Here is a 144,179-nt window from a genome sequence, read left to right as displayed (position 1 = left end):
CCGTTGCAGTGACTTGGTTTCTGTAGCCAGTAATATATACTCCTCCTTACTATTTAGTGAAATAAGTGTAATATTTTATATGTTCCTCGAATACTTGTTTTACATTTAAAGTATAAATAACCTTTGATTTTAGATCTCTCACGCGTTTATACCCTCTCTAAGAGTGAAAATTTTCAGAGCTGGACCAAAAGCTTTAGTTTTGTTTTACCCTTTCACTGTTTAAGAGAGTGTTTGTGGCGGTCAGATTGTTCTCGCTTGCCTTATTGTCGCCAGGTGTTGGGGCCAGTGGTCTATGCCTGGCACCTGTTGCGCTGCCAACGGGTTTGTGCCCCAATCCTACGTCGGACTGGCCACTCGTAATTCATTACTACTTAATGTGATTGTTAGTGTTTTGTAACACTTTTGAAATTGTGAAGAATGTGTAGATTATTTAACATCTGGTACTTGGAGTTCAGTAATTTTTCTTAAAGTTGATCTTTAATATTTATCTCTTCTTCGAATGGAAACGAAAACGTCAATGTTTTCTGTTATACCTTATTACTATTTTTAAAAATAATTTCTTGTTGATTATTAAATTTTTAGAGGAAATACTTAGTAACAAATGATGTTCACTGTTTCTCCGCAATCCTTTTTCTAGGAGCTAACTGTTTGCGTTCTCTAACTAGGTACACGCCCTCGGTGGCTGTTCCCAGTTTTTAAAAGTTATAACCTGTAACGAAAATAGAAACATAGCTTGATTTAACACTTGTATTATTCTAAGTAAAACTTGTGAAAATCGATTACCTCTCTCTTATAGATAGATTTTAAATACAGATGGCGAGATTGGAATCGATAATATTTACTCTAACTTTTTATCATAGGTAAGTGTCTACAAGGCATCAATATATTTAATTCGCTATTTTTATGGGTACGATAGTTTTTTTTTAAATTTCCTACCGATGAGTAAAATATTGGCTCTTTTCAGTTAATACAGTGTCTACATCTACCTTAGCGGAAGTGTCATCGGGATTGCCCCAAAGAACCGTTACAGGACCTCTAATATTCTTAGTGTACTCGTATGCAGTATAACTTATTTTCCAGATAGGTTAAGCAGTACCCACCAAACTGTTCGCTGACAATGCCCATGCTTACAAGAAAGTATGCTAATGAGCAAAAGTATCGAAAGTAAATACTGATAGACCTGGTTGTCAGTGGAAATATTACGAAAAGAAATCGTCTCACTCCTCTGCAGTTCCAAAACTGATGGAATGATGTCACCGTGACTTACTGTGTCATACAACGTGTCTATTTGACTGTGTTTGCTATTCCGTAGCAATTATTTTCGCTGGTACTATCGGAGGGATAATGCAATTATCCTTTGTAATGCATATTACTAAATCTCTGAGCGGGAAACTGAATAAAATCTTGCCAGACCATAAGTCTGCGCCGACCATAAACAGAAACGTTAACAGGATATTTGCCCATCTCCACTGTCAGACGTTCTTCCGTTAAGTCTTTAACAACTCATTTTTTGCCCCATAAAGAAAGTAAAGCTGCGCAGTAAAAGAGAATTATTTGAGCTATGTCGTCGTACACAGCGTATTATTCAGTTTAGCTCGGCCGGCTCTTGGCGCTGTAATAAGTGAGAAATGAGCAGTACTTAACTTCCCAAGATAACGTCATTCCCGTAAATTTTCTCACGTAAAGTGCTATGTAACTCTGAGAAAGCCTTTAGATGCTAGGTCTTCCGGGGCCCATTCTGAATAGCTGAGATTTGTTCGCGGGTAATTATTGTTGTCTGTTGCGAGAACATTAGCAAGTGGGACACAGCGCCTCTTACTGAATAAATAGGTTCTCATACCTTTACCATGGTATTCTCACAGGATCAAAGCGTTACGAGTAGTGTGTGACCAAGGGAGGAGCACTTTTCACTCTTTGGGGCTGATCTACAGATAACGAGCATTTGGAAATTGTTTCGGTTTTAGTTGCTCTAAAACCATTCCAATCTTTCTCTCTTACCAGGCCTTTTGGGAGGTTTCCCTCGGTCATCAGACGAATGACCGAACTGGACATCCCAAATATTCCTAATTGGCACTTTCTCTGGCCCAATCCCAGTCTGCTGGGATATTTGGCTCAATAGAGCCAAGTTCCAAAAGAACCCGCCCTGTTCTCTCGAGCTGGTTAGTTAGTTACATCTTCCATAGACCATATGAACTGTTCTTTCATCGAAATGCCGTGGAAAGAATCATTTCACGGGATGTGTACACATGATTAGAGTTAATATTAATGAACCCGTTATACAGGATGATTCAAAAAGAATACCACAACTTTAAAAATGTGTATTTAATGAAAGAAACATAATATAACCTTCTGTTATACAGCATTACAAAGAGTATTTAAAAAGGTTTTTTTTCACTCAAAAACAAGTTCAGAGATGTTCAATATGGCCCCCTCCAGACACTCGAGCAATATCAACTCGATACTCCAACTCGTTCCACACTCTCTGTAGCATATCAGGCGTAACAGTTTGGATAGCTGCTGTTATTTCTCGTTTCAAATCATCAATGGTGGCTGGGAGAGGTGGCCGAAACACCATATCCTTAACATACCCCCATAATAAAATATCACAGGGGAAAAGATCAGGGCTTCTTGGAGGCCAGTGATGAAGTGCTCTGTCACGGGCTGCCTGGCGGCCGATCCATCGCCTCGGGTAGTTGACGTGCAGGTAGTTACGGACAGATAAGTGCCATCCTGCTGAAATATGAATTGTTGTGCTTCTTGGTCGAGCTGAGGGAACAGCCAACAAATGCTTGCTGGATGCATGCTACATTTTCATCACTCGTTCTCGGCCGTCCAGAACTTTTCCCTTTGCACAAACACCCATCCTCTGTAAACTGTTTATACCAACGTTTAATACACCACCTATCAGGAGGTTTAACACCATACTTTGTTCGAAATGCACGCTGAACAACTGTCGTCGATTCACTTCTGCCGTACTCAATAACACAAAAAGCTTTCTGTTGAGCGGTCGCCATCTTAGCATCAACTGACGCTGACGCCTAATCAACAGCGCCTCAAGCGAACAAATGTACAACTAAATGAAACTTTATAGCTCCCTTAATTCGCCGACAGATAGTGCTTAGCTCTGCCTTTTGTCGTTGCAGAGTTTTAAATTCCTAAAGTTGTGGTATTCTTTTTGAATCACCCTGTATTTTTAGTCGCACTCACGCAACTACACGTAAAAGAGCTAAGTGTTACTTTTTATTCAGACTACCAGTACTTAAATAGAAATTCGTCCATGGAAAAGGAGTGGTCTGGGAGAAAACATTTTAGATTAGATTTAAAACTTGCTTTGATACCTGTCAGTCATTTTATGGAATATGTTCAAAAGAACGAGTTATTGTAAGTTAAGTCTAAGTTCATATTAGTTCATATTACTCCAGTTATGAGTAGTTTCGAAATGACACCACTTGAATGTTATGTACTTTTGATATACATTTATTAAGTTTAGTCCAGTTTTTGTTATTTAGAAATATAATTTACTTGAGGCATTATGAGTTCATATAAATTTCGAAATGAGGGATTGTATCTAGGAAAAATTAGAAACTGCTTTCAAGTACATCTCACCAAATGACAGGTGGTTGAAAACTAAGTTCCGGTGGTTCCAAAGCGAAATCACGTTTGAAACAATTGATTCTTAGTTGTTTGTGAGTTTCTTCTAATATTCGTTGCTTACTATGATAAAAGTAATTTTGTGAAAAATTTGATATTAATCTTTTGTGTTGTTGGGACTGAATGGGTTAAGGAAATGCTGGGGTGTTTCATTTAAAAGGGCAGGGCAGATTTCCTTCTCTGTCCTTCCACAGGTTGTTCCGTCGCTGATGATCATGTCGTCTACGAGACGTTAAACTTTAATCTTCTTTCTTCAAAGCAGAATCCCTCGTGAAACTCGTAACGCAGTTTAATAAGAAATTTCGTCGTATGAAACACAGAATAGGACAAATACGTACGTGCTAAGAGCCGACATCACATAAAAAATGATTCGCTCTTTACGAAGAAATAAAATTACTTGTACTTTTTCCAGGTGTCTACCTTTGGAACGGGTTTTACACCACCCTACACCTCTTTCTACATTGTACTGATCGTTTCAACTCAGGACATGCGCTATACATAAAATGAAAACCAGATGTCGACACACAATGTTGTTTTATCGCTATCGTATCGTTGTCGTGACAGCTATTCCTCGATGTACTAAAGCAGATCTCGCAGTGAATTGTGTAAGTACCTTCTTCTGGTAGCGAAATGCAAAGTTTGTTTCTTCGTCTGTTTGTTTTTTCTGCTACCTTGTGTCGTACTTTATCGTACTATCTAACTTTTAACACAATTCTGCAACATCACATTTCAAAAGGCATCCAGTGTATTCTTCTTTGGATATCCCAAAGTCGTTTATTTCACTTCCATTCAATGTGTTCAGGATTATCACTTTAAGAGAAAACTCATTTTCTTGGAAATATACACACATCAAAAAAGTTTTGCATCACCTTGGTTCCGAGAGTTCCGGAACCTGTACAGAAAATTGGAATAGAGATCAACATAAACATCATTTCCGCCCTTTTTATGGATCATGAAAATCACACGTTGCATGTTGTACCACCATACACAGAGACCTTCAGAAGTGGTGGTCCAGATTGCTGCACACTAAGACCTCTAATACCCAGTAGCACGTCCTCTTGCATTGATGCCTGCCTGTATTCGTCGTGGCATACTATCCACAAGTTTATCCAGCCCTTTTCAGTCAATCCGAGGCTTAGGGTTCATGTCTGGAGAACATGATGGCCGCTCTAGCCGAGCGATGTCGTTATCCTAAAGGAAGTCATTCACCAGATCTGCATGATAGATGCGCGAATTGTCACCAAGGGGACGAATGCCTCGCTGACATGCTGCCGATATGGTTGCGCTATTGGTCGGAGGAGGGCATTCATGTATCGTACAACGGTTACAGGGCCTTCCATGACCACCAGCGGCGTACGCCGGCGCCACATAATTCCAACTCAAAACAGAACAGCAGGGAACCTCCAACTTGTTGCACTGGCTGGACAGTGTGGCTAAGGCGTTCAGCCTGACCCGGTTGCCTCCAGTCATGTCTCCAACGATTGTCTGGTTGAAGGCATATGCGACACTCCTCAGTCAAGAGAACGTGATGCCAACCCTGAGCGGTCCATGCAGCATGTTGTTGTACCCATCTGTAACGCTCTGCATGGTGTGGTTGCAAAGAAGCACCTCGCCATGGACGTCGGGAGTGAGGGTGTGCATCATGCAGCCTATTGCGCACAGTTTGAGTCTTAACACGACGTCCTGTGTCTGCTCGAAAAGCATTATTCAACATGGTGGCATTGCTATCAGGGTTCCTGCGAGCCATAATCCGTAGGTAGCGGTCATCCACTGCTGCAGTAGCCCTTGGGCAGCACTGCGTTCTAGCACTGTACTTCATGGCAGCCAGATATGGCGTCACAGCGCAGCTTGTCTTCAATTGAAGATTATGGTGAGCATACCTAAAACCCCTGGCAGGTTAAGGCAATTGCAGGTCTGTAGTTCGGTTTCATAATAGGAATTACTGCCCCACATTTGCCAATGCATCAACAATTACATGGGCTTCTTCACTGTTTTATTTAGTCACACAGTCACTCTAATGTGTAGGGAGGTTGAGATAAATTTCACAATGTCAGATGCGTTCTTATAAGGAATTTCGAACCGTTTGAGTAACTTTGCCAACCGATAGTCCCATATTTCTAAATCTCATGGTTTGTTTTATGTTTGTAACTTTGGTGGATTCAGCACTAATAGAGATGCGTCTTCATTGTAATTTCTTCACTTGTAATAATCTAAACACGTCAGTGATATATTGTTTCTATTATCAGATTTAACTCTTTTTACTAATAACATGGAAATTCCTCACATTAAGAATCAGTGCTAGAGCCACAATATTTCATAATGGTAATCAATCCGTTTATGAGCATTAATTCAGCATTGGGTCGATGTCATGATTAAATCCGAGCCAGTGAAATTCACTTACACAGCAGCAGGGTTTTGCAAACTAGTTATTGTCCTGGCGACCAATCTTCATTTAGGTGATTGCTTTGTCTATTTTTAATCTTAATCCAGTTCTACATACGCTTTACAATAAATCCAACAGTTCATCCAAATATCTTCTACATACAGCCACGATATTATGTTACTCAGAAGCGTTTTACTGGTTCTGCATGTCTTTGTAGCCATCTTACTAATACTTCTTAGTGTTCTTTAACTTTCTTATGTATTTATGTACACGTCAACTTCTGTAGGACTAAATTAAGGAGTAAATCTCCAAGGTCATGGAACGTATCAGTACATGAAATTACAACATAAAAGTAATAACAGATAAAAATAAAATGTATATGAACCCAAAAGAAAGTCAAGCCATAAGTTTAAGCAAACGCAGTCAACAATATAACATAAGCAGCAGCTTAATTTTTCAACGAACTTCTCAACAGAACAGGAGTGACCCACCTTTCTGCCGAATAATCAAGGAAGTGCGATCTAAATGCATATTGGATTTCTGCCTAGTATTAACTGACTGAAAGCTGCTAATTCTTGGGACTAAGCCTATTGTTAACAAGAAACGACAGTAAAGAATATATATATTGAGAGGCCAATGTCAGAATACGGAGACTAATGAACAGGAATAAACAAGAGGTTCGCAAACGTAACCACCTATTGCCCGAAATGCCCGTTTCTGAGCCAAAAATATACTTTGAGAATAGTAAAAATGGCAGCATTAAATCTTGGAATGTATCCTGAATGTGGGCTTTCCGTAATAGTTTATTATCCATCTGAACACCTAGAAATTTCAATTGTTCCGTTTCACTAATCATATGCCCATTCTGTGAAATTAAAACGTCGGGTTTTGTTGACTTGCGAGTTAGAAACTGTAAAAACTGAGTCATGAACTGAACTATATGAAGTTACCCGTAATACAAGAGGGCCTCAACATTGATACCTGGGGCACCCCCCCCCCCCTATTTGATTTGACTGTACCCCACTCAGACCCCACATCACAGCCATTTTCAACACTGAATAATGACCTTTTGCTCTCTTCTTAAAGTAAGAGGTGAACCAATTGTCAACTATTCCCTGTATTCTGTAATGGTCCAACTTCTGGAGCAATATCTTGTGATAAACACAAATGCCTTAGTCAAATCAAAAAATATGTCTAGCCCGGAACTTTTGTTTAACCCATGCAGTACCTCACAGAAAAGAGAATACAGCATTTTCAGTTGTTAGACGACTTTTAAAGACAAACTGTACATTTCCTAGCAAATTATGTAATCTAAAATGATAAATTATCCTTACATGCACAGCCTTTTTAATACCTTTAGCAAACACTGATGGCATAGAAATACGTCTAAAATTGTTTAGATTATTCCTTTCTCCCTTTTTATAAAGTGGCTTTACTACTGAGTACTTTAATCGTTGAGGAAACTGACAATTACTAAAAGATAAATTGCAAACATGGATAATTACAGGGCTAACATGTGCAGCACGGTACTTTAATATTCTGCTAGACACTCCATATCCATGAGAGTCCTTAGTCTTCAATAATTTGATCATTCCCTCAATCTCCCCCTTGTCTGTATCACAGAGGAGTATTTCACCATCACTCTCGAAAGGCATTTTGCCAAGAGAGGTATGATTCCCTGTAGAAACTAAATTTTTATTTAATTCACCAGCTATGTTCAGAAAATGATTGTTAAATACTATACGTATACCTGATTTATGAGTAATAAATAATTGTGCTACGAACTGACTTCATATCGTCGACCTTGTGCTACTGACCAGACACTTCCTTCAAAACTGACCATGTAGTTTTAATTTTATCCTGTGAATTAGCTACTCTATTTGTGTACCACGTACTCCTTGCCTTCTTAATAAAATTTTTAAGTACCTTACAGTACTGCTTGTAATGGGCTACTGTAGCTTGATTGTGACTACTTCTAACATTTTTATGTAAGTCCCACTTTATTCTACATGATATTCTTATCCTATTAGTCAGCCACACAGGCTGCCTTTTACTGCTAGTACCCCGTTTAGAAAGTTCGAATGGAAAGCAACTCTCAAAGAGCATGAGAAATGTGTTAAGGGAAGCATTATATTTGTGATCATGTTATCGGCACTATAAACACCCTGCCACTCTTGTTCCTTGACGAGGTTTAAAAAACTATTGCCGTTGCATTAGCTTTCCTATATACACGTAGTTTGTAATTATATGTGACATTTGTTTGAGTACAAAAGCTTTTTAGTGTTGAAATTTATGCGTCATGGTCTGAAGGCCATTCACCGTTTTAGAAACAGAATGCCCAAAATGTCTATGGCTGTGCCACTGTTCCCCTGCACCATGCCTGGAAAAAACAGTCTGCATCAGATCATATGAATTTAGGATATCTACCAACACCCTTTCTCTTGCACAGTCATATACAAAATTAATATTGAAGTCATCACATATAACTAATTTCTGGTACGTCCTATGAAGTAAATCAAGAACCCTCTCTAGCTTGACCAGAAATGCTCTGAAGTCAAAGTTAGGGGACCTATAAATATCACAAATTAGACGTTTAGTTTCACTAAGTTCAACTGACCGTGCAAAACAATCAAATATCTGTTTAGTTCAATGTCGTGATACGTCTATGGACCCGAACGGAATATTGTTTTTTACATACATGGCCATTCCCCCACTCCGCATCGAACTCCTTGAAAAACAGGTAGCTAATCTGTATCCTGGTATAGGAAACCTCTCAACTGTCAAATTATTTAAGTGATGTTCCTATATACCAATAATTCCAGTGTCAACATCTATAAGCAGTTAACTAACTATAATAACTCTTATATTGTGATCAAATATGCAAATTCCTTCTCTACTTGGAATCGTGACGTCCTCTGAATGTAATTCCTTAGTTAGAGGGACTTCCTTTAAGCGGGTATACCTATCAGCTGACTTCAGTCTAAAAAAGGTGCAGCCCTAGCACCAACTACTACAGGAATTTTTCCATGTGTGACCCCACAACCACCCAGGTCGTGCCTAGTGAAACCTGGTCTACTGATAGACTTCGTTTATCAGTTCTTCAACATACAAGACAACACGTCGACAGGCAGTAAAATTGCGCAAGACTCTCCGTAACAAGAACTTGAGTTTTCACCTTCATTAATCCCATTTGATTTCTATGTCCGCCTCCACAGCTGAGTAATCAGCACGGCAGAGAGCCGTGCGAGGGTGGCAGATTCGATTCCCGGCTGCGTCTGAGATTTTCTCCGTTCTGTGACTGGGTGTTACGTTTGTCTTCATTATCGTTTTATCCCCATTGACACGCAAGTCGCCGAAGTTGTGTCAACTAAAAACACTTGCATCAGGCGGCCGGGATCCGCGCAGCTTGGGCTCCGAGCTTAAGTACGCTCATTATTACCATTTTTATGAATATTTATAATCATATTCAGAAGTTATGGGATGATCGGGAACTGTGAAAAATGAAACGTTTGCTGTAGCGACACTACTCATTAAGGTGTGAAGGGATAACATGGAACCATAAATCATACGTGGCACACCAGCATAAATTCACTTAGTTTGCTTTCAACTATTTCTCTGCGTGATTATCTTGCTTATAGTGGTCAGTAGGATGCTTTATGTTCTGTAGTGAAATACAGACGCAGAAAACTGCTTAAAAATGACAAAATGTCTTAGAGAAGCTTTTGGAAAGAACTTCCATTGTTACCAACATTATCAGACTGAAAAATAACAGGTCTGCAGAAAGCGAAATTGAACGTGAGTAAGCTGATCACTCCTGGCAAATCAATAACACGGCACTCATGTGTGGGAAAATGTGACGAAGCTGTGGGAAGCGCTTTACACTGTAACTTTTCTTCAGAAATAAAGCACTTACAATGAATAAGGTACTACGTAACGCAGATGACGATAATGACTTGCGTACTTTTAACATATTTGGTTTACAGAAGTTATTGGAAGATATTGATTTCAGTATAAAAATACGAAAAGAAATTGTATCATAACAAATGGATACCACGTTAGTGTGTGAAGGAGGCGTTATCAACGTCAAATTCAAGACCCCAGAAACGCAAAAATTGTTTCTTTGATGAGATTTGAATTATTACAGGACATGTACTCAGGTTGTGTGACTGATGAGACACTTCTTGTGGGGATGTCACATTTTATACAAAATCGGACGGTAGAAGGTAATTTACTGCACTTATAGCAGGTGTGGTTTTTTGGAGGATGCGTATTTGATGGTCTGCTGACATTGGTGCCCCACCACCCCAATAATTATGAACAATGTGTAGTTTCATGCCTACGAGAATGAATACAGGCCATAAAGAGCAAGACTTAAAAGATGTGATAAAAAACAAAGTTACTTACCGCAAATACGCTCAAAATACTTAGCTTCAAGTTAGCGGTGTGCGCTGTTAATTTATAGCTGAAGCAGGAAAGGCTGTGAGTCACGCTGTCATTATATTACCACCGTACCATTTCAACATGAACGCTACAGAGACACTTCCAAGTCAAATAGAATAAGGCATTCGAGCTATTTGACACTCCTACTTTGGAAGCAAGAGCGACCTCTGAGTGTCAGGGGAGACAAAATATAGTAAATAAATTCCGGCTCCAGACTAAATTATTGTATTGTTTGTTGTTCCAACGATAGTTTCTCGGAAATATGTAATAAAACTATCTGCTTAATTTCTTATTGGAAATTATCTAAAACAGTGAGGGTTAGGCCGGCAGGGGTGGCCGAGCGGTTCTAGGCGCTACAGTCTGGAACCGCGCGACCGCTACGGTCGCAGGTTCGAATCCTGCCTCGGACATGGAGGTGTGTGATGTCCTTAGGTTAGTTAGGTTTAAGTAGTTCTAAGTCCTAGGGGACTGATGACCTCAGAAGTTAAGTTCCATAGTGCTCAGAGCCATTTGAACCCATTTGAACTAAGGGTTGGAACGAAACTAAAAGGTAAGACAATGAATGAAAACAAGCACGACACTGATGTAATTGGTACGTGGGTTCCCTACTCGTACCACACTTGCCCACCATATCTTAGATACCATAAAAGGGGGAGCAGGATGGAATCATGGTTGGTAGTCACAATTTATAATTAAGACAGTTTATTGTGAATCCACCTGTTAAGGAATTTGACAATTACAAATTGTGGACGAGCCACTAAATAACGCTTTGCAAATACAGATAGAAACCCAACGTACCCAGTACTCAAATAAACAGTACTTTAAGAGAAAGCTATAAAAAACTCAATGTGCCAGGCATTTATAGAAACCTTAAGCATAGCAATTATCAATACTTCACATAGCAACTTCATCTAACTTGTTAAAACCAGTTATGACATTAAGATGGCCACACTTGAAACACCCTTCACTAAAATAGCCTTATAAACTTATTGTTTCAATCCGTTAACTTAACGTTGCCGGGCACTAATACCCCTCGCTTTATTTTCCTGTATTAAGGAAACAGAATTACTGACAAACTTCAGAAATTCAAACTCCCATATAGGACTTCCCTCAAAATACGTATAATGAAAACAGTTACCAATAAAAGATGACGTAATGACACTTCAACACTACTGACAAGCTAAGATCCAGTTACATAACATGAAAGAACCATTTACATAAACTACAGCAGAAACACTGATCTTTAAAAATGTATGTTCACGTCCTCAGACATGTTAATAAAAGACTTCTAAAAAGAGCTGCACAAGGAACTCAGCAAATGCTATGCAATTTAAAGTTTAGACAGTTGGCAGTCCCTAATATTTAAGGAAACATGCTACAGATAATATTTATGTATATGTCTACCAGTTTAATCCGCTATGAAGGAAGCAAGATAAATTCTAAACTCTGGAAGGCAGTACTTGAACAACTCCCGGTAATGGCCAGGTTCTTAAACACTGCTGGGCACTGTCAAGCGTTTTTGCCCGAATTACAAAGACATTCCAATAACTCTGTAACATAGAAACACTCGGCAGAACCTTTGACTCGATATATGGGTAAGCGTGTAAAGGAACACGTTACACTACTGATAAATTCCCAACTTTGACCTTAAGCACTTTACACATGGACAACTGTATTAATAGAGTGCAGGCTTTGTAAACGCTAACAAAAAATCACTTGATTACAAGAAACACAGAGCACTAGTAAAACATCTGAAAAACTTTAATTAACGGCCCCAATTTAACTAGGCCAACTGAACTCTTCCACACCATCTTAAAGTTCGACTATGAAAGTCTCACCATAATAATAAAATTTAAATTCCTCTGGGTGTGCCGGTCAACAAAACAATTACCATCACTTATTTCATATCATGTAGACAATACGAAGGAGCGGGTTCCACAGCTTCACCGCTTCACGACCAAATTTTGTGCCCAGCGAAGTCACAGAACTTTTATCTCCAAGTTGAAAATGTCGCCAAAACGCCAGATCAATTTCACCCCAGAACATATAACGGTCATCACGCTCGTTCGGCAGCCGTTGAGCCTCGTGTCCCAGCGAATGTCAAGATATCTCGACGGCTACCCGTCGAAGGCTAACAACCAAATCGCTCCACCCTCCAACCCGGAAGATAAGACATGCGGAATGCTAAGATAGCTTAACTCAACCACAGTCGATCTCAACGATACATGAACAAAAAAACAATGGCGCCAGCTCGCCAAGGCTCAACCTCGCCCTCCTAATCGAAAGGACAGGGGTGGTACAGACCCTCTGTACTCATCGCAGCTTAACCTGGCTAAGATGTACCCTAAACAGCTTGCCCGACACGATCTCCCTTACCTGCAAGCTAACCAGATTCAAGGTTTTGCAGATACGATAAGGGCCCCTGTATCTTGGTTTTAATTTTCCCCTGGTATGTTGGCTAGACAGAGCCGCCAAGTTACCAATAAAAACCAGGTCCCCAATCTTTCCCGAAAATGGTACGACCCTTGTTATATCAAAGCTGCTGTCGCCGGCCGGCTGCACGGATATTCTGTTTGGCCCTTTGCCAATTCTCACAGAGGCTCTGAGGGGTAATGGACGTTGGTAAGAGGTCGTTTATACTCTACATGTTTGATAACAGAGAATTAATGGTATAGGCAAACATTAACGCAGCGGGTGTCATGTCGGTTGCCTCATGTTTGGCCGTATGAAATGCCTGATTGAGCCAGGGAAGGTGATATCCCATCTACCAGGTGACCGGGCATGGTAGATGGTTAGGGCTGTTTTCAAATTCCGATTAACTCTTTCGGCAAATGACTCCTTAAGATAATAAGACGTGGTGGTAGTATGTCTAATACCCTGACTGAAATGGAAGGCCTTAAACACACGAGACAGAAAGGCGCGTGTGCATTGTCGCTTACCAATGATTTCGGTGGTCCGAATCAGGATATCACCTTCGACAATTGCTGGGTAGTGATTTCCGCAGAGACTCCGAGAGTAGGAAGCAGCCATGTAAACTGGGAGAAAGCATCCACGACAACCAAGATGTAATGGTTGCCTTTCTTTGTACGGGGCAACGGTCCAATATAGTTGATAAAAACTTTATCGAGGGATACTGCTCCATCTGCAAGTATAGAATCCCACGACAGACCCCAAAATCAGGCTTCGCCCATTTGCAGAAATCACACTGCCCAACCAGTCGTCTAATGTCTTCACGGACCCTGACCAAGGTCTTGTACAGGCCCAAATGGCTGCCAAGAACAGAATAGTGATAATACCGGAAGACCATCGTTACTAACTCAATTGGCAAACACCCTCCACTGTTGATCACCACTACCCTCCTTACACAGTACCCCTTGTTGGAGTAAATAACCCAGCACCGAAATCCCAGTCATGACCCTTTCTCGAATCGGACCACAACACGGGTCCTGCGCCTGCTTCTCCTTAAGTCCACCAAAGTATAGTGACTTTTTTGGAGACTAGAAATCTACTCTGTAGGAATCAGCATGGGTTTCGAAAAAGACGGTCGTGTGAAACCCAGCTCGTGCTATTCGTCCACAAGACTCAGAGGGCCACAGACACGGATTCAAAGGTAGATGCCGTGTTTCTTGACTTCCGCAAGGCGTTCGATACAGTTCCACACAGTCGTTTAATGAAAAAAGTAAGAGAATATGGACTATCAGACCAATTGTGTGATTGGATTGAAGAGTTCCTAGATAACAGAACGCAGCATGTCATTCTCAATGGAGAGAAGTCTTCCGAAGTAAGAGTGATTTCAGGTGTGCCGCAGGGGAGTGTCATAGGACCGTTGCTATTCACAATATACATAAATGACCTTGCGGACGACATCGGAACTTCACTGAGGCTTTTTGCAGATGATGCTGTGGTGTATCGAGAGGTTGTAACAACGGAAAATTGCACTGAAATGCAGGAGGATCTGCAGCGAATTGACGCATGGTGCAGGGAATGGCAATTGAATCTCAATGTAGACAAGTGTAATGTGCTGCGAATACATAGAAAGATAGATCCCTTATCATTTAGCTACAAAATAGCAGGTCAGCAACTGGAAGCAGTTAATTCCATAAATTATCTGGGAGTATGCATTAGGAGTGATTTAAAATGGAATGATCATATAAAGTTGATCGTCGGTAAAGCAGATGCCAGACTGAGATTCATTGGAAGAATCCTAAGGAAATGCAATCCGAAAACAAAGGAAGTAGGGTACAGTACGCTTGTTCGCCCACTGCTTGAATACTGCTCAGCAGTGTGGGATCCGTACCAGATAGGGTTGATAGAAGAGATAGAGAAGATCCAACGGAGAGCAGCGCGCTTCGTTACTGGATCATTTAGTAATCGCGAAAGCGTTACGGAGATGATAGATAAACTCCAGTGGAAGACTCTGCAGGAGAGACGCTCAGTAGCTCGGTACGGGCTTTTGTTAAAGTTTCGAGAACATACCTTCGCCGAAGAGTCAAGCGGTATATTGCTCCCTCCTACGTATATCTCGCGAAGAGACCATGAGGATAAAATCAGAGAGATTAGAGCCCACACAGAAGCATATCGACAATCCTTCTTTACACGAACAATACGAGACTGGAATAGAAGGGAGAACCGATAGAGGTACTCAGGGTACCCTCCGCCACACACCGTCAGGTGGCTTGCGGAGTATGGATGTAGATGTAGATGTGGAAAAAGGTTAGGAAGGTCGGACAAAATCGCCCCAACACTAATTTCCTGTTCGCCTTGCTCCCGACCTTCCTGGGAGTCGGGTGTAAACATACGACTCAGAGCATCGGCAATTGCATTATCTCAGCCTTTAATATATCTTTAAGGCAGATGTACGGACTGCCCAACGAGCAGTTCGGCCAGGCTTCCTCAGCCTAGCCAATACCCAACTTAATGCTTGGTTGTCCATCTCTAATACAAATTCTTTATGCTTCAAATAGAAACAAACTTTGACAAGGCAAAAATAACGGCCAAAGCCTCTAATTCATATACAGAATAGTTGGATTCAGGATCAGTCGTCGCTGTGAGGCTTAAGCTAGAGGTCGCATCTCCCCTTCATGTCCTTGAAGAAAAACTGCCATTATCCCAGTATGACAGTCGTCGGTACTGGCGAGGAGAAAATCCTGTAAGGCCTTAGTTCTATCCTGGTTGATGCTTACGCCTTTTGCAGATACCAAATGGCCTAAGAGAGAAATTTTGTTTACACAAGGTGATTTTAGATGGTTTGATGGTGAGGCCAGCCAAACGCAACCTTAGGGAAACCTGCTCCAGGTGAAGAAGGTGTTCCTCTAAGGTGCGACTGTAGATAACTACGTCATCTAAATAGGTGTATACACAGACGAACTTCAAGCCCCCTAAGACAACATCCAACAAATGGGACAACACAGCCACACCAGTGCCCAACCCAAAAGATACCCGGTTGAACTCAAATAAATTCCAGTCTTTCCAAAACGCTCTCATAGGCTTGGATGACTCGGCAAGGGGGATATGATAATATGCCTGATTGAGATTTAAGATGGTGAACACATTAGCACCTGCAAACCATGTAAAGCAATTGTGCAAATCGGGCAACGGGACCGACTCCAACACCACTTTTTTGTTACGCCTCCGGTAATCAACTGCCAGACGAAAATCGCTACCCTGGTCTTTGGGTACTAGAAATGTAGGGCGAAGCTTAGGGCGAAGTTGGTGGTCTAATCACCCCCTTTTGTAGCGTCTTATCGATTTTCGCTCTCAAAATCTTCATCTTCGATGGATAGCCTATAAGGGGCCTGATGGATAGGCACACTATCAGTCAAATAGATGTCATACTTAAGAATTTCTGTCTCGCCCCACTTATCCAATAAGACCTCAGGATAGCGCTCCAAGACCTGGTTGAGAGCCTGCACTTGATGAGCCGTAAGACAACCCGTGTCAGACTGCACATTGTACACATAGCTCACATTCCCTGCACAAGACTGCTCGCACAAACACAAAGAGAGACAGTGGTGAGGCGCAATCTTAAAAAACACTCCCGCATAATGGAATACCAGACCGACATGCTGGATGAAATCACACCTGAGCAACAAAGGGAACCTCAAATTCTTAGCTATGAAAAATCTATCATGCCATTAAAATTTATCGATGTGCAACCACCCCCACACCTCCCCCACTAGAGGTAAATCTCTGCCATCGGTGATCCGACATCTCTGAACTGGAGACTGCGGAGACGAAAACCTGCGCAAATGTCTATATTCTATGTACCAGTCACAATTAACTAAGGATACGGAACTACCCGACTCCAGCACTGCACACACTGGCCCTGTCCTACCCTAGCAGAGACAAAAGGAAGTGCCAGAACATGTGTCGCCTGAATGGATTTACAATTCACTGGCGAGCTAGTAATCTTACCCTCTTTTCGCATCCTCTGGTGTCAGCTATTTGAACGATGGCTCCTAAGTACCGGACAATCCTGTACTAAATGACCAACCGCATAGCAACAGTAGCAATGCTGAAATACTGAATTAGAACTGGTATTAATAGAGTCACTATACGTTGGTGCCTCAGATATTACTTTCCCATGTGCAGCGGAACACTGTTCATCCACCCAAGAAATAGTATGAATTTTTTTTGATCATCAGTCTACTGACTGGTTTGATGCGGCCCGCCACGAATTCCTTTCCTGTGCTAACCTCTTCATCTCAGAGTAGCACTTGCAACCTACGTCCTCAATTATTTGCTTGACGTATTCCAATCTCTGTCTTCCTCTACAGTTTTTGCCCTCTACAGCTCCCTCTAGTACCATGGAAGTCATTCCCTCATGTCTTAGCAGATGTCCTATCATCTTGTCCCTTCTCCTTATCAGTGTTTTCCACATATTCCTTTCCTCTCCGATACTGTGTAGAACCTCCGCATTCCTTACTTTATCAGTCCACCTAATTTTCAACATTCGTCTATAGCACCACATCTCAAATGCTTCGATTCTATTCTCTTCCGGTTTTCCCACAGTCCATGTTTCACTATCATACAATGCTGTGCTCCAGACGTACATCATCAGAAATTTCTTCCTCAAATTAAGGCCGGTATTTGATATTAGTAGACTTCTCTTGGCCAGAAATGCCCTTTTTGCCATAGCGAGTCTGCTTTTGATGTCCTCCTTGCTCCGTCCGTCATTGGTTATTTTACTGCCTAGGTAGCAGAATTCCTTAACTTCATTGACTTCGTGACCATCAATCCTGATGTTAAGTTTCTCGCTGTTCTCATTTCTACTACTTCTCATTACCTTCATCTTTCTCAGATTTACTCTCAAACCGTACTGTGTACTCATTAGACAGTTCATTCCGTTCAGCAGATCATTTAATTCTTCTTCACTTTTACTCAGGATAGCAATGTCATCAGCGAATCGTATCATTGATATCCTTTCACCTTATATTTTAATTCCACTCCTGGACCTTTCTTTTATTTCCATCATTGCTTCCTCGATGTACAGATTGAAGAGTAGGGGCGAAAGGCTACAGCCTTGTCTTACACCCTTCTTAATACGAGCACTTCGTTCTTGATCGTCCACTCTTATTATTCCCTCTTGGTTGTTGTACATATTGTATATGACCCGTCTCTCCCTATAGCTTACCATTACTTTTTTCAGAATCTCGAACAGCTTGCACCATTTTATATTGTCGAACGCTTTTTCCAGGTCGACAAATCCTATGAAAGTGTCTTGATTTTTCTTTAGCCTTGCTTCCATTATTAGCCGTAACGTCAGAATTGCCTCTCTCGTCCCTTTACTTTTCCTAAAGCCAAACTGATCGTCACCTAGCGCATTCTCAATTGTCTTTTCCATTCTTCTGTATATTATTCTTGTAAGCAGCTTCGATGCATGAGCTGTTAAGCTGATTGTGCGATAATTCTCGCACTTGTCAGCTCTTGCGTCTTCGGAATTGTGTGGATGATGCTTTTCCGAAAGTCAGATGGTACGTCGCCAGACTCATATATTCTACACACCAACGTGAATAGTCGTTTTGTACCCATTTCCCCCAATGATTTTAGAAATTCTGATGGAATGTTATCTATCCCTTCTGCCTTATTTGACCGTAAGTCCTCCAAAGCTCTTTTAAATTCCGATTCTAATACTGGGTCCCCTATCTCTTCTAAATCGACTCCTGTTTCTTCTTCTATCACATCAGACAAATCTTCACCCTCATAGAGGCTTTCAATGTATTCTTTTCCCCTATCTGCTCTCTCCTCTGCATTTAACAGTGGAATTCCCGTTGCACACTTAATGTTACCACTGTTGCTTTTAATGTCACCAAAGGTTGTTTTGACTTTCCTGTATGCTGAGTCTGTCCTTCCGACAATCATATCTTTTTCGATGTCTTCACATTTTTCCTGCAGCCATTTCGTCTTAGCTTCCCTGCACTTCCAATTTATTTCATTCTTCAGCGACTTGTACTTCTGTATTCCTGATTTTCCCGGAACATGTTTGTACTTGTAGTATGAATAGAATCAACCAAATGTTGAAACTGTTCCATAGAGCAAGGGCGCTGTAGAAGGTTCAACCTGGCGCGATCCTGTACCCGCATGCCTTCCAACATATGTTCGATACATTGAAGGTCGGACACACGCATATCCAACGAAACTACGGCAGTGCCAACCCTCTCAAAATACGGCACTAAGGTTTCATTACACGCTTGGACCTTTCAATAACATTTCCGCTGTAATGCGACACGTATGCGCGCCGAGAGCCTTCCATTAATAATACGCTGACGGAGCTGAACTAAGGTACCCTGTTGTTCCAATTCCTCAGCTATCATACTACTAACAAGGGAACCTCCCCATCGCACCCCCCTCAGATTTAGTTATAAGTTGGCACAGTTGATAGGCCTTGAAAAACTGAACACAGATCACTCGATAAAAGAGGAAGAAGTTATGTGGAACTGTGAAAAAAAGAGCAAAATATACAAACTGAGTAGTCCATGTGCAGGATAGGCAACATTAAGAATATTGTGATCACAGGAGCGCCGTGGTCCCGTGGTTAGCGTGAGCAGTGGCGGAACGAGAGGTCCCTGGTTCAAGACATCCCTCAAGCGAAAATTTTAATTTTTTTTATTTTCAGACAATTATTTTGCGAAGCTGCACAGGTACACAGAGCAGTACTGTTTACGTGATCGTGTGACAATTATCGAAGTTCAGGCACTCACACATAATCAACTTAGCTCTCCAAAATTCCAGGACATGTTCAGATTTGCTTGGACATATGCAGGATTTGGCGGTCTACACACGGAAAAATTTGAAAACGTTAAAAACATATGTTTTGACAGAGCACAGGGAAAACCGTGCGACTGTGAAACTGTTGCATTCATTTGTTGCAGTTTATGTGACAAACTCTTATGTTTTCATCACTTTTTTGGTAGTGATTATCACATCCACAAGAAAACCTAAATCGGGCAAGGTAGAAGAATCTTTTTACCCATTCGCCAAGTGTACAAGTTAGGTGGGTCGACAACATATTCCTATCATGTGACGCACATGCCGTCACCAGTGTCGTATAGAATATATCAGACGTGTTTTCCTGTAGAGGAATCGGTTGACCTATGACCTTGCTATCAAATGTTTTCGGTTCCCATTGGAGATGCACGTCCTTTCGTCTACTTATGGCACGGTTTTGCGGTGCGGTCGCAAAATACAGACACTAAACTTATTACAGTGAACAGAGACGTCAATAAACGAACGGACAGATCCTAACTTTGCGAAAATAAAGAAATTAACCTTTTCACTCAAGGGAAGATTTGAACCAAGGACCTCTAGGTCCGCAGCTGCTCACGCTAACCACAGGACCTCGGCGCTCCTGAGTTCACACTATCCTTGATGTTGCGTATCTTTCTCATGGACTACTCAGTTTGTATATTTTGCTTATTTTTTTCACAGTTCCACACACCTTCTTTCTGTTTTCTCGATTGATCTGTGTCCAGTTTTTCAAGGCCTATCCACTGTGGCAACTTATAACTAAATCTGAGGGGGGTGCGATGGGGAGGTTCCCTTGTAAGCACATCCTTAGCCATCGGATATAATAATGCTAATACGACGCACTGTGGAACATGCAGCGCATCAGCGTGAATCTGGAGACGGACTAACAACCACAGGAAGGATGGAATCTGGCTTAAATTTTCGATATACAAGACATATATATCTTTCAAGACATTCATAATTGGATTGGGTAACTTGGAAAATAAACTTAAATATTCTTCGTTACACTTAACGCGTGTGGCCTCACTCGTTTTCAGGCTAAGAATTAGTAATTAAACCACTCCCATTTAAAGCAAGGGCTAGGGCGCGTGACTGCAGACATCCGGCAACACAAGCAACTGATGATGGAGAGCACCCATTGCATCATTGAGATCAATTGAAGCGATATCCGATAAACAATTACAGTAATGGGATAAATGCGCCTGCACGTGACAAATTTGTTTATGCGTCGGCTGAGTAGACGCCAGAAATTCAATTATCCGACCTACATCACTAACAGCTGTTTCGATATTCGACAACAAGTCACCTACTTCACTAACGATGTCTGTCAGTAGGGCAATAGGAGTGTCGACCGCTGCACGAAGCCTGGCCACTAAATCAGGCACAATTCCGTCTACCGGCAGCCCGAACACACTGAGTTCACACATCAACTGCTCTTTCAGTAAATGAGTTATGCTGGGGCAATCTCGGAGACCCATGTTACGTAACTTCCTGAAACGGGTAGACAAGTCTCAAAACACAACGACAATTTTAGAATTTACTAAGCAAGGACTACCAACCATAGGAGAGGATAGGAAAAACAAACCCCCCCTCCCTTCTGTCTCTTCTACCAAACAGTACGTGGGTTCCCTAATAGTACCACACATACCTACCATAAAAGAGAAAGCAGGATGGAATCATGGTTGATACTCACAATTTATAATTAAGACAGTTTATTGACAATTACATCTTTTAAGGAATTTGACAATTACAAATTGTGGACGAGCAACTACATAAAGCTTTGCAAACACAGATAGAAACCAAACGTACTCAGTACTCAAATAAACAGTACTTTAAGAGAAAGTTATAAAAAAACTCAATGTGCCAGGCGTTTTTGCAAACCTTAAGCATAGCAATTATCAATTACTTCACATAGCCACTTCACCAAACTCCTTAAAACCAGTTATGACATTAAGATGGCCACACTTGAAACATTCTTCACTAAAATAGCCTTATAAACTTACTATTTCAATCCGTTAAAAACGCACTTGTTAAAAGGTAAATTACAAACTTAACGTTGCCGAGTACTAACACCCCTCGCTTTATTTTCCCTTATTAAGAAAACAGAATTACTGACAAACTTCAGAAATTCAAACTCCCATATAGGATTTCCCTCAAAATACGTATAATGAAAACATTTACCAATAAAAGGTGACTTAATGACACTTCAACACCAGTGGCAAGCTAAGATCCAGTTACATAACATGATAGAACCACATACATCAAAAAACTACAGCAGAATCAGTGATCTTTAAAAATGAATGTTCACGTGCTCACACGTGTTAATAAAAGACTACTAGAAGGAGCTGCACAGGGAACTAAGCAGATGCTATGCAATTTAAGGTGTAGCTAGTTGGCAGTCACTAATATTTAAGGAAACAGGTTACATACAACATATATTTATATATCTACCAGCTTAACCCCCCTTGGCGGAAGGAAGATAAATACTGAACTTTGGAAGGCAGTATGTGAACAACTCCCGGTAGTGGCCAGGTTCTTAAACACTGACAGGCCTAGACCTCGGATGACAATTCACTCCCCGCCAAGGCGCTGGCAGAATCAGAGGTTTTTGCCCGAATCACAAAGATATTCCAATAACTCTGAAACATAGAAACACTCGGCAGAACCTTTGACTCGACATATGGGTAAGCGCGTGAAGGAACACGTTACACTTCAGTCTAAAATCTTTCATCCTAAGAAATTGCACACTCACGCATATTTATCTTTGTACATTGCGATGGCGTAACAACGGAAACGAAGTTTGTAAAAATAATGAATATTGTAGATTATTACATCGGTGTCGCGAGTGTTTTAACTAACGATGTACAAAATATTCTACCAAGAACCGACGGAACAGTCAGTCAGTGCCAAAGGCAAGAGAATTAATGAGACAAATATGCTTAAATGGTCACGGAACGTATAATGTCAACTAGCTACAAACTGTGAAGAACTTCCGCCTCTCCAGTCCACACTACTTTCGTCTTAGTAGAAAACTGTAATCTGACCTTTTATGGTTAAGTTTTCTCCTTTATTTTTAGTTTTAAAATATGTTAAGAGATAAGTTGCTTGTCCGAATGGCTCTTTGAGTAATTCATTTTTGTACGTGTATAGCTTCCACAAAATCTCTTTGAATCTAAGTCTGTGTCGTCGTTTTAATCCAGGAAGACTGTAATTTTTTATCTCTAGAGAATGGAAAACTTGGCTTCTGGAATAAAACATAAGTTTAAAACGCATGGCAGGCTTGTCACTGTGTCGAATACACGTAGATGTTTGCTTGTGCTGCGCTCAGCTGTGACCTGCCATACTAGCCTCTCTGGCTGAGTACTAAATTATGCGGCGTATGGCTTCCAGCATGTTGAAAACTTTGTAGAATTTGGTCAGTTAAAAAAAAGACACAGTGACAAAATTACGTCGCTGCTTCTATTATTGACATGCCCTGTTGGACTGACCGCAGCTACATTGATAATGATAGTAAATATTCTCGCCACATACTCGCAACACATAACCACCGTTCGTATTTTTTATACCTGCGCACGTGAGCTGGGTCGATTTTAAGCGCAATTCTCCGGAAAGTAATATTTGTCTTTAGCTTGTTACGCTTTGTTTCCACAATCAGAGCAGCTCCTGCCGCAGATAAAACATTTCTATTTTTCTTCTTACATTTAGATTTGTTTTCAGTGTCAATAATGGTTTTGTTAATGGACAAACTGATTGCGAATTGGAAGTACACGGCGATCGTACATGGCTAACTATACTGCCTCAATTCTTTTACAGGTGAAAATGAAATTACTTTCTCCCCGACCTCCCCGACCTCCCCCTTACCCCCCCCCCCCCCCCAAAAAAAAATAGAAATGTATGTGACCTTAAGGGATCGTTCCTGTTTCATCGAAATGCTTCACATTTATGGCATTACGTTCAGGGATGGTGTAATATTTCTGGCTTATTCAGCCATCATACACTCCTGGAAATGGAAAAAAGAACACATTGACACCGGTGTGTCAGATCCACCATACTTGCTCCGGACACTGCGAGAGGGCTGTACAAGCAATGATCACACGCACGGCACAGCGGACACACCAGGAACCGCGTTGTTGGCCGTCGAATGGCGCTAGCTGCGCAGCATTTGTGCGCCGCCGCCGTCAGTGTCAGCCAGTTTGCCGTGGCATACGGAGCTCCATCGCAGTCTTTAACACTGGTAGCATGCCGCGACAGCGTCGACGTGAACCGTATGTGCAGTTGACGGACTTTGAGCGAGGGTGTATAGTGGGCATGCGGGAGGCCGGGTGGACGTACCGCCGAATTGCTCAACACGTGGGGCGTGAGGTCTCCACAGTACATCGATGTTGTCGCCAGTGGTCGGCGGAAGGTGCACGTGCCCGTCGACCTGGGACCGGACCGCAGCGACGCACGGATGCACGCCAAGACCGTAGGATCCTACGCAGTGCCGTAGGGGACCGCACCGCCACTTCCCAGCAAATTAGGGACACTGTTGCTCCTGGGGTATCGGCGAGGACCATTCGCAACCGTCTCCATGAAGCTGGGCTACGGTCCCGCACACCGTTAAGCCGTCTTCCGCTCACGCCCCAACATCGTGCAGCCCGCCTCCAGTGGTGTCGCGACAGGCGTGAATGGAGGGCCGAATGGAGACGTGTCGTCTTCAGCGATGAGAGTCGCTTCTGCCTTGGTGCCAATGATGGTCGTATGCGTGTTTGGCGCCGTGCAGGTGAGCGCCACAATCAGGACTGCATACGACCGAGGCACACAGGGCCAACACCCGGCATCATGGTGTTGGGAGCGATCTCCTACACTGGCCGTACACCACTGGTGATCGTCGAGGGGACACTGAATAGTGCACGGTACATCTAAACCGTCATCGAACCCATCGTTCTACCATTCCTAGACCGGCAAGGGAACTTGCTGTTCCAACAGGACAATGCACGTCCGCATGTATCCCGTGCCACCCAACGTGCTCTAGAAGGTGTAAGTCAACTACCCTGGCCAGCAAGATCTCCGGATCTGTCCCCCATTGAGCATGTTTGGGACTGGATGAAGCGTCGTCTCACGCGGTCTGCACGCCCAGCACGAACGCTGGTCCAACTGAGGCGCCGGGTGGAAATGGCATGGCAAGCCGTTCCACAGGACTACATCCAGCATCTCTACGATCGTCTCCATGGGAGAATAGCAGCCTGCATTGCTTCGAAAGGTGGATATACACTGTACTAGTGCCGACATTGTGCATGCTCTGTTGCCTGTGTCTATGTGCCTGTGGTTTTGTCAGTGTGATCATGTGATGTATCTGACCCCAGGAATGTGTCAATAAAGTTTCCCCTTCCTGGGACAATGAATTCACGGTGTTCTTATTTCAATTTCCAGGAGTGTATTAGGCTCCAGGAAGCTATTCCCTGGGCAGTGGAGATGCAAGAAGCATAGAGATGACGCAATGTGGGATGAGGTACCGGTGACAGATGTTAGATTAGGTACCAGTCCCATGAGAAAGACCGACTGCATGATGCTGCTGCTCTGTCATTGGCTGCTGTGTTCGGCGGTAGGGTGCCAATACGTTAAACTTTAGTTGGTATTATTAATTAAACCTGTCATCCAAATTACTTAATTTTTTTAAATGAACATCTCTCAACAACCAGCTATCCATCAGTCATTTCAAAATTATTAAAATCAAAGTATTACTAGAACAAAAGACTGACGATATTACTGCCGATGCACTTCGGTGGCGTTCGGGTCACGCCTGGCTGGCTTGGTGCGCGAAGTGTCTCGGCAGTCCTGCTCTCCAGTTCTGACCGTTCCAGTAGACAGACATGTTGTCTGTTATAGCAGTAGTTGTTTCATGCAATTTTATTTACTACAGTTCTGCCCGTTGCTAGGTACAGACATGTTGTCTGTAGTAGTAGTATTTGATTCATGTACTTTTATTCTCCAGTTTTGACGTTCCAGTAGACAGACATGGCAGGATGTATTTCATGTTATTTTAACCAGATATAATGACTGTGGCAAGATATGTTCAATACGTTGTGATCAAGAATAGTTTCTCGTGTCTATACCAATAAAAACGTGAGTGGCATCCCAAATGAGTTGTAGCTTATTCGTAGCAGCAGTTCCTTGCGAAGTTAATTTCAGCCTCAAGAAAAAAAATCCACGACCTGCGTGCTGTTTTCTGCTCTGGGGATATTATCATCATGAAGACAGCATGTTAGTGAAGTGTACAAGAACTTATGTATTCCACACAGGGCAGTGGAAACAACTAGGCACCTCACGTGCATTGCATGCACAGTACAAATGTGCTCAGTGACACGTCATCTGCAGTAATGCAGAGGAGGTAAAGAAGGATGAAAGCATTAACACTATCTCACTTTTATTCCTTTTTTCTTGCCGTAATGGACAAAAATATGGAACACCAAAAACACAACACATCAGCTTGTCTAATACGGTGTAGGAAAACCACTGGCACTCAGAACAGCTTCCAGTCGCCTGGGAATGGACAAATAGAGGTCCTGTATGGATCTAAAGGGAATCTTATACTATTCTTCCTGCAAAATAGTGGCATGCTCAGTTAACGTTGATGGAGGTGGACAGCGATCACGCACGTTTTGATTCCAAAGTAGTTCACAAAGTCTCAGTAACATTGAGATCTGGTGACAGGCGGCAAGGGCAAAAGCAACAAGCTATCCTCGTGCGCACAAAAGCAGTCCCAGACAACGTAGCTAATGTGGATAGGGGCCCTGCCGTTCTGGAATACACCATCACCGTTAGGAAACGAACATTGTACCATGGAATGGACCTGATCAGTGAAAATGATCCCGTAGACTTTGGCAGTAATGCCGTCTCGCAGAGTAACCACGGGGCCAATGGAATACCGCGATATGGCTGCTCAGATAATCACCAAACCCCTACTTGTTACGTAATCTCGACCAGCAGCTAGAAACAGGTTGAACCAAGAGTCATCCGACCAAATGACATTCCTCCATTTATCGATAATCCAGATTGCATGACCTCGGCGCCACATGTTCCTCTTATGGGCATTTGCATCACAGATGTGCGGTTTTGAAATTCCAGCTTGCTTTGCGATTCCCGTATTATGGAGCTTCCTTCGTGTTGTAGTAATAACAAGGTTCGCAAGTGCGACGTTCAGTTCTGTAGTGACTTTTGCAGCTTCCGCCCTCTTATTTTCAGTCCTCTCCAATGACCATCTGTCTTTATCGCTCAACTCACTTCGCGTTATGACTTCGTGGATGATGCTTTCCTTTTTCTTGTATGCTGTACAAGGTGAAAACTATTGAAACCGACAAACTCTGGGAGGTTGTAGGGGACATCAAAACAAATATTTTTCCCTAATGTCATTTTTTCCTATGAGGAGTATTTAAACCAGTAGAGGAAGATTTCTCTGGCGGCAAATTAATTAAACTAACAAACACTTTTCCATTTATTATGACCAAGAGACAACACATTAACACAACCCAATTTCAATTACAGCAGATTTTCAAAAATGCCTCCATTGACACGTAAACAAAGGTTACACCGTCGGATCATGTTCTGTCTGACACGAGCAAAAACCCCAGGAGTGTCCTGTATTGTTCCTGCTACTGCTACTATCCGGGCAACCAGATCCTCTTCTGATGCAACAGGAGTTGCGTAAACAAGGTTGCGCATCTCTCCCCACACAAAAAAGTCCTGAGGGGACATACCTGGGGATCGAGCAGGACCACCTCTGCCAATCCAGGTTTCTGGTACCGTCGGTCCAGGAATCGACGCACGCGACGACTGAAATGTGCCGGCGCCCCGTCGTGTTGGAAGCACATGCGTTGTCTTGTATGAAGCGGCACGTCTTCCCGCAATTCTGGCAATGCTCTGGCGAGAAAATTGTAATAGTGCCTGTCATTTAATGGCCTAGGTAGCAGATACGGCCTAATTAAACAGTCCCCAACAACACCGACCCACACATTAACGAAGAACCGCACTTGATGTGAGCTAGTAACTGCGGCATATGGGTTATCCTCACTCGACACATGCAAATTGTGCATGTTGAAGACTCCAACACGCCCGAACAGTGCTTCATCGACAAAAAATGCAGAGGATGGAAATGTAGGATGCATTTCACACTGTTGCAGGTACCACTGCGAAAACTGTGCTCTGGGTGGATAATCAACTGGCTCCAGGTTGTGGACACGCTGTTAGTGAAATGGACGTAACAGTTGCTCTCGAAGGGCTGTTCTTACATTCGTCTGATTCGTCCCCATGTTACGTGCAATTGCACGAGTGCTGTGAAGGATCCAGCTCCACATGCTGCAAGACAGCTTCCTCAAATTGCAGTGTTCTTACCGTGCGACGGCGACCCTGTCCAGGTAATCTGCTAAATGACCCGGTTCAAATGCCTCTGAGCACTATGGGACTTGACATCTGTGGTCATCAGTCCCCTAGAACTTAGAACTACTTAAACCTAACTAACCTAAGGACATCACACACATCCATGCCCGAGGCAGGATTCGAACCTGCAACCATAGCGGTCACGCGGTTCCAGACTGAAGCGCCTAGAACCACACGGCCACACCGTCCGGCAAATGACCCGGTCTCACGCAGATGTTGGTACGCAGCAGCAAAGGTCGTATGGTGCGGGATACGGCCATTAGGATATTTTTGTTGATAAACCAGTTGTGCAGCTCGTCTGTTGTGGTGCGCTGCTTAGTAAGCACTAACCGTATCAGTGTACTCACTCCAGGTGTATCGCTCCATTAGTAAACAGAGACAATGCACTACTACACCGGTGGACGACAGCTGCCTACAACTGAAGAGCGTAATACGGGCTCCAACAACTGAAGAGCGTAATATGGTCTCCATCGGTTTAAATAATCCTCATAGGAATAATGACACTAGGGAAAAATATTTGTTTTTATGTCCCCTACAACCTCCCAGAGTTTGTCGGTTTAAATACTTTTCACCCTGTATAAATATTTGATATGGTGCCTTTTAAAACACAAAACACTTCGGGTAACTTTGAAGCACCAACTATGCGAGCACCAACAATTTTCCCATGTTCGAAGTGTCTTAGCTCCAATATAATGCATTCACAAGTACACAGAACTCTGTTATGACCACGAATGACACTTTCAACGTATGGAGGGCATTTACAGTTACCGCTCGTTGTCAAACACATCTGCACAACCTGCAGGCTTGGCTAGCAACCGCATTTATGGTCAGGCTTTAATATCTCGTGGTGTTCCCATATTTTCTCCAACCCCTGTTTTCAACAGTTTGAAATGTACAGAGTAAAATAAACGAGTGATATTTTGCATAGGTGTCAGACCACTGTTAGCTAACAAAGAGGGCAGATCCTCACAAAGCTACGGCTGTCTTCCTGTTTACAGACGAAATACACTGCTCATATTGAAAGCAGTGTGTCACAAACATCGCGCACAGGTGGGTCTTCCAGCAGGCGCAGGAAGCCTTGCATAAACGGAGAGCGTACCCCGTGTCCTGACGTATACGAAGCGCAGCAGGGTGTATACCAGTTTCGCGACTCAAGGCAGGCAGCGCGTGGTATTCTGGGCTTCTCAACGAGCAGAACATCGTTTCGCACACATCTACCCATGTTTCATCTCTCTCTCGCGCTTATGTGGGTTCTGCTAGGTCGCCGTGGTGTCGAGAGGCGAGGAGGTCCAAACTTTTTTTACACTTCTACTTGCCACAGCCATCTCGAAAATTGAGAGTCACTATATCGTGGCTGCCTGCAGTGGCAAATAATTACTTAGTGAGACTTATACAGAACCAGCCACTAAGACTCGTTTCTGCAGTTGTATGCGTCTGAGCTTAATTTGTTGTACAGTAACTTATGAAATGGCAATGAAATATTTATTTGTTATTTTTGTGAGCTTCAGTCTGAAGACTGGTTTGAAGCAGAACTCCACTAGTCCGTCCATTTCCAGCCACCAAATCTCTGCATTACTACTGCAACCTCCATTTCCTAGAACCGCCTCACTGTAATCAAGTCTTGGTCTCTCTCTCTCTACAATCTCCACCCCTTTCCCCCTTCCCACCATTCTCCTCCACCACACATCCCCTCAGTACTAAATGGGCTATTGCATGATGACCAAAGATACATCGTGTAGCCGATGCCTTTTAGTCCACAATGCAATGGCTCGTCGATCCATCGTACTGTGCTTCAAGTATATAAGTGCACTCCTGGTGTCCCGGAGCAAGTTCACAAAGTTGGTACTTCCCCCACCAACATGCGAACTCCCACTTCACCCCAGTCCCCCCTGCCTCTTCCCACACACGCACACACACACGCACAATTTCCACGCCCGCCTCCTCCCACTTTAGTCAAAAAATAAATATACAGCCAACTTTATTTTAAATACTTTGGTGAAGTGAAATATGATTTCAACCATTTATCCGCCTGTTTATTTTTCGCTGAAGCAGCTATTTGTTGGTGCAATCGTGCACATAACAAACGTAGCGTGCTATCTAAATCTGGATTTAATATAAAACCATTTTTTTTTCTTTTTTTTACGGTATCGTTGCCGGCCGGTTTGGTCGAGTGGTTCTAAGCTCTTCAGTCTGGAACCGCGCGACCGCTACGGTCGCAGGTTCAAATCCTGCCTCGGGCATGGATGTGTGTGATGTCCTTAGGCTAGTTTTTAAGTGGTTCTAAGTTCTAGGGCGGTCGAAGACTTCCGGCATAAGAAGTCAGCCTCATTCTGCCAACGGCCTTGTCAAAGAGGGCGGAGGAGCGGATAGAGGTTCAGGGCACTCTCTTGTCCTAGGGGTGAGAAATTGCCCCTAAAGGCGGAAGAATCAGCAATGATCAACGACATAAGGATGCAGAAGGCAATGGAAACCAGTGCATGAAAGACACGTAACGTGTATCAACAGGATATGTGGCCTGTAATTGAAGAAGTATCATGATGATCTCTCCATTGGCAAAAGATTCCGGAGTAGTCCCCCATTCGGATCTCCGGGAGGGGACTGCCGATGGGGAGGTTACCATGAGAAAAAGATTGAATAATCAACGAAAGGATAACGTTCTACGAGTCGGGGCGTGGAATGTCAGAAGCTTGAACGTGGTAGGGAAACTAGAAAATCTGAAAAGGGAAATGCAAAGGCTCAATCTAGATATAGTAGGGGTCAGTGAAGTGAAGTGGAAATAAGACAAGGATTTCTGGTCAGATGAGTATCGGGTAATATCAACAGCAGCAGAAAATCGTTTAACAGGTGTAGGATTCGTTATGAATGGGAAGGTAGGGCAGAGGATGTGTTACTGTGAACAGTTCAGTGACCGGGATGTTCTAATCAGAATCGACAACAGACCAACACCGACAACGATAGTTCAGGTATACATGCCGACGTCGCAAGCTGAAGATGAACAGATAGAGAACGTGTATGAGGATATTGAAAGGGTAATGCAGTATGTAAAGGGGGACGAAAATCTAATAGTCATGGGCGACTGGAATGCAGTTGTAGGAGAAGGAGTAGAAGTAAAGGTTACAGGAGAATATGTGCTTGGGACAAGGAATGAAAGAGGAGAAAGACTAATTGAGTTCTGTAACAAGTTTCAGCTAGTAATAGCGAATACCCTGTTCAAGAATCACAAGAGGAGGAGGTATACTTGGAATAGGCCGGGAGATACGGAAAGATTTCAATTAGATTACATCATGGTCAGACAGAGATTCCGAAATCAGATACTGGATTGTAAGGCGTACCCAGGAGCAGATATAGACTCAGATCACAATACAGTAGTGACGAAGAGTAGGCTGAAGTTCAAGACATTAGTCAGGAAGAATCAATGCGCAAAGAAGTGGGATACGGAAGTACTATGGAATGACGAGATACGTTTGAAGTTCTCTAACGCTATAGATACAGCGATAAGGAATCGCGCAGTAGGCAGTACAGTTGAAGAGGAATGGACATCTCTAAAAAGGGCCATCACAGAAGTTGGGAAGGAAAACATAGGTACAAAGAAGGTAGCTGCGAAGAAACTATGGGTAACCGAAGAAATACTTCAGTTGATTGATGAAAGGTGGAAGTACAAACAGGTTCCGGGAAAATCAGGAATACAGAAATACAAGTCGCTGAGGAATGAAATAAATAGGAAGTGCAGGGAAGCTAAGACGAAATGGCTGCAGGAAAAATGTGAAGACATCGAAAAAGACATGATTGTCGGAAGGACAGACTCAGCATACAGGAAAGTCAAAACAACCTTTGGTGACATTAAAAGCAACAGTGGTAACATTAAGAGTGCAACGGGAATTCCGCTGTTAAATGCAGAGGACAAAGCAGATTGGTGGAAAGAATACATTGAAAGCCTCTATGAGGGTGAAGATTTGTCTGATGTGATAGAAGAAGGAACAGGAGTCGATTTAGAAGAGATAGGGGATCCAGTATTAGAATCGGAATTTAAAAGAGCTTTGGAGGACTTACGGTCAAATAAGGCAGAAGGGATAGATAACATTCCATCAGAATTTCTAAAATCATTGGGGGAAGTGGGTACAAAACGACTATTCACGTTGGTGTGTAGAATATATGAGTCTGGCGACGTACCATCTGACTTTCGGAAAAGCATCATCCACACAATTCCGAAGACGCAAGAGCTGACAAGTGCGAGAATTATCGCACAATCAGCTTAACAGCTCATGCATCGAAGCTGCTTACAAGAATAATATACAGAAGAATGGAAAAGACAATTGAGAATGCGCTATGTGAAGATCAGTTTGGCTTTAGGAAAAGTAAAGGGACGAGAGAGGCAATTCTGACGTTACGGCTAATAATGGAAGCAAGGCTAAAGAAAAATCAAGACACTTTCATAGGATTTGTCGATCTGGAAAAAGCGTTCGACAATATAAAATGGTGCAAGCTGTTCGAGATTCTGAAAAAAGTAATGGTAAGCTATAGGGAGAGACGGGTCATATACAATATGTACAACAACCAAGAGGGAATAATAAGAGTGGACGATCAAGAACGAAGTGGTCGTATTAAGATGGGTGTAAGACAAGGCTGTAGCTTTTCGCCCCTACTCTTCAATCTGTACATCGAGGAAGCAATGATGGAAATAAAAGAAAGGTTCAGGAGTGGAATTAAAATACAAGGTGAAAGGGTATCAATGATACGATTCGCTGATGACATTGCTACTGTAACCTCCCCACACAAAATCGTTAAATGAAAAACATTAAAATGTTGCCAAATATAACCTCCCAACAAAAATAATGTCTAATAAGAATGCAAATTGGATCCATATATCGTTAAATTGAAATGAAGCCAAGCGTAAACTTCCCACAAAATTAAAGAATAATAATTGATCATAAACCCACAATAATATTAATTAACTAATGAACCGTGAACTGAATATAACATCTCAACACAAATAATTAAACCTGATAAATTTTGACCTCAGTAATACTGCATCTATATCTGCTCTTATTTTTCGGCACAGCTCCGTTCAATGCTGGCCCATATTTAATTCTGTTTCTTGGAGGAAATGCATAAAAAAATATTCTTTAAATTGAAATAAATGCTTTTTCTTCAAAAGAGTGGAAAAATTCTTTAAATTGAAATGATTACTTTTCTTTAAAAGATCAACTTTGTAAAAGGTTATTATTGGGGCATCATTTTTGAACAAATTAATTACAATTAACATACGTTATTAGCTGAGCGCAATGCTGCTTCATTACCTTCTACAATATTACACATCGTCCACCACAATCCTGACCAGATTCGGATGAAGAGCACGCCGCGGACGCATGCCGACTCGCTACACACAACTGCCGACTGACTACTACTGCACATAGAGTGCAACTCGCAACTGTTCCTGCCGACTCGGTACACGCAACTGCCGACTGACTACTACAAACAGAGTACAACTCGCAACTGAACACTCGCGCGATCAAGCGCAGACTAGCAACGATAAATAACTCTCTGGTCAGAGATTCTGTCATGCCTCGCCATCGCTGGTGATGAATACATACGTGTTTCATAACCCTCCACTGGGTGGGGGGGGGGGGGGGTGGGCAAAAATTTGGCAGCGATGGTGAGTCATTTGGACTTGCCATGAGCAACAAATTTTTTCTTAACTAACTAACTTTACAATCACAGAATATACAGATACATAGGTGTAGAACATGAAGTAAATATAGTGTACATGCACTGAGTACAGAACATATCAGGTAATGACAAAATATATATACAAAGAGTACAGAACATATCAGCAAAAAAATGTATATGCACTGAGTAAAAATCATGTTAACAAAATGACAAAAATGCACATGCACTGTAGTTCAGAACATATTTGCAAATCACAAAAATGTATAGGCCATAAATACAAATCATGATAACAAAAATCAGGTAATGACAAAATATATATACATTGAGTACAAAACATATTCACAATTTGCAAAAATGCATATGCACTGTAGTTGAGAGCAAATCACAAAAATGTATATGCAATGAGTACAAATCATGTTTACAAATGACAAAAATGCACATGCACTGTAGTTCAGAACATATCAGCAAATCACAAAATGTATAGGCCATGAATACAAATCATGATAATAAAATGTTTTTTTTTTTTTTTTTTTTTTTACTATGTCACAAGAATTAGGATAGGAAAGGGAAGGATTGCGTCATGGTTTTAGCACTGTAGGTTGCTCGCAGCTGCACTGAAAGTCCATATCTTTCTACAGAAGCAAAACACCAAGTGAGGCAATCTAAAGTTCTTTTCCCAGAAGTATTAATCAGCGTAGCCAAGACACTGAAATGCCGTAGTAATATTCCATGTTATCCTTTTGGTAATACATTAGGTACACCAAACAGTGGGACCATAATAGCATCTCATCGCTCATTGTGGTGGACAGCATGTCGTGTCAACACCACGTTCTTGTCTGTTACAGCAACGTAGAATTAGTACAAAAGCCAAATATAGTGCTCCATGATCATGAGGATATACAGGACAAACGGATATTGCAGTAATTCCAGGTAATTAGGTTAGAAGGTGAAGGACATTCTAGTCTTCATTGAGAATTACACTAGTAATGGGTGGCACTCATTGCCCAGTCATTGAACATTTCTGTACCATGTACGTAGTATAACAGAATAATGTTCATGAGTAACTTTACAGAGAACATTGGCACTCATTGACTAATTACAAACCATCAGAAATCATTTACAGAGAACATTGGCACTCATTGCCTAATTACAAACCATCAGAAATCATTTATAGAGAACATTGGCACTCATTGACTAATTACCATCAGAAATCATTTACAGAGAACATTGGCATTCGTTGCCTAATTACAAATCATCAGAAGTCATTTACAGAGAACATTGGCATTCATTGCCTAATTACAAACCATCAGAAGTCATTTACAGAGAACATTGGCACTCATTGCCTAATTACAAACCATCAGAAGTCATTTACAGAGAACACTGGCATTCATTCCCTAATTACAAACCATCAGAAGTCATTTACAGAGAACATTGGCATTCATTGCCTAATTACAAACCATCAGAAGTCATTTACAGAGAACATTGGCACTCATTGCCTAATTGCAAACCATCAGAAGTCATTTACAGAGAACATTGGCACTCATTGTCTAATTACAAACTATCAGAAGTCATTTACAGAGAACATTGGCACTCATTGCCTAATTACAAATCATCAGAAGTCATTTACAGAGAACATTGGCACTCATTGCCTAATTGCAAACCATCAGAAGTCATTTACAGAGAACATTGGCACTCATTGCCTAAGTACAAATCATCAGAAGTCATCACTGAAAATGAGTTAATAAATGGCATAATTAATCTAATTATAGTTAACATAGTCCTCATAGTTTATCTTATTACATTAATCAGTGGCATTCATTTACCAATTACAAAGCATTTTTTTGTGCTAGCAATGCATTGCGTTGGGTTCGATAATTAATAACAATAGTTGCTTTTGAGTTATTACTGCAAATGAAGATGTGTAACGTCATTCGTCATGAGTCAGCTGTATCAAGATTATGAAACAAGTAGAGTATATGTAATCACATTCATAAATGACTTGGGTTTAATGAACAACTGCTTATAGTACATTAAGTTCATGAATAATTTCTCCTGCAAAATATACAAAAATGGATTATTAGACTGAAAGAAGAAACGCATTTTATGCTGAAAAGTAGTGAACTTCGAATTAACGGGTAGTGAAATGTGTATAAAATGTGTTCCCTAGCTGTCCTTTCCAAAACCTTCAGTCATCATACTATGCAATACAACACATACTGTCAAAACGAACTGCAACAAATACTTAAATAACTACATAGCATAAATACATAAACTTCAACATCATCCTCATCTGTAAAGAAAAAACTTCATTATCCATCACTTCATTATCCATATTATCATAACTCCATTATTATCATCACCTGAAAGAAAAACTTCATTATTCATAGCTGCATGTTCTTCATCATTATTCATCACCATTCATTATCATCTGCAAAAAAATCACTCCATTATTCATTACACAACTATTCCTTATTTCTAGCATATTTACTCACTAAAACTAAGATGTGAAGTTCTGTCTGACAGCCTGCATCAATCGCTTCGTATTCTGAAAGAAAAAATTAGTTAAGACTGCTATTCTACGATGTGTATAGTATATTCTTGTTAATGGTTGTTAATTCTGATCCATTTACTCTTCCTCATAAGGTTTTTGCATCTTCTTTCGTTTATTCCGAAGGTGAAATTCCCATTTCTGTTTAATTTATTTCCTTTACACGTTATTTCTTTCTGAAAATGATGAACAAACATTAATGTCTTGCATTTAAATCATATACTCATTAAATAAAAACTGGTTTATAGTGATATAATTAAGCATACAGCATACCATGACAGAAAACGTAATATGTCAAAAACATCGACAGTGTTCAGAAGCAAAAATGTACACAGTGTATCACAACGTAGCAGCAAAAAAAAAAAAAAAAAAAAAATGTAAAATAGTCACGATGTTGAGATATCATAAGGCAAAAGGTCAACTGGTGTTTGTTATATCGTAAATATTTCATAGTGCATACAAACAAAACAGGAAAAACAATCATACATACATGAAAAATGGAAAACGTGCACGGTCTGATGTGTAACGACAAGAAGAGCGACCTGCTAACCTTACCTTGCCGGGCACTTGCCAAGAAAAAAATACAATAATCATCAGTAAGTGTTCATGTGAATATAATTGCATAAGTGGTCATAAAAAAATTAGGAAATGGCATTAAGCATGTTAAATCATAAAGTATCTTCATTCAATAAAAGGTTTAATATTTGATATGTGGTGGTTCCCTTTCGATTTTCTGGTTCTCAAAGTTTCGACGTGTACAACATTGGGGTGAGGAATGCTGCGAATCCGATATGGACCTGCGTATAGAAGTTCAAATTTACTGCACCTACCTTTTATTTTGTTGGATAAATAGTGTGTACGTACTAATATCTTCTGTCCAACGTGAAAGTCACGGCGTATACAAACCTGTTTTTGTTGTCTTCTCCGGCGCTCTGCGGCGCGTTTGATGTTGTTCAGCGCAATGTCAATTATTTCATGGTGTCTTAGTCGACGAGATGTAGGAAATGTTACTAATTCTTTAATTTTGTTAGGTGGTTCAATATTTTTCAGTATAACAGACGGAGATAGCATAGTAGATTCATTCGGTATGGAATTAATTACATCTTGGAATGAGAGTATGTGTGTGTCCCAATCAATATGTCTTTTATGGCAGTAAATTCTACACAGTTTACCAATTTCTTTCATTATTCGTTCACAAGGGTTCGAAGAAGCATGGTACCTGGATATATATATCGGAGAAATGTTTCTAGCTCGTAACATACGTGTCCATATAACAGATCGAAACTGTGATCCATTGTCGGAAATTACTTTCAACACATGCCCTACATGAAATAGAAAATGTTTTACAAATGCCTTCGAAACAGTTTTAGCAGTAGCTTTGCGTAACGGAGTGAAGGTGACAAATTTTGAACTGAGTTCAACAGCGACAAAGATGTAGCAAAAACCTCTATTAGTTCTGGGGATCGGACCAAAAATGTCTACAGCGGCCATATGTCTCAATTTTACAGGTACAATGGGATATAATGGAGGAATATGAGAAGTCGTATCTGATTTAGCTTTCTGGCAGATTTTACATGACGCTAAAACTCGTCGTATACGTTTCTCCATGTTGGCAAAATAACAGTTCTGTCTCAGTATAAGAAAACATTTTCTGGCTCCGTAATGTGCATAACTTAAATGAGTATACCAGATTAATTTGTTAACAAGCTCGTCAGGAATGCATAATAACCAATCGTTGCTGTCAGGATGAGAGCGGCGAAACAGAATATTATTGCGTACAGTGTAATGGTTTCTAATCGTAACATTATTCCTATCTTGCCAAAGGTGTTTAATCTCTTTCCATACGTTGTCTCTGTTCTGCTCTTGTGCTATGTCTTGTAACGATGACGAAATAAAATTTTCAAATGCAACTTGTTGAATGTACATGACGCTGAAATTTGCTTTGCAGAAGTTGGTTGCGATGTCTTGCTGATTGTTGCTAAGAGAACGAGATAGTGCGTCTGCTACAACATTTTGTGTGCCGGGAATGTGAACAATTGAAAAATTAAATTCCTGTAAATAAAGTTTCCATCTGCTTAACCTGTCGTGTGTAAATTTAGCGGAAAGTAAAAGCTGTATAGCTCTGTGGTCTGTGTAAACTGTAGTGTGTCTTCCATAAAGAAAATGCCTAAATCTGGTAAAAGCCCATACAACACATAATGTTTCAAGTTCTGTAACAGAATAATTTCGCTCAGCAGGTGATAGAATGCGACTTGCAAATGCTATGTTTTTAATTACAGTACAGCCATCTTCTTCAATTTCCTGAAAAATATGTACGCCTAAAGCGGTGTTAGAACTGTCGGTGGCAATGGAAAAATTTCTAGTAAGATCTGGGTGCGATAAAAGTGGTGCATTCAACAAAGCGTGTTTCAGGTTCATAAATTCAGAATGTGCTTGCTTATCCCAGGACCAAATAGTGTTTTTACCTGTCAACTGACATAATCTAGGGGTGTCTAAAGCAGAGTAATGAATAAATTTACGAAAAAAGTTAATTAAACCCAAAAAGCTGCGTAGTTGTTTCTTCGTCGTAGGAACAGTAATGTCACGTAAAGCTTGAAGTTTTTCCGGATCAGGCGCAATGGCTTCTGCTGAAATTTCATGTCCAAGAAATTTTATAGAAGTTTTGCCAAAGTGCGATTTACTGAGATTAACTGTGAGTCCTTGTGCACGAAAAGTTTGCAACAGTTGTTCAAGAATCAGATTGTGTTCAGTCCAGTTAGCTTCTGCAATAAGAATGTCGTCTAAGTACGTCGTGATTCTGTCTTTAAGTTCTGTCGGAAGTGTTGTGTTCAAACCGCGAATAAAAGCTGCAGAAGAAATAGTTAAACCGAATGGTAATTTACAAAATTGATAACAGTCACCAAAACAGAGAAATGCTGTGTACTTTCTGCAGTTCGGATGGAGCTGAATTTGCCAAAATCCCGATTTCAGATCTAATGTAGAATAAATAGCAGTACCGTGAAATTTCTGTAGTAGTTCCACTAGTGTCTGTGGTCGATCTGTTTCATTAATAATAATGTCACTGATGTGACGCGAATCAAGTACGAGGCGAAGTAAACCGTCTTTTTTCTTAACAATATGGAGCGGGTTTATGTACGGACTAACTGCCGGTTCAATAATTCCTTGCTCGAGCATATCTTGCAATTCTTTCTTAACTTGCTCTCTATGAATATACGGAATAGGATAATGTTTGGCTTTAAATGTGTCATGCTGTTTGACTTGAAATTCATACATAAAACCGGACATTGTACCAGGAACGTTGTCAAAAACTGGAGCTTGCTGTAAAAGAATTTTGTGTAGTTGCGTGCGTTCGTCGTCTGTATTTGCACTGCTTTGTTTAACTTTATCAGAAATCATCTGCATAACGTCATAGTCAGCTTCGTCCGGAGTATTATAGTTATGTACGTACGTATCTGTGAACAATGTGGAATTACGGTCTATGCTACGTGATACGGAAATGACCTCAGTACAATTAATTGTTTGTTCTTCCGCAGATAAAGAGTGCTGAAATTCTAAAGCCAATTGTACATTTTCATCCTTCAACATTAAATAGAAATTTTGAAAATCAATAACTGCGTCGTGTTGTACCAGAAAATTAGTACCTAAAATAACGTCTGTTGTCAATAAAGGAACAATCCAAAAATTTGAGTGAAATGTGTGACCTACAATACAAAATGATTAATGTGTCTGTAATTTAACGTCTACTCCTTTACTCGATACTGCTCCTTTCACTTTCCTTTTGCCTAATGGTAATGTAGGATAGGTATTCTCTTTGTTACACTCGTTGAAAGTTTCTTCATTTATTACTGACATAGGTGATCCGGAATCGATTACTGCTGAATATTTCGGTGAACCAATTTTAATTTCGATGACAGGATGTGAAATGGTTTTCTGAACAATTGGTCTTTCCTGCAAAAGAGTGTCTCGGATGTCGTCAAAAGTAATAACATTTTCATGAACAACAGTCTGCGTGTCAAAAGTAGTGTTTGTGTTGCTGGAAGATGCGACCTGTACAGTATCTAGTCAAATTCTATCCGACGTGTTACTATTTTCGGGAGGATGCTGTGGCATTTCGACTATTTGAACTGTTCTGTTATTTCTTCCAGACGTATTACATTCTGGATGATACCTACTGTCTGGTTCATTCATGAGAATATGTTGTTGCTGATCATTTTGTTGCTCGTAAGACCGACTGTTATTAAACGTACGCTGAAAATTGTGCTCATTATTTTTACGTCTGTCGTGATAGTCATTCCTATACGGTGCATTGCGATAGGAATTGAAATATTGTTTTTTCTGTACGTAGTTATTTCCTTGCTGGCGTGCGTTACTATTTGTTGTAGCTGGGACTATACGTGCACGCGGCGAAACATTAAAGTTTGGTTGACCTTGTAGACTGCATTGTTGGTTAGGTATGCTAACCGGTTGGTTTTGTTGCTGTTGTTGGGAAAAACGTCTATTGTTACCGAAATGTGGTTCCTGTTGCTGATAATTTTGACGATATTGATAATTAAAATTGTGTCTGTTATTAAAGTTCTGGTAGTTGTCGTTCCTAAACCGTCTATTAGGTTTACTATTGAAATTGCGTGCCTGATCATAATTGCTGTATGTTTGTTGATCTTGGTTATTATATGAAAAATTTTTGTTTATAAAGGAATAATCCGATTGCTGCACTTCCAAAAGCTGTAGCAGATCCCTGAATGCCGAGATATTTTCTTTTTGCTGACCCGTTAAAAGTGACACTCTTAATGACCGTGGTAATTTAGAAATGCATAATTGTATAAGTGCAGATTCACTGTAAGGTTCACTTAGGTATTGATTTTGTTGGACCATGTGCTCAAAAAATTGCGTGACAGTGGAAAAATGTGAGTTCTCATAATTTGGTAAACTAATTAGTTGATCCTTAATTCCGCGCTGTGTCGTCTTCGACCAATACGCTGACAGAAAAGCATTCTGAAATTCTTCTATCGAGTAACATTGTCTCGCGATCGGTCTCATACGAGTTGCCGATTCGCCTTCCAAAAAACTACAAATAAATTCAAGTTTATGTGTTACAGGCCAAGTCGGTGGAAAAGCAAAGCTAAATTGTTGTATCCAGTCCAGGGGGAGAATCTGTGCTCTGTCATTTTTAAATACTTCAAATTTTCTTACTGATAGGAAATGTTTGTAATCAAAATTATCGTCTCTGTATGACGGAACAGGTTCAGGATTGTATGGGAATCTATTTGACTGTGACTGTTCGGAATCTAACTCACGTACTCTCTGTAGAGTACCTAAATTATACTGGCTGTATGAGTGTGAGAAATGTTCGGAATTCGCCGTATGCTGTGACGTGTTATTAACTGAAATATTTTTTATCTCTGTAACCTCTTGCCGTAAACTTGACAATTTTCTACATAATGTGTTATTAGACGAATCTATCTCATTGATTGTCTGCTGTAAATTTTGGAATTCAGGTGTTTGGTTAAACAAAATCGGTGTAGTATCGTCTGATTTGCTGTCATTATTACTTTCGATAACATCAACACGACTGGCCAAATCATCATATTTTTCAGTCAGTATTTTTACCTGATCATCGTTTTTTTAGTATCAGAAGCATTAATCTATTTTTGTAATTTACGTGTGGTTTCGTTCAATTTTTTAATGTCAGCTTTGACGACATCGGAATCCTGTGTTAAATCTAATTGTTCGAGTCTGTCTGTCACTGTCTGAAAGTCTGCTGTGTGTGTGTCTGTTTTCTATTTAAGATCGCAGATTTCATCACGTAATTCTGTGTTCAACTGTTTTATGGTATTAATTTCATCTGACACTGTTGCAATATTGTTGTCTAAGTATGTTTTTGCTTTCGCGAACAATTTACGTTTGTCTTCTTGTCTCTGTGCTGTGATTGTTTCCATGACTTGTCGTTTTACTTTATTCTGTTCCTGTATAAATTTACGGAAACGCGTATCACTGTTTTGTGGGTGGTGATTAAAACGTTCGTCAATTTGAGTGTTCTGTTGTTCAAATTTTGCGTCTATCTTTGCATCCATTGTGCTCGAAATTTCTGTTGTCATTATTTTAAACTCGTCGTGTAATTGTGTTGCCTTTTCAGAGCATTGTTTAGCGACTGCATTAATTTCGTCTTTAAGTGTTTCTGTTGCAGCTGTTTGCATATCCCTTAATTCTTGAGCAACAGATCTAATTCCTTCACTACTTTTCCTAGAACAAGCCTCAATTTCCTCACGTAATTGTTCTTTAGTATCATGACACTGCGCGGCAACGGCTCTAATCTGTTCACTAAGCTGTCTCGAACTGTTGTCTAATTTTTCATTTAACTGTCTGGAATTGTCTAATTTTTCATTAAGTTGTTTGTGATTGTCATCTTGTCTTTCATTCTGTTGTTTGGAATTTTCATTAAGTTGTTGTTTAAAATCTTCTTTAAGGTCGTCTTGTTTTTCATTAATTTGTCGTAAAAATGCCATAATTTGATCCCAGCCAAAATTATCGGCTCTATTCTCCGTATTGTGTGATGACGTACCTGCAATTGTCACGTTTTGTGTGACCATTTGGTCATTCTGTGATTCTTGAAGATGTTTGCTAATCGAATGTACACTGTTGGTCACTAAATCGGAATTAAATAAATCCGACGCATTCTGATTACACTGTTCGTTATCATTAGACAAATTTGTCTGTTCGTCACATAAATCCTGCAAACCGGGTGTGTTAAGCTGGGCAGCGCTCATTGCAACAGAACGCCCCGCGTCATTAATTGTCGTCAAATTAACAGAGGACACAATTGAATTCGTCTGTTCATCACTAGGATCAAAATCATTATTAGTGGTTGGAACGCACTGATTGTCAGTAAACGGAGGATTGTCATCATTACACTGTGTATCACTAGTACTATCGTTCAAGTTGTCTAAGTCGACTATTTCACTCATTATACTTCGCGATGTACTGTTAATAGTCTTTCGCGGCATTTTTACACAAATCACAATTATTCACAAATAGAACAAAGACAATGCAAAATCCAACAAACACTATTACAACAAAGAGCAACAAATTGCCGATGATCTGTGGAAGAAAGTGACAATGTTAGTAAAAGCGTTGCGCCAAATGCTAAATATATTTAAGTAAATAAGAGCAGATCTCTGACTACTTATCAGAAGATTCTCAAAGAAATACGATCCTGGTCCGGATGTCGCCAAGTGTAACCTCCACACACTAAATCGTTAAATGAGAAACATGAAAATGTTGCCAAATATAACCTCCCAACAAAAATAATGTCTAATAAGAATGCAAATTGGAGCCATATATCGTTAAATTGAAATGAAGCCAAGCGCAAACTTCCCACAAAATTAAAGAATAGTAATTGATCATAAACCCACAATAATATTAATTAACTAATGAACCGTGAACTGAATATAACATCTCAACACAAATAATTAAACCTGATAAATTTTATAAGGGGAGCTGCGCTGACCTTCGGCCCTGTGAAATAATTAAACCTGATAAATTGTTACCTCAGTAATACTGCATCTATATCTGCTCTTATTTTTCGGCACAGCTCCGTGCAATGCTGGCCCATATTTAATTCTGTTTCTTGGAGGAAATGCATAAAAAATATTCTTTAAATTGAAATAAATGCTTTTTCTTCAAATGAGTGGAAAAATTCTTTAAATTGAAATGATTACTTTTCTTTAAAAGATTTACTTTATAAAAGGTTATTATTGGGGCATCATTTTTGAACAAATTAATTACAATTAACATACGTTATTAGCTGAGCGCAATGCTGCTTCATTACCTTCTACAATATTACACATCGTCCACCACAATCCTGACCAGATTCGGATGAACAGCACGCCGCGGACGCATGCCGACTCGCTACACGCAACTGCCGACTGACTACTACTGCACACAGAGTGCAACTCGCAACTGTTCCTGCCGACTCGGTACACGCAACTGCCGACTGACTACTACAAACAGAGTACAACTCGCAACTGAACACTCGCGCGATCAAGCGCAGACTAGCAACGATAAATAACTCTCTGGTCAGAGATTCTGTCATGCCTCGCCATCGCTGGTGATGAATACATACGTGTTTCACTACCCTGAGTGAAAGTGAAGAAGAATTAAATGATCTGCTGAACGGAATGAACAGTGTAATGAGTACAGAGTATGGTTTGAGAGTAAATCTGAGACACTTTCATAGGATTTGTCGACCTGCAAAAAGCGTTCGACAATATAAAATGGTGCAAGCTGTTCGAGATTCTGAAAAAAGTAGGGGTAAGCTATAGGGAGAGACAGGTCATATACAATATGTACAACAACCAAGAGGGAATAATAAGAGTGGACGATCAAGAACGAAGTGCTCGTATTAAGAAGGGTGTAAGACAAGGCTGTAGCCTTTCGCCCCTACTCTTCAATCTGTACATCGAGGAAGCAATGATGGAAATAAAAGAAAGGTTCAGGAGTGGAACTAAAATATAAGGTGAAAGGATATCAATGATACGATTCGCTGATGACATTGCTATCCTGAGTAAAAGTGAAGAAGAATTAAATTATCTGCTGAACGGAATGAACTGTCCAATGAGTACACAGTACGGTTTGAGAGTAAATCTGAGAAAGACGAAGGTAATGAGAAGTAGTAGAAATGAGAACAGCGAGAAACTTAACATCAGGATTGACGGTCACGAAGTCAATGAAGTTAAGGAATTCTGCTACCTAGGCACTAAAATAACCAATGACGGACGGAGCAAGGACATCAAAAGCAGACTCGCTATGGCAAAAAGGGCATTTCTGGCCGAGAGAATTCTACTAATATCAAATACCGGCCTTAATTTGAGGAAGAAATTTCTGAGGATGTACGTCTGGAGTACAGCATTGTATGGTATTGAAACATGGACTGTGGGAAAGCCGGAACAGAAGAGAATCGAAGCATTTGAGATGTGGTGCTATAGACGAATGTTGAAAATTAGGTGGACTGATAAGGTAAGGAATAAGGAGGTTCTGCGCAGAATCGGAGAGGAAAGGAATCTGTCGAAAACACTGATAACGAGAAGGGACAGGATGATAGGACATCTGCAAAGACATGAGGGAATGACTTCCATGGTACTAGAGGGAGCTGTAGAGGGCAAAAACTGTAGAGGAAGACAGAGATTGGAATACGTCAAGCATATAATTGAGGACGTAGGTTGCAAGTGCTACTCTGAGATGAAGAGGTTAGCACAGGAAAGGAATTCGTGGCGGGCCGCATCAAACCAGTCAGTAGACTGATGACAAAAAAAAAAAAAAAAAAGCTCTAGGGGACAGATGACCTCAGATGTTAAGTCCCGTAGTGCTCAGAGCCACTTACGATAATCGTTATTTAACGAGAGTCTTCTTACGTACAAAATAAAAACATAAAAAACTAATTAAATGAGAAACTCAACAACGACACAAAAAGTGGAATAATATCTGATACTACACTGCAAGACAAAACAAGAATAATAGTATCTTATACTCCATTTGCCATCGTGTTTTTTTTCTCTCTTTTTTTTAGGTGGCCTTGTAACAAAACTGACGATCGGTTGCAGAATAAATATTTGGATATCTGCATACAGTGCTAATAGTGGCCACTATTAATCACTAATATGCTAATATTTTTAGTGGTTTTTACTGCTTATTTCATTAAAAACATTTTTATGTAGTGATGATAAATATGGTGGCTGTAAATATGGAATAACTCATACAAGTGTTATAACACTGTATGTTATGCCATTGGTAACATCATAAGACCTGTGTTAACACTTGGAGACGTTTATGTATTTTATCATTTCTTAATATTTATTTTTATTGTATGTTTGAAATATATCACCCGTAACTGCTTTGAACTCCAACCTGGATGTGTACTTTGAAAAACGCCGCGTGTGGCATTCTTATTTAACACAGTTTGTTATTCTGTAATGTTCATTTATTATATTACACATTTTGTAACCCGAGTATGTACTTGCAAATCGCACCGCATGTGGCACAATATCTTATTGCAGTCTTAATTTTGGTAAACATTTTTGGAATACAGTGATCAATAGATTATTATATTTTGACTAAAGTTGAGTCTTGATCACACCATTTATGTTTCAATGATATAGGTAACCGGTTTCGGTTATTTTTACATAACTATCATCAGACCCACAGCTCCCTTAGGATGGTAGGCGGAGCTCTCCTCAGCTGCTACAGTTAACTTCGTAGCAGCTGAGGAGAGCTCCGCCTACCATCCTAAGGGAGCCATGGGTCGGATGATGGTTATGTAAAAATAACCGAAACCAGTTACCTATATCATTGAAACATAAATGGTATGATCAAGACTGAACTTTAGTCAAAATATTATTGCAGTCTGTTCTTTTAGTAGAACTTTGGTTGGTTACCAGCAATAGGTGATTTCAATGTGTTTCAGTTACTGTTACATGATTTGTAATGATAACATTAAAGTGTTAGGACAGTTTACTAGATATTAAACATTTTTTCTGTGGTGTCACCGCCAGACACCACACTTGCTAGGTGGTAGCCTTTAAATTGGCCGCAGTCCGTTAGCATACATCGGACCTGCGTGTCGCCACTATCAGTGATTGCAGACCGAGCGCCACCACACGGCAGGTCTAGAGAGACTTCCTAGCGCTCGCCCCAGTTGTACAACCGACTTTGCTAGCGATGGTTCACTGACAAAATACGCTCTCATTTGCCGAGACGATAGTTTAGCATTGCCTTCAGCTACGTCATTTGGTACGACCTAGCAAGGCGCCATTATCAGTTACTATTGATATTATGAATAATGTACCGTCAAGACCGACGTTCTTCATTAACGGATTAAAGTTAAGTATTCCACCAGCTACGTCCGTTTTTCTAAATTCTAATTTCCTTGTCCTGTTCCAGACCTCACGCCAGGTTGCGTGAGCTAAAACGCATGCCTTTCAGCCTCCTCTAGTAACACGGTGTTGGCTCTCCTGCCAACCAAAACATTGGCGACGAGGCACAACCGCGTTCTTATCGATATTGCCCTGATTTACTTGTGTAATGGCTTCACCACTATCTCCAGATATACTGTCCGAATTTTATCGCTTACAGAATCAACAGACGCAGGCCTTACTGGATGCCCTTGGACAGCTCGTCCAGGGTCAACGGGCATTGCAAAACGATGCGGCAGCCGCCGCTCCACCGCTAACGCCCCCACAACACGCTGTTGCACCAACTTTTCGTCCTTTTGATGCTGCACTGGAAAGCTGGACGGATTGGTCACGCCAATTTGGATTTCATCTCGCCGCCTACAGAATTCAAGGTAACGAGCGGCAGCGTTTTTTGTTATCTTCTGTCGGCGTACAAACGTACCGTGTGATAGTCAAATTATTTCCCCAACGCGACGTAGCAGATCTGTCCTACGACGAAATTTTGTCTGCGTTAGATGCATATTTCAAAGAATCAGTCAATGTAGTTGCGAAAAGGTATACCTTCTTTCGTACAAAACGTGCGGCAGGTCAGACTAATCGGGAGTGGGTTGCAACCTTGCAAGCCCTTACTAGGGATTGTGTTTTTGAGTGTCAATGTTGACTCCCTTAGTCAGATACTATGGTACGTGATGCAATTGCACAGAAAGTTTCTGATGTTCGTATAAGGGAACAGATTTTGAAACTAGTCAATCCCTCCCTTCAACAAGTGATGGACATATTGGATCGGCAGGACACACTTGACTTTGCTCAGGAATCATTTGAAACTTCACCAGCCGTGTGTCAGGTTAACCGGCCCGCCGGGCGAGCTGCATGGAGCAGTAAACAGCCCTCGCGCCCGGCCGCGCCGCTGCTGCCAGGCTCTCAGCCACGTGTGCTGCGCAGGCAAGCAAATGCAGTGCTAAAATCATGCCCGCGGTATGCTACTAGACATTCGCGTGAGAATTGCCTGTCACGCCAAGCTATTTGCTTTTTCTGTAATAAAAAAAGACATGTTCAGAGTATTTGCCAGAAAAAGCTCGGATTGGAAACTCACAACCATTCCAGGCCCTTTGTTTCGCGCTGGATTCGAACCAAGGACACTCAGGCTCGTGAAACTTCGGCCATGGAAATTCATGTAGTTCATTCCACTCCGCCCAGTGCCACTCTCTCTAACAGTGACTGTGTTCGTCCCACAAATAGTGTGCGTCGACATCGCCGGAAATCCCGTGAAGTCGCAAGTGATTTTGTACCAGTGTCAGTTCACGTTGCACGAGACAGTCGCTCTTGTTGTCAGCAGGACAATAACCTTTTTGTAGACTTGGACATTAACGGCAAAGTGATACCATTCCAGCTCGATACCGGAGCTGCAGTGTCACTGATCAATCAAGACACTTACAAACTGCTGGGCACACCTCCGTTGCATGCCGCACATGTTAAGTTAACTAGTTATTCAGGTCAAGAGATCCCTGTGTTAGGACAGTGCAGCCTTCTTGCAACATACAAAGGACAAACAAAACTTGTGTCATTTTACGTCCTTCGTTCTTCTTCTGCAGTGAACTTGTTTGGTTTCGATTTATTTCAGTTGTTTAACTTGTCTATAGTAAATCAAGTCCTATCAGTGAACCAGACTGTGCCTTCAGACAGTGTTTCTCGTCTATGTGAAGAATTTGCAGACATTTTTGCACCGGACCTTGGTTGCGCTAAGAACTATAAAGCACATTTTGAAACGAAAGTAAACGCGCAACCGAAATTTTTCAGAGCGCGCAATGTTCCCCACGCATTGCGTGATGAGGTCGCGAAAACATTACACGATTTGGAATCACAAGGTGTAATTGAACGTGTGCAGGCTTCTCTCTGGGCATCACCCTTAGTAATTTTCCCAAAACCTTTGGGAAAATTGAGACTTTGTGTGGACTTCAAGGCAACAGTGAATCCACAACTAGGGATTGCAACTTTTCCTTTACCCCGCCCAGAAGATCTTTTCGACAAACTGTGCCCGGGTAAATATTTTTCGAAGTTGGACCTAGCAGATGCGTATTTGCAAATACCGGTGGACGAAGAATCCCAGCGCGTTTTGGTGGATAACATGCATCTTGGTTTGTATCGATTCAACCGACTGCCATTCGGGTGTGCATCTGCCCCTGCATTGTTTCAGCAATATCTACAAACTGTTTGTGCGTCGATCCCTACTGCACCAAATTATCTGGACGATATTGTGATCTCCGGAAAGATGGAAGAAGAACATTTAGCCAATCTCAGAACATTATTTCAGGTCTTGCGACAAAATGGTCTTCGCTTGCGGAAGGACAAATGTGTGTTTTTTGCTCGTGACTTGCCCTACCTGGGACATGTACTCAATGACCAAGGCATACATCCCAGTCCCGAGCACCTCCGTGCCATACAAGACTTGCCTTCGCCGCAGAATTTGAAGCAGCTACAGAGTGTGCTGGGAAAAATTACTTATTATCACCGTTATATCCCACACGCCTCTTCCATTTCAGCTCCGCTTCATCGCTTACGCCGTAAAGGCCTTCCGTTCGTCTGGACGACGGAATGCGAACGCGCCTTTCGCCAGGTCAAATCGGCGTTGCTTTCCAATACTTGCCTTACGCCATTCGATCTCCAGAAGCCCCTTTTGGTGATGGTGGATGCATCGGATTTCGGGATCGGTGCTGTGCTTGCGCACAAAGATGGATCGCACGATCGCCCTATTGCCTTTGCGTCCAAATTGCTCTCGTCTGCGCAAAGAAATTATTCACAGATCGAGAAAGAAGTATTGGCTCTCGTATTTGGTGTTACAAAGTTTCATGATTTCTTATATGGTCGTCACTTTACCATCATCACAGACCACAAACATTTGACATCGCTTTTTCATCCGAACAAGCCTGTACCTCCACGTACAGCGCAGAAATTCATTCGCTGGTCTATTTTCCTCTCGCAGTACCACTACGATATCTTGCATCTGTCCACTGCTAAGCACGGAAACGCCGATGCGTTGTCCCGTTTGCCTGTTGCTGAGGATAGAGCATTCGATTCCTCCGAACTTGCTTGCATGTTCATTGATGCGGAAACCGATGACGTGTTCGAATCGTTTCCGATTGATTTTCGTCGTGTAGCTACTGCCACAGCTGCCGACCCTGTCCTTGCTACCGTTCTGCGTTTTGTTGCTACGCAATGGCCCTTGTCAAAGTCACGGATCGGGGATCCGTGGATTCGCCGATTTTTTGCTCACAAGGAGAGACTTTTTGTTCGACGTGGTGTTTTGCTGTTGCGTTCTGATAATGATCAGTCCAGGGTCGTGGTTCCACGTTCGTTACAGTCCTCTGTCTTACAGCTTCTCCACTAAGGACATTGGGGTATAGTGACAACGAAACAACTTGCTCCTCAGCACTGTACTTGGTTCGGAATCGATGCCGCGATTACGAATATGTGCTCTTCTTGCATGGTGTGTGCCGAACAACAATCAGCCCCACCGCGGAAATTCTTTGCATGGCCAAAAGCCACTTCCCCTTAGCAACGCTTACACATCGATTTTGCTGGTCCATTCTGGAATGCTCGATGGTTGGTTGTGGTAGATTCATTCAGTAATTTTTCTTTTGTTGTCAGGATGTCTTCCACGACGTCATCTGCCACCGTCCAAGCGTTATCTGCTATCTTTTGCATTGAAAGTCTTCCACAGACTGTTGTTTCCGACAATGGCCCACAATTCATGTCTGCAGAATTTCAGTCATTCTGCAAGGCCAATGGTATTCAACATCTGACGTCCGCGCCGTTTTCGCCACAGTCAAACGGTGCCGCTGAACGATTGGTCAGGACTTTCAAGTCACAGATGTTGAAGTTGAAAGAGTCGCATTCTCGGGAAGACGCGTTATTGCTCCTTTTGTCCTCGTATCCCTCTCAGCCCCGAGTTGGTCGCTCGCCGGCTGAGTTGCTCCACGGTCGTCATCATAGAACCTTGAGGTATTTGCTACATCCGCCGCATCAGGTTCCTGTGCAGCGGCAGACACCTGCTTTTGCTTCAGGCGACGTTGTCTACTATCGTCACTACCGAGGTTCACGACGTTGGCTCGAAGGGCGCATTCTTCGCTGCCTCGGACGCGCTATGTATCTGGTTTTGGGGGCCTCTGGTGATGTGCGTCGGCATCTCAACCAGCTGCGCCTCTGTCGTCGCATGGGATCTGCCGCTCGCCGTCTGCCTTCAGCGACGGTGCCGTCCGGTCAGCGCCCTGGGGACCCATCTACTGGCTCGTCTCAGCCCCAGGTGTTACCGACGCTGCCTTCCATTTTGCCCCATGGCGACGCGCCGCCGTCGCCGCCGCCTGTTCTCCCGCCGCCGACGCCCGCAGTGTACGCTTCGCTGCTGCCGCCGGGCGCCTCCCTGGGTCACGCGCCGCCGATCGCTTCCCGGGACCAGTTGTCCTCCGACATGGAACTCTTGTCCGCTCCGGAGCATATGTCGTCTTCGCCCGTCGGGTGCCCCGGTCCGATGGAGGTCGACCCTTCGGCCCCTCCTGTCTCTTTGCGGGCGCATACACCGCATGTTGGCGTGCACCCTGGAGCAGGTTTTCAGGCGTTTCAGGCATTTCCCCGCGGTCCGAATGGCAGGGTGCGGTTGGCACAGCCTCGCCTGTTGTTAGGCTCCCCACCTCGTCGCATACGTCAACATGGGGTCCTCCTCATGGCGGGCGAAAGCCTTATGCCACAACCGTACTCCGATTTGCGGGGGAGGAATGTGGTGTCACCGCAAGACACCACACTTGCTAGGTGGTAGCCTTTAGATCGGAGGCGGTCCGTTAGTATACGTCGGACCCGCGTGTCACCACTATCAGTGATTGCAGACCGAGCGCCGCCACAGGGCAGGTCTAGAGAGACTTCCTAACACTCGCCCCAGTTGTACAACCGACTTTGCTAGCGATGGTTCACTGACAAAATACGTTCTCATTTGCCGAGACGATAGTTTAGCATTGCCTTCAGCTACGTCATTTGCTACGACCTAGCAAGGCGCCATTATCAGTTACTATTGATATTACGAATAATGTACCGTCAAGACCGACGTCCTTCATTAACGGATTAAAGTTAAGTATTCCACCAGCTACTTCCGTTTTTCTAAATTCCAATTTCCTTGTCCTGCTCCAGACCTCACGCCAGCCTGCGTGAGCTAAAACGCGTGCCTTTCAGCCTCCTCTAGTAACACGGTGTTGGCTCTGCTGCCAACCAAAACATTTTCTCATGAGCTCAACAGCACCAGCAGCCTTAGGCGCTACCACTTGGTAGCTGCTGGTGACCTCCAGCACTAGTTCTCTTCGCACTGTTTGTCTACAGTATGCTTAAGTATTGTATTATCATTTGGTTTATTTTTATTGTTCCATGCATCCATACATAACTTCATTCAGTCACTTATGAAGGCTGTATGTAACCCTGTTTGTATTATGTTGAAATATGAACTATTTCCCAGTCATCGGCAATTCGCTTTTTTACACGAATCCTTGGGTGACGGAAGAGATACTGAATTTAACTGATGAAAGGAGAAAATACAAAAATACAGTAAGTGAAGCTGGCCAAAAGGAATACAAACGTCTCAAAAATGAGATCGACAGGAAGTGCTAAATGGCTAAGCAGGGATGGCTAGAGGACAAATTTAAGGATGTAGAGGCTTATCTCACGAGGGGTAAGATAGATACTGCCTACAGGAAAATTAGAGACCTTTGGAGGAAAGAGAATCACTTGCATGAATATCAAGGACTCAGATGGAAACCTAGCTCTAAGCAAAGAAGGGAAAGCAGAAAGATGTAAGGAGTATATAGATGTTCTATATAGGTGCGGTGTTATTGAGGACAATATTATGGAAATGAAAGAGGAGGTAGATGAAGGTGAAATGGGAGAGACGATACTGCGTGAAGAGTTTGACAGAGCACTGAAAGTCCTAAGTCGAAACAAGGCCCGGGAGTAGACAACATTCCATTAGAACTACTGACAGCCTTGGGAGAGCCAGTCCTGACAAAACTCTACCATCTCGAGAGCAAGATGTATGAGACAGGCGAAATTCCCTCAGACTTCAAGAAGAATATAATAATTCCAATCCCAAAGAAAGCAGGTGTTGACAGATGTGAAAATTACCGAGCCATCAGTTTAATAAGTCACAGTTGCAAAATACTAACGCGAATTCTTTACAGACGAATGGAAAAAACTGGTAGAAGCCGATCTCGGGGAAGATAAGTTTGGATTCCGTAGAAATGTAGGAACACGTGAGGTAATACTGACCCTACGACTTACCTTAGAAGAAAGATTAAGGAAAGACAAACCTACGTTTCTAGCATTTGTAGACTTAGAGAAAGCTTTTGACAATGTTGACTGGAATACTTTGTTTCAAATTCTGAAGGTGGCAGGGGTAAAATACAGGGAGCGAAATGCTATTTACAATTTGTACAGAAACCAGATGGCAGTTATTAGAGTCGAGGGACGTGAAAGGGAGGCAATGGTTGGGAAGGGAGTGAGACAGTGTTGTAGCCTCTCCCCGATGTTATTCAATCTGTATATTGAGCAAGCAGTAAAGGAAACAAAGGAAAAGTTCGGAGTAGGTATTAAAATCCATGGAGAAGAAATAAAAACTTTGAGGTTCGCCGATGACATTGTAAGTCAGGGACAGCAAAGGACTTGGAAGAGCAGTTGAACGGAATGGACAGTGTCTTGAAAGGAGGGTATAAGATGAACATCAACAAAAGCAAAACGAGGATAATGGAATGTAGTCGAATTAAGTCTGGTGATGCTGAGGGAATTAGATTATGAAATGAGACACTTAAAGTAGTAAAGGAGTTTTGCTATTTGGGGAGCAAAATAACTGACGATGGTCGAAGTAGAGATGATATAAAATGTAGACTGGCAATGGCAAGGAAAATGTTTCTGAAGAAGAGAAATTTGTTAACATCGAGTATTAATTTAAGTGTCAGGAAGTCGTTTCTGAAAGTGTAACCATGCATGGAAGTGAAACATGGACGATAAATAGTTTAGACAAGAAGAGAATGGAAGCTTTCGAAATGTGGTGCTACAGAAGAATGGTGGAGATTAGATGGGTAAATCACATAACTAATGAGGAGGTACTGAATAGAATTGGGGAGAAGAGGAGTTTGTGGTACAACTTGACTAGAAGAAGGGATCGGTTGGTAGGACATGTTCTGAGGCATCAAGGGATCACCAATTTAGTACTGGAGGGCAGCGTGGAGGGTAAAAATCATAGAGGGAGACCAAGAGATGAATACACTAAGCAGATTCAGAAGGATGTAGGCTGCAGTAGGTACTGGGAGATCAAGAAGCTTGCACAGGATTGAGTAGCATGGAGAGCTGCATCAAACCAGTCTCAGGACTGAAGACCACAACAACAACAACAACAACACGAATGTTCAGATTTATGAACTACTTTCAAATTATTTAGTCATTATTATTTTTAAACATTTCCAGCATCCCGGAAGTGAAGCTGAGCCGCAACTTTACCTGTAATGAAATAAATGGCTGGAACATTTGCTGTAATTATGTTCCCATAGTATGGTTTAGGAATGGACATAAGTCAGAAACTAGTCACCATGAAAAAATAAAAGAACTTCCTAACGCAACCAACCATTTATTTCATTACGGGTAAAGGTGCAGCGCTGATTCACTTTCGGAATGCTGGAGATGTGTAAAAACAATAATGACTAAATCATTTGAAAGTAGTACGTAAGTTTTAATATTCATGTAAGAAAGTAAACTGCAAATGTACTTTGTATGCTTAATGATCTAAATTCTTGTCTCGTATAAAAGAGCTTTTCTGCGTTCCTATATGTGCAAAATGGTCCGTTGTTTTGGAAAAATCAATATTTCGGCCTCTTCCATTTTATACATAATTCATACAGCTACAGCTTCATCTAAAATCCGCAGATCACAGAAAACTGCTTGGCGGAGTATAATTTTTACAGAAACATACATTAAAGACCCGTCCATGAACCATGGACCTTGCCGTTGGTGGAGTGGCTTGCGTGCCTCAGCAACAGAATCTGTTGAGAGGCCTGACAAACTAGTGGCTCCTGAAGAGGGGCAGCAGCCTTTTTAATAGTTGCAGGGGAACAGTTTAGATGACTGACAGATCTGGCCTTGTAACACTAACCGAAACGGCCTTGCTGTGCTGGTACTGCGAACGGCCGAAAGCAAGGGGAATTTTTCCAGAGGGTATACTGCTCAGCTGTGTGGGAAAATGATAATGGCATCATGTTGGGTAAAATATTCCTGAGGTAAAATAGTCCTCCATTCAAATCTCCGGCCGGGGTCTTCTATGGAGGGTGCCATCATGAAGAAAAACAAAACTGGTGTCCACGGATTAGAGCCTATCGTACAGATAGGCTGGAAAACCTAAACAGAGAAATGTATAGATCGAAGTTAGTTATGGTGAACATTAGTGAAGTTAGATAGTAGGAGAATCAGAGCAACTGGTCAGGGTTATAAATACAAAATCAAGTAGGGGTAATGCGGGAGTAGGTTTAATAATGATTGCAAAAATAGGAATGGGGTAATCATCGTGAACGCATTATTGTAGTCAAAATAGAAACAAAGCCAATACCTACCACAGCAGTACAAGTTTATATGCCAACTAGTTCCGTTGATGATGAAGATGTATGATGAGATTATGAAAAAATGGTAGGTTAATATGGACGGGGGGGCAGGAGGGGGGAGGGGGAAGGAATGAAAGAGGAAGCCGCCTGGTAGAGTTTCGCACAGGGTATTATTTAATCATAGCTAACACTTGTTTTAAGACTGTTGTGTAACGGCAGGAAAAAGATTTTTGATCTAGATTTTAAACTGTAAGACCTTTTCATGGGCAGATGTGGACTCGGTCCATAATTTGTTGGTTATGAAGTGTAGAGTAAAACTAAATGAATTCCAAAAATGTAAGAAATTAAGAAGATGGGCCCTGGATAGAATGAAAGAACAACAGGTTGTTGAGAGTTTCAGGGGAAGCATTAGGCAACTATTGACTTGGACAGGGGGAAAGGAATACAGCAGACGACAAGTGGGTAGCTTTGAGAGATGATAGTGAGGGCAGCAGAGCAGGAAATAGGTGAAAATACAAGGCCTAGTAAAAAACGTTCGATAACCCAGAGATATTGAATTTAATTGATGAAAGGAGAAAATATAAAAGTGCACTAAATGAAACAGGCGAAAGGGAGACTGACATGAAGTGCAAAATGGCTGAACAGGAATGGCTAAGAGGACAAATGTGAGTATTTAGAAGCTTATTTCACTAGGGGAAAGAGAGACACCGCTTACAGGTAAGTGAAAGACGCATTTAGGAAAAAGAGAAGCAGATGTGTGAATATCAAGAGATCAGACGGAAAACCAGTATTAAGCAAAGAGCGGAAAGCTGAAACGTAGAAGGAGTGCATACAGAGTCTGTACAAGGGATATGAACTTGAAGGCAGTATTATAGAAATGTAAGAGGTTGTAGATGAAGATGAGATGGGAGACAGGGCACTGAAAGGCGTTAGTCAAAATAGGTCTCCGGTAGTAGACGACATTCCGTCAGGAGTACTGACAGCCTTGGAAGAAAACTCTTCCATCTGGTGTGCAAGAAGTATGAGGCAGGCAAAATACACTCAGAACTTCAAAAGATTGTAATAATTTCAATTCCAAAGAAAGTAGATGGCGACAGCTGTGAATATTGCCGAATTATCAGTTAAATATGTCATGGTTGCAAAATACTGACACGAATTATTTACAAAAGAATGGAAATACCGGTGGAAGGCGTCCTCTGAGAAGATCGGTTTGGATACCGGAGAAATGCAGGAACGCGCGAGGCAATGCTGACCCTACGACTTGCCTCAGAAAATAGGTTAAGGAAAGGCAAACCTACGTTTATAGCATTTCTAGACTTAGAGAATACTTTTGGCGCTGTTGAATGGAATACTCTGAAGCTAGCAGAGGTAAAATACAGGAGGCGAAAAGCTATTTACAGTTTATACAATAAACAGACGGCAGCTACTAGTCGAAGGGCATGAAAGGGAAAGGGAAGCAGTGGTTGAGACGAGAGTGAGACAGGGTTGTAGCCTATCGCGAATGTTATTATATCTGTACACTGAGAAAGCGGGAAAGGAAAGAAAAGAAAAATCTGGGGTAGGAATTAGAGTTCAGGCAGAAGAAACACGCAGCAAAGGACTTTGAACAGCACTTGAACGAAAAGGACAGTGTTTTGAACGGGTGATATAAGATGAACATCAACAAAAGCAAAACAGTGGTACTGGAATGTCGTCGAATTTAAACAGGTGGTGCTGAGGGAATAAGACTGGGAAACGAGACAATGTAGTGGATGAGTTTTGTTGTTTGGGGAGCAGAATAACTTATGGTGGTCGAGTTAGAGAGGATATAAAATGTAGACTGACTATGGCAAGAAAAGCGTTTTATTCAGAAAAGAACTTTGTTAGCATCGAATAAATAGTGTTAAGAAGTCTATTCTGAAAGTTATAGTATGGAGTGTAGCCATCAATGGAGGTGAAACATGGATTACAGACGGTCTGAACATGAAGAAAATAGAAGCTTTTGAAATGTGGTGCTACAGTAGAAGATATCGGTTGATAGGATACGTTCTGAAACATCAAGGAATTTTCAGTTTAGTTTTGGAGGAAAGTATGGAGGACAAAAATTAACGAGGGAGACCAAGAGATGAATACAGTAAGCAAGTTCAGAAGGATGTAAATTGCAGTAGTTATTCGGAGGTGAAGAGGCTTGCACAGGATAGAGTAGAATGCTGCATCGTATCAGTCTTCTGACTGAAGACCACAATCACAACATTAAAGTCTGCTCCTTTTCCATTCGCGAGTGGAGTGTGGGGAGACTGAATGCTTCTGCGTCTCTGTGAGAGCTGTTCTTTCCATAAGTTTACCTGCAGTCTCTAGTGGGTAGGCGGCTGAAGAAAAGTCGCATTTGCTACGCTGAAAGATGAGGCCTGCAATTTTTCAAGCACAGTCTTTAGAGAAGTCCGGCTTATTGCTTCCAGTTCTGCCACTTAATGTTTTTCAGTATTGCTGTTACAGTTTTTTGCCAGTTAAATACATCTGTGGCCAGTCGTGCCACCTTCCTCCTATTGACATTATTTGCAAACCATTCCTGTCTCACAAAATGTATCTTTTTGTAAATAGAAGGCGATTCAAAATGAATGGGACAAAAAGGAAGTATTCCTGTGACTACATAAACGATTTTATTTTAGAAATCTTCATGTAGACTGAAACGTTAACTCTCACAGTTTCTACGTACATTCAGAGATGTTTGATATGGGATCTATTTGTGACACGACAGCTGTCTATCCTATACTACTATATCTGCTGCCAGGCCTGTTCCAACGCAGCCCGATCAATCGAGCTACCACGCCGACTCACCCACGCCTTAATTGCGTTAAGTCCTGCGGAAGTGGGAGTATTTTACCAATGTCCTTCACACAATCCCAAACGAAAAAATGCCATTGGAGTAAGGTCATGCGAACTGGGTAGCCACAGCGTGAAAGGTACATCATTCGACCGAGCACGACCAGTACAGCTCTATGGAAGGTGTTCGTTGAGGTGACTACGCACGATGTTACGCCAATGCGGTGGGTCCCCTTCCTGTTGTAAAACGAAGACGGGTACCTCTTCTGTCAGCTGAGTCGACAACCAGAGAGAAAGAGTATTGCGATAGTTTAAGTCTGTAATGATAGATTCTGCGAAGGAAGAAGAATCAAAGACTCTGCGGTTGGTTAAGGCGCAGGAAATATTAAGTTTCTGAGAACCAAGCAGATTTTGTGTACCTCATATTTTCAATTTATTCTTGTTTTCTCTCACACTTAAAAATCAGTGCATAACTATGTTTTGGTTTATTGACTGGTTTTAGCGCCTGGAACATTTGAATTCTATAAGTCTTTAATTACAGTGGCTTCTGCGACATTCTGTTGTCAGCGACACATTCACTTCTCTGCTGGCACGGAGTGTGGATGTCCGGGGGCTTTGTATGAATCTTTTCCACCACTTCAATCTTGACGGATAGCCTCCCTGTGGTTTTCTCCTTCTATATGCATTCTATCTCCTTGAATTGCTTTGTCCATCTAGCCATGTTGTGACGAAGCGGTACTACAGTACCAACTTGGTCCGAAAATCAGTAACATTCGTATTTCCTTTAAATATTTAATTGTGAATGACGATTGTCAATCGCTGGATGAAAAGGTGTCACTCGAAGCTCAGTTGCGAGTTCCGTCAGTCTCTCGTCATCACAGATCCCGCTGAAGTGTGTTTTAATTCCTTTGTTAGGAAATTTACGCTCAGTGGCCTTCATTTCACGTACGTTGAAAGTTTCCTCATGTAGTTTGTGGCATGACTCCTTGGCGCCAGTTACGAGGGCAGTTCAATAAGTAATGCAACACATTTTTTTTCTGAAACAGGGGTTGTTTTATTCAGCATTGAAATACACCAGGTTATTCCCCAATATTTTAGCTACACAACACTATTTTTCAACGTAATCTCCATTCAATGCTACGGCCTTACGCCACCTTGAAATGAGGGCCTGTATGCCTGCACGGTACCATTCCACTGGTCGATGTCGGAGCCAACGTCGTACTGCATCAATAACTTCTTCATCATCCGCGTAGTGCGTCCCACGGATTGCGTCCTTCATTGGGCCAAACATATGGAAATCCGACGGTGCGAGATCGGGGCTGTAGGGTGCATGAGGAAGAACAGTCCACTGAAGGTTTTTGAGCTCCTCTCGGGTGCGAAGACTTGTGTGAGGTCTTGCGTTGTCATGAAGAAGGAGAAGTTCGTTCAGATTTTTGTGCCTACGAACACGCTGAAGTCGTTTCTTCAATTTCTGAAGAGTAGCACAATACACTTCAGAGTTGATCGTTTGACCATGGGGAAGGACATCGAACAGAATTACCCCTTCAGCGTCCCAGAAGACTGTAACCATGACTTTACCGGCTGAGGGTATGGCTTTAAACTTTTTCTTGGTAGGGGAGTGGGTGTGGCGCCACTCCATTGATTGCCGTTTTGTTTCAGGTTCGAAGTGATGAACCCATGTTTCATCGCCTGTAACAATCTTTGACAAGAAATTGTCACCCTCAGCCACATGACGAGCAAGCAATTCCGCACAGATGGTTCTCCTTTGCTCTTTATTGTGTTCGGTTAGACAACGAGGGACTCAGCAGGAACAAACCTTTGAATATCCCAACTGGTGAACAATTGTGACAGCACTACCAACAGAGATGTCAAGTTGAGCACTGAGTTGTTGGATGGTGATCCGTCGATCATCTCGAACAAGTGTGTTCGCACGCTCCGCCATTGCAGGGGTCACAGCTGTGCACGGCCGGCCCACACGCGGGAGATCAGACAGTCTTGCTTGACCTTGCGGCGATGATGACACACGCTTTGCCCAACGACTCACCGTGCTTTTGTCCACTGCCAGATCACCGTAGACATTCTGCAAGCGCCTATGAATATCTGAGATGCCCTGGTTTTCCGCCAAAAGAAACTCGATCACTGCCCGTTGTTTGCAACGCACATCCGTTACAGACGCCATTTTAACAGCTCCGTACAGCGCTGCCACCAGTCGGAAGTCAATGAAACTATACGAGACGAAGCGGGAATGTTTGAAAATATTCCACAAGAAATTTCCGGTTTTATCAACCAAAATTGGCCGAGAAAAAAAATGTGTTGCATTACTTATTGAACTGCCCTCGTATTTCTGAGAACAACAGAGTGATAGTCTATGTCGCAGTGGTAAAACAGTGGAGTCGTAATCTTGAGGACACCAATTAAATATAAGCAGCAGTCAAATGAAAACGAGACAGATGGAAAAAAAACGTAAGTAAATTGTTTGTTATTTTAAAAGTAATCGCCATAACTGTTAATACCTTTATGACAGTGTGAGACAAGACGGCCAGTGTGTTCATAGAAAAATGTTTGCAGTTACCTATGGAAACATCAGTACTCAGGCGTGCAGCTCTTCGTCCGAAGCAAATCGATGGGTTCGATTTCGTTCTCCAGACATTATATTATATTGTAATCGCACGGGGAGAGATCGGGACAGTATGGAGGATGTGTACGGGATTCCCAGCGAAACTTCAGCAGGGTAGTCGAAACAACCTCGTCTTATTGCAGCCCCAGTGTTGCGAAGGTTGCTTCGACTTCTCGCTAGGAATCCCGTACACGTCGTCAATACTGTCCCGATCTCTCCCCACGTGATTCCAATATTTTTGGATCCCTGAAGAAAGACAGTGGTCGCTGATTTGCTTCAGACGAAGAGTTACACGCCTCAGTACAATGATATTTTCATAGACAACAGCAAACGTTTTTCTATGAAGGCATTGACTATCTGGTCTCACACTGGGGTAAATATGTTGACAATTCTGACGATTACTTTTCAGATAATAAGCAGAGCACTTACTTTTTTCACATGAGTTTCTTTCCCATATGACTGCCCCTTATACATGTTCCGCCCCAACCAGATTAAAGTTTTCCTATGGCCCCCCTCCTCTCAAGAAAAAAACAACTTGAGACAAATGCCAGAATGGTTCCATTGGAAATGATACCACCGATTGCCTTACCCAATTTTCTTATAACGGAGCTCGTACTCCGTCTCAGACGATCCTGCCGCCTGCTGGAAGTTAAACCCTAATATCTCACATTTGCTTCTACCAGTGCCGTTCCTAAGAAGTCTTATGACGCATTATCGTCCATACCCTCAGATTGTTGTTGTTGTGGTCTTCAGTCCTGAGACTGGTTTGATGCAGCTCTCCATGCTACTCTATCCTGTGCAAGCTTCTTCATCTCCCAGTACCTACTGCAACCTACATCCTTCTGAATCTGCTTAGTGTATTCATCTCTTGGTCTCCCTCTACGATTTTTACCCTCCACGCTGCCCTCCAATACTAAATTGGTGATCCCTTCATGCCTCAGAACATGTCCTACCAACCGATCCCGTCTTCTGGTCAAGTTGTGCCACAAACTTCTCTTCTCCCCAATCCTATTCAGTACTTCCTCATTAGTTATGTGATCTACCCATCTAATCTTCAGCATTCTTCTGTAGCACCACATTTCAAAAGCTTCTATTCTCTTCTTGTCCAATCTATTTATCGCCCATGTTTCACTTCCATACATGGCTACACTCCATACAAATACTTTCAGAAATGACTTCCCGACACTTAAATCTATACTCGATGTTAACAAATTTCTCTTCTTCAGAAACGCTTTCCTTGCCATTGCCAGTCTACATTTTATATCCTCTCTACTTCGACCATCATCAGTTATTTTGCTCCCCAAATAGCAAAACTCCTTTACCACTTTAAGTGTCTCATTTCCTAATCTAATTCCCTCAGCATCACCCGACTTAATTCGATTACATTCCATTATCCTCGTTTTGCTTTTGTTGATGTTCATCTTATATCCTCCTTTAAAGACACTGTCCATTCCATTCAACTGCTCTTCCAAGTCCTTTGCTGTCTCTGACAGAATTACAATGTCATCGGCGAACCTCAAACTTTTTATTTCTTCTCCATGGATTTTAATACCTACTCCGAATTTTTCTTTTGTTTCCTTTACTGCTTGCTTGAATAACATCGGGGAGAGGCTACAACCCTGTCTTACTCCCTTCCAAACCACTGCTTCCCTTTCATGTCCCTCGACTCTTATAACTGCCATCTGCTTTCTGTACAAATTGTAAATAGCCTTTCGCTCCCTGTATTTTACCCCTACCACCTTCAGAATTTGAAAGAGAGTATTCCAGTTAACGTTGTCAAAAGCTTTCTCTAAGTCTACAAATGCTAGAAACGTAGGTTTGTCTTTCCTTAATCCTTCTTGTAAGATAAATCGTAAGGTCAGTATTGCCTCACGTGTTCCAGTGTTTCTACGGAATCCAAACTGATCTTCCCCGAGGTTGGCTTCTATTAGTTTTTCCATTCGTCTGTAAAGAATTCGTGTTAGTATTTTGCAGCTGTGATTTATTGAACTGATGGTTCGGTAATTTTAACATCTGTCAACATCTGCTTTCTTTGGGATTGGAATTATTATATTCTTCTTGAAGTCTGAGGGTATTTCGCCTGTTTCATACATCTTGCTCACCAGATGGTAGAGTTTTGTCAGGACTGGCTCTCCCAAGGCCGTCAGTAGTTCCAATGGAATGTTGTCTACTCCGGGGGCCTTGTTTCGACTCAGGTCTTTCTGTGCTCTGTCAAACTCTTCACGCAGTATCGTATCTCCCATTTCATCTTCATCTACATCCTCTTCCATTTCCATAATATTGTCCTCAAGTACATCGCCCTTGTATAGACCCTCTATATACTCCTTCCACCTTTCTGCTTTTCCTTCCTTGCTTAGAACTGGGTTTCCATCTGAGCTCTTGATATTCATACAAGTGGTTCTCTTCTCTCCAAAGGTCTCTTTAATTTTCCTGTATGCAGTATCTATCTTACCCCTAGTGAGATAAGCCTCTACATCCTTACATTTGTCCTCTAGCATCCCTGCTTAGCCATTTTGCACTTCCTGTCGATATCATTTTTGAGACGTTTGTATTCCTTTTTGCCTGCTTCATTTACTGCATTTTTATATTTTCCCCTTTCATCAATTAATTTCAATATTTCTTCTGTTACCCAAGGATTTCTACTAGCCCACGTCTTTTTACCTACTTGATCCTCTGCTGCCTTCACTACTTCATCCCTCAAAGCTACCCATTCTTCTTCTACTGTATTTCTTTCCCCCATTCCTGTCAATTGTTCCCTTAAGCTCTACCTGAAACTCTGTACAACCTCTGGTTCTTTCAGTTTATCCAGGTCCCATCTCATTAAATTCCCACCTTTTTGCAGTTTCTTCAGATTTAATCTACAGGTCATAACCAATAGATTGTGGTCAGAGTCCACATCTGCCCCTGGAAATGTCTTACAATTTAAAACCTGGTTCCAAAATCTCTGTCTTACCATTATATAATCTATCTGATACCTTTTAGTATCTCCAGGGTTCTTCCATGTATACAACCTTCTTTCATGATTCTTAAACCAAGTGTTAGCTACGATTAAGTTATGCTCTGTGCAAAATTCTACCAGGCGGCTTCCTCTTTCATTTCTTAGCCCCAATCCATATTCACCTACTATGTTTCCTTCTCTCCCTTTTCCTACTGACGAATTCCAGTCACCCATGACTATTAAATTTTCGTCTCCCTTCACTATCTGAATAATTTCTTTTATTTCATCATACATTTCTTCAATTTCTTCGTCATCTGCAGAGCTAGTTGGTATATAAATTTGTACTACTGTAGTAGGTGTGGGCTTCGTATCTATCTTGGCCACAATAATGCGTTCACTATGGTGTTTGTAGTAGCTTACCCGCATTCCTATTTTCCTATTCATTATTAAACCTACTCCTGCATTACCCCTATTTGATTTTGTGTTTACAACCCTGTAGTCACCTGACCAGAAGTCTTGTTCCTCCTGCCACCGAACTTCACTAATTCCCACTATATCTAACTTTAACCTATCCATTTCCCTTTTTAAATTTTCTAACCTGCCTGTCCGATTAAGGGATCTGACATTCCACGCTCCGACCCGTAGAACGCCAGTTTTCATTCTCCTGATAACGACATCCTCTTGAGTACTCCCCGCCCGGAGATCCGAATGGGGGACTATCTTACCTCCGGAATATTTTACCCAAGAGGACGCCATCATCATTTAATCATACAGTAAAGCTGCATGTCCTCGGGAAAAATTACAGCTGTAGTTTCCCCTTGCTTTCAGCCGTCGCAGTACCAGCACAGCAAGGCCGTTTTGGTTATTGTTACAAGGCCAGATCAGTCAATCATCCAGACTGTTGCGCTTGCAACTACTGAAAAGGCTGCTGCCCCTCTTCAGGAACCACACGTTTGTCTGGCCTCTCAACACCTACGGTACGGCTATCTGTATCGCTAAGGCACGCAAGCCTTCCCACCAACAGCAAGGTCCATGGTTCATGGGGGGGAGGACCCTCAGATTATAAGGCCATAATTCTTCGCAGTTCTTCATATTGAAGTTGAAAAGACCTTTTGATACACATTGTTCGTTATATTTCTTATCCTTACAAATTATATTTGGCGGAGCCTTAAGAACGTCAATAAATCTCTGTGTTTACAGTTTCTTGTCTGCTAACCCAGTGTATCAAAGTTGCTGTCTTTAATGTTTACTTGGCAATATTCAGGGGACTAGATTTTAAATCCCTTATACACGTCTGAAGTTCCCCTGGGGGGTGGGATCCAGCAGAATCATGAACACAAAACAATGTGGGATCGATAGAAACCGCATCCCTGTAGACTGGAATGCGGTGTCTGCTTACGTGACTGATCATTGGAGGCACCATTTGAAACTCTGATTATGTCCTCTCAGAAACAGTTCCTATATACTGAGTGACCTGAAGAGACCCCTTTCTAGGCATGGGGCAGTCTCCTCTCGGCTATTTTGGGCACAGCATTTGTCCAACTAAGGTGTGGGGCAATACGATCGATATTCAGTGTTATCCATCTACACCTATATGACTACTCCACGGTTCACCCTGAAATGCCTGTTAGAGGGTTCATCGAACCACCTTCATACTATTTCTCTATCGTTTTACCCCAGAAGAGCGCACGGGAAAAACGAACACTTAAATCTTTAAGTGCGTCTTCTGATTTTTCTTATTTTCTTAGTATTATTTCTCCCAGTGTAGATGGGTTTTCGGAGGAGAGAGTTTCTGATTAAAATTTCGTGTAAAGGTGTAGCCGCAACGAAAAGCGCCTTTATTTTAGCGATTACCATCCCAACTCGCTTATTATATGCGTTACGCGCTTTGTAACACAAAAAGAGTTGCCCGTGTTTTGAACTTTCTCAATGTCCTCCGACAGCCCTATCTGGTAACGATCATATAGCGCGCAGCAATACTCCAGAAGAGGACGGACAATCGTAGTGGAGGCAGTCTCTGTTGCATGTTCTGAAAGTTCTGCGAAGAAAGTGCAGTCTTTGGTTCACCTTGTAACAACATTTTCTAAGTGATCGTTCCAATTTAAGTTGTTCATAATTGTATGAATTAGTTGAACTGACATATAGGCTGCGGCGCTTAAATCTGGGCAAATGAAACTTAAGTTTTACTAACAGTTATATCTTGGATGGGATATCTGAATATATTCGCAGCACACGCACGGGCCGGACGATCCATTTGTTGTGGGCACCTTCCCACTCTGGTATCCTCTATAATGATGAAGTTGATGCATTAGCCAAACAAGCGGCAACCTTAGGCACCGTCCGGGATCTGCACCTTCCTTATACAGACTACTTACGTGAAGTCAAGGATCACGCAAGACACCAATGGCAGGAAATGTGGAACGTTTCTCAACAGACAAAAGGCGTTATTACGCAGTGCTACAACCTCGGATTCCGTCACAGCCGTGGTTCATGAGGACACATCTGGACCGATCCACGATTTCTACCAACATAAGACTCCGCTTCAATCATGCCTCTTTCCCACAACACCTACATCGGATCAACGTTTACAGTTCACCAGCATGTGAGTGTGATCCTGAGTCGGAAGCCGATGTCAACCACATTTTATTTATGTGCCCCAAATTTGACCGTGAACGGTTGGTCTTTCTGAAGACATTGCTGAGTATGGGCTACCATCTTCCTCAATCAGCTTCTTCTCTTTTGTGTACTAACGACGTTCGTCTATGTAAAGTGATAGTTAACTTCATCAAGAGTACTGGTTACAATCTGTAGGTTTTAATGGTGTACGTAAATTATAAATATGTCTTGCTGATGAAGATATTTCATAATTGGTGTGAATTGTAAGCCAAGACACTTTTAATTATTTTCCAATTCAATTCAATTTTTAAGATATTATGTACAAAACTGTAACAGTTAAGCTTTTTATTCTTGTAAATATGCATTTCTGTATTTGTTTATTCAATTATGTGTACATTGTCACTATGTGTTGCCGATGGCTAAATTGAGTACACATTCAAGGGGAAAAAAAAGAAAAAACTTAGTTTTAAAAGCAAATTTATCAAAACAAAATACAAATGAAAATCCTTTTACATATAAGTAGTGATATCTTTCAGGAATAACATTTCTCGCTGTAACCACCTTCAGCCTCAATGACGGCCTCCAATCATGTCCTGAAGCGACCGCACTCACTTTTTAAAACAGCACTGTCCGTATTCGTGAATGCTGCTTGATAGCTGTGCGTTGAGATGCGGCATTAAGTCGCCTCGTCTTATTGGTAACACTTTCGACTACGCTCCAAACATAGTAGTCGAAGGGGTTCAAATCCAGAATATTCGGTGGCCAGAACTCCGTTCACTAGAACATGTCAACGTTATCCGAGAGCGAGTCTTGGACTAAATGGCTCGTATCAGGTCCTCCTCTGCTATGCGACGCCTTGTTCGCTCGTTGGCGTTCAATACTGGCGCCAATTTCCTCAGGTATTGTCCAGAGACCTCCAAAATCAACGCCTGAATCTTTCTGATGACTGCCGCAGTCCGTGACACGCGTTTCCTCGAATGAGATTTCATCACTGGATTAGCGCAACCTTCCCTAGACTTTCCGAAGCATTATACTTGGCCTCAAAATCGTAATCAGTTGAACTCGGGTACCATTTCAATGGGCGAACGCCAAGCGCGAAGACTTTCGATAGTCGCGGCTCTTCGCTTGTACTTCGCAGCTGTCCGTTAACATCTCGACCGTTTTGAGGTTCTGACTGTAAACTAGATGCCTATGGCTTTCTAGAAATCCAATCGCGACCTCTGGCGGAATTACTATACGGCGGGAAATTAAAACAGAAATTTGTACAGATTTAAGCGCCGCATCCTGTACTTTAGATTCGTCCGATTTATATTGTACGTGCCCGCCTCTCGTGGTCGTGCGGTAGCGTTCTCGCTTCCCACGCCCGGGTTCGCGGGTTCGATTCCCGGCGGTGTCAGGGATTTTCTCTGCCTCGTGATGGCTGGGTGTTGTGTGTGATGTCCTTAGGTTAGTTAGGTTTAAGTAGTTCTAAGTTCTAGGGGACTGATGACCATAGATGTTAAGTCCCATAGTGCTCAGAGCCATTGGAACCATTTTTTTTATAATGTATGCGAAATTTAACGGGTTCCTTTTAGTACCAATGTCGATAACCTCACACTTTTCGTTGTTTAGAGTCAATTTCCATTTTATGCACTATACGGATATCTCGTCTAAATTGTTTTACAATTGATTTACATCTTCAGATGACCTTACTAGACGGCAAAAGGCAGCTCCATTTGCCAGCAATGTAAGAGTGCTGCTTAGACCGTCATCCAAATCATTTATGTAGATTAGGAACAGCTTGAGGCCTATACCAATACCTTGGTGAACTACATGTATCACTTAGGTTATATTCGATGACTTTCCATCACTTACCACGAACTGTGACCTTTCTGACAGGAGATCAAGAAGACAGTCGCGTAACTGATGCGATGCTCCATAGGCACGGAGTTTGATTGAAGCCGCTTGTGAAGAACAGTGTCAAAAGTCATCTGGAAATCTAGAAACATGGAATCAATTTGAGATGCCCTGTCCATAGTACCCACTATTTAGTGCGAATAAAGAGCCAGTAGTGTTTCACAAGAACGATATTTTCTGAACCTGTGCTGACAGTGTCAATAGACATTTTCTTCGAGTTGAATGATAAATAAATTCTTCATTTGTGTGGCCATAGTGTCCGTAGTTGCTTTACAATTATTGAGGATATTTTTGTTATGTCGTTGCAACTACAAAAATGTGTGATTTTTCCCCAGACGCGTTTCGCTTTATTGAGGTAAAGCATCATCAGTGGTCAGTAATTAACTTAATTACATTTTGATTTGCCTTTAAATCGAAAAAAAGGAGTCGAAAGGTTATGTTGGCAACATTAGAAAACACAAACCACAACACATACTTAGAAGAGCAAAAACAAACAGAATACAGTGGTGTGTAAAAAAGTGTTTTGTGAAAAACGTAAGACATGCATAGTGCTGAAGAACAACTAAAAATTACACAAAAATTATCAGTGTCTAACGCAGAAAAACAATGACGTGCAAGCAGACGCCATTTCCCGATCCAAGCGAGAAATGAAGCGAAAATCACCATAAGTACAAATCAACATATTCTTAACGAACTGGTTTTCGATCTAAAACGTAATGATTATATGATAGCGGAACAAACACTGGTAGCAGTTACTTCTGTAAAATATCTGGGAGTGTGCGTGCGGAACGATTTGAAGTGGAATGATCATATAAAATTAGTTGTAGGTAAGGCGGGTACCAGGTTGAGATTCATTGGGAGAGTCCTTAGAAAATGTAGTCCATCAACAAAGGAGGTGGCTTACAAAACACTCGTTCGACCTATACTTGAGTATTGCTCATCAGTGTGGGATCTGTACCAGATCGGGTTGACGGAGGAGATAGAGAAGATCCAAAGAAGAGCGGCGCGTTTCGTCACAGGGTTGTTTGGTAACCGTGATAGCGTTACGGAGATGTTTAATAAACTCAAGTGGCAGACTCTGCAAGAGAGGCGCTCTGCATCGCGGTGTAGCTTGCTGTCCAGGTTTCGAGAGGGTGCGTTTCTGGATGAGGTATCGAATATATTGCTTCCCCCTACTTATACCTCCCGGGGAGATCATGCATGTAAAATTAGAGAGATTAGAGCGCGCACGGAGGCTTTCAGGCAGTCGTTCTTCCCGCGAACCATACGCGACTGGAACAGGAAAGGGAGGTAATGACAGTGGCACGTAAAGTGCCCTCCGCCACACACCGTTGGGTGGCTTGCGGAGTATAAATGTAGATGTAGATGTAGAAAATATAAATAACTTAGTTGCAGACCACTGATGATGCCTTACCTCAATAAAGCGAAATCTGTCTGGTGAAAAACATCACGCAGTTTTTTAGTTGAATGATAATGTTAGAACACAGTATATATTCCAAAATCATCATGGAAATCGACTTCAGTGAGATAGATCTCTAATTCAGCGGGTTACTCCAATTTCCTTTCTTGATTATTGGTGCGACCTGTGCAGATTTCCTGTCTAAGATACTGTCAAAGGAACAATTGGTATTGAATATGGACTGAAATACTTGCCTTCATTAAATCATTTACGCTGCTTTGCTACATCGGGTTTCTCATGTTTACAACCTTTCTTGGTTCGAGTTTTATAACACCTACTTCGTCTTCTTTGCTGAAGGGATCTCGGAAAACCGTCTTTAGTAACTCCGCTTTAGAAGTGCTGCCATCGGTAACATTGCTATTGCTGTCGCACAGTGAAAGTAGTGATTTTGTCTTGCTGCTGATGTACTTTACACACGACCATAATCTCGTCGTAATTTCTGCCAGATTATGAGACAGAGTTCCTTTGTGAAAACCATTAAAAGCATCTCACATTGAGGCGAGCACTAAATTTCGAGTTTCAGTAAATCTTCACCATCTTGTAGATTCTGTGTTCTTTTAAATTTGGTGTGCTTTTTACGTTGCCTCCGAGTCAGCGTTATGACCTGTTTTATATACCACGGAGGATCAGTACCATATCTTAATAACTTATTTGGTATATATCTCTCAATTGCCGTTGATACTGTTTCTTCCATTCCAAGTCACATCTGGTCTACGCATAGTCAGTTTGGAAGAAACTGAGATTGTCTTCTAGGAAGGCGTCAGGAGAATTTTTATCTGCTTTTTTAAACAGACCTACTTTCGAATTATGTTCATGGCTATAGATGTTACGGTATTCAGTATGAGTACAACAATATCGTGACAACTAATCCCTGTATCCGTAATGATGCTCCCTATTTGGTCCACCAGTTTTTAATTTATTCCGGTTATCAAGTATAACCACTAACCACACTAAATGACAGAATCTCCTTCAACCGCCGGCCGCGGTGGTCTAGCGGTTCTAGGCGCGCAGTCCGGAACCGTGCGACTGCTACGGTCGCAGGTTCGAATCCTGCCTCGGGCATGGATGTGTGTGATGTCCTCAGGTTAGTTAGGTTTAAGTAGTTCTAAGTTCTAGGGGACTGATGACCACGGTAGTTAAGTCCCATAGTGCTCAGAGCCATTTGAACCAATCTCCTTCAACCAGATAAACTATTTCTAACAAAAGAGACACGCCATCACCAGCTGAAATTTCATCTACTTTTCCTAAACACCTCTGGTCGAAAAAACTGACTACGACAATGAGAGTGATGTGCTGATCACATGCTCCTCCTTATTCCCATCCAATGACACCTATGGACTGCGAATGACGCGGCGGTCGGTCGGTACGTTGTGCCTTCAAGATCTGTTCGGACTGAGATTTATTTCTAAAAGCCATAAATTCCTTGGTAAGAACTGCTGCTGAACGAATGTCCAGCTTTAGTGCCTTCAACGATTTATGCTTCAATGCTTTCTATGAGAGCTTGGATATGCAGTTCTTTGCCAATACAGATACTACAATTTATAACTGTTAACAAAGGTTTCCTACTTCTACCCTCGTCCTGTGTATGATCTGCACTCTTTGAGACTGAACCCTGTTTATACACTTCCGCAGCCCTGTCTGTAACCTAAAAAAACTAACCCGTTGACTCTACACAGCACACACTACCCGTTAAGCTACGTCCTGTGTGTAACAGCACTAGCTTCCACCGGTACAACTGCGGTGGCCACATTTAACATTAATGTTTTTGGAACAGTAAGGGATAGGAAATTACTTAAAGCTGGTTGAAAGAATCTTTTCAATTGTTATTATTTCAATGAGAAACAGATACATCAGAACAAAGGCAGCAATCGCAATGGTAATCATAAAGACAGACATAGCAGAGTGGAACACCATCGACTGGGACGATCACTGTCGTCAATAGCTGTATACATTTAAACATGAAACAAACTAAGAGCCCTGGCTCCTTACTGTATTCCTTACTCTTAGACAAACATGACACTTCACATAAATCATAACACTGTACAATACAATTCCTTCCATTACATACTGAATTAGTTTGAAAAAGGTAGTTCCTTCTGAAATTACTAAGCGGTTCATAAAGAGGTGCCACAGTTCATCTTTCTAGTGACGCTGTTACATGAAACAGATAAACTTTTACTTCTAGTGGAGATAAAAGCCTGGCTTTTTCATCATCTTGCAGCATTAAAAATTCTCTTCTAAAAGAATTTCAGTGATTTTTTGATTGTCCATCTTGTTTCGGAAAGTATATTTCCTATTTACATTGTCTGTACGTTTGCATCCTACACTTTGATTTTTTTGAAGAACTAATACTGTTTTTGTTATTAGAGCAGATCGTGGTAATTATTTACAGGATACAGTTCAGTATGCAAGTTTTTTGTCTGTAGTACAACGATATTATACCATTTGTTTTCTTCAATGAGAACACGTACATATTTGTAGTTCACCATGTGTGGAATATTTCGGTCAGATACTTTTGTCTTGGCCCAGTACTCTGCGAACTCGAATTATTTTTATAGGAAAGGTTAGGACATCAGGTTCTGTAGGTCCACCAATAGCATCATATAAGGCTCCTAACAGAATGAAATGCAGAAATCTATGTAACAAAACGTCAGCAAAACCGAATGACACTAATGGGCACGAACAGGAATATCGTAATCTGCCATTTCCTTAATCGCCTCGAGTGTATTGTCGCCATCGACTGGAAATTGCTTTTGTGTGTCGGGATCCATCTATATTTTCTCTCGACTTTGACATACCATTAAAATGAGTCATTGAATTTCAATATTATTTGCAAAATGAAAGAAAGGCTAATGACTGAATCCACGGTACACTTAAAAGCATGTGCACCGCAACAATATTACTTAATCTAACACGACAAGATGTTCGCTCATTTAAAATACAGAAGAATAACTAGAACTCCATCTAGTCGATGCGTTGCTTTATAGCGACCATGTTGGACAACTTCAGTTTTATCAATGCTTTGTATAATTTACAGTTTAAAGGCAATAAATAGATATTTATAAACTTTAAAATATGAGCCATACATTATTAATTGCTCGAATCTTTGAGTTGTCGAAGATCCTATGACAGGCTAGATGTGCTGGCACCTCTCACCTTTCCACTACAGCTAATTTGTCGTGTCGACAGTAAATTTTCATTTTTGATACGTATTCATCTAACATCAATGGACAACCATATCTTCACATCAGATTGGTCTTCCCGCATGTTGGATACATGAAAAGGAAAATAGAACATACATTAGACATGCAAAAAATTTGTATCTGACCTTCCACATGGGGAGCAAGAATGATGCGTTGTTGTCCGATATTTGAAACAAAATGACAGAATTTGTGAAAATCAAATTGTGAAATGCGTATAGTTTCTTTCTCATTGAACACTATAGCAACAATCATTACTGATGGTAGCGCGCATTCTCAGTATTGCCTCTGATACGCGTCGAAGAAAAATGGATTGATTTCAAAATAAAATTGGCTCCGGAACTATTTACCATTTACGAGCCTTAGTAATTAAACTCCACTATCAGTCCTGCGGAGACTGCATCTGATAGAAACGAGAACAGCAGATTTGCAGTTCGGAGACAATGCCCACATCATATGCAATCTTAAAACAATGCTTCACCTGGTTACGTTGAAGTCAAATGTTAAGAATATTTAGTTTCTCGCAGCTGTCAGTGAGATAAGCCATTTTCAGCAGAAAATCTCCGTTGCTGATACAGTCTGCCAGAACGCGACGTTTCTCTTTTTTGAAACATAATACGTCTTCCCCAGTTCAAACATTCTTTTTAGTGCTTCACTCCTTGGAAGCAATCGAGCATTACTAAAACAGAGGAAATGAGTGCGTTCAGAACTTACCTCCACGCATAGCGCTTTAAAATGCCCCGAATTTATAGATTTTACGTTAATAATATTAACTGTTTCTATAACCGTTTGCATCATTTCATGAAGGTTGGGGCTAAGTTGTTAAACGATCAGAGCCTCCCGATTGTTTATGCAGTGAGTCCATAATGCATCAGGAACCGCAGCTTTAACATTCGCTTGCAATCCACCACGAATTCCAGACTGAGCGAGCCCCATCTGTGCATACTCCAATCCACCTATTCCATGATAACCGTTCTCGTTGAAAAAAGTATTTATTATATCAAAGAGGCTTTGAGATATAGCTGCTTTCAGTACTGGCTCGCAAAAAACAGTTTCTCTAGAATGTTAAACTTGTCAACGAAATGAACATAAGCAATCAATTGAGCCATTTTTATGATTACCAGTCCCTTCGTCCACTTGAAGTGCAAAATATTTGTTACACATTATATCGATTAACTGCTCGAGTAAATCGTCAAAAAGTGTTAAAGTACTTTTAGCACTTTGTCATTAGAAATCAGCAAACACTGTTGATACTATTCAGACTCTGGTGATAACACCAGAGAGAACCTACAACAGTATGCGTTTTCTTTTATTTATCAATCCCCTGCGAAATATCTCAAGAGCGTAAAAGGATCTTAGCAGCCATACTCCTCAATTTACAACCTTAGCAGTCACTTTCGTCAATTTGACAAATTGGTTCTTGGTAGACAATAAAACATTTAGTTTCCTGACGACATGTTCTTTTGGTTTTCCCGTTAATTCAAGATCTTTCTTTAACTCAGGCTTCCTGCTATCGGCAGCCGAAATGGTTCAACAGCTTACCCATTGCGGACGCTCTTAACGATTGATTATAGTTTTCGTGAAACCTAACAATAAGTAGTTCTCATCATACCTTCCCGTTTTCGCCTTTGGAGTTTCCCCCTTCCCTCCGTCAGTTGGTGGACCCCTGGTGTCTTCATGTGTGCCACTAAACAGGAACCGCTTCACAATGCAGTCAAGTCTTGCTCGGGAAATCTGAAAGATCGTAAGAAGGCGTCGAGATACACGTGTCAAAGCCTGCATTGTGCGCAGTAGTTACGGATGCAGAGTGTCCCAATGAAGCCGACAACCGGTGATCCGGCCGACGGCCGACGTCGCCCAGCTTGCGACATCATTTCAAACAACGCTAAAAGTGTGACCGCGGTTTCACTGTCGTCGATCGTGACTGGCGTTTAACAACGACATCGGGCGAAATCCAATTCGTATCAACGGTGTCTTCTTTATTCGAAGAAAAATATATTGCTATTGTTGTGGTCTTCAGTCCAGAGACTGGTTTGATGCAGCTCTCCATGCAACCCTATCCTGTGCAAGCCTCTTCATCTCCGAGTACCTACTGCAGCCTACATCCCTCTGAATCTGCTTACTGAATTCATCTCTTGGTCTCCCTTTACGATTTTTATTCCCCACGCTTCCCTCCAGTACCAAGTTGCTGATCCCTCGATGCCTCAGAATGTGTCCTACCAACGGACCCCTTCTTTTAGTCGGGTTGTACCACAATTTTTTCTTATCCCCAATTCTATTAAGCACCTCCTCATTAGTTACGTGATCTACCCATCTAATCATCAGCATTCTTCTGTAGCACCACATTGAAAAAGCTTCTGTTTTATTCTTGTCTGAACTGTTTGTCATCCATGTTTCACTTCTATCCATGGCTAAATCCCAGACGAATACTTTCAAAAATTGCTTCCAGACACTTAAATCTATACTCGATGTTAACAAATTTCTCTTCTTCAAAAACGCTTTTGTTGCCATTGCCAGTCTACATTTAATATCCTCCTTATTTCGACCATCATCAGTTTTTGTGCTTCCCAAATAGCAAAACTCATTTACCACTTGAAGTGTCTCATTTTCTAATCTAATTCCCACGGCATCACCTGATTTCATTCTACTACATTCCATTGTCCTCGATTTGCTTTTGTTGATCTTCATCTTATATCCTCCTTTCAAGATAATGTCCATTCCGTTCAACTGCTCTTCCAAGTCCTTTGCTGTCTCTGACAGAATTACAATGTCATCGGCAAACCTCAAAGTTTTATTTCTTCTCCCTGTAATTTAATTCCTGCTACAAATTTTTCTTTTGTTCCATTTACTGCTTGCTCAATATACAGATTGAATAACATCGGGGATAGGCTACTGCCCTGTCTCACTCCCTTCTCAATCACTGCTTTCCTTTCGTGCCCCTCAACTCTTATAAATGCCGTCTGGTTTCTGTACAAATTGTAAATAGCCTTTTCCCCCCTGTGTTTTAGCCCTCCACCTTTACAATTTGAAAGAGAGTATTCCAGTCAACATTGTCAAAAGCTTCCTCTAAGTCTACAAATGCTACGAATGTAGGTTTGCCTTCCCTTAACCTATCTTCTATGAGAAGTCGTAGGGTCAGTATTGCCTTGCGTGTTCCTACATCTCTCCGGAATCCAAACTGGTCTTCCCCGAGGTCAGCTTCTACCAGTTTTTCCATTCTTCTGTAAAGAATTCGTTTTAGTATTTTGCACCCGTGACTTATCAAACTGATAGTTCGGTAATTTTCACACCCGGCAGCACTTGCTTTCTTTCGAACTGGGACTATATGTCCTTCAAGAAAGTCTGAGTGTATTTCACCTGACTCATACATCTTGCTCACCAGATGGAAGAGTTTTGTCATGTTTGACTCTCCTACGGCTATCAGTAGCTCTAACGGAATGTTATCTACGCCCTGGTCGTTCTTTCGATTTAAGTCTTTCAGTGCTTTGTCTAATTCTTCAAAAGGAAAAGATAAACGTAATTCTTTATTACTAAGAACTTTATACACTGCTGGCCACCGTAAATGCAACACCCTGAAGGAAGCATCCGAATCAAGTGAAATTTACACCATGGGTTTGCAGCGATGATATATGCAACTGTTAGAATTTCAGCGCAGACGCACATCACGCGCGCCTGTGGCGCCACCTCATAGCGCCATTTAAGGCTTGGCGATTTAGACGAGTGTACGTTCGGCACGTGTGTTTACCTTGTGGTTGTTTCACAAGACCATCAGTTATGCCTCGTAGACAACAGCGAACATCTTTTAATCAAGTATCCGAGTTCGACAGAGGAAGGATAGTGGCTTACCGAGATTGTGGATTATCATACAGAGAAATCGCTAGTCGTGTTGGACGAAACCAAACAACTGTAATGCGGATATGTGACCGTTGGATGCAGAAGGGTACGACGGACCGACGTGGTCGATCGCATTCACCTCGGTGCACCACTGCACGTGCTGATAGGCAAATTGTGCGCATGGCAGTGACGGATCGCTCAGTGACATCCCGAACCATAGCACAGCACATTGCGTCTGTAACGCATCATCCAGTGTCTGCGCGTACCATTCGACGCCGTTTACAGCAGAGTGGTCAGTCCGCAAGACGTCCATTGCTTCGTCTACCATTGACGCAGAACCACAGACGTCTCCGTCGCCAATCGTGTGATGACAGACGGATGTGGACGGCAGAATGGAATGACGTTGTCTTTACTGACGAGGCACGCTTCTGTCTGCAGCACCACGATGGTCGGATTCGAGTGTGGAGACACCGTGGAGAGAGGATGCTGGACAGCTGCATTATGCACCGCCACACTGGTCTTGCACCGGGTATTATGGTATGGGGCGGTATTGGATATTACTCTCGCACGCCTCTAGTACGCATTGCCGGTACTTTAAATAGCCGGCGCTACATATCCGAGGTGCTGGAGCCAGTTGTCCTTCCTTACCTTCAGGGCTCGGCCACAGCCATATTTCAACAGGATAATGCGCGACCACACGTGGCACGCATTGTCCAAAGGTTCTTCGTCAATAACCAGATTGAATTGCTTCCCTGGCCGGCTCGCTCTCCGGATCTTTCGCCGATAGAAAACATGTGGTCCATGGTTGCTCAACGAGTGACCCAGATTACATCCCCAGTTGCCACACCAGATGATCTTTGGCAACGTGTGGAAGCTGCTTGGGCTGCTGTACCCCAGGAACACATCCAACGTCTCTTTGACTCAATGCCGAGACGTGTGGCAGCGGTGATCTCCAACAATGGCGGCTACTCTGGCTACTGATTCTGGCAGGAACCACATGTCACAGACGTCTGTAAACGTAATCATTTGATACTTGGTCAACATGTTATCTACAAAATAAATCTTGTTGTGCTACCTCTTGTCTATCTTGGTGTTGCATTTACGGTGGCCAGCAGTGTATTTCTTTTTTAGTATGCTGCCCCTCCTTGAACTTTTCGTCCTGCCCCCCAACTTTCCTGACCTTCATGGTGGTCGCGCCCTGCAGTTTGAGAACCACTAGACTAGTATTTTGATAGTTACTAGTTCACGTTACAATACTGAAGATTGTTCTTGAAAGATACGGAACGTTTGCTAAAAATAGTAACACATTAAATGATAGTGTTAAATGAGAGTGCCTACAAGATTTATTCAAGACATTTTTAAAACTTTTTCGCAATCGTGTCGGTGTCACGCTACGAAATAATTTTTTATTTAATTTTTTTCCTACTGTTGTATTCTTCCAAAAGTATTAAAACTGTTAGCTGTTCGGCGCGCACGCATTGTTCCTACCATCATAGATATATACATTATCTGTCGCATTTACATCATGTGAAGCTCGCGTGAACTTGTTTAACAGAGCATGTTGCTTACACAGCCGGAAGCGTCCGGACGATGTGATGGCGCAACGAACAAACAAACGACGGTGCTCGCAGAACGCGTCGTTATCGCGCCGTGCAAGCTTCTGGGGGCGCGGAGGCGCGAATTTTCACGCTGCTCCTCTGATCCGATTATGCGTTCGTGCGAGAGAGCGGCCGCCGTCGATCGCTCGTCGGTAGGGCGGCCATTAACTGGGATGAAGATTGGAAGCAAACTTACGGCTGTTGCCATCGTTTCGTAATGCTTCTCCAGATACTCACTTTGGTGCGCAGGTCTCTCATGCCAGCGAATGCCGTAGGACCCAGCGGAACATTCCGGTAAGAAGAAATGTTGGTGAACGAAAGGCGTTATCGGCACAGCATTGTCGACATATAAAGACGTGCAGCAATGCGTTGTAAGTGATGAATAAATTCATGTGGTGCAACACTTCAGTTCTTTACACTGCAAATTATGCGAATCAGTATTTTGGGTAAGTGATTCTTGTGTTTGCGACCCGTTTACATCACACACAGAACACGGGGTAAGGTGAGAATATGAACAAAAATAAACACATCAATTTTCGTACAAAAATGGTTCAAATGGCTCTGAGCACTGTGGGCTTAACTTCAGAGGTCACCAGTCCCCTAGAACTCAGAACTACTTAAACCTAACTAACTTAAGGACATCACACACATCCATGCCCGAGGCAGGATTCGAACCTGCGACTGTAGCGGTCGCGCGGCTCCTGACTGTAGCGCCTAGAATCACTCGGCCACCCCGGCCTGCAATTTTCATACATTATAAGTCGTTCTGAGTGAAGCTTAAACTGAGTAGACAGCTATTAGTCATGATGTTAACTGGAACTGTGGAATTCTCTCTTTTACAATGTAGCACACTTTGAAATAAAATGTATGAGGAAAATTACGGTTTAACGAGATCATTAGAGACGGAGCAGGAACTCGATTTGGGCAAGAAAAAGGGGTTAAAGAAAGAAACCATGCCAGTCACTGTCTTAAGCGGTTTACGGAAGTCACGGAAAACCTAAATCTGGATGGCTGGCAGGGAGCTGGCCGCTATGGCCGAGCGGTTCTAGGCGTTTCAGTCCGGAACCGTACTGCTGCTACGGTCGCAGGTTCGAATCCTGCCTCGGATATGCAAATGTGTGGTGTCCTTAGGTTAGATAGGTTTAAGTAGTTCTAAGCTAGGGGACTGATGACCTCAGCTGTTAAGTTTCATAGTGCTTAGCGCCATTTGAACCGTTTTGAGATGGCAGGGAATTTGAACTATCATCCTCATGAATGTTACTTCAGTCTCTCAACAACGCGTCAGTGCGTCGCCTCGATATTTACTCTGAGTACCTAAATCAGGATGGCCGGACGTGGGTTTGAACCGCCGTCCTCCGGATTGCGAGTGCAATGTGCTAACCAATGCGCCACCTCGCTCGGCCTCGATGAGGTTCGGTTTGGCTTACAGCTTTAATCTATCCATGGTGTTAAACTCATTCAGAAATCAAAATGTTGACTGGAACCAACGTCTAAAACACATTCGCCCAACAACTTTTGTACGAATACGGTAGTTCCAGTCAAAACCCGCATAAAATATTTTTGCGGCTGTATCGGTTTTAACAGGACTGCCGTTTACAACATCGCATGGAATGATGACTGTGGTAAGTCTGCTTCACAATATGTCCAACTTCGTCACTTATGGGTGCTTCCTAATTATCTAATGGGCTGTTGTGAGTAACTGACACGTGGAAACCGATGGCGCCACAGAAATATATTACGTGGGCTTTAACTGTAATAAACTTTACTGTTCTTGCACTGTAACCAAGCACTCAGACCTAAAGATGGGTATGTTCACCTTCGTCAACCTATAACTGTAACTGTAATAAATAATCGCTTTTAAAAAGTAATATCTATTAATTTACTCTCATCACCAACATTTCAAACCTTATTAGTTTCGAATAGGAGGCTTTGAAAATTACCTTGAGAAGATCATACACTAATATTTTCTCTTTGGAATGGTACTGTCATCTCTTAGCGTACGTGCGGTTTCTCCTGAAACGCTCCTTATATTGAACATTTACACTAGGTCTGAACTACCAATAACACTCCCAGTCCAATGATATTACATTGTTTGCGAGATAAGAGCGAGAGGAAGTAATTGATCGAGTAGGTAGTAAGGTTATTTTTCTTCTGTTTTAAGTTTAAATGCAGACTTTCCCGGTGATGAACTGTGCTTGACAACGTCGAGACCTAAGAGCCGTTTAAAGTGCAAGTAATTTTCTATACAGTTTTCTTTTTAGGACAACGTACTGTGGCAAATATTTGTAGCAAGCGGATTCCAACCCTCAAGTGTTACTATAGAAGGTCTTCAGAGTGACCTTCTAGAGTTGCCATGACCTCTTTATTGGACACAAAAAAAACTTCCAACCACAGTTTTGTTTTAGGCATGGAACAGATGAAAGACGATTCTGATATACCATGCGACTTCTTCCACACATCACATGGTCACTTGCATATTGCACTTGAGAAGTTATCTAACCTACTTCCTGAACACAGTTGTTAACATGGTACAACTGATTTACGGGATTATTGTGCGGTATCAACATACAATGTTTTCGAAAATAAGGCTGTTAGGTTATAGAGTGAAATACACACCGCTGAATAAAACAACCGCATCGTAAATTTAGCCTAACCAGCTTCGTGTAATGTTATCGTCAGGCAGGGTTGTTTCACAGTGCAGCACATTTTCAGGTCGTTGAGAGCGGATGCCGCTACAGGGTATTAGCGCTAATCCGGGGAGCCCGATTTGTAACGTGGTGCTAACTAGAGGCAGGGGAGGTTGTGTACCTCACCGCTGATAAACAGCTCCTCGTTCAAAGCCCCAAAAGCACGAACGCTAACGAGATCTTTTCTTGGAAATGTTCCACAGCCAAGCAGACACGAGTCTATTAGGGCTACAACTTTGCTTCCGCCCTTTTTTTCCTTTTTTATTTTGAAAAACATACAAAAATTTACGATTCGAAGTATTGGACCATCGCTGGCCACTACTTTCTTCCACCTTTCAGGCAGCATGCAGATCAGACGACGGAAGAACTGGGTGTCTTTTGATATGAATCGATCCGATTCTGCACGTATTCGTATGATCGGAAGTGCTACTCAGCCAGGCATTGTGCCATTGATCGAAATAGGCGGTTGGCGGAGGGAGCAATGGGGAATACGGCTTCCCATTTCAACGTTTCCAAATATGTTTTGACGGGTTTTCCGACATGAGGTCGTGCATTGTCGTGCTGGAAAATCACCTTTTCGTGTCTACCGCTGTCTTGTGGCCATTTGGCTTACAGTGCTCGGCCCAAACGGTTCAGTTTCTTTCGATAACGGTCTCCGGTAATTGTTTCCAACGATTTCAGTAGCTTCGAAAACCATTCCTCTTCCATCATCATACTGGTCTTTGGTGTCAAAATCACCGAATTTGAAGTGTTGAAACTATTACCTGCACGTTCTTTCACAAATATGTGCACCTCCATAGGTGTTATCCAGCATTTTGTGAGCCTCAGCCGCATATTTCATCGTGTTAAATCGGGAAATTCAAACTTCCTGCAAATGACGAGAACTGGCCTCATAAGTTAAGATGCAATCACAAATCGACTAATATTTCAATGGCGTTGTGTTTACAAATGCCTTAGCTTGTTGTATGACACTTACGACCTACGGCCTGCATCACCACTTGTCGCTACTGCCATCTATTGCAAAATAGCGGAAGCAAAGTTGTAGACGTAATAGAAAAATGGTACATTTTGTAACAATTGGTAATAACATAACAGGTGCCTCTGTTAGGTCTAATAGAGTTCAACTTCAGAGCTTCCGAGTTCGATACCAAGTTAGGCTTGGAATTCATTGTCTGTATCGTGTACTGCTACCGTTGTACTAGCCTCTAGTAATCAGTTCCATGTTTGAAAAATATCGATGAGCATAAGTTGGTTTCCTCATTCTTCGCTGCGATCGGAGCAAGGCAAGACCATCCTCCATCGAAAATGCTATGTTTACCTGCGACACAAATTTCAGAAGACGAAAATCGAATGTCAGAAACAGATTTTATCTGATAAGTGTCCGTGTTAAAATTTGAATAGTTTTTGCTAGCCGATCAAATATTGGTTTTACGATCGTCATCTATATTCCGTAAATGGCACCTGAAAATCTACAATTTCAGTCCCTGGCATAGTCAGCGTAAAGACAGCATAAATTAAATAAAATACAGGAAGTGGACAGCTTCTTCGGCACAATAATTCTGTTTCTTCATTGCTACACAAAAATCTCCCTTCAGATAAGCAGAAGTTTTTAAAAGTAAAAACGAACTTGATAATGCCATTCGTTTCAAATACTGTAGACCGTCTATAATGGAGAGAATATCGGCTGTAGTAGAGGAAATTTGGCAGTTAGAATCACATTTTCTGAGTCGACATTGCAGTGTTTGCATCACCAACCAAAAGCGGCACTGGGTCATCGGTATACAGTACCTAAACTTGAAAGCCCCATGCAGATTTAATGAATGACACATACTGTTTTGAGAACACTAATTTGTTCAATGAAGCATCCTTTATTAATCTGGCGAGACTATACACTGTAAATATTAAAGCCTCAAGTTTATTAGGACCTACCTGGCACAGATGGAGTGTTGACAACTACGATATCTGTGTTTGTCTTGCTGGTGCTTGTTGCCATTAGCATACGTCAAACATCAGCCTGACATGCCCTACTAATTTTGCTACATCTCTGAGAGCAACACAGAGGCCGACCAGATGGAATCCGGGGTTGCAAGTGGCACTGCTGCGCTACCGTGTAAGCATCAAATGGGGCTATCCGATGTGAGCGTCATGGGCCACGACCCTCGTGAATTCCTTCGCCCCTCCCTGCCAGACGCGATGTGAGCTACACGGGCCATGCCCCTCGTGAATTCCCCCCCCCCCCCCTCCAGACGGTTCACAGCTCTATTGTGAGTGAGTACATTGAGCACGGGGCCGCAATATGTTGATCCTGCCCGGGCATGGATGTGTGTGATGTCCTTAGGTTAGTTAGGTTTAAGTAGTTCTAAGTTCTAGGGGACTTATGACCACAGCAGTTGAGTCCCATAGTGCTGAGAGCCATTTGAACCATTTGAACCGCAATATGTTGCAGCACTTCATCATTTCATTGCTGCATGTTATGGTTTGTATGTTTTGACAGACTTCATCTCCAGGGCAGATTCCCTGTTAAAATATAGCTTGCCTGTAGGACATCGATTATGCTTTTCCATATTTTTCTTATTTAAACCATGTATTTCATCTTTCTCTGTCTCCTCACCTTCTCTCTCTCTCTCTCTCCCTCCCTTTCTTTTTGTTTTAAAGAAAACAATAGTGTGGACCACGCGGAGGAGGTCGCCCAGTGGTAGCCAGTATATGTTGGTGTCATCAGATACCTGTACTGTGGTAGAAGCGTGACTATGTAGGGAACAATATATTTATTGGGCAAGCCGTTAGCTCCCCCACACATGCTGAGGAGTAAGTTCCTTTCCATTTGGGAAGGCACTGAGCTTCGGGGCCATGGACCTCAAGCTAAGGGTCCATTTCCCTAGCACAGTGGTGCCTGTGGGAGTGCCCTCATCCAGAGTAGGCGGTATCATGGCAGATATAAAACATCCAGCTCTGAGTGTTTTCTGTTTCAACAAATTGGTATGAACTTGTCACCATGACACTCTGTCAGAGCTTTAACAGGGTACAGGGTTTAATTTATAGCTCGGACTTAGCTTATCAGGTGTGTAGAGTTACCAAAATATTTACCAGTATTTAAAAGGCCATCTCATTAGTATGGGGAAGACTGAGTTTAGCACTTGGTGAAACTTTCTACTTCTGACACCTGTGTAAACCTACCATATTAACAGCCAGAGGGCTCCACTGCCTGTAGCCGGATTCGAACGTGGGTATTCTTCTGGGAGTGAGGAACAAGAAGGTGAGGGGGTGTCCACTGATGGCTCCAGATGACAGAATAACAACATTTATTGACGAACTACAATACACTGGTTGTGGGCCCTCTGGGCCAGGTTTGCTCCCACTCGTAATATTCTCGGCGACGACGCTGACACAGGCTCTGCTACACATCAACGCCTCATGACGGACGATGATGACAAGCTCGTTTCTGGTCCTTAAATATGGATTTCCGCTGCTGATGTCTGCGGTTCTTCTTCACCAGTAGGTCGGTGGGACACACTGGTGTTGCTCGGCTGGCGTAACTGACCCAATTACAACACGCGGTGTTGATACCCCAGCGTGCAGCGAGTTGTTTCTCGTCACGTCCTCCGCTGGCCGGTGATACAACATTCTCCTTTGTGTTGATTAACTCGGCACTCCGCCGATCCACTTGAGTCACGGTACCTTAACACTGTAACACATAGACGACTTCTGGCTCCCAAGGTTCCTTCGCATTCTAACTAACTTCTTTCCTGTAAAACTCCAACATGTAACTAACTTAATCGCTGTATTCATTCGACACTATACAAAACGTTAGACAGCATTATTTACAAGACAAACTTCACAAACATATCTTTAACAAATTAAAAAACCAAACAATTTGCAAATGACTTCACAAAAAATAATAAATCAAAACTGAATATGAATGAAGCTTGGAATACATGGACCTCTATAATGTCTGCCAAATATTAAGATAACCAACACCTGGTGTGGTGATAAAATTAACTAGCACCAGAAAGGATCGGGAGGGAACACCACGAGAAAGATACAGCGTAGTTAAAAATCTGTCAAAAATTGCACTATGTGAATGAAGGGTAGCATCAGTCATGCTATACAACCATCATAGCAATTTTCAAGTAATGAGCCAAATACATTGTTTAGGCTAGAAACCTGTCCACATGCAGACGCACAGAAAACACTAGTCGACCACTCTGCTATTGCTGATTACTCGAGAAAGGCCAACGAAGCTGTCAGTAGTGGGACAAAGCCGATTGTGGTGCATTTTATTTGTGACGACTGCATACGTTCAGGTGCAAGCACACGATCTGGGAAAATTATACCCCTTCTACCATCCCTTAACCTGTTGATATGCTGATTTATGAGCCTCTAGGGTTGATTTATGACTCCCTGGGGATAGTCTGTCTTTATGAGAAATCCCCCAACCCTCCTGCTCTTCCTCCTCTTCCCCCAGCTCTCTGGGAAAAGGTATGCCGATCCTTGGACACTTTTTCTTGCACCCTCTCTACAGTTCAATTCTGAGCCATTTTTCCCCCTCCTGGGAAATTTCCCCAGCCCTCCCCACTCGTCCCCACTTCCCTTTCCCCACTTCCCCTCTCCTCCCCCACTTGTGAATTGGCAGGAAAAACGCTGGAGAGGAAGGTTCTGTCTTTATTTTTGGTGGGAAATGTTTTCAGTTGATGAGATGTTGGTGTTGAACAGAGAGACGTTTAATATGTGTATTACCTGCAAGCATACAGATGATGACTGCGTCCATAGCCTCTTACATGAGGAAGGGAAGGAGGTGGTAATGGACAAGAGTACGGGGAATACCTTTCAACAAATAATGGTTTTCGGTGGGATGGACTGAGGGTGAACTGTGCCAATTGTGAGATTGCAAAGAATCCACTGTCAGAGATTGCACTGTCAACTTCGTGGTGAGTGTGAGATCACACTACACACAGAGAAACTACTGTCAGGGGCCACACAGTCCGATGGTCTCTCTCTCTCTCTCTCTCTCTCTCTCTCTCCCTCTCTCCCTCTCTCTCACTCACTCACTCACTCTTTCTCTCTCTCTCTCTCTGTCAGGTGGTTACTTCTTTTAGTTTTTCAACAATTTTGCAAGACACATGGTAGAAAAATAGAAGCTCTGGAATATGTACATCAAGTAGATAGCTAGAACACTCACCACCAGCTTACAATGAGTCTTCTTTATTATAAAACGTATATTCAACGTTTGAGAATCACAGTCATACAGTCTGCCAATTGACTTATAAAATTTCCACCACAAATAGATCATAGTGGTAAATAGTGCATATCCACCCTCCTCCATGACCTGCCCTACTCATCACAACCAAAATGTTTGCATCTTACACTGAACATATCTAGCCAAAAAACATTCTGATCGCACATACTCATGATTGCAAAGCACACTGCCTACTGACTGCAGTAGTTCTGGGAGCTGTGGCCACACCAGCCAGTGGAGGACTTGAGGCCTGAACCCGCATCAACCTCACTGGCAGATGGGTGCCCATCTCCTGGTATCAACACACTGGCTGTACTTGATGCTCAGAGACCAGAGAGACTGTCACCACGACCGCCCAGCCATCAACTGATCATTTTACGTAGGGAGAATAATCGTCCAGCGCAAATACTGACCATCTAGAATCTTCTCAAATTCCCATGTAAAAACCCAACACATATGTTTGCTCTTGTTGCTGCTCAACCAGCATACTGTTTAGAACAAACGCTTCAGTACCACTTCTCCAACTCACGAATTATATCTGTGGTACTCCCGCCCATGCTTTCATCCACCCAATGGCCCATCATTGATATGAAGTTGATTGACTAATTATTTAAACTGATCATGAGAGTCCATTTGTATGGTGACTAATTGTTTTCTCCAGTCGGATCACACTCGCCAGGTAGCCATTACAAATGCTTCTGTGATATCTCTGTGAGCTTCCCACAGGCTAGGTAGTCACTTCCTCTGATAACAAATTAGGTGATATCCATCATCAGATAGCTGAAGACATCCAACGCTAATTACATTCTGCCTGTTGGTTGTCTTGTCATGGTGGTTGAAGTAAGTCGTATAGAATTTCAGTTTACTGCTCCCTGACCAATACTGCTGAGATCTGTCGGTCTTTGGGGACACAAGGACTTTTCACTCTCTTCTCCATCCCTGCAACACCTCCACCCCCATCGTGGCCTCTGCCACCAGACTGCAAGTGAACAGCTGCCACCACTGTCACTGGTCGCGAACCTCTACCTGCATGTCGGGGCTGTACCACTCCCAGCCAACAAGCCACTGCTTGCTGTGCCAGAGAAATGTCAATGATTCCACACTCGCAAAAGTTGTCCTATCCTTCTGAGAAGGATTAGGAGCCTAAATGTCGCTGGGCTAAGTACCAAGATGTTGAACAACGTGCTTCCTCTCATCTCATCTGCAAATCGAAACATTCTGAGATGTGTTTTCGAAATATGCCGTAAAGGCTGACCCAGTGAACAATAACAAAATATTTGTCTATAGTCCACACCATCCCAAGTATGTATGATCCTACAGACCTGAGTTTCCCTCAGAATACAGCCCTTTAGAAGCGTTTCTATTGGCTCCTGACAAAGTAGCTGGTTATGTTGTCTAGAACTCAAATGGGAGTCCCTGGAGGGAAGGCGATGTTCTTTTTGAGAAAAACTATTAAGAAAATTTAGAGAACCGATGTCTGAAGCTGACTTCAGAAGGATTCCACTGCCGACAAAATACATTTCACTCAAGAATCGTGAAGATACCAGAAATTAGCTCTCATATGGATGCATACAGAGAGTCGTTGCCCTCGCTCTATTTGTGAGTGGAATAGGGAAGCAAATGACTAGTACAGGCTGCCCTTTGCCACGCACTGTATGATGACTTGCGAAGTACGGAAGTAGATTCAAATTCAATCTACATAGCCGGCCGAAGTGGCCGTGCGGTTAAAGGCGCTGCAGCCTGGAACCGCGAGACCGCTACGGTCGCAGGTTCGAATCCTGCCTCGGGCATGGATGTTTGTGATGTCATTAGGTTAGTTAGGTTTAACTAGTTCTAAGTTCTAGGGGACTAATGACCTCAGCAGTTGAGTCCCATAGTGCTCAGAACCATTTGAATCAATCTACATATTAAGATGTCAGTCCATTCATTTATAGACACACAAAAATCCTGAAAGAATATTGTCTCTTACTTATCGAGAAAACGAAAGACATGACTTCTGCTGCTGATTGTCTTTCGGTAAAAATCTTCGTTTTAACACTTCATTTTCTTATTGCAGCCACTTCATGAGACGTATGTGAGAGGTTGTAATATGTTTGCCCACGACACAAATGGTATCGTCTGCAAGTTACAACGATCTAGGGTTGATGCACTGCAAGGAGGGTTTAAAAATGGCTCTGAGCATTATGGGACTTAACATCTGAGATCATCAGCCCCCTAGAACTTAGAACTACTTAAAACTAACTAACCTAAGGACATCACACACATCCATGAACGAGACAGCATTCGAACCTGCGACCGTAGCAGTCGCGCGGTTCCAGACTGAAGCGCCTAGAACCGCTCGGCCACCGCGGCCGGCCTGCAAGGAGGGGCAAGAAGCGGCGGTATGTGCCAGAGACCACTGTATAAAGCCACCTGACACAGTGTACTAATGTGCTCTCTGTGACGCTATTCGTTATAAGTCGTATCAGATCTGTTACAACGATTCAGCTATACTGTTTGTATTTCTCGTTGGGAACTCTGCGACTGGCGTACGGCGACTTTTGCATCTCTTTCTGGTTTTCCGTATGACGCTTTCGTCGTTTTCTGAAACAGTTCGCCTGCGAAGCCGGCTTTAACGACCACGGTGTTCGCAGTGTTACAGCTCAAGCTCTCAAATCCAAATGTTTTATTATATGTTCCTGTGCATCAGAAAAAAACTCCACATTAGTTATTACCAAGATTACAAGATCTATTTCAAGGACCTGAAGTATCAAGTGCCCCCTTGAAATTTACGCGCCTGTTCCTCTCAGTTCTTCAGAAATATCGAAGTCCTACCCTCATTTGCAACAACAGTTCTAAAACATGAACAGGACAGGATATAATTTCATGTCTACCGCTGTCCAGAAACAACGTATATTACTGCTGAGTTGATAGCCACTAACGGTTCTAGGCGCTCAGCCCGGAACCGCGCGACTGCTACGGTCGCAGGTTCGAATACTGCCTCGGGCATGGATGTGTGTGATGTCCTTAGGTTAGTTAGGTTTAAGTAGTTCTAAGTTCTAGGAGACTGATGACCACAGATGTTAAGTCCCATAGTGCTCAGAGCCATTTGATAGCCACTAACAGAGACCTGTGTTTGGTAAACAGAACTCCCTTGACGGCGTTTTACTCGGTATGCAAGCGGCAGTGTTACATACCTACTACGTTCCAAACCTCAGGATTTTCCGGTCTCATACCTCGGATTCTATTGGTGATAAAAAGATAGGGTCAAGTATTTTGGATAGCCCTTGGGCTGGGGACCATTGTTATCCTCAACAGAAGGATACTCTCGGTGCCGCTGTACTAAAGCACAGGAGCCTCCTGCTTAGGAAAATGGAGCAAACTTTTTATTTTTATTTTTTAATTTTTTTTTAATTCGATATGGTCTACCGTTGGATTGACGGGACTTATGGAGGCGCCATTCAGTGGCAGTTCCTCGGAAAACGATAAGGAAAGGGTTTTTTACTATATTTTCACCGTCACCCAGCCGAGGGTTGCAAGAAGGCTACGAACAGCAAATTGCTGAAATTCTTACGATTTATTTCGAACATATAGAGATTCAAAGTAACCCCACTTCCACACGTGACATCCGGTACTAGGCGAAATCTAAATAATAAATAACCGCAATAGTTTGCTCAAATTTTAACAGTATATTCTCAAGCCATATATGTAGAAGAGACATCTCCCCGATTTCAAAATTCTTATCCGTTATCGAGAAACACCCCAAAAAATTATTTTTTGAGTACCAACACACAGTCGCAGATTCCGAGACGGCTATGCGAAGCAAATGGCTGTAATTTTTACTATGTATTCCGGAGATTCTTCATATCTGTATCCATTTTCAAGATACAGAATTTCAAAGTTCCACTACTTGTACAAGTAAAATACGCACATAAAATCCGGTGTGAGGTCAAACCGTAATTTATAAAATGGCAGCACGGAGAAATATGCTGTGAAGTAATTCAGTTATCATCTAGGAACCCCACGTTGTAATACTGAAGCGCATGCAAATCCTTTTTTTTTACGTAAAGCCTGGTCTGAGGTGTGAAATTATTTTTGCGTTATTTCAATTTCACATCTGAACTATCTAAATTTTAGTGACCGATAAATTTCTTTACACATGTGTTACAGGGAATCAGCGGAAAAATTTGTCTATCGGAATACAGATATGATCCCGGTTACTTTAAAAGTCTGTGAGTGAAAACTATGGTACCAGCTGCTACAGTCTACCTTCCTCCGCACCTCTAAAATTTTCCGAAAAATTTTGGTTCAAATGGCTCTGAGCAGTATGGGACTTAACTTCTGAGGTCATCAGTCCCCTAGAACTTAGAACTACTTAAACCTAACTAACCTAAGGACATCACATACATCCATGCCCGTGGCAGGATTCGAACCTGCGACCGTAGCGGTCGCGCGGTTCCAGACTGTAACGCCTAGAACCGCTCGGCCACCCCGGCTGGCCCAAAAATTTTGGTATGCGAACACATTCGCGCTTTCTCATTGTTAGATAGAAGAAGACAGTGGCAGTGGCAAAGAGACGTAAAAGTAATAACTACTGGAAGACAGTAGACGGTGGTTGTGTTATCCAAGGAGAGAAAGAGACAATGACAGCGAGAGAGAGCGAGAGGAACACAGTTGCAGTGGAACATACACTAAGGAGCTAAAGAAACTGGTTCACCTGCTTCATATGGTGTAAGAACCCCGCGAGCTCGCAGAAGTGCCGCAACACAACGTGACATGGACTCGACTATTGTCTGAAGAAGTGAAGAGGGAATTGATACCATGAATCCTGCAGGGCTGCCCATAAATCCGTAAGAATACGACGGGGTGGACACCTCTTCTGAAGAGCACGTTGCAAGGCATCCCATATATTCTAAATAATGCTCTTGTCTGGGCAGTTTGGTGGCCAGCGAAAATGTTTAAACTCAGGACAGTGCTCCTAGAGCCACTCTGTAGCAATTCTGGACGTGTGGAGTGTCGCACTGTCCTGCTGGAATTGCCCAACTCCGTCGGAATGCACAATGGACATGAATGGATGCAGGTGATTAGATAGGTTGTTTACGTGCGTGTCATCTGTTAAAGTCGTTTCTAGACGTGTTAGGAGTCCCATATCACTCCAGCTGCACACGCCCCACACCATTACAGAGCCTCCACTAGCCTGAACAATCCCCTGCTGACATGTAGGGTCCATGGATTCATTAGGCTGCCTTTATACACGTACACGTCCATCCGCTGGATACAATTTGAAACGTGACTCGTCTCACCATGCAACATGTTTCTAGTTATCAACAGTCCAATGTCGGTGTGGACGGGCCCAGGCGAGGCGTAAAGTCGTGCAGTCATGAAAGGTACACGAGTGGGCCTTCGGCTCCGAAAGCCTATATCGATAATGTTCGGTTGAATGGTTCGCACGCTGACACTCGTTGATGGCCCAACATTGAAACCTGCAGCAATTTGCGGAGGGGTTTCACTTCTGTGACGTTGAACGATTATCTTCAGTCGTCGTAGGTCCTCTTCTTGCAGGATCTTTTTCCGGCTGCATCGATGTGTGAGATCTGATGTTTTGTCGGGTTCCTGACATTCACGTTACATTTCTGAAACGGTCGTATGGGAGAATCCCTACTTCATCGTTACTTCAGAGATGCTGTGTCTGATCGCTCGTGCGCCTACTGCAACACCACGTTCAAACTCACTTAAATCTTGACAGCGTGCCATTGTAGCAGGAGTAACCGCGCAAGACACTTGTTGTCTCATATAGGTGTTGACAACCGCAACGCCCTGTTCTACCTGTTTCCGTACCTCTGCAGTTGAATACACATGCCTATGCTAGTTTCTTTGGTGCTTCAGTGTAGTTGACGGTGAAAGAACGGTGCTATAAAAAGAGTGAAGGAGATAGTGGCAGGGGAGAGGAATGAAATAAAGAGAAAGAGAAAGTGGAAATCGATCGGAGAGAGGCAGTGATAATGTGAGGGGACAATGATGATGATGTTTGGCTTGTGGGGCGCTCACCTGAGTTGTCATCAGCGCCCATACCAAGTCCCAATTTTTTCACAGTCCAATTTTTTATACTGTCCACTCTAGGCACTGTCACGATTGATGAGGATGATGATGAAATGATGAGGACAACACGAACATGGGCCGAGAAAATTCCCAACTCAGATGGGGATCGAACCCAGGACCCCGTGATCCAAAAGTAGCGACGCTAGTCGCTAGACTACGAGCTGCGGACAGAGGGGACAATGTATATGACAATAACAATGAGGAAGAGAGACGTAGTAACAGTGAGAACTGACAACAGCATTAGGAAGGAAGGAATGAGATATTAAAAACCCGCCAGGATAGCCGAGAGCGCTAACGCGCTGCTTCCTGGACTCGGGTAGGCGCGCCGGCCCCGAATCGAATCCACCCGGCGGATTAACGGCGACGACCTGTGTGTCGACCAGCCTGGATGTGGTTTTTAGGCGGTTTTCCACATCCTACTAGGTCAATACCGGGCTGGTCCTCACGTCCCGCCTCAGTTACATGTCTCGCAGACATTTGACACACATTCACACTATTTCACGATTTACACTAGACGCAGGCAGCTGGGGTACACTAATTCCGTCCTGTGGGGTATGGGGTGGCGGCAGGGAGGCATCCGGCCACCCTTACCATTAACCATGCTACATCCGTCCTTAACCCTGCCAACCCTGCGTGCGATGCGGGATAAAGGCAGTACCGAAAGAAAGAATGAGATATTAAGAGTAAGACAGAGCAAGAGGGTGAGAGTGACAGCTAGAGTACACTTTAGTAGTGAGCCAGAACGAAGGGGGCTATGGCTGTGACGCAGAAGACAACAGAGACACACAAAGATAAAATGATTATGACTTGGGCTGAATGTATGAGTGAGAAAGGCGACTGGGAGTGGATTGGTATGAGAGCATTACAGTGATGGTCTAGTGAGTATGAAAATTTTTAAAGGTGCTGATAAAGTAGAAAGAGGCCTCTGGCACCCCACTTTTCAATCTGAGTCGGTTAAAGTAAAAATGAACGTATTCTCATTTTTTGTGCTCCCTTAGAGGCATTTTTCCGTTGGTTTGTATTATTCTTCAGGCTATTGATTATGTTGTTATCACGCTGTGATATCTTCCATAGCTACCTTTAGTTGGAAAGTGTTAATGATCTCTCCATTGACTAAAGATTCCGAATTAGTCCCACATTCGGATCTCTAGTAGATGTCTATCAAGGTGCAGGTGGTAAAAAGAAAAAGATGGAATAACCAATGGAGAGGTAATAGTCTACGACTCGGAGCACGAAATGTATAATTTTGAACGTAAAAGGAAAGCTAAAAAATCTGAAGAAATGTAAAGGCTCAATCTAGATACGGTGGTGGACATTGAAGTGAAATGGAAAGACATAAATTATTTCCTGTGAGATGAATACAGGGTAATATCAACAGCAGTACAAAACGGCGTAATAGAAGTAGAATTCGTTACGAATAGAAAAAGAAAAGTAGGGCGGAGAGTGAACTACAGTTAACAGTTCAGTGGTAGGTTTGTCCTCATTAGATTCGACAGGACACCAACGCCGACAACTATAGTTGCGATATTCGTCCTGACTTCGCAAGCAGAAGACGAGGTGTATGAGGATATTAAACAGGTAATGCAATGTGTAAAGGGAGACGAAAATCTAATAATTTTGTGGTTTGGAACGTGGTTGTAGCGTAAGGAATAGAAGAGAGGATTCTGGGGGAGTATGGTCTTGGCAGTGGGAATGGGAAACGAGAATAATTAAATTCTGCAATAAATTTCAGATGTTAACAGCGCAATCTCTATTCAGGAATCACAGGAGGAGGAGGTATAGTTGGAAAGAGGCGGGGATATGGAAAGACTCCAGCTGGATTACATCGTAATTGGAGAAAGATTCCGAAATCAGACACTGGATTGTCAAGCGAACTCAGAAGCAGATATAGATTCAAATCACAATTTAATAATGATAAGAGTAGACTAAAGGCTAAGGGAATCGACCGGAAGAATCAATGTGGGTAGAAGTGAATAATGAAGTACAGAGGAATGATGAGACGTGTTTGAAATTCAGTGAAGATGTGGATACTGTGAAAAGAGGTCCCACAGAAGGCGGCATGGTTGAAGTGAATCGAACATCTCTAAAAAAAAGGACAATTACAGACGTTGGACAGGTATAAGGATGGTAAGTGCGAAGAATCCTTGGGTAGAAGATAACTCCATCGATGGACGAAGGAAGAAAGTACGAAAATGTTCATGGAAAGACAGGAATCCAGCAACAAAATGCAATACATATTAATGCTGGGCAGCCAAGGCGAAACAGCTGTAGGAAAAATTTGAAGTAATCGAAAAGAAATTATCGTTGAAAGCACTTACATCATAGAAAAGTAGGAACAATCTTCGGTAAAATTAAAACTATACGTGATAATATTAAGGGTGCAATGAGAATTCAACTGTTAAACGCACAAGAAAACGCGAATAAGTGGAAATAGTACATTGAAATCTTGTATGAGGGGAAGAACTTGTCTGGCGACTTGATACAAGAAGAAATTCACATCGAAAAGGAAAACTTCGGAGATACAGGACTGGAGTTACTACTAAAAATAGCTACGGAAGATTTGAGATCAAATACGGCTGAACAGAAGGATAACAATACACCGCAATGTCTAAAATCACTAAATCACTAGGGGAAATAGCAACCAAGCAACTATTTAAGTTTCGACCATACCATGCGGTTTGAAGCATTGTCTACTTGCGGTCGTTGTCTTTAAACCTGTCGGTCATCAGAGGACTTCCATCTCATGTGTGATGAAACTTGACACAGTCCTGTAAACGAACTTTGATTTATGCGATCCCCCCTGTCGCATGTTGGGCGTAAAATCGAGACTACAGCGTCATAACTAAGTTAGCGATAAGAGCTTGTGAGGCGCTGCAATCCACCTGTACGCAATTGCCCGACAGATGTGGTGCTCACAGAGCTAGTGACGGAATGATTTGTAATTTTCACATGTAAGACGCTGCTGTTATGACTTTATCTGTTTCCATATGGGATGTATCCCGCGCTGCTAACGATTTTATATAGACCTTATGGAGAGAACGTATAATTTCTGAACTGTGATCGGATGTGAACAGTGGACGCTATATGTCTCCATGAAGCTATATTGAGCTCGTATCACGCAGAGCGAGCGTTTTAAGGAAGTACCTTGTTTTTCGTTTTACGGTTCGATAAGACAGTTCATCGTAGAGAAACCGCGAAGAAGAATGTATGTCATACGCTTGACATATATTTTTCACAATCTAACATTAACAACGCTACATTCCATACGACTGATAGGTCGGAAACGTAGGCGATCTAACATTATAGACCCGTTTTAAGTGCATAACGTTGTAGCCTTAGGAGTGTGTATGTTTATATTCTCTCTCTTACAAATACCTTCCAGGTACCGAAACTAGACTCTAGAACAATACTTAGAGTTGATAGATTGGATTATTTACGTAAAAATGTGTCGAACTCCATCCGTCTGGAACTACATCGCGTATAAAAATGAATACTTTCTTGTTCTTCTTAACTGTCTGCTATTAGATTACGGCACTTTGAACTCTGTTACTATACATCAATAAGGAGTGCTAAGCTCGTCGATATGGTCCCATCTCGAGAAAACTGGTGTACTTTGACGGGTTAGGACTCGGAAAGCTCGATTCATTCACGAGACGTGGAATGTGGCGGTATTCTTCTTCTGATCGGTTCACAATTCACAGTTCACAGGCGAAGTAATGGTGCTAAACTGTTCGCTTTGACCCTGTGCCCATAGTCATGTTGTACTAATGGAGAAGATGTCTCAATTATTGACGACGCCTTTGGCACAATTGTTTTATTAATCTCCATTACATGATGTAATTTCAGTTTTTTCTTCTGATGAAGGTATATTTATATGTACCGAAACCTTGGTCAAGAAATTTTAATAAATTTTTATCCTGCAACTGTTTTTGGCTGTCATCCTTTATCGTGAAAAATTGTTCGCGCTATCAACTGGTTGTTTAATATTACAGTACATGGGTGGTGTCTTTTCCATCCCATCCGTGCATTGGTACTCTGTTGGTTACCACACAATGATTGACTGACAAGTCTTGTTTCAGCTGGGGAATGAGTTTTGTGGATGGGTGACAGCTTCTGGGGGTTGCTAGCAGTGAAACAGTGATGGCGTACATGAGTGCAAAATGAGGAATCACTCGAAATGGAATGCAGAGACATCTTATATTCCGTCATTGTGACATATAAGTTTAAATTTAGAGGTCGTCAAAAGCTTTCGGACATCAGTTTGGAAATTCCCCACAACACAGCCAAAGTCTTCTAGTTTCCTTATGTTGTAAGTGTCTTTTATTTAAAACATCCACTGTGTGTCGCGTGTTATCGTAGTTACAGTAAGAAAATGATTTACACAGTGCAGTGTCTAGTTTTCTGTGAGAGACCGTCGATCAAAGCGTCTTAATGTCAGTTTAGAGCCTGACACAGGCATCGAAGTCGTTGCAGAAAAAATGAAATGTTTGGTGTTGTACAAAAGCTTGTTAGGAAACAGTGTTTGAAACAACTAACAGGACCAGAGGGAGCGTCTCATACGGTCTTTGGTCTATAGGTGAACAAACTTTAAAGTAGTCTCTGCGGTGTCTGTATATTTAATAGAATTGTGTCATAGAGACAACAGCAGTAGCAGTAGCATTTTAATGCGAGGGTCTGGGTACACCGTTAGGAATGTCTGGATGACTGCATGCTACGCTATTCTGGAGAAGTATTGTGAAATGTCTTTCTCCGCACTGGAGGACCACCGCAGCTATACATCATTGCACGCTCATCGCTGCCTAGGTGACTTGCAAATAGGATGAGCTTTTATCGTTCATAATTTTTCTATGTTGGGGGATAGAGAATAATGAGTATATGATGTCTGGCTGATTGATTTGAATGGACGCGGATCTGTAGTACTTGTATCTAGTTTGGGGACGTAGGACATAGCGCGCATTTCCGTCGAATGGTGAAAACACGGTCCTGTTGCAGTAAATGTGGTCGTTCTATTTCTATATGGAGTGCTAATGTGTTGTATATGTCCTTCTCCGACTTCTGCTCAGTTCTGGAGCGACCACATGCACGAAACAGTAGAAATGGGTGCGGCTGCAAGATGTGTAGGGTGTGACTAAAAGCATGTTGTAATTTTACTGTAGCAGACAGGTTCGAGGAAGGTGATTCGTTTAAAGATATGAGAATGCCTGAAATATGATTCACTTGTTGCTGTGAGCATATGCAGGTATGTGCTTGAATAGAAAGACCAGTTTGCAAATGATGGACATGATTTCTAGCGGATTGTGTAACACTAGAGATCTGTGAAGCTAGGGTACATTTTCTTACGACCTCGATCCGCACATCATCTACTACTGCTGGTTGTGCTCCTCCTCAATCAGTCATCGCCTGTAACTCAGTGGATCTATCAAGGAACGTGTTATATTGTATCGAGAGCGAAGGCGCTGGAAATAGTATAGTATTATCCGTTTCAGGGAGTTAAATACCGCTTAAATACTACGTTCCTTAGCCGAATAACTTTCAAAATGTGCTAATTTTATCCCGAGGGTGCATCGTGGGCTTACAGACTCATACGGTCGCTGTCACGATAATTCTCTGGAAAAAACTACCTCATTCAGAAGTAATGTCGTACCACCATTTGCAAAGCGGGTAAAGCTTTTAACCCGGATACTTGTGTGCATCTGTCGAACTAAGATCGCTTGTGACAGTAACGTAAGGTAGTTGCTGCGATCGAGCTTTTTCTTTAACATCTGGCCAATTACGTCTCTCTTTCTAAAACACGGTGGTAGCACTCGCAGGAAGAAATCTAAGAGACAAGCACACAAATCATTGGTTTTGGGTCAGCATTATTTCCTATAGTACGCAATCATCCATTAACGAAGCATTATAGTTAGTGGTGGTTTGCATTTGAGCATAAGGTTTATAAGGTTTGTTCAAAATGGTTCAAATGGCTCTGAGCACTATGGGACTCAACTGCTGAGGTCATTAGTCCCCTAGAACTTAGAACTAGTTAAACCTAACTAACCTAAGGACATCACAAACATCCATGCCCGAGGCAGGATTCGAACCTGCGACCGTAGCGGTCTTGCGGTTCCAGACTGCAGCGTCTTTAACCGCACGGCCACTTCGGCCGGCTTATAAGGTTTGTGTTTGTGTAAAGGAAATGACTATGTCCGGTCGTAAGGAGGATATGGATTTGGAGTACTGCGATAGCAAAGGGAAGAGTATATCGAGTCATAAGAAAGGTATTGATGTTTATATTTCGAGAGCGACTGCTGACAGCATGGTGTATTTCCGATACTTGCCTCATTGTCGAATGACGTTCAATTGAGACCGCGATCGTAAGATGGGTGGCTTTCGTGATCAAGTGGAAATTTGAGAAGATTGTGTATGGAGATGCTTTTGCGCTCGACCATTATTCGCCCCCATGTAAATTGTTCCGTTCACTCCTTCTGCACATATCGCGCCTTTATTTAGTTGAGACAAGACCGATTCTGGTGTGTGCATCTGGCATAGGGAAGACATGGTTGCCTGTTCTCTAGACATGGAATAGACCTTAGTTCGCTTGTTAATTATAGGGATGATTTGGAATCTGTTACATCATCGAAATTGGTATTCGAGAGTGGATATATCAGTTTCCTCTATATGTTTCTAGTTACTCAGTGATTTACAGCGCGCTGCATCTCGCTAATGTTTGGTGCTCGTAGAGAAACAATTTCCAGTCTTTATCTTCGGAATGATGTTGCGCAAGTTATCTGTAGGCTATTGCTGTGTGCTTGATATCGAGAAGTACAGCGAAAATGATACAATATTATAGCGAAAATAGGCGTGTTCCTGTAATCCCAGAGTCTGGGAATGTCTGTAGAAACGCAAGCAAACAGGCAGATCCGGACCAGAAACAGTAGAGCGTTTGTACCGAGGGGGAAACGACTCTGTCTTTGTACATCAGTTCTGAGAGTGACTTCGATTCACTGACGACCTTCTGATTTTCTGATGTAAAATGGGTGATTTTGTATGGTATAAAATATGAATTGCATGTTTACTACATCGATATGGCATGTGTTGATATGTTGCTGAGTTGGAGATCGGTCTCACACACTAATATTCAAGCTCCTGGCCCCAGTGGGAGGAGAGTGTAAATGAGTAGGTGTGTCTGCGTATTTGACGCTATGTACGGCACTTTGCGAAATTTAGTTGTGGGTGCAGAGTGGTGATCAGGGTAAAGTAGTTCACTAAGGCTGAATGTCACATCTGTAGAAAGAAAGAAAAGGCTGATGGCGCTTCCCTAGTACTGGGGAGCATGGTAACATACAGCCGGTGTGAGTGTAGGCATACGATAATGCTTAGTTAGTGTGGCTTACATTGTGTAAAACGTGTATATATTGCATTGTAAAGTTAGTATGGTTTACATTATGGCATGACTAGAGAGGATGACTGTGTGTCCTATCGTGAGGGACATATAGATTGAGCAGATTGATAATTCACACTACACACTCATACATAAGTTTGGCTACATGATAACCATTCACATGTTTTTCTTTAAGAAAAGATGCACATGTGATGCACACGTGATTTAGTAGTCACCTCTTACATATTACAAAAAACAGAATTTCTTCTGCGGAATGGGAGGAGCTGTGAATGAGAAACTTTTTCAGTTTGTTTCCAAATTGAATTCTGCTATCCGTCAAGAATTTTATCTCACTGGGTACGTGATCAAAATTTGTTTTTTGGCAGCTTTTCCACTCTTTTTGTGTGAATGACAACCCTAAATATGGAGTAATGAATGTCATTGTTTCTTCTGGTTTGTAATTTCGGGCATGTTTGTTCCTCCTGAACCGCAGTGAGTTATTTACGAGAAACTTCATGATGGAATAAACTGTGAAGCATCAGTAAAAATATTCAAATCTTAAAAAATATTTACTAGTTAGCATAGCTGCAAAACAGATATTAAATGTACAAATGTGTGTGAAATATTATGGGACTTAACTGCAAAGGTCATCAGTCCCTAAAAACAGATATTACTCTTACAGCACGTTAATGTGCAATGAAGACTTTTTTTCTTTTCTTAAAGACTAGTTACCCCTCGAAGTTAGTCTGTAAGATATTAAATCTACTCTTTGTTTGTGTGTGCAGAGTGTGCTTCCGCTGCTACTACGATCTCTCCCTATTCCTGTTCCCTTAGCCAATTGTGCGTAGCCAACTTGTGCGAAGTATGCTGCTTGACACTCTTTGGAGCGCACTTTCTCGAAATTTCAATAAAAGCAGCCTCTATATTCCACGACGCCTCCCTTGAGGCGTCTACCACTGGAGATGGATCACCTCCGACTCACTTTCGAGGTCGCTGAACGATCCCATGACGAAACGTTCCCCACTATATTGGACCATCTTCTTTTCTCTCTCTGTCTTCTTTTTGTTTTTTAATCATTGGTCTTCTAACTGGTTTGATACGGCCCGCCACAAATTCCTCTTCTGTGCCAATCTTTTCATCTCGGAGTAGCACTTGCAACCTACGCCCTCAATTATTTGCTGGATGTATGTTAATGTCTGTCTACAGCTCCCTCTAGTACGATGGAACTTATTCCCTGACGTATTAACAGATGTCCTATCATCCTGTTCCTCCTTCTTGTCAGTGTTTTCCTCTGCAGTTCTGTGCAGAGCCTCCGCATTATTATCTTATCAGTCCAACTAATTTTTAACATTCGTCTGTAGGACCACGTCTCAAATGCTTCGATTCTCTCCTGTTCCGGGTTTTCCCACAGTCAATATTTAAAAAAAATGGCTCTGAGCACTATAGGACTTAACTTCTGAGGTCATCAGTCCCCCAGAACTTAAAACTACTTAAACCTAACTAACCTAAGGACATCACACACATCCATGCCCGAGGCAGGATTCGAACCTGCGACCGTAGCGGTCGCTTAGCTCCAGACTGTAGCGCCTAGAACCGTTCGGCCACTTCAGCCGGCCAATATTTCACTACAATCAATTATGTGCTCCGCACGTACACTCTCAGAAAGTTCTTCCTAAAATTAAGACCTATTTTCATACTAATAGAATCATCTTGGCCAGAAATGCCATTTTTGCCTAGTCTGCTTGTGACGTTCTCCTCGCTCCGTCTGTCATAGATTATTTTGCTGCCTAGGTAGCAGAATTCCTTAACTCCCATCTACTTCTTGACCATCAATCGTAATGTTAAGTTTCTCGCTGTCCTCATTTCTGCTACATCTCACAAATTTCGTCTTTCTTCGACTTATTGTCAGACCATATCCTGTACTTATTAGACTGACATCCCATTACGCAGACTTTCTAATACTTCTTCACTTTCACTCACGAAGCAATGACATCAGCGAATCACATCATTGATATCCTTTCACCTTGAATTTTAATTCCACTCTTGACTCTCTCTTTTATCGCAGTCATTGCTTCTTAGATCTATAGATTGAACAGTAGAGATGAAAACCGACATTCTTGTCTTACACACTTTTTAAACCGAGCATTTCGTTCTTGGTCTTGCAGTCTTATTCCGTCTCTCCATTTAGCTTACTCCTGTTTTCCCCAGAACTACAAACATCTTGCACCATGTTATACTGCAGAACGCTTTTTCAAGGTCGACAGATCCTATGAATGTGTCTTGATTTTTCTTTAGTCGTGTTTCCACTTCCAACCGCAATGTCAGAGTTGCCACCCTGGTTTCTTTCCCTGTCCCAAAGCCAAATTAATCGTCATCTAACACATTCTGAGTTTTCTTTCCCATTCTTCTGTCAGCAACTTGGATGCATGACGTATTAAGCTGATTTGGCGATAATTCTTGCACATGTCAGCTCATGCAATCTCATACATTCTATACACCAACGTGACTAGTCGTTTTGTTGACACTTCTCCCAATGATTTTAGAAACTCTGATGAAATGTTAACCATCGTTTCTGACTTATTGAAATTAAATCTTCCAAAGCTCTTTTAAAATCTGATTTTAGTACTGGATCCTGTCTCTGCTCTGTATTGACTACTGCTCTTTCTTCTTCTTTCTCGATTGAATCGAGAATGTTGGCATTACCAGAGACAATCTCATAGCCGACGCCACGTGATCGACAGTGGCGCCCTCTGTACTGCCTATATAATCAGCGCTTCCTCGAGTTCTCTTCGCAGTTCGCCGCTTTACCTCCGAGGATGTCTCCCGCAGTCGGAGACGAAACGTCAGGAGACAGTTTTATACTTCGACCACGGCCTATTAGCCCGGAAGTTTTAAGTGAAGAAGACACTTATGAGTTATTACTCCGATTACCTTCAGTTACTTCGTGAACCTTCGTGTATTATTCTTTCTTCTTGTTTAATTGCTGTGGCGTGAATGAAACCTAACCCAGATATGTCAATCATTCCGTCAGTACTCGTCTCATTTGATTATATTAATTGTTCACATATATATTTTAGTTTTTAATTTTTCATTGTAACAGAGGAATCTGATGATATTTCATTCTTGTTGGTAACAGAGACATTCTTGACATGAGGCGGACTGCTTAAACTATGACCATCAGAAGGTTATTAATAACTTAGATCACCTCTTATAAAAAGAGTATATACATCTTATTCACCTTATTGCAGAATAAGCACATCAAAGACATTGATCACAATTATAAAGAAGTGAGTAATTGCATTTTGTTATATATCGCTTAGAAATATACGAAAGAGCAAAAACTGCAAGTTCTCGAGTTTGTCCAATGTCCTGCACATTTCAATTTATTTGCCACAAGAAATCAGATGGGTGAACTGAAATACGACAAGGGTTTCTGACTGAGGAGGCAGCACTTCTTTACTTGAAAACTCGGAGAGATGGTATTAGGTCTTCTGTGTCTCGTTGCACTCTAGTTGGACATAAATAATTAATACTCTTTCATTTCATTTGGGAGTTAATAAACATTTACACAAAGGGTTGCTGACGAGAGCCGAAAGCCAACAACCAGTAGGTGCGACAGCGGCATGAGGCCGTTAGATGGAAAATCCATTTGTCTCCCCACTCACTAAGTCTATTTACCACGTCCGTTCTCATTTTCGTTCTATAAGCAATCGTTTTCGAATCAAAGTTTCGTTTAATATTAATTTTAACTCTCCGAAAGTGAAGAAGAATTTCCTCCTTGCTAGCATCTCAGTATCCGTAGTCCATACTGTCACTGTTAACAGCCTGTATGAAGAGACCTCACCTTGAAGGAGGTGTTAGAGGGAATTTGAGAATGAGATACTATAACTGTCTTTCATGTGTGGAATCAGGTATCGAGCGTTTGTTTCGGGGCTGTACTCTATCAATGAAGCAATGCACATGAGGCTGGAACTTCCATTCCAGGCTTCAAACGGCCACAATATGAGTGTTTCATTATCCGTAGCCCCTGAAGTCATCGTCGTCAGAATGCCAAATGTAGAGACTTCATTCGGAAGAAAGTGTTAGAGTGAATTTGAAAATTGCCGATTATAAGTGTGTTTCTGGTTTCGAATCACATATCGAGCGTTTTCTAACACTTCGATTTCACAGCGTGATTTCTGGCGTTTGTTCGCGATACGACGGTGGCCCTTTCGGCTATTAATATTCCCTGTCTCGGAACAGATTATTCTAAGGCTTCGCCGAATGAGCTGGTTTAGTGGTTAAGAAGCTGGACCTCATTCCGTAGGAGATGGACCACTTTCCGTAAGACTGGAATTTATCTTCCCGTCCGGTCTTCTAGCTGAGGGTTTATGTGCTCTCCGTAAATCGATAAACGAAAATATTGGATTAGTTACGTAGGATTGGCTGAGTTGTTTAACTCTCATTCCTCAGTCTGAGCTTGTGCTTTCTAATGGCGTCATCGACGGGTCGTTGAATCCTTCACGTCCTTCCACTTCCATATGGCATAGAAATAACTACATGTAAATTATTCAGTAAGTCAACAGTCACTAAAGACTCTGCGATAGGAGGCGCTAATACGTCATTGTGATACTCATTACAGTCGTAATTATTGTAGATTGTAATGCACTGTAAATGCCTCGTAGTGGCAAAGGCAACCAAACAAAGAGATGAGGAATTTATTCATGGATATCAGAAAATACACATGAAGAGGAATATAGTAAGGCAACATAAAAGCATTAAAATGAAAATTAATGAATCATTCTATCAGCTGTCTTTGTGTGAACCAAAATAGCCATTTCGGACTTATACATATCTCGTTCCTACCAGTACAAAATTAAAAAGCTTTATTAGTTTTCCAAATAATAAATAAAAGATGATGATGTTTGGTTTGTGGGGCGCTCAACTGCGCGGTTACCAGCGCCCGTACAAATTCCCAACCTATGCTCAGTCCAATCTCGCCACTTCCATGAATGATGATGAAATGATGAGGACAACACAAACACCCAGCCGTCTCGAGATAGATGAAAATCCCTGACCCCGCCGGGAATCGAACCCGGGACTCCGTGCTCGGGAAGCGAGAACGCGACCTCGAGACCACGAGCCGCGCACAATAAATAAAAATAAAAGTGAAACTGGCAATGAAATGTTGGTTATAATTTGTGAGGAAACAGTAATCATATTACTATAATAAATAATTAGCTTACAGTTTTAATAAGTCTGTATGATGACTCTCATGCACACATTTGCATACCAGAAACCCTTTAATCACTAGTATTCGATCTCGGCCGGATGAGCACGTTTTGATAAGTACTGAGCAGGTTTCCTCTTTTTCCAGCAGTTCGCTGTAACCTGCTGGAAGCTAAAGGTTGTCTTGAAACTTTAATTTAAATATTCAGCTAAATTCTGAAACATCTGTTTAACCGATGACACCCATCTAATAGAGTCCTTGTTTAAAGACTTTCGGCTTATAGACGAATGCTTGTGCAATGCCTCCATTCCATTTGTTAGATATGAACTAGTACCTTCAAAAATATTAACCGCCGAGTTCCAGTGATTTTCCGAAATAACTTATTAAGACAGCTGATCTGAAACGGAGTTGCTGGTAGAACGGCATTCATCAGCGAACTGCAACAAAAATAACAACCAGAAAACTAGAATATTACGTAAAATTGGTGGTTGGAAATGAGTTGTTTTCCTGTTTAAGCGAAGCCGTTAAATACGGCAAGATTCAGGTATGACCAGTTTTGATCGTGAACTTGAAAGACCTGGCAGTTCCAATGACGAACAAAGGACGCTTTAACAAAGCAGACGTATGCGGAAATTCCTGAAAATTCAGTATAATGTTAGTTATTTGAGATACGTAACAAGGAGTTTTAGAAAGTGGACTACGACTAATGTTCGACATTAAACAAAGCAATATAGTATACCAAGTTTTCGAAATCTTCGCAAAAGTACTTTTATTACAGCAGTTTGCTCATATATAATTGAAACGGGGAGGGGCTGGATGCTACATATACTGAGAAATGAATACAGTACGACTGTATATCGCTATTCATGTGGACACATGATTGTGAACTGATGAAAAAGGAAGGCTAAGTTTCATTTCAGCTGAACCCGCACGATAATTTGCTGTGGTTAACCATGACTCAAAAAACAAATGGACCAAAATGAGTGCACTTGGATACACGTGAAACTGTTGTTTAATTTGAGAGCAATTTACAATCTCACCCAAGTATGATGCGGCATGAGAAAACAGCAGCCAGTGTCCAACACCTCACAGTACACAAATCGGTTCCAGTTCGGTCAGAACTAAACAAATACAGCACCAGAGTGGAACTTCCGGCTGACCATGCTTCCTCGCAACTGAAAATCCGTGACGACTCGCCAGGTTGGCTCACGCTAGCCAAAGTGCCTGAGCTGCACAAGGAGGTCTGTCACGTGCCCCTCACACAGAACTTCAACAAGCGTCCAGCGCATGGTAAGTAGTGCGCTTGGAAGTGTTCAAATGGTTCAAATGGCTCTGAGCACTATGGGACAGCGTTGGGATACCAACCTGACTGTCGTCCGCCATACGGCCCAACAACACACGAGTGATGATTGTCTGGGGGTGACTGTCTGGGGTGCAGTTCCTTCTCATAGCAGCAAGCCTTTGGTTGTCATCCACGGCACCCAGACAGCACAGCGGTACGTCAACGATATTTTACGCTCCCTTTTGTTGCCCTTCATGGCAATCCGTCCTGGGCATCTATTTCAGAAAGGGAATGCCCGCCCGCACACGGCTAGACTTTTTACTGCTTGTCTTCATGCTTACCGAACCCTACCCTGGCCAGCAAGATGGCCAGATCCCTCCCACATTGAAATCGTTTGGAGCATTGTGGGTAGGCCCCTCTAACCAGTTCGGGATTTTGACGATCAGACGCGCCAATTGGACAGAATTTGGCGTGATATACCTTATGAGGTCACCCAACAACTCTATTATTCAATGCCATGCCGAATAATTACTTGCTGTAATATTACTGCTGCTCAGAAGAAGAAATTAGTGTTTTAAGCTGGTAATATTAAATTCGTTGTATTGAACTAGTGAGTTTAGCCTCTTTGTTTGTATGTCGGTGAAGGACAATATCCCGAGCGGCGTCGACTACTCCCACAGTATAAATAATTTTTACCCGTAGACAAGCTACTCTCGTAGTGTAGAAGCAGCTGCGTCTAAAATTCTTGAAATGTAAGAGAAATAAAACTTCTGTATGATCTCCTCGAATTGGAACGCTGCCATTCACATTTGGTCATTCGATGATTGTGTGGGTGTTGGAGAAAACAATTCCTTTATTCCCACATATATTTAGCAATAACTGAACACTGCACACATGAATGAAATGCGTAGACATGAACAGCACGGAATAACTAACAAAAGCTAAGTCAAAGAATAACTATATCACTGCACGTAAATTAACACTTCACGGAATGTTTATGAAGCACTGTAGGGATCGATTGTCAGAAATATGTCACAACATGACTCCCCCCTTTAATGCTAACGATACCGCAGATTAAATTTCACACGCCGTCCAGCTCTTGTAACTACTTCTTTCTTGAAACCGTGCGGTGCGTCACGTGTGTCAGTGGTTGTGTCAGGGAGTGGTGTAGTAGTCCTCGACGTCGGTCTTGGTGTTGCAGTGACCGGTGTTCGCTGAGCGTTGTGGTGTTCATGTGGTACAGGAACACATCTTGTAGCTTCTCCTGCCTTCTCTGGGTTGTGTTCAGTGGTAGCTGTGGTGTCTGTTGCGTCCAGAAATGCAGGCTTGATACGACCCACTGCAACTGTGGTGGGTGTACCGTTAATCATTATGCGGAAAGAATTGGTATCCCTACTGACTACCAGATATGGTCCGTCATATGATGGCTGCAGTGGTTTACGCACAGTATCATTGCGTGCACTTGTCTAGCTCCGCAAAAACGAACGAGTGCCTTCCAAGCTGGTTTCTAGGCGTTGTTGGTCTCAATTGGCGTATATGCTCTCTTAATCTTGTGGCGAATTTTGAGGCTGTGATTGTATCATCTGCCATGCTGTGCATAAATTCTCCAGATAGGCGTAACGTTTGTCCATACACCAGTTCTGCTACTGTTGCTTTCAGATCACTTTTGAATCACGTTCGTAGACCCAAAAGTACGATAGGTAGTGTCTCTGTCCAATTCGGTGTTGCGTGACATCTCAGTGCTGCCTTTAACTGTCCATGAAGACGCTCAACCATGCCATTTGATGCGGCGTGGTATGCCGTGGTGCGTATGCGTTTCGTACCTAATAACGTAGCCAATCCTTTGAAAACGTAGCCTTCAAATTGTCGTCCTTGAACAGTTGCAATTCTCAGTGGAACTCCAAACCGGGCAATCCAACCACGAAAAAATGTTTGAGCTATAGTTTCTGCAGTGATGTCCTTCATTGGAAATGCCTCAGGCCACCTAGTAAATCTGTCAATCACCGTGAGGCAATAACTGTAGCCTTCCGATGTCGAGAGAGGGCCGATGATGCCAACATGCACATGGTCAAAACGCTGATTTGGTGGAAGAAATGTGCCTAATGGTGCCCTGAGGTGCTGTGTGATTTTATTCCTCTGGCACGCCAAGCATTGCTTCACAAATGTTTTACAGTCTGTGTGTATACATGGCCATACAAATTTTTGTTTGACCAATCTGTGTGTGGCTCTTACTCCTGGGTGTGACAGATTGTGCGTTGATGCAATTGCCTGTGTTCTGAATTGCTGTGGCACAAATGGACGTATCTTTCCTGTTGCTAGGTCACAGTACAACTCAATGCTTGCTTCAGGAAATGTCACGAGCTGTAGCTTCAATCCTTTCTCTTGTTGCAATAGATCACGCAACTCACTATCACATAGTCGCACATGCGCGAGGGCGTCGTAATCAATGGCCTTTGTCTTTGCTTCCACCTGTGCGATATCATCTGCTACTGTGGACACTGCTTCTATGCGAGAAAGTGCATCAGCTGGAACATTTAGCTTCCCTTCCACATACACAATGCTGGTCGTGAACTGGCTGATATAATCTAAGTGTCGCAGTTGCCTGGGCGATGCTTTCTCTGGCTTTACCTTAAAGGCATAGGTAAGCGGTTTATGATCTGTGTAAATCGTGAACTGTCACCCTTCTAATGCGTGTCTGAACTTTTTTACTGCCGCATAAGCGGCGTACAGCTCACGGTCATATGTTGCCCAATGTTGCTGAGATGGTGACAACTTATGACTATAGAATGCAATGGGCTGCCATAACTGATCAATTTGTTGCTGAAGTACGGCACCAATGGCAGTGGACGAAGCATCAACCATGAGAGCGAGTGGAGCATGCGCGACCGGGAGTGCTAATTGTGCGGCCTCTGCTATATTGTGTGAAACGCGGTGTCCGCCTCGATAGTCCAATGCACACTGTGATTAGGTTTAGGTGCGCCTTTAAGTAGTTCATTCAATGGTGCATGATTGCGAATGAAGTGTTGGTAGAAATTCACTACTCCAATGAATCGTCGTAATTCTCTGACTGTGACAGGGCGGGGGTATTTGTTTATAGCCTCTACTTTACTGTGTGGCTGTCGAATACCCTCTGCATTCAACAAATATCTTTGAAAGTGGACATCTTTCTCACCAAAAACACTTGGCAGAATTAATTACTAGTCCATGTGTGCGTAGGCGATCAAACATTTGTGCCAAATGCTGTAAGTGCTCCTCTTCTGATGCAGACATCACCAATAAATCATCTATGTACACATAGCAAAAATCTAAATCTCTTGTAACCTCGTCCATAAAACGTTGGAAGGTCTGGGCGGCATTACATAGTCCGAATGGCATTCGGGTGAATTCAAATAGACCGCATGGTGTTGTCACCGCTGTTTTAGGAATGTCTTCTGCAGCTATAGGGATCTGATAGTAAGCTCGAACTAGATCAATGGAAGAAAATATAGTCTTACCGTGGACATTTGCAGAAAAGTCTTCTATATGTGGAACTGGGTACCGGTCTGGAATGGTTCTTGTATTGAGTTGGCGATAGTCACCGCAGGGGCGCCATTCATTCTTCTTTTTAGGCACGGTGTGAATTGGGGATGCCCAACTGCTACTAGAAACTCTGCAGATACCTTGTGACAGCATGCTGCGAAATTCCTGCTTTACCACTTTTAGCTTTTCGGCCGTTAAACGTCCAGGCCGAGCGTGAGTTGGCGGCCCTGGCGTGGTCAAAATGTGGTGGACGGTTGTATGCTTGACTGGAGGGAGAGTAGGCGATTTCTGTGTAATCTCGGGGTATCCTTTCAGTAATCGTATACATGATGCGTCGCCTGTGACTGTGCGTACCTCTAGTGGTGTGATACAATGAACTTTTCCTGTTGTATGCAGACTAGTAGTCAAATCCATTAGTCGCTGACGTCGCAGATCTGGCAGTAAGTCGTAGAAGGACAAAACATCTGCACCGATAATAGGCTGTGATATATCTGCCACTGTAAATTGCCATTCAAACACACGGCGTAGCCCCAAGTTAAGGAATAATGTTACTCGACCGTATGTTCTAATTTTGGAGTCATTGGCGGTGAATAGATAACAGTCGTCGCAGCTCCGGCGTGATAGGCAGTTTGCTGGATATACGGCGCCTGTATCGACGAGAAACTGTAGTTTTGTTTCGCCGTCTGTCACAAAAAGTCGGCGAGTGTTTGCACTGGAAGTTATCGCTGCTACGGTGTCTGCCTCATGTTTCCACTTGCAAGGTGGCGTACACTTTCGTGCATCATTACCAAATGTCTTGTGGTACCAGCATAAGTTCTGAAAGTGATGGTGATCGATTGCGACTTCGTGACCGTCGGTGCGTGGCCGATGGCGGTTGTGCGTTGTTTGTAATGCAGCTACCTGTGCGGTCAACTCTCTCAGTTGTGATTGTAGGGAGACTAGCGTCACTGTGGGCGAATGTTCTTGTTCTGGCGTTAATGTCGAGACACTTGATGTGGGATACATTTCAATTAACCTGTCGGCCGTTTGTGACAGTGAGTTTAAATCGCCTGCACATACCGTAAGAATTTTTTGAGTATCTGACGGCAACCGAGACAACCATATATTTCGTAGCACATCATCAGTTACAGTGTTACTTGCCAGTGTGCTCAAGCGTCGTAAGAGCTGTGACGGAGTGCGATCTCCGAGTTGTTCAGTGCGCAGTAGCTTCTCAAGCCGTTTTGTCTCTGATTGTGACAAACGCGTTATTAATGCGTTTTTAATGGATGCATAACGATCGGTATCCGGTGGTGCGGCTAGGATATCTTGTACTTCTGCTGCTAGATCTTCTGTAAGTGCTGCAACCACATAGCTGTACTTAGTTTCGTCCGCCGATATTTGTGCGAGGACGAACTCGCTTTCTAACTGGGCAAACCACAGTAGAGGATTATGTAACCAGAATGGTGGAGGTTTTATCGTCACCCTGTTAATTGCACTGCTGGCTTCAGGTTGAATTGAGACTGGCGAATCGGTCATTATCGTGCTAAAGGAGCGCGACGCGGCTGGCGCGGAAGTTACAAACGTGAACGTCGCGGAACTTCGTTAAACGCTGAAGCCGACGCGGATGTTAACGTAGTTCGTCGGGGTCACCAAATGTGGGTGTTGGAGAAAACAATTCCTTTATTCCCACATATATTTAGCAATAACATAACACTGCACACATGAATGAATTGTGTAGACATGAACAGCACGGAATAACTAACAAAAGCTAAGTCAGAGAATAACTATATCACTGCACGTAAATTAACACTTCACGGAATGTTTATGAAGCACTGTACACTTGTAGGGATCGCTTGTCAGAAATAGGTCATTACAATTGTCTGAGAGTGATATGAGTTCGTTTCAGCAGAGAAAACTTTCTCTACGATTTTGACAGTGTTGTTGAAGCAGGTTCTGCAGCAAACATCGACCACCAAATGTTAGAAGTCCTATACAAGCTTGTAGTACATAACAGTTTATCACAGAATCCTCTGATCAACATTAAATAAGCGCAGCTACTTTTGAAATGCAACACACTGTAGAATGGCCGTTACAAAACTCCACATTAACGTTACACATCGCTTGCGAATCTCAAAAAACACAAATTACACAATATGGTGGCTAACAATGACTGTTTCATTGCACACACTTCATACACGTGATCTTGTCATCCTGTCTCGTAACCAAGTCTTTTCGCATCCCGATTTACTTCCTTTTCATCACTCGCCACAGAGCAACGCTAAGTCAAGGAATAAATATTTCGCTCGTGCAGGCGAAATGCGTCACCTCGCGAACTTAACAAAAGCAGGGTCGTGAAACTGGCCAGTTGATTGATATACGATTCTCACGCGCTGCCATCCAGTCCCTTCCTCCTCCTCCTCATGGAACGCCTGCACAAGTTGCATGCATCTACCCATACCGCAGGCTGGTCCACGATCAACAAACACCGATGACAATTATGCGATTGGTAGGCCGGGCTTCCCATCTGTGCACAGGGTCGTTGGGAAACCATGGAAAACCGGGAGTGAGGTCAGTCGATCTGGTTTCCAAATCCCACTTCCCATTTTGGTATCTTTGACTGAAATTTCTAAATTTAAATTACAATCTTCTTGTTCATCTTTCTCACAATTAGTTACTCCATTAAAGCTGGATGACGCTGGTCGATCTCGCAGTGAAGCTGGGCGTTGCAGGACGGGCTGGTCTCGAATGATGACTCTCTACGCCACAACTGCTACCGGGTTGGGTAGTAGATGGATCGGGATCGGGTTGCCTCTCGTGGTGGACCAGGTGGTTACGGGCTGGCATCGGGATCAGGAATGGGATGTGGTGGACATGAAAGAGAATGACAACTCTGAGCCTTCTGACCCCTTACTCTGATATTTTCCTTGGGCCTGAAATTCTTAGTAGATTTTCATGCTAGCATGCTTCTGCAATGGCGCGATAGATTCAGATAGAGTTTTTCTTTGTTCACTTTTCACAATTCTTTCACGTTTCTAACACCTATGTTAAATGTCACTTGTTTTATACCCTGTTTTCATCGAATTTCACCGTGGATCAGTCTCAACACGATGTGAATTTACATAATGTTCCTAATTATGGTGCATTGGTTGTACCCTATCAACAGTCACCGTTTTCCCGTGCCCCCGCAAAATTACACAGCACTTACATTTCGATAACTTCATATGTAATTTGGTCAGTCATATATTGCGTTATTTAAAATGTCATATTACTTTTCTTCACTGGAAGTCCAATTTGCTCAAGTAATATAAACATTTAACCACTAATACATAGTAATTTCTCACTGGCATCCGAATCTAACATAGCTCAGACACCGTTAGTTTACCTTTTACATGATACTGAAAATTGGCTTAAATTGCATAGGTCCACCTACTTGTAGTAAAGCCAACCACAAGATGACATGCACTCCCCTGCTCTTTGTTGCCTAGTATCCCCAGAAAATTATTCTGCCTTTGCATACTTGTGAGACTAGTGCGTGAAGTTCAATGTCCAGATCTACCTGGACTCATTTCCCGTCAAAATATTTGCTTCCGGTAAGTACTGACACTATCATTCATGAACTAAATTACTCTTTATACTTAACTGAAAACACGAACACATACAAAATTAAAATTCATTCTGGTAATAAACACAAAAGTTATTCATATACCCATAAAAGTATACAATCAGCATTAGCTCTCCTGCTGTGGTTCTGTTGAAAACAAACATCAATATATTTACTTATCTAACTAAATCTACCTATACGTAAAAATTCAATGAAACAAAATATCCATAACATATACAACCTTTATTAGAGACTGGACTAATTCTAATTTTCACTTCACATAGTACTTTTTAATATCATGGTGAGGATAGAGTCCCTTCACCTTTCCTGTCACTAGGCAGGCCAATAGATATGCCCCAGGATATGAAATTCTTATTATTTCAAACGGTTCAACAAATAACACCTGCCATTTCTTCTTCCTCTTCTTCAATAAAGATGCCTGTGGATGTGTGCGCAATAACGCTCTAACCTCTACAGCACTACAGCAAAAGTTTGTAATTTCTTTAGTTTATTGTCAGATTTAACCTTTCTCTTTCTGGCCCTTTGACCTTTTTCACTAAAGCCAACTTAGTGTTTTATTCCCAAGTGAGCTTATCACGTGGCACCTTTGCTAGACTGTTCACCCTCTCATTCCTTTCTTCCTTTTAAACATCAATTCCTCTGGTGTGAAACCCGTTGAAGTATGAGGTAAATTATTTATAATGTCTTCGAAATCTTGCACATATTCTATCCACCGTGTTTGACTATTTGAACAATATGTCCTCATAATCGATTTAGCTGGCTCGCTTTGTACTGACGACTGTTGCATCCAACACCAATCTTCCTTTTCCCCTGACCGATGGTTCTATCATGTCCCAGTTTATCACCCTGTTTATTTCTTCACTTACTGATTTCTTCAATCTCCACGGAATTGGATATGATTTATTACAATACGTCTCATGAGGTAACACCTCCAAGTGGCACGTTAACCCTTAGTAATTTCCGGCCTTTCTTCAAAAACCTGGATTTATTTCTCCAAAGGATCTACCAACTGATCATTTTGTTCGTTTTCCAGTCCATCAGCTTCCTTTGCCTTTTCTTCCACTTGTTCTGCTATCCCAAGTGTCTTGCTTTTCTTTACCTCTTCTGTAAGTTTACATCTCCTTTCTTTTCTAATGTGTTTAATACCGTGCCCAGGACAGTAATTTCCAATGCCCCTTTCTTTCCTGATCAGATCAGCGTGAGACATTTTCCTAATTTCACAAAAACTGACTTTGCCGGACGAGAAGTGTATTTTTAAGTCTTTCTCCCTCATACTCTCTAATCCGATGATGCAATCTTCTATTAACTTTTGAATTACTAGGAACATGCATCTTATCTCTGTATTTCCTGTTCTTACATCTAGTAAAGTTTGCATCCGGACTGGTTGTGAGCGGGTACCTAAAGCTCCAATGATCTTACAGTTTCGTATCGGCAACGTCGGTAACTCTGTCTTCTAGGATAGCCGTTTAAATAAATTGTTGGAGATCGCATTTATCGAAGCTCCGGTATCCAAGATTATTCTTATAGGTATGTCTAATTTTTCGGCACGGATGTCTGATACCGGCACTCTATTAGAAACTTGTTCCCCAGGATTTACGTCTTCTACTGACTCCTCAATGATCCTCATTCCATCGTTGTATCTAAAACAGTTTACAGGTGATTGTTTGCCCTCCTCTACCCTTTTACCGACCGAACCACTGGGGCGTAGTTCAGTCGGATTCAATTTAAATTGCTCGGGCCAGCCGGTCCGTTGTTGTCATCGGTTGCTTTTACTATGACCGATGGATGTTCTCGCCAGGCTTGATTATTTGTTGGCCCTGGCGTCGGCTCGTGTATGGTTTGCTTACATTATCCTTGATTTCTACGGTCATTAGATACAGGATTGTTGTTGTTGTGGTCTTCAGTCCAGAGACTGGTTTGATGCAGCTCTCCATGCTACTGTATCCTGTGCAAGCTTCTTCATCTCCTAGTACCTACTGCAACCTACATCCTTCTGAATCGGTTTAGTGTATTCATCTCTTGGTCTCCCTCTACGATGTTTACTCTCCACGCTGCCCTCCAATACTAAATTGGTGATCCCCAGATGCCTCAGAATATGCCCTACAAACCTATCCCTTCTTCTAGTCAAGTTGTGCCACAAATTTCTTTTCTCTCCAATTCTGTTCAATACCTCCTCGTTAGTTATGTGGTCTATCCATCTAATCTTCAGCATTCTTCTGTAGCATCACATTTCGAAAGTTTCTATTCTCTTCTTGTCCAAACTAGTTATCGTCCACGTTTCACTTCCATACATGGCTACACTCCATACAAATACTTTCAGGAACGACTCCCTAACACTTAAATCTATCCTTGATGTTAACAAAAATTTCTCTTCTTCAGAAACTCTTTCCTTGCCATTGCCAGTCTACATTCTATATCACCGAGCGAGGTGGAGCAGTGGTTAGCACACTGGACTCCCATTCGGGAGGACGACGGTTCAATCCCGTCTCCGGTCATCCTGATTTAGGTTTTCCGTGATTTCCCTAAATCGCTTCAGGCAAATGCCGGGATGGTTCCTTTGAAAGGGCACGGCCGATTTCCTTCCCCATCCTTCCCTCACCCGAGCTTGCGCTCCGTCTCTAATGACCTCGTTGTCGACGGGACGTTAAACACTAATCTCCTCCTCCTCCTCCATTCTATATCCTCTCTACTTCGACCATTATCAGTTATTTTGCTCCCCAAATAGCAAAACTCATTTACTACTTTAAGTGTCTCATTTCCTAATCCAATTCCCGCAGCATCACCCGATTTAATTCGACTACAGTCCATTATTCTCGTTTTGCTTTTATTGATGTTCATCTTATATCCTCCTTTCAACACACTGTCCATTCCGTTCAGCTGCTCTTCCAGATCCTTTGCTGTCTCTGACAGAATTACAATGTCATCGGCGAACCTCAAAGATTTTATTTATTCTCCATGGATTTTAGTTCCTACTCCGAATTTTTCTTTTGTTTCTTTTACTACTTGCTCAATATACAGACTGAATAACATCGAGGATTGGCTACAACCCTGGCTCACTCCCTTCCCAACCACTACTTCCCTTTCATGCCCCTCAACTCTTATAACTGCCATCTGGTTTCTGTACAAATTGTAAATAGCTTTTGGCTCCCTGTATTTTACCCCTGACACCTTCAGAATTTGAAAGAGAGTATTCCAGTCAACATTTTAAAAAGCTTTCTCTAAGTCTACAAATGCTAGAAACATACGTTTGTCTTTCCTTAATCTTTTTTCTAAGATAAGTCATAGAGTCAGTATTGCTCACGGGTTCCAACATTTCTACGGAATCCAAACTGATCATGCCCGAGGTCGGCTTCTACCAGTTTTTCCATTCGTCTGTAAAGAATTCGTGTTAGTATTTTGCAGCTGTGGCTTATTAAACTGATAATTCAGTAATTTTTACATCTGTCAACATTTGCTTTCTTTGGGATTGGGATTATTATATTCTTCTTGAAGTCTGAGGGTATTTCGCCTATCTCATACATCTTGCTCACTAGATGGTAGAGTTTTGTTAGGCCTGGCTCTCCCAAGGCCGTCAGTAGTTCTAATGGAATGTTTTCTACTCCCGGGGCCTTATTTCGACTTAGGTCTTTCTGTGCTCTGTCAAACTCTTCGCGCAGTATCATATCTCCTATTTCATCTTCGTCGCATTCTCTTCCATTTTTATAATATTGTCCTCAAGAACATCCCTTCTTTGCTTAGAACTGGGCTTCCATCTGAGCTCTTGATATTCATGCAAGTGGTTCTCTTTTCTCCCTGGGTCTCTTTAATTTTCCTGTAGGCAGTATCCATCTTACCCCTAGTGATATGCGCCTCTACATCCCTACATTTATCCTCTAGCCATCCCTGCTTAGCCATTTTGCACTTCCTATCGATCTCATTTTTGAGACGTTTGTATTCGCTTTTGCCTGCTTCATTTACTGCATTTTTATATTTACTCCTTTCATCAATTAAATTAAATATCTCTTCTTTTACCCAAGGATTTCTATTAGCCCTTGTCTTTTTACCTACTTGATCCTCTGCGACCTACACTATTTCATCTCTCAAAGCTACCCATTCTTCTTCTACTGTATTTCTTTCCCTCAATCCTGTCAATCGTTCCCTAATGTTGTCTCTGAAACTCTCTACAACCTCTGGTTCTGTCAGTTTATCCAGGTCCCATCTCCTCAAATTCCCACCTATTTGCAATTTATTTAGTTTTAATCTACAGTTCATACCCAATAGATTGTGGTCTGAGTCCACATCTGCCCCTGTAAATGTCTTACAATTTAAAACCTGGTTCCTGAATTTCTGTCTTACCATCGTATAATTTATCTGAGACCTTCCAGTGTCTCCAGGCTTCTTCTATGTTTACAACCTTCTTTTATGATTCTTGAAACAAGTGTTAGTTATGATTAAGTTATGCTCTGTGCAAAATTCTACCAGGCGGCTTCCTCTTTCGTTACTTAGCCCCATTCCATATTCACCGACTACGTTTCCTTCTCTTCCTTTTCTTACTGTCGAGTCCCCGTCACCCATGACTATTAAATTTTCGTCTCCCTTCACTATCTGAATAATTTCTTTTACCTCATCATACATTTCATCAATATCTTCGTCATCTGCGGAGCTAGCTGGCATATAAACTTGTACTACTGTGGTGGGCGTGGGCTTCGTACCTATCTTGGCCACAATAATGCGTTCACTATGCTGTTTGTAGTAGCTTACCCACATTCCTATTTTCATATTCATTATTAAACCTACTCCTGATTTACCCCTATTTGATTTTGTATTTATAACCCTGTATTCACTTGATCAGAAGCCTTGTTCCTCCTGCCACCGAAATTCACTAATTCCCACTATATCTAACTTTAAACTATCCATTTCCCTTTTTAAATTTTCTAACCTACCTGCCCGATTAAGGGATCTGACATTCCACGCACCGATCCGTAGAACGCCATTCTTTCTCCTGATAACAAAGTCCTCCTGAGTAGTCCCTGCCCGGAGATCGGAATGGGGGACTATTTTACCTCCGGAATATTTTACTCAAGAGGACGCCATCATCATTTAACCATACAGTAAAGCTGTATGCCCTCGGGACAAATTACGGCTCTAGTTTCCCCTTGCTTTCAGCCGTTCGCAGTACCAGCACAGCAAGGCCGTTTTGGATAGTGTTACAAGGCCAGATCAGTCAATCATCCAGACTGTTGCCCCTGCAATTGCTGAAAAGGCTACTGCCCCTCTTTAGGATTGTACCTCCTTTCAAATCGCCTCTGTCTGTTTCTGTTCTGCTCATAATTTCTTCCGTTATTCTGCTGTTCCACACAGTTTGCTCCATTGTTGTAACCATTAGTCATATTGGTTCGGTGAATATTATCCATTTGTCTTCCATTCATTCTTCCGTTATTACTGTTATAACCTATCTGTCTATTTTCCATTTGACAGGTTTTATTGTAATTATTTTTTCCTCTTTGTTACTCCTGTAGCAAATCGATTTAATCAACTGCACACATGAATTCTTCCAGATTATCTTCTGAAAGATGCAGTAGTTTGTCCCTGATCTCCATCGGAAGCTGAGCTTTGATGATCATTGTCACACTTTTGTGATCTATTGGTTCATTCCAATGTCTTGTTTTATTCAAATATTTTTCGAAGTGTCTCCTTAAGTTCCCCTTTCGGTAAGAGAAGGATTCTGGGCGATGTACTTCCCTCTTCAATCTAGCCTGAATGCTTCTTGACTGATATCTATTGAGGAATGCCTTCTCAAATTCTTGTCTATTATGACAGTCACCCACCGACTACCATCGCCTTGGATGTATCCTGACAGATATTCGGTTTTCTGTCGATCAGACTAAGCTCATGGTAACACTCCTCTGAATCATCTGATAAATACGACAGGATTGAATGTTTTCTTTCCCAGAAAAAAATATTTGGTATTCCCTATGATTTAACATTTTCTCTTCCATGATAGATGTGGTAGAATCACTCATAGGTGATATACTTCCATACATCTGTTGTTTGGGCTTGTATCTGGTTACTGCTCATCACCCCCATAATTATACATAGAGCCCTGATTTCTACCTTTAGATATTCACTCTAGACTGTCTTCCTTTCTTTCTTCAGTCACCCCCCACAGTTCTTCTATCCTTTGAGTGCATGTTTGCAAAATCTATGTAACTTCTCCTTTCCGTCTTTGGAACTAGGATACTATCTGCTCACGAACTTCCTTCAACTCTTGATCTCTTTGGCGAGGTAGCAGTACGCCTTCACTCAGTATACAGTATACAGTGTCGGTTAGACCGTCAGCGGGAGTGCACTGCTAGTTCCTGCTACTAATAAGGCGAGTACACCGTTCGCTTGTTACATATTTTTACGAGCTTCAAACAGGAGCGACTGCAGTAATGGATAGGAACTGTGACTGTTGTATACAGATGCGAGCTGAGTTGGTGACCCTTCGCTCACAGCTCCAGGCTGCTTTGGCTTCTGTCACACAGCTTGAGGCTGCTGCCAAGTGGCGTCACTGTGGGGGATCGAACGCGGGCATGCAAGGGACGTTGAGCACGTCCCACGTGTGCTCCGATCACTCCACTGCTGTGACCTCCCCGGGTACTGCCTGCACTGAGGTTGACCCCTCACGCATCATCGAGAGGGAGACCATTCCAAAGTCTGACAGGCAGCGAATAACTTTCTGAGGGGCCAATCATAGGGCCTCCCTCGTTTGTTTGACGAACAGGTTTCGGGCATTATCTGTGGTTGACGATCGATGTCTCTGAGCCGGATACAGTCGTCCACCCTGTTTCAGAGGAAGCTTCTCGGCCCGCAAGGTCTGGGCATTCACAGACGGTGTGTTTTCTGGTAGTTGGGAGCTCCAACGCTAGGCGCGTAATGGGGCCCCTTAGGAACATGGCTGCCAAGGAGGGGAAGGAAGCCAGTGTGCACTCCGTATGCATTCTGGGGTGAGTTATTACAGATGTGGGAAGGGTGTTTCCGGATGCCATGAAGATTACAGGGTGCCGCCAGCTGCAGGTGGTGACTCACGTCGGTGCCAATGACGTGGGTCGCTTTGGATCGGAGCAGATTCTGTCTGGTTTCGGGCGGCTAGCGGAAATGGTAAAGACTGCCAGTCTTGCTTCCGAGATTAAGGCGGGGCTCACCATCTGCAGCATCGCCGACAGAACCGACTGTGATCCTTTGGTACAGAGCCGAGTGGAGGGTCTGAATCGGAGACTCAGGCGGTTCTGTGACGATGTATGGCTGCAGATTCCTTGACTTGTGCCATCGGATGGTGGGTTTCCGGTTTCCGCTTAATAGGTCAGGAGTGCACTACACATCGGAGGCGGCAGCACGGGTAGCGTGGGCTGTGTGGATGGGGCTGGGCGGTTTTTTAGGTTAGAGGGTCCCAGGGAGCCACGGAAGGGGCGTCCGTCTAAAAGTGGGCAGGTAAAACACAGTAAGGTAGTTGTAGAAACGATTAGTATTGTAGTTGTAAATTGTCGTAGCTGTGTTGGGAAAGAACCAGAGCTCCAAGCCCTAATAGAAAGCACTGAAGCTCCAATAGTTGTAGGAAATAAGTTCAGCCGAAATTTTTTCAAACGATCTAACAGTGTTCAGAAAGGATAGATTAAATTCAGTTGGTGGTGGAGTTTTATTGCTGTCAGATGTAGTTTGCCTTGTAGCGAAATTGAAGTAGATAGTTCGTGTGAAATAGTATGGATAGAGGTTATACCTGACAATCAGACTAAGCTATTAATTGGAACGTTTTACCGACCCCCCGACTCAGAAGATATAGTTTCTGAACAGTTCGAAGAAAACTTGAGTCTCATTTCAAAAACGTACCCCGCTCATAGACTTATAGTCGGTATTCTGGAAGAATTATACGTTTAAAGCCTGCGGCACGCATAAAACGTCATCCGAAATTGTACTGAATGCTTTCTGAGAAAATTACTTTGAACAATTAGTTCATGAGCCCACTCGAAGGATAAATGGTTGCGAAAGCATACTTTACCTACGTTACCTTTTAGCAACAAATACTCATAGACAAATAGTGGGTATTGTGATGAATACAGGGATTAGCGATCAAAAGGCAGTTGCTGCTATGCTGAATACCGTAACACCTACAACCATCAAAAGGAAACACAAAGTATATCTATTTAAAAACGCTGATAAAAATGCTCTTAACGCCTTTTTAAGAGACTGTCTTCACTCCTCCCGACCTGATCATGTAAGTGTAGAAAAATTGTGGAATGTTTTCAAAGAGATAGTATCGGCAGCAACTGAGAGATATATACCACATAAATTAATAAGTGATGGTACTGATCCCCCATGGTACACAAAACGGGTCAGATCGTTGTTGCAGAAGCAACGAAAAAAGCATGCCAAATATAAAAGAACGCAACATCCCCAATATTGGCAAAGTTTTACAGAAGTTCAAAAGGTGGAGCGTACTTCAATGCGAGATGCTTTTAATAATTTCCACAACGAAATTCTGTCTCGAAATCCGGCAGAAAACCCAATAAGATTCTGGTCATATACAAAGCACACCAGTGGCAAGACGCAATCAATACCTTCACTGCGCGATAACAACAGTGCCACTAAAGCAGAGTTATTAATCACGGTTTCCCGAAACTCCTTCACCAAAGAAGATGAAGTAAATATTCCTGAATTCCAATCAAGAACAACTGCTAAGATGAGAAACATAAAAGTAGATATCCTCGGAGTAACGAAGCAGCTTAAATCACTTAATAAAGGCAAGTCCTCCGGTTCAGATTGAATACCAGTCAGGTTCCTCTCAGAGTATGCTGATAAAATAGCTCCATATTTAGCAATTATATACAACCACTCGCTCACAGAAAGATGCGTACCTAAAGACTGGAAAATTGCTCAAGTCACACCGATACCCAAAAAGGGGAGTAGGAGTAATCCGCTGAATTACAGGCCTATGTCACTAACGTTGATTTGCAGTAGGTTTTTGGAACATATACTGTATTCGAGCATTATGAAGTACCTCGAAGAAAACGATTTATTGACACATAGTCAGCACGGTTTCAGAAAATATCGTTCTTGTGAAACCAACTAGCTCTTTATACTCATGAAGTAATAAGTGCTATCGACAGGGGATGTCAAACTGATTCCGTATTTTTAGATCTCCAGAAGGCTTTCGACACCGTTCTTCACGAACGTCTTCTAACCAAACTGCATGCCTACGGAATATCGCCTCAGTTGTGCGACTGGATTCGTGATTTCCTGTCAGAAAGGTCACAGTTCGTAGCAATAGACGGAAAGTCATCAAGTAAAACAGAAATGATATCCGGCGTTCCCTAAGGAAGTGTTATAGGCCCTCTATTGTTCCTGATCTATATTAACGACATAGGAGACAAACTGAGTAGCCGTCATAGATTGTTTGCAGATGATGCTGTCATTTACCGTCTTGTTAAGTCATCGGATGATCAAAACGACTTGAAAAATGATTTATATAAGATATCTGTATGGTGCTAAAAGTGACAATTGACCCTGAATAAGGAAAAGTGTGAAGTTATTCACATGGGTATTAAAAGAAATCCGCTCAGTTTCGATTACGCGATAAGTCACACAAATCTAAAGGCTGTAAATTCAACTAAATACTTAGGGATTACAATTACAAATAACCTAAATTGGAGCGATCATATAGATAATATTGAGGGTAGAGCAAACCAAAGACTGCGATTCATTGGCAGAACACTTAGAAGGTGCAACAGGTCTACTAAAGAGAGTCCTTACACCACGCTTGTCCGCCCTATTCTGGAGTATTGCTGTGCGGTGTGCGATCCGCATCGGGTGGGACTGACGGATGACATCGAAAAAGTACAAAGAAGGGCAGCTCGTTTTGTATTACCTCGAAATAGGGGAGATAGTGTCACAGACATGGTGCGTGAATTGGAGTGGCAATCCTTAAAACAGAGGTGTTTTTCGTTGCGACGGGATCTTCTCATGAAATTTCAATCACCAGTTTTCTCCTCCGATTACGAAAACATTCTGTTGGCACGCACCTACATAGGGAGAAATGATCATCACGATAAAATAAGATGAATCAGGGCTCGCACAGAAAAATTTAAGTGCTCGTTTCTCCTGCATGCCGTTCGAGAGTGGAACGGTAGAGAGACAGCTTGAAGGTGGTTCGTTGAACCCTCTTCCAGGCACTTTATTTGAATAGCAGAGTAATCACGTAGATGTAGACGTACATTCTCTACCGCTTCCTTGATACCTTTATTAACAGACAATATCACCTGCTGTTCCTTATCTAGTGCCCAGTCGCTTACCTGTTGTTTAAACTGCTGTGTGTTTTCTTGGAACGTCTGCTCCACTCGCCCTTCACATCCCGACGCTAATTCCTTTACTGTTGAAGCCAAGTTTTGTACATCTATTTCTTCCGTTTGCTGTCTTCCCTGCACAGTTTCAATTTCACTGTTTACTCTATTTCTATCGGAAACTGTTAGTGGGTTTGCTTGATACTATTTATTTCTTTCCGGATGTCTGTGTCTTCATTTGTCAAAGCACTCCCATTAGCTAATATCTATACAAAATCTCCCCTTGTGGGAAGTTCATTCACTTTATTTTTTATACCCTTTACTTTCTCGGCTAACTCTGCATGTTCTGTAACTAAATTGCTCTCAGTAGTTTTCACATTTGTTGCTTTATCCACTGTATTTGCCTGTTCTGCAGCCATGCTTACTATATTTGCAGAAAGAGCCACCTGCGCAGCTGACATATTCGCCTGACCAGAAAACAGTTTCGTCTGAGTAGCAGACATGTCTTACTGTTCCGAAGATAAATTTTCAACTGTTGTTGAAATATTCGCTTGCATAGCAGACATAGTCATTTGAATAGCAGACATGTGAGACTGTTCTGCAGTTAAACTAATTACGGTATTCATTAAAAGTTTCATTTGATTTAAGTGCTCAACTGTAGGATCTTCGGGTTGTCCTTGGCTCGTATCTACCTTTTGCACTGGGTTTTGTTCATCAGCACTGGGCTGCACTTTCACTTTCTGTTATCTCTGCATTTTGATCTGTGATCTGGTTGTAACCATAAGAATTCATTTGTTCACTATTGTTATAATTACGTTGCTTTGGACGCAATTCAGCTTTATCCCAAGAAAATCCCCTGGTTCTATACACCAGAATATATCTCCACAATTTTGAACACATCAATACAAAAACACATATCACTCTGTATATATTAAAACATATAATAGCTAAATCTGCAAATATTCCTAACCCAGTCGTTATCTACGACGACCAGACTAATGTGTGCAATGAATTATCATGTCATTCTTGTGCTTGCCTTTACCGCTGAGTAGAACCTCATGAAGTTCATATGTGATGGACCCGTCTTGTTGTGGCTGTCTGATGTCTGATGAAGATCACATAGAACGATTCTCTCAGATGTACATGAAATTATACAAAGCACAACATTAGTACATATACATAATATAAAATACACATTTATCACAACAAATCACAATATATATATATATATATATATATATATATATATATATATATATATATATATACAATAAATACATGTAACTGAATGATTATGTATTAATTTGTTTTTGGTCACGAAATAGTTGACAGAGTCTATGTTTCACTCCTTGTAGGCCACTTTTATAATATTATTTCTGGTCAAAAGAATAAATTAATGTTTCAAGCTGGTAATATTAAATTCGTTGCATTGAACTAGTGTGTGTGTTCTCTCTGTTTATATGTCTGTGAAGGACAGTATCCCGAGCGGCGTCGACTACTCCCACAGTGCACATAATTTTGTACCCGTAGACAAGTTACTCTCGTGCTGCAGAAGCAGCTGCCGACTCCGACGGTTGCCTGTAAAATTCTTGAAACGTAACAGAAAGAAAACTTCTAAAGGATTTTCTCGAATTGGAACAGTGCCATTCACATTTGCTCATTCGATGTTTGTCTGAGAGTGATTTGAGTTCGTTTTAGCAGACAAAACTTTCTCTATGGTTTTGACAGTGTTATTGAAGCAGGTTCTACAGCAAACATCGACCACCAAATGTTGGAAGTCCTATAGAAGTTTGTAGTACATAACACCTCACCACAGAATCCTCTGATCAAAATTAAATAAGCGCAATTACTTTTGAAATGCAACAGACTGTATTATGGCCGTTACTAAACTTCACATTAACTTTACATATCGCTTGCGAATCTCAAAAATCACAAATTATACAATATGGTGGCTATCAATGACTGTTTCATTGCACACACATCATACATATCCTCTTGTTATCCTGTTTCGTAACAAAGTCTTTTCACATCCCCGTTTTCTTCCTTTCCTCCGCTCGCCATGGAGCGCAGGCCAAACGCACCACCTCGTGATATATGTTAACTTTAATCTAATAACAATAGGAAGGTCGTTGAACCGATCAGCTGATCGATCCACAACTCTTGTCAGTTGGCACGGGCTAAGGGATATTATATTGCATAAGGCCAGAGGTAGACTAATGCGTTACTGACTTGGCGGCTTTGTGAACTTATTACTCTTGAATAAATCGATTTTTTTGAAATTTTTATCATTAGTTTGTCTCTCTATGTACATTACATCCTCCGATTTCCAGTGCATTCGGATAATTCTTTCGTGGTGCTCGTCGCTTTTTCTTTTTTCGCTTAGAGTGCATTTCAATACTCATTTCAGATAATTAATTCGAAAATCTGATCATTATAGCTGTCGAATACCAGTTTGAGCTGCAATCTCCATTCATAAAGCATGAGCATCAGTAGGATTTAGTAAGACAGCTTTTACTCTACTGTAAGGATTGTTGCAGGTAACCATCAGAAATCCCTATGTATTTTTTCGAATAGTAAGTAATCTAAAGATAGTACATCCCGAAAGTTGCAACCTATCATGGGCAGGCCATAGCCAGATCTTCTTTCATCGTATCAATGTATTAATCTGCAGGTTTCTCTCCTACACCGTCAATGCACAGCCCTCGTTATTCCACAGAGATACGAAGTAAGACATGTCCACTTTCTGCTGGCAGTGAATTCTGTCCGTCTAACATTCACATTACAATACCGTAACCACGTAGCAACGATTATCTCGCAAAAACTCGTTTGTGCGCCCATGTTTTGTACTACTGATTTGTCATCGTGTACGTTCATCAACATCTGCCTTTGCCGTTAATTATGATACACCCTGGAACAACAAGTAGGTGATTACTGTGCCGTTGTAAGTGTCAAGCTATGCATAATTACCCTCTCATCCCACCTTGAGCCTTTCCCACATACCCTCTCGCTCCCAAAAATCGCCGATCGATGCTGCTCACGCCACACTGAAAAAGTATCGATGAATGTTCGATAGCTACTCCAGTTCGCAGTTTGAATACGTCGCTGCACAAGTAACAAATACGCTCGTCCTAATATAGTGTCTACATACAGAAAATTTTTTGAAAGTGTATTGAACACCATATAGATTACGGTGTGAAAAGTTGATAATCTCAATACCGGTGTGATAGGAGGGTCTCCGTGCTGTCAAAAACACTAATGGGGAGTGCCACTACGTACAGTGGTTGGACAAAGCAATATGAACACCTGTAGAAGAAAAGAATGAAGATTGTGGTTTAACATCCTGTCGAGGATGAGGTAATTTAAGACGGACTTCAAAGTCGAATTGGAGAAGGATGTGGAAGGAAATTGAGGTGACGATTCAAAGTAACTATCCAAGAATTCACCTTAGGCGATTTGCGAAATTAAATCAAAACCTAAATTTGGATGGCTGGGCGGGAATTTCAAACGTCGTCCGCCCGAATACTAATCCACTGTTCTAATGGCTGGTCCACCTCGCGCGGTCCCGTGAAAAGAGACAACATCTTGGCTCTCTTTTAATATGGTTTATGTTCGTCTTGGGATGCAGTCAGACGCACATGTAATATTTATAATTTGTTTTCACGTGACCAGGGACTCATAAAACAAACAACGGTGTGTTTTCGCTACTTCATTGACAACATAAAAACAGGTGTCAAATTTTTTAAAGAACTATGCTATTCTTTTCGCCAGACTAGCAGATCTCGCTGAGACAAACTCAGTCATGTAAATGTTTCTGTAGATCTAACAAGAAACCACGCAGCAAAAATACGTTGCTTTTAGTGCTTCTTTTGTTGTTGTCGAGGTCATTGAATGGCACACCACCAGGAAGTCTACCTAACTTCCAAGAATACTTGCACCGCCCACTTATGTCATAAAGTCATTCTAGTGCTTATGACTTTACAAAAGTTTAAACATGTTTCATACCAAACGAAAATATTATATCTCTAGAAAGTAGTCCAACCGGCATTAAGGTGGAATAATTAACTTCTTTTTATCTTCTACAATGTGCAACAAATCGTCAGGTGTCTATGAGAACATCCTACGATCGACAAGGGATGTTTGTTAGTGACAAAACTACTAGAACTTTCGGGATAAAATTTATTACTTTAGATGAGAATAAAATTATTCTGTTTGTTTTACATACAGGTAATTCACCTACCCCTACTGACTAATTTTACGCACATATGTATCAGGAACGGTATCCCGACCGGTAACAGCCATGTAATCGATATAAGTTCCCACTCAGAGCTTTGGGCAACTGTTAGCGAACGAAATCATAATGCAAAAAATACAAGCGAGAATTGGCCATGAGCTACACGGTGTTCTTGGACCAAGATTAATCTTACTTCTGCGATACTTATTCGAGTGCCTCTAATCTCTCTTTGTCTAATGATCAGTGTAGTCATACAGGTTCCGGATGCTTCTTTACGTTTATTCCTTTTATAGTACTTAATCTTCCGTAAATGGTTCAGAGGTTATATACTGGAAAGTTGTTACTTCCACATTTCCCATTTTGATATCTACTGAAGGTGAAACACAATTTATAAGCCAAAGTTTCAGAACCTTTTACGAAAGATTAAGTACTAAATATCGAAGAAAACTTACATTGACGTTCAAAAAATGTATGACTATACCGCTAATTGCACAAAGAGCGAATGGAGATAGTTGGATAGGTACAGCAGAAGTAAGGAATATCTTGGTCCAAAATAGCCAATATTCACTTTTACGTTTTACTGTATGATTCCGTTTGCTCTCAGTCTTCCTAAGTTATGAGAGGGAACTTAACATTTCATGGCCGTCGCACATCTGGATATCGTTCCTGATACAGAAGTAGTACGGGTTACATAAAACGAATCAGCCTGTAAGCTGTGTCGTTTGTCCACCGGTAAAAATCGTACACTAAACTAGTACAGCAAGCCTACAACACACGAAATTAACTAGTGATCGTAACAAAAAGAAGTAATATAGAAGTGTTCCGTTACATTTCTAGTCGCGAATTTTTTAAATGGCGTGTACAAAGACAGAAACATTTGCATTGGGACACTTTCGTACGCCCCGAATCACTGATGAATGCACTGTTGTCGAATTAACTGGAGTAATCGCTTTACACGCTGCAGTAATTCGCTATCTTATGTCTTCCATAGTCCTTGGAATCTCGTTGATTAGCCGAACGGTTTAAGGCGCTGCAGTCATGGACTGTGCGGTTGATCCCGGCGGAGGTTCGAGTTCTCCCTCGGGCATGGGTGTGTGTGTTTGTCCTTAGGATAATTTAGGTTAAGTAGTGTGTAGGCTTAGGGACTGATGACCTTAGCAGTTAAGTCCCATAAGGTTTCACACACATTTTTTGCACCTCGTTGTTGACTACATGCTTCACATGACCTCAGAGGAAGAAAAACAACAGCGCCTGCTCAGGAAATTGTGTTGCGTGCCTCTGAACAGGACTGCTTCTTTATAGGCATCGGTTTGAAATATGCTGGTTTTGCCTGTGACTAATTAAGTGCAGGATATCCATCATGCTGGAACCACATGATAAAGCTTTGAGATGCCGCTATCCATCCCAAGATTTGTTGACTGCTAAATTATTTATTTAGCGTCATGTTTCAACGTGATACCTCATGATCATGGCACTAAAAAGACATTTATCACCTCAAAAAATTTCACTTGATAAACAATTGAGTAGTCAACAAATTTTGTGAGTGGTAGTGGTATCTGAAAACCTTTCCAAAGTTTTGAAACAGTCACGGTCGATTAACGGTCAATATGGCTTCAAATTATGTTGGAGCCACATCATCTGACGAGTTCTCAATTATATATTTTCTAATAACTAGGGTAAAATATTTATCAAAAGAGTCTGTACTTTTCACTGTACGCTATACTTTCAACTAAATAAGGGCAGATCACGTGCTATTAGATTGTGTCACTCCACACAGTTCACACTTCACTTTTGTTGGTTTGATCACCTGACAAATCCAATATTCGATTACGTTGACCATTATGTAAGGGGTTCACCACCCTGCTGGAGCAAATGTAAATTCGATGTATTGCTCACGCGCTGCCTCCGACAGAAAATATCTTTGCTGCAATAGAGTCGCAGGTCAGAGCAGTCTCGGCAGTTCTTGCAGTCACTCGCTGCTACAGTGCAGTAGTAGTCTGTCGCTGGTACAGCGCAGTTCATAGCCATGTACTTAAGGTAAATTTTATTATTTTTATTAGCATGTAATGTTAAGTCACTTACCTGAGATGTTAATATGAATTTATTTCAATCTTTTTGTGATTCGTCAGCACCAGTTGACCCAGATTTGTAATACTGAATTTTTCATATAATGCAATGCAGATCTTTATCAATAATGTAAAAGATTTTCAGAATATAATTTTTACAAGTCAACAAAAAAGGAAGGTATAATTTAAATAGTTCAGAAATTTTCTCAGATCATAGTCATGTGTCCTTTAGTAATCAAACCACCAGCTGTGCAGCTGTGTCAGTAAGCAAAGTCAGTTTTTCTAGTAATTCAGATCTCAGACGAATGTTGTCCAACATTAGTAGATAGGCCAGGAATTGCACTAAGCTGTGCCATTTACGAGCAGATATACAGACAGCGTTATCCGGCGATACCATCATGAGGTAAGATTTTTTCAGATTGGTTTCACGGGACCAAAGCGTAGCGCTGCTTATGTCAGAATTTATCAGTTTTCACGAGTTAAAATATTAACAAAAAAAATTATCATTTTTAATTTTATACTGGAAGGTTACAATTAGTACATGCTTCTACAATTTACACTCCCATAATTTTTGGACATTTCCTCATCAGTAAATAGAACTTTCCAAACAAAATTATTATCTTGATGGGGAATGCACTGACCGTATTCATAGAGAAGCTGAAAATCACTGTCATGCAGCTGCTGATATTTATACTATGAAGATGACGCAGACAGTTTCTTTGACTGAAGCCTGCCTCTCTTTGTATTTGAGACGGGAACTAGCTTGGAGATTTAGTACAGTAACTGTAGGAACCGCTACTTCTGAAGCTTCGTTGGTAGCAGTCTTCCTTCCTCATAAATTTTCTGGGGGCAAAACTTTGATTTTCAGAATTTTTTGATGTCAGTAACCAAGGTGTCAAGAATAGAATAGTGTTTACCCGATCTACACAGACAGCGGCTCCACTGCACTTCAGTAAATTCTTGCGAAGGACAACACACAACAGGCTAAGTATCTCTGGCCTCGGCAACACGAGTTTCAGTAGAGGGTAGGGTAAACATCACGACCGCGCGAGTTTCGTTGGAGTGTGATGTAAGATATCTGGTGGCCGATCATTCAACGGCTGCAACAACTGCACAAAAATCCCTACATTGAATTCTTTGTAGATCTAGCAAGGTCTACAAAGAAATTTATAATGGTGTATTTGTCTCACCAAGATATGCCGTTTACGTTGCAAAAAATAGCATAGATTACTTAGAAAAATTAAATTGATACCTTTATATGTATTAATAAAGGTTTGCAAGAACACGTTGTTGTTTATTTCATGAGCCCTTCGTCACTGTTCGTCCAGTAGAAAACAGATTACAAACGTCTTTACCAGGTCAACCTAATTTGAGGTTAAAAATGTAGGTGACTCATCCTGTGTATAAATATGTATTCGCAGTGTTTGTGATTCTTCTATTTTTGATTTATACAAAATTCATGTGAATGTAAGTGGCATTTTAAGTAATGATCTAGTTAAGTTATGCGCATCATTTAGGATGTGCCATTAAGCCAACTGGGTACAATCATTCAGTAAAGAGTAGGTGGGTTTTCGTAGGGTTCATTAGGAAAGTGTTAAGACCAAGGCAAAGCTTCGAACTTGGCAGTATTTGTTTACATCTCAGAACTTGACATTCTGCAGTATTTCATAGCCAATATGGGAACTTACTTACTTTTGTGATGAATACCAGTGATAATTTCGCTCCAAGTGAGTGTTATCACACATATTTTGAAATTTTAATTATTTCAAGATTTCTTACAAGAGATTTTACATACATTCCACTAGTAATGCGTTAGATATCCTCTTTTTTGCAAACTGTGTCTTATGTAAAAAAATGGTTACCTGCATTGTTAAAACGTTGTTAAAATTACTCGAAGTGTCTCCTAAATATCTCATTCTGTAAGTGTTGTTTTTAGACTGTGCTTGCATCAGAGTAAGATTTCTAACTCCATACAGTGTGAACAACGTAAACAGTGAAATAGAACCTGATATTGCATGCGAAGAACAGCGGACACAGTATCAGCTTCTGCTTGGTATCAATTTGTAAGCAGAAACTGCCGACGACACTCACAGGGCTGCACGCTTTACTCATCAAATTAACAGATGCTGTTTACCGCCAGTTTCTGCGCGAAACATAAACTCGCGCTGTTGAACTTTACCCTTAGTGAACGACAAGGAATGAGATTTATGCACCACCCCGTTTTCTACCTCTAATTAACACAAACTTTTGCTTTGTCTGGGAGGTCAGGCAGTATAGAGTCAATAGGGATTTTGTTATGGAGACATTCCATATGAGTTGTTTCTTATATATGCATATGTAACCAATATGCGTTCTAATGTGACAGATGATCTTAAAATATTTCTGTTTGCTGGCTTGGTAGTGAAGGACGTTGTGTGCAACATAGGCTGCATGTCAAACAGTGCATTTCAAGATGTAAGTTCATGGTTTGTAGAAAATGAATTGATGCTTAATACGGTAAGACTCAGTTTTTACATTTTTTAACCCACAATTAAACTAAAATTGACATTTTGATTACACAGAATGGGCATATCATTAGCAAAATTCATAGGTGTTCAGGTTGACAGTAACCTGTCATGGAAAGCCCATGTTCAGGATCTTATTCAAAAGCTGAATGCTGTTACATTTGACATCTGAGCAATGATTGTTGTAAGTGATAGTCGAACACGAAAATTAGTCATTCGCTTACGTCACAAGGCATAATATTCTGGGTTACCCTTCCCATTCACAGTTGGAGTAATATTTGTCGTAATCTCGCAAACCTCTTGCCAACCCCCTGTTCATGAGTCTGGCAAGTCTGACATTAGTGTTCCATTATTCATTTTCTTTAATGTCGTTTGTTATTAACAGTACGAGCTTACTTTCAGGAATTAGCAGCTGTCGTTCAGATAATGTCAGACAAAATTCCAGTCTGCGTTTTTATCATATCTCCTTGACTCTTGTGCAGAAAGGCGACCAGTATTCTGCTGCATTCATTTGCAATAAGCTATACAAAAATTAAAAACAAAGTCTTAGCAATAATTCTCAAGAACAGAAGAATTTTCACGTAGATCACTCATTATGTTCTGTCGGGACATCTGCTTAAGACAAAAAAGAGAGAGAGAGACAGAGGGCAAACATAAAATGTGCTGTTGTTAGAGGAGCGTTTGTAACATGATTCCAAATATGAGGGCAGCCAGGCAAGTTTGCAAGAGTTTGTGATTCTTTGAGGAGTGCTGAAGGATGTGTACGAGTGAGTAGTAGTCACATTAAGAAACTCCTGAAGTGTCACAGGGATGTGATGGCCTATATCTTAACACACACTTGTTGTCGTATTTTGCTTGTGGGAATTCTTTTTACTTCTGACTAATGCTATCCCTTGTGAGAATATTATCCTTCATTTTAATGACCTGCGTAGGACCCATCACTCAGTTGTAATTAGGTTAAACTTAAGAGTTAAACTTTAGGAAACTTGACGGTCTCGTTTCGAAACATTCAAATACGGTCACTTGACTTTTTTCTGCTATAGTAATAAAACTTGTGATTTGCGTCGCTTGACATAACTTCTGCATTACGGCATCTGAGATATGGGGACGTGCGTTATCATGAAGTTGACGCACCATTTCACAAAGCTGGTTTTCGAGAGACATGCTGCCCCACACACATTGTTCATTCTCCGAAGGATGTGTACCGGTGTCTGTCCTTCGGCAGTCAAGATGAACAACAGCACGTTGGTCCTGTTTGGACGCATTTGGTAATAACGTCGCCATAGTTCACGTCACGGCATGTATGGCGCAGACGTAGTAAAAGACACATTGCCCACATGTCTGCAGTTATATACCAGCATAGGAATCGCGATAAGTTTCATATACGCTGCAGCAACGTCCTCAAAAGAAAACTTTTTGATCGCCCCTTATATTATTTGACATTTGCACTATGTCGTTTTGCATAAACATTGAGGTTAGGTTCAAGGTCTGTTTTACAGCTCGATTTTTGTCTGAAATGTACGAGGGTTATCCCAAAAGTAAGGTCTCCTATTTTTTTAAAAGTACAGAACTCTGTTTCTCTGGCAGTTGATCACACTGTTATGAAGATTGATTCACGCGCTGTGTGTAAATATGCGCACGCCACGCTGAGACTCTAATTCTTGGCTTGGCGGCCGTTGAGAATGGAGCTTCTGTTGGATGTTACCGCCAAGTGCGAATTGCGCGCAGTTATTCAGTTTTTGAACGCAAAGGGCACTGCGCCGACTGAAATCCATCGCCAATTAACGGAAGTGAATGGTGAGTCGTGCACGGATGTCAAAAATGTTCGTAAGTGGTGTAGAGAGTTTGCAGCTGGTCGGACCGACATTCACGACGAACAAAGGAGCGGGAGACCGTCAATTTCTGAGGAGACAGTGTTGAAGGTTGAGCAAAGCATGAGTGAAGATCGGTGGATCACCCTGGATGATCTCTGCACGTTGGTTCCTGAGGTTTCCCGAAGTACCGCTCACAGAATTTTAACGGAAACATTGAACTACCAGAAGATGTGCGCAAGATGGGGGCCACACATGCTGACTGAGGACCACATGCGGCAACGAGTTGATGCTTCCTGAGCATTTCTTCACCGTCTTGCCGCCGAACAGGACAACTTTCTGGACTCATCTGTCACGGGTGACGAAACATGGGCATACCTCTTTACACTTGAGACAAAGCAACAATCACGCTAGTGGCGGTATCCTTCTTCGCCAAAGCTGCGGAAATTCAAACAAACGCAGTCTGCCAGTAAAGTCATGACAACCGTTCTTTGGGATCGGAAACGGGTATTGTTGGTCGACTTTATGACCACTGGGACCACAATTAACGCTGACACATACTGTGAGACTCTGTAAAAACTCAAACGGGCAATTCAGAACCGGAGAAGAGGAATGTTGAGCAAGGGTGTACACATTCTCCATGATAACGTTCGCCCACACATCACTCGGCAAACCGTTGCTCTCCTGCAACAGTTTCAGTGGAACATAATCACCCACCCAACCTATAGTCCTGACTTGGCGCCCAGTGACTATCACGTGTTCACTAAGTTAAAAGAACATTTGGCCGGAAAGCGATTCAGCTCCGACGACGAGGTGAAAGAAGAGGTTCATAACTTTCTGAACAGCATGGCGGCGAGCTGGTATGACATGGACATACTAAAACTGCCACAGCATCTACAAAAATGCATCGACAGGAATGGTGATTATGTCGAAAAATAGCTAAATGTTCAAGCTGTAAACTGATGTAAACCATTGTAGAAATAAACAGGTCTATGTACTTATAAAAAAATAGGAGACCTTACTTTTGGGATTGCCCTCGTAAGTTCACGGTTTGTCGTCACAATAATTTTAGAGATGTTTAACACATGTGACAACCCATCCTGGAAAAATGCTTCGTAGTTTTTCGCTTATTTTAGGAAAGATATTGGTAAATCACTCATGTGTGCTAGTAGTAAGTGGGCAGGTTCAGCGCCTAAGGCATTATTTAATGATCAAACCCACTCCACCTGCTGAAATAAATATAAAAGTTAAATAAACCAAAAACTACTCGCATAATGAACTCCAGAACATGAAATTCGATGTAATTATTTTTAGTTCTCTTCATTCCTTTGTATTTTAGCTTAATATTACCGTCTTTAAAAAGTTGAAAGCCCAAGGTAGTTATTATTTTATTAAACCTATCTGGCAAAATAATTTTAAATGTACTGTCAAGCTCCTTAAGAATTTTCTCTCCATATCTAGTTTTTAAATATTGACATTCTGTAAAGTGATACAATTCATTTACTTCAAGCTCACTAATATTTTTAAACAAATTAGAACTACTTGCATTATTAAGCATTAATTTATATAGAATAAAAAACAGTAATAATAAAAATTTGCTCTCAAAATTGTATGCTGAGAATCATATGTTAAATTTTTCTTACCAGACCTGACTATATAGTCAATTGTACCTTCAGAATGTTATCACTGAAAGTCACAACTAATTTCATTGCAGTTTTCTGCTTGGGTAATACATTTATCCTTCTAGACATATTTATGACAAAAATAGGATAATTTGAACAAAACTGAAGGGGTTTACAATGACAGCATCATTCAATTGAACACCTCTCTTAAAATGATTTCAGATTGCTTTCAGATAATTATTTGGTGGATCTAGATTCCAAATTTCTTGAGGAAAAACTTCGTTTGTTCATTCTTTATGTAGATATTCTGCAACTTAACATTATCAAATAAAGAAGAATCAATTAGATGATTATTTTCTCGATTAGTTTGAAACACAATAAAAATAAAATAATCATATCAAACTCTGAATAACGATGATAATGAGTGATATCTAGTTCAAAATTTCTTTTTCCATCTTATCTGGCTATTTCAACTGTTTGCGATTCAAAGAAAGAAACTGGAATTTTTTATTTTTTAGTCTTTATTCTTCTGGCTCTAGTGAATATTCTCGTTAATATTTTGTGACAGAACCGAGAATTTCCATGGATCCCACTACAATTTTACCTTCTTTCGGAAGTGTATCTTTCTTTTCAACTCCAGCATCATATTTAACAGTCCATCTATGAATAGCATCACCAGCACTTGAACTCCAAGTAAAAATTACAGTTAAATCACCCTCCCACATCACTTCTTTATAATCTCTTAAAAACCTACCAAACAAATCTGGTGGAAAAGTACATTATTTTTCTTACTTTTTATCTTACCATTATGAAGGATATGACCCTCCATGGTTAACGTATGAGCCATAGTCGATGTCAATCACATAAGAACATATCAAGAAATGAATAGATGTTCCATTCTAGACAAAATTACGTTTCCTTTGATTATAGTGATGACCTTGAGAAGCTTTCCCACATAGTTATGAATTAACCTTATATTTGATTTTCCATCATATGATGGAAAATCAGTACCATCAGCTCTGATAATACTTAGGCTCATGTACAACTGAGCATGATTAGGATGAACATAACCACCTCCAATTTTTATGTTAACCTCTGTGTTTTTGTTGCAGAGATTTAGATTATATTTAGTCTTCTCATTCACTGAGACTGAGTAGAAACGATAAGTCTCGATTATATTCATGATTTAATAAGAATAAAATTTATTAAGACATTTCTAAAATTGCTGTTACATAAACACCATTAAAGTCAATCAAATTATCATTTTCATCCATTACAGTAATTTCTAAATCCTGAATAGTTTCAAAAATTGGAATATACTCAGGATAATTTGGTTCTTGAATTATTGGTCCAATAAATTCTGCATTAGGCTTGAATGAAGAAATAATATTAGTTTTTCTATGAAAATGATCAATATGATTTACAGCCATCCCATCAGCTAGATTAAAATTTATATTAATTAATTCGAATGGAATAATTTTAGGAACATCATTAGCAACAATTTTCTCATTTGTATTAACAATTTGATTATTAAATCCTAGCACACTCACAATATTATCTTCTTTTATATCCTTACACAATTTTACATCAGTTTCAATACTATTTCTATTTAGAATCACATCTGCTGTAATTTGGATTTTTTTAATGAATAAATTTTTCTAAATTTTTAAAATGTGGTGATCTACAGGAATTTCTGTCACTTCTCCATCGCAATTTACTTTATTATTTTTCCTGTAATATTTGGAGTTAAAAAAGTTGAATACAATCAGCTAGTGAAACATTACTAAAGCTGTCTTGTATAGATACAGTCAATCTTTTTTTGAGAAGACATGACTTATCACTTAACTAAAATAATATGCTCATTACTATTAAAAATTTTTATTAAATAAATGACAGATTAGGAACCAAAAATAAGAATGCCTGAAAACATTAAAAATAAACATAGTAAAGTTTTACCAAATTCTATTCAATGTGCAATCAAAGGAACGAGTGGTTGTGGGAAAACAACATTAATGACTGATACTTATAACCTAGCACCTGATTGGTTAAATTGAAAAAAAAAATCATCCATCCATTTATTCTAAAAGTTTGGACCAACCAAAATATTGAGAATCTATAAAAAATTGTAAAAAGTAGGAGATAAGCATAATGAGGAGATTGCTACTTTTATTGAAAATAATGATAAAATTATACCACTAGATGAACATGAAGATAATTCAGTAGTAGTATTTGATGATTTCATTCTTGAAAATCAAGATATCGTTAGACAATATTTTACTAGAGGAAGAGATAAAGGAATAGATTGTTTTTATTTATCTAAATCTTACTCAAAAGCACCAAAGAACTAGTTAGAGATAATCTTAATTTTTTAAATATTTTCAGACAAGAGTACACAAACTTAAATCATATTTAAGATACTTAAAATATCATTTCTGATTTATATATTTTTCCCTTAACACAATGGAACCCAAATATCTCCAAACCAAGAACTTAAATTTAATTGATAATTATTCTTCTGAATAAATTCAAATATATTCAATAAACTGCAAACAGCATTAGATGTACTTGACAATGCTTCATCTGTCGCTGCTATTGTCTCCATTTATTTAAAATAATAAAATATCAGATAAAAATATTTGAAGGATTTTCCTTAATAAAATACACAGTAGAAATGCTAGTGACAGCAAAAAAATTAGAGTGTAATATTTTATCTATACAACTATCTAGGCCACAGCAACATGAAAGTGTTTCTTTTTTAAGGAATAATTTTAATTTAAATAATGAAAATCTGTCTCAATAAATGGTGGTGTTGAACAAGTGTAAAATTTATGAAGTGGAGACATCAATTGATAACTTCCAGCCAGCCTGCATGGGCAAGCGGTTCTAGGCCCTTTAGTCTGGAACAGGTTCGAATCCTGCCATGGGCATGGATGTGTGTGATATCTTTAGGTTAGTTAGGTTTAAGACCCATAGTGTTCAGAGCCATTTGAACTAGTGTTGATAACTTCCACTCACATAAATATACAAAGGATATATAGTATAATAACTCATGTTAGAGTTGTGTTAGTGAATATAATAAAAAACTGTATAAAGGTAAACAAATTTTGTGTGTGTGTGTGTGTGTGTGTGTGTGTGTGTGTGTGTGTGTTGGTGTGTGTGTGTGAAATCATTTATATACTTTACTACAAAAAACACTTAAAAGAAATTCCAGTTGACAAGCATTCTAAACTTTTGAAAAATGATGAACAAAATGAGTTTAAAGAAAATGAATTTTTTGTCAAGAAACTAAAGATTTTAGTTGTTTTTACTTTAACCTTTCATCTATGAACAAGCTATCAAGTAAATGTAAGATTTGCCAACTAGAAGATAAGAATAGAAGAAAAAATGGTATGTAAATGTGGAAAGAAATAATTACAAGTGATCTAAAAAGACATTTACAGTCAGTCAGATTTGATGATGATGTTATTGAAAAGAGCTTGACCACCTAGACAAGAAAAACTATGAGACTAGTTCAAATTTATCCATTCAGTAGCAAACTGTTTGAGCAAGAAAAGGAGACTGAGCCATCTAAGAAGCATTTATTTACATTAAGGAGATTTAATGAAAAATTTCAATGTTGGTCTGTGGATATAAAATTGTCTTTAATGATTCTAATATTGCTAAGCTCGACACCATTACTAGAAAACAGCCTCTATAACGAAAGCACTCAACTACATGTTTGAAGTAGCAAAAAAGAGAAATAATTTTAGAAAAGAAGATAACTTGAATATAACATCCAAAACCACAAAATGTTTAATCCAAATTCTACAGGATATAAACCATCAGATAATACTTGAGAATGACCTCAAGTTTTGTGCAATAAAATCAGAGATATAATAACATCCAATGAGACTGTTGATATAGCAAATACCTCATTTAATATTGAGATGATAGCGATTCCTAGAGGCAGAGCTGGTAGAGGTAAAAAACTAATAACTCTAGTTGAAGCAAAAAGATTAAGAGATGTATCAAAGGAATTAATAAAAATGATAATGTGTTTTGTCCTAGAGCTGTAGTAGTGGCATTAACTACTACAAATGAGATTCAGAAAATCAGAGAAGGAGATAAATACAAATTACAAAAAGAGTTAACTGAGATATTTTGTAAACTTTTAGGTGATGCAATGGCTGGCCACAGTGGCTGAGCGGTTCTAGGTACTTCAGTCCGCAACCACGTGACTGCTTTGGTTGCAGGTTCGAATCCTGCCTTGGGCATGGATGTGTGTGATGTCCTTAAGTTAGTCAGGTTTAAGTAGTTCCAAGTTTATGGGACTGATGACCTCAGCTGTTAACTCCCATTGTGCTTAGAGCCATTTTTTTTAATACAATGTTGAAGAGTTTACTTTAGATGACAACATATTGCAGAATTGCTGAAAATTCAAATAAATATTGTATGTGCTGAGAATTTCAATTCAATTATCTATTGTGGCCTTCAGAAACGAATGAAGACATACCTGATTAAAAATCAAAACAAATTTTTTGTAATTAACAGTATGAAAGCTTTTTTGGGATCCTGATATTTCTGCATTAAATGTTACAAACCACATCACAACAATACAAACATAATTGCAAAATAGAAAAATAAATCTGTATACTATGCAATGGTCCAGAACAAGAAAGTGCAGAAAACAAGATATACTGTGAAAACTGAAATAGATACTGTTATAAAGCCAAATGCATGAAAAAATCACAAAAACATTTGTGGTACAGATTATAATTGTAAAAGATCTAAGAAGATTTGTTTGAGATCTAAAGCACATAAATGTGGCTATGAAGTTTGCAGAAACTGTGATCAAGTAGTGTAAATTGAAAATCATATACGGTATGTGCAATTTGTACTGCAAAAAGGTGGTATTTTTTAAAGAAAATTTAGTGAGGATTTAATAGTCCAAGGCTCTCCAAATTGTAATAGAGATGGTTTTATTTTAATGGAGAATTCAAAGATTTTTATGTTTACCAATGTTGGATATGTGGAAAAATAGCTGCTGGTAAACAGTTTGAGTGTTATGAAGATGGATTCCTTAAGAGAGTGAACTGTATCTATACAGAAAGACAAGTGTGGTTTGATTATGAAGCTCAACAAGAAACTGGTATACATATTCTGAATCTCATAATAGCTCACAATTTTATAGGACATATTGTTTATAAATTTGAGACAAATGATGAAATCTGTAGATGGGTGATATCTGAAAGAAACAAGTATTATATATTCATAGCTCACTATGCTAAAGGATACAATTCATAATTAATTTTGAGGTACTGTGTTGAAAATACAATAATACCATATACTGTCTACACAGCAACTAAGATGATGTTATTGGACATCAAACAATTAGGTCTAAAAATGATAGATAGCAGTAATTTTGCACAAGGTCCACTTAGTAGTTCTCCAGAAACATTTATTCTGACAGAAATGGAGAAAGGCTACCACCCAAATTTGTACAATACACAGTAAAATGAAAATTAGAGAGAACCAATTCCATATACTCAATACTAATATGTTGACACTACGACGCCGAAAGATAGAGAAGCATCAGGTTACCTTCCATTCAGAAGGTGGTTGCACTCAGAGACTGTTATACTGACTTGTAAATAATAGATTTCAACTATCAGTCGTCCTTTTTAAATTGTATTGGCAGATCTAGATTTCAGCTAGAGACTAATCATTCTCAATGCACTATCATTTTTGATTAATGCATTGAACTGTGGATGAAGCCTGACCAACTGGCATTACATGCATTGATAAAAAATGATAGTGCATTGAGAATGGCTAGTCTCTAGCTGAAATCTAGATTTGCCAATAAAATTTAAAAAGGATGACTGTTGGCTGATATCTATTATTTACAAGATAGAGAAGCGTTTATCAAAGGAATAGAAAAGTCAAAGAAAAGAAAAGAACAGAAATGCCAAAGAAAATTATGAGCTCAATATGAAGAAAAAAATTAATGAGCACTGAAAATCTGGTGTAGATACATTGACACCGGTGTGTCAGACCCACCATACTTGCTCCGGACACTGCGAGAGGGCTGTACAAGCAATGATCACACGCACGGCACAGTGGACACACCAGGACCCGCGGTGTTGGCCGTCGAATGGCGCTAGCTGCGCAGCATTTGTGCACCGCCGCCGTCAGTGTCAGCCAGTTTGCCGTGGCATACGGAGCTCCATCGCAGTCTTTAACACTGGTAGCATGCCGCGACAGCGTGGACATGAACCGTATGTGTAGTTGACGGACTTTGAGCGAGGGCGTATAGTGGGCATGCGGGAGGCCGGGTGGACGTACCGCCGAATTGCTCAACACGTGGGGCGTGAGGTCTCCACAGTACATCGATGTTGTCGCCAGTGGTCGGCGGAAGGTGCACGTGCCCGTCGACCTGGGACCGGACCGCAGCGACGCACGGATGCACGCCAAGACCGTAGGATCCTACGCAGTGCCGTAGGGGACCGCACCGCCACTTCCCAGCAAATTAGGGACACTGTTGCTCCTGGGGTATCGGCGAGGACCATTTGCAACCGTCTCCATGAAGCTGGGCTACGGTCCCGCACACCGTTAGGCCGTCTTCCGCTCACGCCCCAACATCGTGCAGCCCGCCTCCAGTGGTGTCGCGACAGGCGTGAATGGAGGGACGAATGGAGACGTGTCGTCTTCAGCGATGAGAGTCGCTTCTGCCTTGGTGCCAATGATGGTCGTATGCGTGTTTGGCGCTGTGCAGGTGAGCGCCACAATCATTACTGCATACGACCGAGGCACACAGGGCCAACACCCGGCATCATGGTGTGGGGAGCGATCTCCTACACTGGCCGTACACCACTGGTGATCGTCGAGGGGACACTGAATAGTGAACGGTACATCCAAACCGTCATCGAACCCATCGTTCTACCATTCCTAGACCGGCAAGGGAACTTGCTGTTCCAACAGGACAATGCACGTCCGCATGTATCCCGTGCCACCCAACGTGCTCTAGTATGTGTAAGTCAACTACCCTGGCCAGCAAGATCTCCGGATCTGTCCCCCATTCAGCATGATTGGGACTGGATGAAGCGTCGTCTCACGTGGTCTGCACGTCCAGCACGAACGCTGGTCCAACTGAGGCGCCAGGTGGAAATGGCATGGCAAGTCATTCCACAGGACTACATCCAGCATCTCTACGATCGTCTCCATGGGAGAATAGCAGCCTGCATTGCTGCGAAAGGTGGATATACACTGTACTTGTGCCGACATTGTGCATGCTCTGTTGCCTGTGTCTATGTGCCTGTGGTTCTGGCAGTGTGATCATGTGATGTATCTTACCCCAGGAATGTGTCAATAAAGTTTCCCCTTCCTGGGACAATGAATTCACGGTGTTCTTATTTCAATTTCCAGGAGTGTATATTAAGAAGAGGTTGTTTGGAACGAAGAAAAAAAATTCTAGAGATAGCTAATATTGAACCATTTCATTATTTAACAATTGCAAGTGTTTGTATGGCTATTTACAGATCGAAATATTCACAGGAAAGTACAATTACTGGATGGGAAAAGGAAGAAATATAAAATTATAGTAAACAATCCATAGGCTGGTTAAACAGTTTAAACAATAATTATATCTCGCATGTTCTTAATGGTGGAGAAGTAAAAATAACCATTGCAAAAGTACTTGGATTTGATAAAGAAACTAATACTGTTCATAAGTACCACAGTTACTTTTGGCATGATTGTAAAATTGTTTTGAAAGTGAGATGATTAACAATAAAAGTAAAGAAACAATGGTTGACCTTTACCAGAACACTTT

This window comes from Schistocerca nitens, chromosome 5 (assembly GCF_023898315.1).
Source record: "Schistocerca nitens isolate TAMUIC-IGC-003100 chromosome 5, iqSchNite1.1, whole genome shotgun sequence".
Taxonomy (NCBI): Eukaryota; Metazoa; Arthropoda; class Insecta; order Orthoptera; family Acrididae; genus Schistocerca; species Schistocerca nitens.
Note: the sequence above shows the minus strand (reverse complement) of the source record.